This window comes from Erpetoichthys calabaricus, chromosome 13 (genome assembly GCF_900747795.2).
Source record: "Erpetoichthys calabaricus chromosome 13, fErpCal1.3, whole genome shotgun sequence".
NCBI lineage: Eukaryota > Metazoa > Chordata > Cladistia > Polypteriformes > Polypteridae > Erpetoichthys > Erpetoichthys calabaricus.
In genome coordinates, this window is record NC_041406.2 from 104,778,417 (window position 1) to 104,922,595 (window position 144,179).

A 144,179-nucleotide genomic window follows, 5' to 3' on the forward strand; every position below is an offset into this window, starting at 1 on the left:
CTTCCCGGCAGCCATTTGACTGGAAGATACACCATTTTGTGCAGTCACAATAGGACTCTGGTTTGAAAAGAGTCAATTTTTGTTTTCACGTACTTTTAGTTGTTTTTTTTTTTTTATTGATTTTATTGAAATCACACAACATTCCATACAAATACATCAATTTTACAAGAATAGGATTGAAAACAAATCAATCCCCACCCCTGAGAAAGAGAGCATGGCCAGCAGAATAAAACTTAAACCTAGTAAAAATAAGCAAATAGTTAGAGTAATAAGTGAATATAGATTTTAAAAAAAACAGGGAGAGAATTTGCCTCCTCAGTGCTTTAAAAGCTTATTCTAAAATATTATTGATGAGATCCTGCCAGGTTTGGAAGAATTTCTGCACAGATCCTCTAAGTGAGAATTTTATTTTTTCCAATTTCAAATAATATAAAACATCAGTTACCCACTGACTTAAAAGGGGAAGATTTAGGATTCTTCCAGTTGAGCAGTAAGTCTGCGTGCCAATGGTGTAGTGAAGGCAATCACAGTTTGTTTGTCCTTCTCCACTTTAAGCCCATCTGGAAGAACACCAAACACAGCTGTTAATGGGTTAGAAGGGACTGCGACACCAACGCTGTCTGAAAGGCATTTATAAATCTTGGTCCAGAATGATGTTAATTTGGTGCAGGCCCAGAACATGTGACCCAGTGAGGCTGGAACTTGATTGCAGCGTTCACAGGTTGGATCTTGCCCTGGAAACATTTTGGACAATTTTAAGACAGATGTGCTTGATATATAATTTTGAGTTGAATAATTGTATGCTTTGCGCATATGGAGCTCAAGTGAATTCTCTGCATTGCTACCTTCCACTCCTTTTCTGATATATTGAGTGGGAGATCCTTTTCCCATTGTCCTCTTGGATCTTTGAAAGGGAGGGACTGTAAAATGGTTTTATATATTGCAGAGATCCTGTCTAAGTCCTTGAAACTGATGAATATTTTTTCCAGCATAGAGGGAGGTGGGAGATGAGGGAAGTTGGGCAGGTTCTGTTTAACAAAGTTTCTAATTTGAAGATAGTGAAAGAAATGTGTTGCTGGAAAGTTAAGTTTAGAATGTTCATAGGATGCAGATCTCTAAGTGATTTAATCCCAAATGTTTTCCAGACATTAAAAACTGCATATGTTTGCAATGGTTGAAAAAGGTGGTTCTCGTGCAGTGGTGCCACCAATAAAAGATTCTCCATCTTAAAATGTTTCCTACATTGGTTTCATATTCTGAGTGAGTGAAGCACTATTGGGTTATTAGTATATTGGTGATAATTTGCATTTATTGGGGCGCAAAGCAAGGAATATAAAGAGAAGCTTAGGGAGTATATTCATCTTAACAATGTTAATTCTTCCAGCTAAAGTGAGATGAATGGTTGACCATCTATGCAAGTCTTGCTTGATTTTTTCCATACAGACATCACACTTTTGTTGATAGAGAGCTTTATGTCTACTTGTGGTGTTTACCACTAGATATTTGAACTGATCTGCGATGATAAAAGGGAAGGCGTCCAATCTAATATTGTGTGCTTGAGAATTCACTGGAAAGAGCACACTTTTAGTCAAATTAATTCTCAGACCAGAAATCTTTTGGAATTCTGTTAGTGCTGTTAGGACAGTAGGCACAGTATTTTGTGGGTTTGATACATACAGTACCATATCATCTGCATATAGAGAAATTTTCTGTTCAAGTCCTTCTCTGATAATCCCCATTATCTCATAAGCATTTCGACAGTGAACTGCCAGTGGCTCAATGGCGACTGCAAAAAGTAGTGGTGACAAGGGGCATCCTTGTCTGGTACAATGTTCTCGTTTAAAGTAGTCTGAATTAATGTTGTTAATACAAACTGAATCTTCTGGATTGGTATACAGTAGTTTAATCCATGCACAAATGTTCGGGCCAAACCCAAATTTCTCCAATGCAGTGAAAAGGTAGTTCCATTCAATCATAGCAAATGCTTTTTCTGCATCCAAGGATAATGAAATCTCTGGGATATTTGACTTTGCGGGCGAGTATATTACATTAAACAAGCATCGAAGATTGGACACTAATGTCAGCCTTTAATAAATCCAGTTTGATCTTGTAATATTACTGAAGGCAGCACTTTCTCCATCCTTCTAGCTAGGACTTTGGAGAGTATCTTAACATCATTATTCAGAAGTGAAATTGTTCTGTATGATTTACATTTTAAGATATCTTTATTTTGTTTAGGAAAGATGGTGATTAATGCTTGACGAAAAGTTTGAGGTAGAATTTTATTGTCTCTAGCTTCTGTTAATGTTGCTAATAGAAGGGGAGCTAGCTGAGTGGAGAACTTCTTATAAAATTCGGCAGGGTAGCAATTGGGGCCTGCTGTTTTCCCACTCTGATGTGACTTTATAGCATCTAGTAATTCTGCTAGCACCAGAGGCTTATCCAATTCCTCTTGTGAAGGGTGGCTGGCTTCATATTCCGGCCCTCACCCCCAGGCCGCCAGGAGGAGCTCTCCTGACAGCATAGACGGGCCCCGAATTCCAGCAGGGCCTCATGGACTATGTAGTTTTTATACACAGCCCTGCTGGATACCCTGGGGACCACTGGGAGTCGCTGTCGGGAGGCCCGTGGACTCATATGTGCCCTATAACCTGGAAGTACGTCCTGGTCACGTGAACAGGAGAGATGACGTACTTCCAGGTTGAAGAAAAGGACTTCTACCCTGACCCGGAAGGAATAAGGACTATGGAAATGGAACAGGAACACCTCCAGGTCAGGGAGTATAAAGGACTCTGGGAAAGCCCAGGACACTGAGCTGAGCTGGGAGGTAGGGTGGCTAAGTGTCTGGGAGCAGAGGAGAGAGAGTATTGTGATTAGTGATTGGTTTGTTTATTATATGAGTAGTGTGGAGTGGAGGGTGCTTGGTGCACTGTATTATAAGAAAATAAAGAAGTCTTGTACTTTTACCTGGTGTTTCGAGTGGTACCTGAGGGTTCAAGAGGTGGATCGATACCTCTACTGCTACACTCTGCACTAAGAGTATCTATTTGTGGTACCTGTAATGCATCCAGAAATGCATTAGATTGTGTCTTGTCTTCGTTAAACTCAGTAGAATATAAGGATTTATAGTAGTCTCTAAATGTGTGCATTATATTTTTATGGTCAATGATTATGTCTCCGTTTGTGTTGGTAATTGCTGGGATTGCATTGCGAATTTCTTGCTTGTGGATTTGTTGAGCTAAAAGCTTATTAGCTTTCTCTCCATGTTCATAGTAATGATGTCTTGATTTAAAAATGAGTTGTTCAGTTTCTTTACGTGTTAAGAGGTTGAGCTCTGAAAGCAGAGCCTGCCTTTTCCTATGAAGAGCCTCACTTGGACACCTGGCATGTTCTTCATCTATTCTAGTAATTTTGTTGCTTAGCTTTGATACCTGCTTGCTTTCCAGTTTATTTCTGTGGGAAAGATATGAGATAATCTGTCCTCTTAAGAAGGCCTTCATGGTTTCCCAGAGTGTCCCTGCGGAGACCTCTTGAGGATGTATTTGTCTCTAGAAAGAAACTGATTTGTTTTGATATAAATTCTGTAAAGTTCTCGTCTGCTAATAAAAGTGGGTTAAGACGCCATCTGCAAGATGAGTATGTGGGGTATAATGATTTTATCTCCAGGATTAGAGGGGCATGGTCGAAAAATAACAATAGCATCGTACTTGCAGGATTTAAATCGTAGGCAAGAAATGGTTATCTACAAAAAAATAATCAATTCTTGAGTAGCAATGATGCACTGGTGAGTAGAATAATAATAATGATAAGTTGTGGTCAGTTAAAAACTGTGTAATTATCTTTGCAGTGTTAGATGTCATCCCCCATGTGACAGAAGTCCTATCTAAGAGTGGATTTAAAACACAATTAAAATCCCCAGCCATTATAATTTTATGAGTGTTCACATTGGGAATGGATGCAAATACATTTTGGACGAATTCCCTATCGTCCACATTGGGTGCATAAACATTTATCAAAATCACTTTACAATTAAATAAATTACCCATAACAATGATGTATCTCCCTTCAGGATCAGATATTACATCTGATACTACAAATGAGACTGTTCTATGTATAAGAATTCCCACACCTCTAGTTTTTTTTGTAAAGCTGGAATGGAACATTTGGCCAGTCCAGTCTTTTTGCAGCCAGAACTGATCCTTGCTTAATAAGTGGGTCTCCTGTAAAAATACTATTTTAGCATTTAGACCTGTTAAAAAGAAATAAAGTACTCTCACAACTAATTTGTGATTCAGGCCTTTAACATTCCAGCTCACAAAATTAACTGTCCTGTCTTGGAGACATTGATTCTGAATTTTTGATGTCATTTTGTAGTCTTAACCAAAAGTGAGACTGCTTTAACCTTAATTTCAAATTTTCCCAGGGGTTATTGCCATGCAGTCTGTTGTTACATAATTATAATTATAAGGATTAAAAGAATAGATTAGAGATATCTTGCTCTCTTTCTCTCCCTCCCTAGTCCCTCCACCCACTCATTGTGTCAAATGAGTGGTTGCTCATGGAGCCCCGAATGAGGCACTTTACCTGCATTGTGAGGGAGCGTCAGTTATGGCACTACAGCCATGCGGCGTGATTCACCGAGAGTGATCTGACTCGCAGGATCCTCATTGTTGAGGACCCAAGTGGCTGGACCAGGCCAAGGGGTCGCCCACGTAACACCTGGCTGCAGCAGATAGAGGGTCATTTCCGGAGGGTGGGACTGGACCGAGTGTCGCCTGGGGGGTTGCCAACTGGGATCCCGAGCTGTTTTGTCGTGTGGTGGGTGCGGTGACACGCTGTACCAGTGCATGCTCCCCAACCTGACCTGACCTGATATAGGGTTTGCCCAAGGGTTCCCCAACACTCTATTATACTTGTATTTTAAGTAAGAATTGTTCACAGCTCCCTGGGCCTGCACTCAGTGAAGAGTGCTATACACAAAAAGAAGCTGTATTGTACGCAGAGCTTAGTGAGACTCCATCTACTGCCATTTCAAGTGCAGATGTTCCCACATCTTACTTTAACTCTGCCCAGCGACATCTTGGTGGTGTTTTTTCTGCCCTGGGAGCACCTGGCGAGCTGGTCAACCCAGCACAGTGAAAATACTAATACAGAATTGTCAAGTAATACTAATACAAAATCTGCCAAGTGTGAATGAACTGCCATTAAATGACCATGGGAAAGCTCTGCGTTATTATTGCTTTCATGCTGGGGTCAGTTACAAGACTTCATCCACACTGCTTGGACTTTCAAGAGTAAGTGCTCAGCCACCAGGCTACTCCCTCAGTGGCACAGGTTGTTCAATGGCACAGGTGGACATTCAGTTCTGCTGCTGGCACAGTGCTGCCTGCTCAATTCAGATTTGGAAGGCATACAAGAATTTCTGTCTGAAAACAATCCAAGATTCTTCCAAATGTTATCAAAGAGATGCTTGCTTTTCATATTGTTTTAAGATTTACGCAGCTGCCTGCTCGTGAAGTTAGTGTTGGGTTGTGGAAACCATAATCTTAAGATCCTAGAAGCTCATTCAGATTCTGGATCAAATGACCAATCCATTCTTTTTTCTTAACTTCCAACAAACGGTCTTCTCGTCTCAGGAGCTGCTGGAGGCCATCCCTAGTGGAAGGATCCCTAGAATAGGAATAGCACAGGGTACACACAATCCCACATGCAGAACAGAAATGATTTAGCATTTCCCATTAAGTAAAACTGAGTCTGAGTTGGGAGTCAAAACCATGAAAATACCAGGAGAAGATGCTAACTCAGCAGGAAGGGAATCAAAACCTTGAGTATGTGGAAGTGTAAGTGGTCCACTGTGGCTTTGCCTCAGGATTTTCACTGTTAGACACAAATTCAGCTGCCAAAATGAAAAGTTAAATGTGCCTCCTTTAAATGCTGCTCCTCGTCTTCACCTACCCTATAAGGCCAAACGTACATGGACACCCATCTAATTTATTGAGCTCAGGAGTTTCAGAAGTAGCCATTGTTGACAGTTGCTTACAATCAGCACACAGCCATGCCATCCCCATTAACAATCACTGGCACTAGAATGGATCGTACTGAAGAGTCGAGTGACTATAAACTGTGGGGCCATCTTAGAAGGCCACCTTTACCACAAGTTGGTACATAAAATGTCTGCTCTGCTAGATCTGCCCCAGTCAACTGTAAGTGCTATTACTGTGGAGCAGAAGCATCGAGAAGCAACAACAACTCAGCTATGAAATCGTAGACCACACAAATAGTCACCTACCCTTTGTTGTGTCACTCACAACAAAGGTCCAAACTGACTCTGAAAGCAAACTCGGCACAAGAACTGTGCGACAGGAGCTTCATGACTTGAGTTTCCATGGCCGAGCAGCCACACACAAGCATAAGATCACTACGCACAATGGACTGCCGTTGGACTCTGGAGCAGTGGAAATGTGTTCTCTGGAGTGACGAATCATGTGTCACTATCTGGCTGTCTGATGGACAAATCGGAGTTTGGCAGATGTCAGGAAAACACCACCTTCTGGACTTTGGTGGAGGCCAGATAATGGTCTAGGGCTGTTTTTCAGACCCCTTGGTACTGCTGCTGCTCCAACATTCAAGACAATTGTGCTCTTTGTCATGACAATTTGGGGAAGGCCCTGTTCTGTTCCAACATGACTGTGCCAAAGTCAGGTCCATAAAGACGTTGAGAAACTTGAATGGCTGGTGCAGAGCCCTGTCCTCAACCCTACTGAATTCCTTTGGAATGCCAATTGTGAGTCAGGTCATCTCATCCAACATCAGTATCTGGCTTCACAAATCTTGTCCAAAACCTATTATAAAGATTTTTTTTTTTCAACATTACTAAACTTACACTAAGCATTTACACTGGCAGTGATATGACTCAGGAATGTAGTCCCCATTTTCATTCATAAAAGACAGTGTAGGCAGGGTGGTGTGGGTGGAGAAGAGTGTCAAGAGTGATTTGTGAAAGACAGATATCAGCAAGAGTGAAAGGGAAGGTCTACAGGACGGTAGTGAGACCAGCTATGCTATATGGGTTGGACGTCCACTGACCAGAAAGCAGGAGACAGAGCTGGAGGTGGCAGAGTTAATGATGTTAAGATTTGCACTGGGTGTGACGAGGATGGACAGGATTAGAAATGAGTACATTAGAAGGTCAGCTCAGGTTGGATGGTTGGGAGACAAAATCGGAGAGGCGAGATTGTGTTGGTTTGGACATGTGCAGAGGAGAGATGCTGAGTATATTGGGAGAAGGATGCTAAGGATAGAGCTACCAGGGAAGAGGAGAAGAGGAAGGCCTAAGAGAAGGTTTAAGGATGTGGTGAGAGTGGACATGCAGGTGGTGGGTGTGACAGAGCAAATGCAGAGGACAGAAAGATATGAAAGAAGATGACCCGCTGTGACGACCCTTAATGGGAGCACCCGAAAGAAGAAGAATTAACAATATTTTTGTTTTCCACTTTTCTTTTTTAGTTAGAGTACATTCATGTGAGAAATACACTTGAATGAAAACTAAAATGTTTACTGTTTTATTTTTTATAAGGTGTGACAGACAGCAAGGGTGGGTTGACATCCCAGGGGGGATAAACCCATACCCTTACTTGGCAGGAAGACCAGATGGACAGGGGCAGACGGCCCACCAAGAATACATGCTTCACTGACGCACTGGGTGGCAGCATTTCCTGGACCAGTATGTCCATTCATGTGCCTGCAGGGCATGCTGGGAATTGCAGTCCCATGGTGCAGCCCTGCTGGGCTCTGTGGGCACCGACATGGTGAGCTGCTTAGAATGGCTGTCCCTACTTTCAGGGGCTTCTGCCTGACCTGGGGGTACTTCTTCCTTCCTGACACAGGAAGTATTCCCAGGTCCAGCATAAAAGGGACCTCCTCTGTCCACTCAGTGTGTTCAGGATAGAGAATTAAAGGAGAGGAAAGAGAGTGTTGCTTATTGTGATACCTGTGAAAAGGCATTTAGTTTAATAAAAAAACAGTCATTTTGAGTCCAGGATGGTAGTCTCTGTAATTTTGTAGGTTTTTGGGTTTGTGATGCCCCCTAGTGGCCACAATTAGACCAACTACCATCCTGGATTCAAAAATTACATTTTTATTAAACAGAATACTTTTCACAGGTCTCATAATAAGGAACATGCTTTCTTCGTTTCCTCCTCCTCCAGGAAAGCCTTGTTCGACTCTTCTCCCGACTCGGACCCCGGAGTGGACGGAGGTGGCCCCATTAATGTAGTACCTGGGAAGACTTCCGGTGTCAAGGAGGAAGCACTCTTGGGTCAGGCAGAAGCCCATAAAAGTATAGACAACCCTCCCCAGCAGCTCCTTCTTTGTTGGTGCCCACTGAGCCTAGCAGGGCTGCACCACGGGACTGCAACACCCAGCATGCCCTGCAAGCACATGAATGGGTATACTAGCCCAGGAATGCTGCCACCTTGTGTGCTGGGGGAGTGTACACTCTTGGGATGCCATTCCCTGGTTCATCCACTACACCAGCCACCTTGCCAGGTAAAGGTACGGGTTTATCCAGACCAGGATGTCAGCCCACCCCTGCCGCCTGTCACAATGGCAATTGTTATTTGTATGTTCATGGCTCCGTTGTTATTTTAGTAGTAATCCTCTTGCTACCTTCCAGTATGGTACTGATTTTCTTGAAATGTTTAAGAACCCCTTGCACTAAACAATAGGTGAAAGTGGGCCGTGTGGACTGAGAGCCCACAGTCACACCAGAGGTGAGTATCAGGTAATGCAGGGACATGCATTGCTTATCCACAGATTCTGCAGGCATTGGCATGGCAGGCATTGCAAAAGTCAAACCAGTAAATGCCATCTTTGGTTATTCAGTTACAGTACATGTGAGGAACCTTTTATTGAAAGCAAATGTGTTCGCCTACAACATGAGTCCGAATTGTATTCTTCATGCTTGAGGTCACACACATTATTCCATTTTCTAGCATATTCATTTCACTGACGCATATTTAATTTTACTTTGCTGCTGGCGTGAGGTGATAGGTCACCATACAAGACAGCAGTGAAATCTTATTAAATCAGAGAAGCAGAAAACAAGTGGACTCGACTCATGTGCCATACGGTAGTTCTTTACTGTATTCAGCCAGGGCAGCAGGTCCTGAAATCAGAGCCGTGTGATTCCTGGGAAAAAGGGGGAGAAGCCTACTGCTCAAATCTGCAAAAAGCTCATCAGTATAAGCAAGAATGCAAGTATGGCTGGGCTTGTGTCCCAATATGAGATCCTGGGGTGGTGTGTCATGCGGTGGGTGCAGAAACGCGCTGAATCAAGGCAAGCTCCCCACCTCTCCTCGGAGTAACCAGAATCTGTTAACTCTTTAACGATGGCCAAAATGACTAGTTACTTTTTTAGGACAGGACGCCTTGTAAATAAACGATTGGTTGGCCCTCCACTCACACACTTTGATCCTGTGAGACATGTCAATTCATGGCTGTTACATGAACGATGATCAGCCATTGACACTCAAAGCAAATTAGAAAGACTGCAATTGATGAGAACAGGCAAAAAGTTTAGAATTTTGTTTAAAATTCAGTCAAATTAATCACTGCTTGCTTTGTGGGACTACATAACTTTTTTGTAGAATGTAGAGGTTATTATTAACTTGCTGTTGATTTCAAATTTAGAAATTGTGTTTGTAATTTTAAACTGTCAAGCACAATATTGAACTGTACGGTACACTTGACGATTTTGTGTTATTTTTGCCAAATGAACAAAACATGTAGAGCTCGGCCTCTCTGCCTCTACGTACCATCACAGCACCTCAAACTTGACCCAAAAGCAACGCACGCGTACCGTCACCTTTTAGATTACGACAAAAAGCACTGATTATATGTCACTGCAAAAAATAAAATCTAAGCAAGTGAAAAGTATTTATATCACAACATTAAATCTTGTTTTCCTTATTGTAAGAATTATTGACTTATCAAAAAATTTGTATTTACAATTATTTAGAAATCTTGTCAAGTAAATTTTGCTTACCCCATTGGCAGATTTTTCTGCTAAATAAAAGCAAAGCAACTGCCATTTAAAGGTTTTTTGTCCAGTTTTTTGCAGTGTACTCACCTGGCATTTTTCATTGTGAGCACTTCATCCAAACAATTTAAGAAAAATACAGTAGAAATTTAGAAAAACTGCCACCTTAAAAATTAGCTAGGATTAATACAGCATTTTGACAGGACAGATTTCATCCTTCACATTCGTTACGGTTTTTCGCATTGCAGATAGACTTCAAATAAGGCAGGGTGACATTTCTGCCACTTACTCTTTTCAAGTCAGAGCTTCCGATTGATTAGCTGAAGAGACAATCCTTCTGTACAAAGCATTTCTACAAAGGAATTAGTATCACCGCAGTCACAATACAGCCGACCAGTAAAAGAAAGAGAAAGGACTTACTTTTTGCATTGTTACATTTATATGAGAATGGCCAGGAAAACACAAACTTGCATACAGCACAACGGTTGATATTAGAGAATTTGGGACAAGAACATAAAATTAAAACTTGCTAAGAGTATATTTTCTTGTCACAGACCACCATAGATCCATGCAAGATGTTACCAAGTAATGTGGTAGAAGGTAGGACTTGACTAAATTGTTATATTTTATGATTTAAATTAGGCCAAAACCAAAAAAAATTAAGAAAAATTAAGGTCCCTAAATAGAGGTCCTGACTGTCCTCCGCTATTGCTTCAAATGCCATTTTATGTCTATTTTGTTCATAGTTCATGTTAATATTGCTGATTATTCAGTTTGTTTATGTTTAAGTATCTTTTATTACATTGGGTGGTTCCCCAAGAGGTGGGGCTACCTGCCCATCACCATCAAGAGACTGCCATCAGCCCTCTAAAGTCCCTTGCGGTTCATTCTGAATGCATTCATAGTATGGCAAGTTTCTCAAACGATTATTCGTTTCTGGGTTTTTTGACGTCTTTGAGCTGTTTTTGACTACTCTTTGAATTTCATATTGGGACTCGGCTTACTTTTGGAATTGTCGTTCTGTGCCTTCATGCTCCTCTGAGCGTACTTTTGTCCTACAGAGCTTTTGTTAAAATAAAATCATTTTATTAAGATTCCTATTTGTTGTTTTGGTAATTGATTGCTTCTGTTGGGGGATTTCATACTCTTAGGTATCTATTTTGTTAATTTCTTTTTGAAATTGCAGTTTTAATTTTGATCTGTGATTTGGACCGTTATATCGCCACCATATCGGCTCCCTTGTTGATTCCCATTGCTAGGACTGTCCCAGAGTGGGAGTGTCCTCTGAGGTCACGGCCTGTCAATCACAACACAACAGGATAAAAGTCATCCAAAGCCCTACAGACCTTGATTTTGTTTCTTTGGATTTTGACCTCTCTGCACTCTTTCCGACTCTTTCCAATTTTGTCTCACGATTCTTGGCTTCGGTTACTGATAGTTGGTCTCCTGGTTTTTTGACTACGTTCTTATCTTCCAGTCACCATCTGAAGTCTTGTGCATACTGGGTTAAATAGTTGCCCTTTTTGTATGTAGCCAGGATTTGGCAATTACCCCCCAGGTGGGCATTTTTCACTCATTGTTTGCAATAACACAGTGGGCAGTGTCATCCATGAAGATCAGACACTGAAATTCTACCCTCCCATGCAAAAGCGACAGAAAAAACATTATAAGGAAGGAGTGGAACAAAAGACGCTTGTACTCTCCCGATTGTGACGTCAGGCTGTGTGCTGCTGACTGTTTCAAAACCTATCACAGGAAGGACGCGTGCTAAATCTGCATCAGCACAGACATGGGCACCGGACATGCCTTTCCTACTGTGTTTAAGCTGATGTTTTGATATTCGTATGTTTCTATTACACATATTTTTAGGTTAAAAAGAATTTGACCTGTTTTTTTGGGGACAAAGATGACACTAAGGAGGCTACAGCTGAACACAGCAGATAAGGGCCGACTGAAGTCAAATGTGGCAGTGAAAGAGTAAAGGGCATGATAGCAGTCTGAATGCTGGGCTGAGCTCCAGCCATTACCAGGCAGGAGTAGCGGAGAGACGGAGTGGATACAAGTGACCTACGGCCCAACGCTAGCCATGTCTCAGCATTCATGTGCTGCTGAAAGCTTGAATTTGGAAAAAAAAATAAAAAACAATGGGCAATATTTGTGCAAAGATTACATAATTTATTTCCAACATGTAATTAAAAATAAAGACAACACTTTAAAAAGGTGTGGATTTTCCTGGATGGATTATCCTGAGCCAAATTACAAAGAGAAAGCAAGGTCCTACATACAGTACCGTACTGGGGGGACAAGAGTGCTTTCAGACTTAATAAAGGCTGCTTAAAAATCTTAATTACAATGAAAAGGTTCAAGTTCTGAATTCGCAGAATGAATACCACTTCTTTATACATTGTACTTACTTGTTATAAAAAATACTAAAGAGCGGTTTATAGCAAAAAAGCTCACGAGTACCGTAAAGAGCCTGTCGATCCACATTGTAAAATCTCCCACATTTTCCCTTTGGGAATACTAGACCCAGGCATCTCCACGTCCAGATTTGTTGCTCCCATCAGGCATTGCTCGCTATCAACGTGCCCATGTAGACCCAACACATTTATCACTACTGGAATTGAATTTTTAAAAAGCAACGAGTGCAAAGATAAGAGTAGAGAGGTGGTGAAATATACTGTACTTTAAAATAAAAAAAAATTATGTAACAGGGCTGACATTCTGCTGGGAAAATGTCCTACTGAGCTGAGATTTTGTCACAAGTCACTCATGTGGCTTAATAAAAAAAGGAATACAATAAATAGTGACCGTCACTGCAACAGGGCGAGGGCAGAAATGGTGGCCTGAAGTAATGCCAAGTGAATGCGCAGAGAGAGAGAGAAAGAAAGAGAAAGGCAGTTTGTAAATGGCACCCAAGATGTTACTTCATGATGGGTCATGAGAAGGTAGATGATAACATAACAAGTGTCATTTGGCACAGCAGCCCGGTCCACAGAAGACTGGATTGACTAGACCTAGTAAGGCACACTGACGTGACCGCCGTTGGCACCACTTCATAAAAACAGCAGTGGATATCTGTAGGCCTGACGGGTAGGCCTACTGATCAATCCCTGAATTAAGTCAAAACACACCTAACTTCAGTGTAGTCTCCATTCTGACCATATGGGTACCACAACCACTAAAAGTTTCAATAGTCAATAGGCACACAGGATATTCCTTAAAAATGTAGGCAGACATCCCACCTGCCTGATAGTCTGTACACATGCTGGAAAACCCAACAGCACCGATCTGTGGTGTCCTCCACCCCACCTCACACCTCTTCAGGCATATGAAAGCACAGACCGCCTGCTGTCCATACCTTTAAATGGCACAACGGACAAAGCAGCTGATGACCCACAATGTACTTTGGCTTTAACACTAAGGCACAGGGGAGCAGATTGTGCATAAAAGGAGAAAAAGAGAGTGAGAGAGAGATAGATAAAAGGAGAAACAAAAAAGATCAATTCAACTACATAACTCCCTTACCTCCTTGGGCAAAAGTCATACCTGAAAACTGAAAAGGAACACAAAATAAAAAAAAAGAGGAAAAGCAAGAGTCTATAAAATAAAATTGTCCACTGTTTGAGGTGTGTTGCTTGATGGTCAACAGAATGAATGCCATGTTACTTCTTGGGAGGTAGAACGTTCTCTTTAAAGTAACCAGCATTGGTAATGTTGCCAGCAGGGAAGTATCTCGCCACGACAAAAGTGGAGCCATCACTTGTAGTAGCCTTGCCAACTCCTAATTTTTTTGTACTCTTCCACACCATGGCTGTGAAATGACCTGAAAACAGAAAAAAAAAAGAACATAAAATCATCAGTGCTTCCATCTAAGTAGGAAAACAAGGCAACCATTCCAGTGCAAAAGGCTTTTGTCTTCTCCATGGTCAGTAAAGCTTTGGGCTCCACCTTGTGCAGGTTGCTTCTTACAGACTCCTGTTGTATTGGATTTCTTTATCTGGATATTCGCTTTGTTTCCCAGATATGTTTGTGTGTTGAGCTAATTGGCAATTCAACAACAGACAGTAAAATGTGCACTTGTGTGGGCCCAGCAATGGAATGGCCTGCTATCCAGTACTGGTGTCCACATGAAGCTGCTGGAAGATGCTGCAGACCTCCACTCCCCTGAGCCGGGCTATGCAGGTTACAGACGGCATGCATTGTTGTGTCTTTGACTATCTTGACATGGAGGACATTTACAGTAGGCAGAAACCTAGTATATGGTGAATATGGGTGATGGAAGGTGGGTGTTATGTCAAATTATAGCAATTGTTGTATGAGTGCATTAGGGCAGATTCAAGTTCTCCACTATAAAACAAACAAAATAAATATCATTCAGAGGTCACTCCATTTGGACGTTTTTGTGTCATCTGAACAGCAGATGACTGTTCCACTCTTGCAGGTTTGCAACATTAGTGCAGTCCTTAATGAAGTTGGAAAATTCTTGCAATGGTCTGTGACCAATCAAAGAATCAACTCTTTCTGTTCCTCATCCTTTGTCAGTATGTCATTTACTTTAAGATGAGACCTGTTGCTCTTTCAGTTGCATCGGTCATTACTGTCATGATGCCAACAGTTCACAAAAATCATGAAAGACTGGAGCATCTGACCTCTCTGATTGGGTGGTTTCTTGAGAAACAATGGAGACCTTTGTCTGCCTTTTTTCATGAGGACATCAAAGAAGAATGTTCTTCTTTCTGTTAACAGATCCTCTAACTTCAGCAATTGCCTTAAGATGCCATCTTAAGACATTGAGGAATGTCTAGTAATGGTGGCCACAGCAGGCCATCCTTTCCTTGTTTCTGCTAAAATAGAAACCTCCTACTTATTACTAGAATGTTCTGGAAACTCCCACTTACTGGTAGAATGTTCTGAGAACTCAATCTTACAGTTAGAATGTTCTGGAAATTCCAATTTACTGCTAGATTATTCTGGGAACTCTTCCTTAAAACTAGAATGTTCAGAAAGTCACACATACTGCTAGAATGTTGTAGGAACTCTACCTTACAAGCTAGAACATTCTGGAAACTCCAACTTACTGCTAGAATATTCTGGGAACTCAACCTTAAAACTAGAATGTTCTGGAAACTCCCACATAGTGCTAGAATGTTCTGGGAACTCAACTTTAGTGCTGGAATGTTTGGAAACCCCCACTTACTACTAGAATGCTGTGGGAACTCAACCTTAGAACTAGAATGTTCAGGAAACTCAACCTTAGAATCTTCTGGAAACTCCAACTTACTGCTAGAATGTTCTGGGAACTCAACCTTAGAGCTAGAATGTTTGTTTTTTTTTTTTTTGTTTGTTTGTTTTAATGGTTCACGAATCATTGAGCCTCTTAAGAGACCCACACAAGAGTACATACGTAGCAACAATACAAATAAAATGCTCAGAATGAAGTGATCTCCACATGTTTCACATTCAGGCTAAAATTTCACAGGAAAACAAGCTGTCCCTAATGGGTAATAAATAAGCCTTGTGGAGAACTGATTCTCCAAACATCCACGCTTTGTCTTCCAGTCAGTTTCTGGTCTGAGTCGGTGGGCCTACTGAGGCGTATTGGACACAGGCCTAGTGAAACATCCACAGCAGGCTGACATTACATATCGAACTGTTTTTTCAATGATCTCGGAGAGCTATGAATAGACCCCTGTATATGTGCTTACTGAATTGAGTTAGTCTAGTCTAATGAAGGGTCATAGGGTGCCAGTGCTTATCCTGATCAAACCAGCGTCTGTTGGGATGGAAAGCTTCTGTCTCGCAGGGTATCGGGGATGTGAACTTGGGTCACACAGCAGAAAGCCACCATCATTGTCAAACCCTTATCTGAAGTATCGTAGGATCACTTCATTTGAGCTACACTGGCAGCAGTGGGTGAAGGCAGATATCAACCCTGGAGAAGATGCCAGCTCATCTATTGGAGCCAGTTTAGAATCTCCTATTGTTGAACACAATACAATTCTATATATTTTACCTACATGTAATTCACATGTTGTGATGTAACCCTTAAAACAAATTTAAGTACAAGATAAAAAAAAGAATAAGAATCACGTATCAACCTTCCTTGCATGTCTTGGGAGTATGTGAAGAAAACCAGAAGAAAAACCAGATGAGCAAAGTTAGAAGGTGGAATACCCAGACTGTTAATTAAGGTCTGCTGCCTGAAGCTAAGAGGCGGCAGCAGTAATCCAGAATGTGGCCATAAAGCCAAAATGAATAAAACATAAATCACACAGTGTACGACTTCAGATATTCAATGTAAAAAGCGAAAAGCTACCACGTAAAAAAAAATTTAAGATCTGAAGAAAAAAATGCATCTCAATGTTTGAGAGATTTTTTTTTTTCCTAACCCTGCATTCATATTTGGTATTTCTGTATTGCTAGTGTGAAAGCCCTGAGCGTGTACACAGGCAGGCAGAATACAGGTTAAAACACACAACACCCAGTTTATTTTCAGTTCAGTTCAGTGCCCAAATCACCAACACAGCACGACACAGTCCCTTCTCTGCCGCCAATCCCTCCGCCTCCACTCTTCCTCAGGCTTTGTCCTCTTCCTCCCGACTCTGGCCTCTGGGTTAGGGTGGCTGAACGCACACTAAGGAGAAGCGGTTGAATCATCTGATGGCTTTCTGCTGCTGTTGCGCTGCCCATTGATCATTTTAAAGCCTGTACAGCAGCTGTCCTTTTGCCACTTCGTGTCTCTGCCACTTGCGTTGTAAAGGGGGGTTAGGTTTGGCTGAACGCACGTAAGGAGAAGCGATCGGATCATCTGCTGGGTTTCTGCTGCTGGCAATCTGCATGTTTTGCTTTTCGCTTATCGTTGTTTTAAGAGCTGGGAGCAAGTTAATGCGTCTCTTGCAGGACTTCAAATTGTCTTCCGAGAAGATCACGTCTCGTCTCCCTAGTCTCCCTCCCAAACGTTTTTTTATAATAGAGAGATATATAGAGGTTTTTCCGGCTGTGGAGGAAGTGTGGCCAAATAGGGCCCTGAAAATATCCATGCACCCCCTGGCGGTGGCCACGGGCCCCAAAAAGGTTGAGCTCCCATTCTCATGACCCTGCTGGAAACCAAGGGGACTGTCCTCTGTCGGTCCAGGTGAGAAACTCTCCTGGGAATACTTTCTCCCCCAGTCCTTCCATGCTCAGGATGCCCCGGCCGTGCAAGGGCTCTGGCCATCTGCCACACTAGTTAAATGAAGTGATAAGCGACTTCCACAAATCCCCATGTGCTCAATCTCAGCCCGGGAAGCATTCTCAGGATAGCACATCTTCCCTTCATCCCCCATTGAGCTTTTCTCTGATCATCTGTGTAACTTTTTCATCTCCTTTAGTTAAAAGCCCTATTATGGATGAAATTGCTGATATTAGTGAATGTCATTCCCACCAATTACCCTCTTGCTCCATTTACATTTCACGCCCAGATTAGAAAATGGTCTATTAAGAAGCATTCTAGACAGTAGAGCATCATATATTGCCAACTAATCCACTGTGTGCTTTCTGGCATCCGGCGCATTGTCTTGTAAATGAACACGCGCCGAGCTCTTGTGTAATTACAAAAGCAGCAGCAAACGCTTCTGACAAAAGAGTAGTTCATAGTGTCCTTGTGAATAAGAGATGGGCTGGATTCATCTTGACAGTTACATAATTTGTTCAGTCAAGGAAAGTAAAGCTACACTGAAACCTGCCATTTAACAACAAAATGGAAGAAAAAAATCGTAGGTGGCCGCAAAAAATAACAAAATCTTTCATGTCGAGTGGAATGTTCAATTGGAAACTGTAGATGGGCAAGAAATAAAAGCAAATTTGCTATTTGATTATTATGTGCAGGTCCATTCTGGTCTTGTAACTAAATACAAAATACAATATGGTGCTATACAGAGTATACCAGAGTGATATTTTAGACATAAAAAATAAAGTCAACAATAAAATACCAAACTGTAGTTAGGATCAATGATGTGACAAAATTATACATCTGCTCAGAATTGTAGCAAGTCAAGACCTGTCTTGGCGGCAATGGATGCAAAGTACAAAAAGTAGGAATCCATCCTGGAATGGGCACCATCACATAACAGAACAGAACAGAACCGAACCACACTTCCTGTCGGCCAAGTCACGGCCTTTTACCACTAGTCGTTTAGCTACATACCAGTAAACCCCCGATTCTCTAAAGAATCGCAAATCCAAGAATGACAATTACTTTCTGTTCCCTCCAATCTTTGTAGGGATGTAAGATCATGGAGGGTGGGAGCGTCCTGGGAAAGTTTTCATTTAATGAAATAAATATATTTGTAGTAAAGCGGTTTCTTTTTGGAGTCATGACTCGTTTGGTTCTGGTGTTTCAGAAGCGCGTTGTAGGCGCCTTCGTTCATTGTTTTTATCCATGCAGTCTCGTTTTTGTTTTTCTATGGGTGTGTTGTTAGCTAGAAGTCGTTTGCTGTTAGGAATCATAATTGAACCCCTGACCGCAGGAACTGTAGAGTAGCTGACTGCTGGCACTGTCAGTAGTCACCTCTACCTCAAGTTTAAATACATACACATATATAGATAGACGCCGCATTCACTGTGTTTCCCAGTAGACACGATACGTTAGCCTTATTGCGAGTGGCAAAAGTGCCATTTAAACTAATACAGGTAGACGTGGAAACCTGGTTTTCGGATGAAAAAACAACAACGTTTAAAACAGTATCGTTTACATACAACAGATTTTGGCGAATCGTTTAAATGCAATTATTTATATCCATTTATACACTAATAATGGCAGTAATTAAATAATAATAATTATAATTATTATTATTATTATTAACCATTCCTCCCATATAAGTAATATTTCGGGGACTGCCTTCTTCTATCTTCGAAACATTTCTAGACTTTGTCCTGTTCTTACGCAACACAGTACCGAAGTATTGTTTAATGCCCGAATCACGTCACGTATAGATTACTGTAATGGTATTTTATCTGGCATCACACAAAAACTTATCAATCACTTAGAACTTCTTCAAAATTCTGCTGCCAGGATAATATCCTGCTGTTGTAAATCCACTGAACATATTACACCGATTCTCTCTCAACGTCACTGGCTCCCAGTTAACTACGGAATACAATACTAAATACCGCTCTTAACATTTAAAGCTCTCCACAACCTCACTGATCTCCTACAGACTTACACTCCTCTCGCTCACTCAGATCTTGTAATTTGAGAGTATTCAGTCTGGCAATATGGTGCAGCCTTAGTTTGTGGAAGACAGACACAACTAAAGACATGAGCATAAAATGATGGTTGTCAATTTCAAACTGTGTTACCCCAATGTGCTCCTTGAGAAAAAACATCATCAAGTTTGAGAAATGTTAACAGCTAACAACAATCTACATAGTGACTAAATACGTTTAGCCAAAACATTGTTTGGAGGCTCACTTGAGCACATAAATGCATAGCTTTGCTAGCTTAGCTAAAGTAAAGATTATACAACGGGATTTTCTAACGGCCAAATATAGCCAAAACAATTGTTCAGCCTTACCTATGAAATGTAATCCCCGGGATCTGGTTTGGAGCGTACAGCGGTTTGTACAATCCCAAGCAGCACGTTATTCATTACTTCACTCCACAGCAGTGCCACTCACAATATGGCGGCGATGTGGATGTACGATTCTGCTAGTCATGAGGCGTCTAGTTATTCTATGTCAATGTTTAAATATGTCACCATGGCAACTTGTTGGCGTACACGCTTTACATCAAGTTTAGTTTACAGGTTGTGTTGTGTTGTTTGGGCGCCACTTACTGACTTTGGGAAGCCGCTGGGTTTGACTGTTGGGCGCTGTGCGAGTGCGTGTGCGCTTTTGGCACGGGTTGCGTCTGGACATCCGTGCATATATACAACCTTCGTAAACATTAGTAAACGAAGGTTTTATATGCGGTGGTGTGCGCGTTCAGGCGGCGGTTGTATTGTGACCTGAGGTTTAGTTTACAGGTTGTGTTGTGTTGTTTGGGCGCTACCTACCGAGTCTGGGAAGCCGCTGGGTTTGACTCTGGGGCGCTGAGTCGCAGTGCGTGTGCACTTCGATGCGTCCTGCGTCCGTCATCCTGCGTCCGTGCATATATACAACTGTCATTTAGTAATATAGATTGTCGAGTAACAGCATATTTAATTCTTAGCCGCATGTGTTTTCTTCTTCCACTGGGAATGCCTATTCAAATATGGGATGTGACATGTGTAAGGCATATCACAGGTATAGGTCTAAATTAAAGCTGGATTTAAAAGAACTGATATGTAGGTGATCATCTAAAAATTATAAGCATTAGCACCAAAGGGGAAAGTGGCTTTGTCCGAAAACACATTCCTTAAATAGACTTTGAGATGGGAGGAAAGTCAGGGGAAAAACAAAAGGAGAGTCAATAGAGCCAAGGTCAAACAAGGAGGACTTTGCTTCAAGCAAAAATGAAACCCTGAAATTGTAGTCAAAAAAAGAGCAAGGACTAGTTGTCCAATTCTTATTACCCTGAGGCGCCAGAAGCTGCTCCTGCACACAGAAGCTTGAGAAATTCTCCCTTGCTCAAAGCATTAAGGACCTGCTTCTGAGTGCCTCTGAAAACTAAGCATCAAAGTTATGTGGCTTCCCATGCCAATTACCAAAGTTCAAATGTCTGGACCGATATCTGACTCACGGTGTGTCCCACCCACTCCACAACAAAACATTTGGCATAGTAGGAAGGATTTGCACGGTGGGCAGTTGGGTTGTAGTGGCCCATCGGTGTTTCATGCTATTTAGGGGCAGACAGAGCTGAGCGGATGTCGCTAGAAGGCACACGGCTTGCAGTAACTTAGAGGCTCTTATAGCACACAGAAGCATGAGAGATTCTCTTTTGTTCTCTCACTCAGCCCATGACAAAACATCTGTAAAAATATGTATTAAAACAAAATGATGTCACGAAAATAACATTTATTAATACATAGACACAACATGTTGTTATACCTCAAAATGAAAATGTAAGAATTATGCCCAAAACCAATCAAGACAATAAGTTCATTTTTTTCAGAGAAGTGAATAAAAATATGAGTATTGACAAGTGAAACAGGAGAGTTTCATTTCACATACAGTTTTGTGAAATTGCCTCTAAAGTTCATTTCACAAATTAAAATTAAGTTTCTTTCTATGGAAAGCAAGGATTATTAGTCCCTAATGATTATTCTTTAGCCAAAGCCACTGTCTCCTTCCTTGGTCACCCTCCAACTTTGCCCCAATCTCCCACCATGTGGTTTCACACACACTTCCCTACCTTAATCACTGCCTGCCTGTATATTCATGCTGACAGTCCCATCTTGCACTGCGCATTTGGGGTCAGAGTTATCACCATCTCCACTCACCTTCCTCTTCTCTGGAAGCCAATCCAAGATCTTTCCAGAGATTCACAAGAAGCCACACACCCTACCCAAAGGATTTTGAAAGTGGAGAACTGCCTCCATAGTGCATGAATTTGGACTGAGTATAGTATACTAGTTCTCGTATAGACCACCTGGACCCACTGCAGTTTGCCTGACAAAGATTTGGGTAGAGAATGCAATTATTTATCTGCTCTAAAAGGGTTGTTGCCATCTGAACAAAGCGGGCAGTACTGTGAGGATTTTGTTTTTTGATTTCTCCAGCATATTCAATACCATCCAGCCATCCATGTTAAGGGGTAAACGTGGAGATATGCAGGCAGATGAACCTATGGTGTCCTGAATAATGCACTCTCTGTTGGGTTGACCACTGTTTGTGCGACTCAAGGGCTGTGTCTCTCTCTGTGAGTAACACTGGAGCGCCACAAGGAACAGTCCTGTCTCTTTTTCTCTTCACTCTGCTCACGCTCTGCAAATACTGTATAATGCCAGGTTATGTCACTTGCAGAAATTCTCAGATAATTCTGCACTTATGGGGTGTATTGATAAGGGGATGAGACAAAGGAGAGGAGTCAGGTGGAGAACTTTGTTTCTTTGTGCGGAAAGAATTGTCTGCATCTTACAATCCGCAAAACCAAGGAACTGGTTATTGGCTTTCACCCCACCAAAGAGTCTATATGTTCGGTCACTATTCAGGGACTGAATGCAGAGGTAAACCACACTCACAAGTACCCAGGGGTCCACATCAATGGCAGGTTGGACTAGTCTTAGAACACAGAAAAACAATAGTCTCCTGAGGAAGAACAGCCTGCTCTGCCCTTTCTTCTGTGTTCCATTAGTGTGGGAAATGACATTGTTCACGTCTTCTACAACTCTGTGATGGCCACTGTGATTTTCTATGCTGTGGTGTGCTAGACTGGTAACATCACCTATAGAGCATTAGTCCTGAGAACCACTTGGGCAACTGTATACATGCGTCTTGCGTAAGTGTTAGACCAGAGGATTACTCGGGCTGTAAAAATGGCAACAGCATTAGAGCCGAGCATTGCTTGGGAAACGATATACATGTGTCTTGTGGAACTGACAGGTCCGAGTGTTACACAAGCAACGGTGCAGACATGTCTTGTCCTGGCCTTATAATGGCGTCTCGTAAGAAATGTTTTTCAGCAGCCCAGATGTTGCGCACTCTTGACAGTGATACGAGCATTGATGACAAAGTGAATGTGTCTTCAGGCAGTGAAACAGAATTGGACAGTGAAATGGAAAAGTGATTCTGATGAATCCAAATGTGACGCTCGTGTCAATCGCACATGTGTAGTTTGCTGTTCAAAACCTGATCAGTCTAGAAAGAAAATCTGCAAGGAATCACACTACTATTGTCCCGACTGTGACATTGGATTTTATATTTCACTGATATACCATACAAATGACACATTTTGACAGTATATATGGTATTGCATTATTTTTATTTATATTATTATTATGATTTGTATCATTATTATACTTTCTATGCTTCTGATTTTGCACGTTTAATTTTTTGCATGTTTTACAGTAGAAAGATGAGATTTAATAAATATGTCATTTTTTCATGCCAGAAATGCAATGTTTTTTACAAGTTGTTTCACATAAAGCTCAGTAACATAGGACACACTCCGGACCCCCTGGAGGTCATAGCAAAGGACAAAGTTAAAACAAAACTGAGTGTCATTATGAACAACGCTGCACATCCTCTCTCTGACACATAAACACTGAGGACTTTCATCCAACAAATTAATCAGTAGAAGTGTGTCAAGAAACTCAGTGTGGGGCTCCGTTATACCAACAGCAATACACCTGCATAAGGTCTCACTGGGACTGCCAAGACAGGTTTTCTTTTTTTTCTTTTTAAATATTTCTTTTTTCATCATTCAGGTGTGTGTTTAAATCAGGGGTGTCAAACTCCAAGCCTGGAGGGCCGCAGTGGCTGCAGGTTTTTATTCTAACCCTTGTCCCTAATCAATGACCAGTTTTCACGGCTAATTAATTTATTTTCCCTTCATTTTAATAGCCCTGTTTTTAAGAATTCAGTCCTTTGAATTGATTCTTTTCTTCATTAAATGATAGCCAAACAGAAATGAGACATAAAATGAGCCAACAGATGACCAGTTAGATAGATAGATAGATAGATAGATAGATAGATAGATAGATAGATAGATAGATAGATAGATAGATAGATAGATAGATAGATAGATAGATAGATAGATAGATAGATAGTTTGGGCTTCAAACTCCAACCAGTTTCTTAATGAGAAGCCCATTCTTGCTGTTAATTAAACCCGTTATTTAATTCCATGGCTTGTTGCTGCTCTCATTCTGCCACAGCAGACATTTCTAAAACTGTTGATTTTCTGTGTTTTCTAAGACCACCATCAAAATGTTTTAGTGACCTGATAGATCAATCTCACTGAGACCTTCACCTTTCTTTATTTTCAGATATTGCGTGATGGGCACAGATGAGCTGGTCTTATGGTGGCTTGTTTTGTGTCTCATTATTGTTTGGCTGCTAATTAAGGAAAAAGAAAGAACTAAGGGGCCTGAATCAAGTTAATTAAAATTAAAGCAAAAGAAGTTAATTAGCAGCAAAAACTGGTCACTAATGAAGAAGATGGTTAGAATGAAAACCTGCAACCACTGTGGCCCTCCAGGACCGGAGTTTGACATCTGTGGTTTAAATCATATATATTTATATTTATCTATTTATGTATTCAAAGAGCACCTGTAAAAAGCTCAATTTCCTCCTGGGGACAAATAAAGTTAAGGTAAGTGCTCTCTAGCTGCAGATATATTGTGTGATGCTATTTCGCGTGGACAAAAAGGTTGCAGAAGAGATGAAAATATACGTGCTAATGCTATATATTCTGCTTATGGCAAAACACCATTTCTTTTGCAATGGGAAAGTATGTTTTGCTGCAAATCTAGACCAGTTTATAGAAAAACAATTTCCAAGAGTCAACATAAGAAAAGAGAGTAAGAGGGGTTTCCCAGTGAGAGACCAGTGCCACCTTAATGGTACTTGGGACAAAGAACCTCTGGTGGATTGGATTCAGAGAGAGTGTGGAAAGGTACAGGAGAAGAAAAACTGAAAAACGGGGCAGGAGAGTCAATCTGTGGAGAACGTGAGAATTGTACTCTAATAGTGACCGGCCCAGTTGTGATAGGATGCAGTAGTACCAACCATTGTCCCACTGTGCCACCCATACAACATCAGGATCATAAACAAAGTACTAATGCACAAATGTGTGAGTTAGAGCCCACGGAGCAAACGTTCACCCACTAAACTCTATTAACCATTCTTCTGCATTATTATGCTATTTACACAAGTCATATATTAGACAGTTTTTTCTTTGATATGACCATTTAACGTGAATTAACATGACTAACAAACATTGTAACACACTGACTGCCAATGCTTGCTATTTTAAGCCACAAAAATGCTGAATATGCCAAAGCAAAAAAAAAAAACACCTTCACAAAATTCAAAAACCAACACTGAGTGTCAAGGGTTGTCTGGGCCGGAGTATCACCAGGGTGGCAAACAGCAGGAAAACTTCCAAACAGTAAAACCCACATTGGCAAAAGAAGTCTAATAAGTCTATTAGATGCCAGTGTGCATAGGCAGCGGGGGCCGTTGGGTGGCGCTGTGCTCTGCTGCTGTAAAAAGAGTTTCTTCACACAGCTTGTGTTTTTCAATTAAGTGTAGACAGACCATCTTTTGTCGCAGTATAACATGAAAAGGTCAAAATAGTAGGCATTCTCATTACAACAAAACACAGGTGGCAGGAAAGCAGCCAAAAGCTAGTAATTAAAAAAAAAAAAAAATTAAAGTGACCAGCAAATTTGCCAGCTGTGAAAACCTCCCACCAGCTCAGACCCTTTCCCTGCACTCATGTTGTAACACTTCGGGAGTCTCATGCCATGTCAGGCCCTCAATTTAAGTAATAAACTGTGCTGGGAAGGATTTCAATGAAAAAAGGTGCTATACAAAAAAATTATGTATAGCTAGTCTAGAGCACAGAGTTATGAAAAATTTAAATGTAAAAAGCTTGCCAATAGTTTGAATTTGAATTTCTTTTGTTTTGTTTGCTGGCAGCGGAATAACAAGTAAAAATCGCAACAGGAAGACAATGAAAAGTGAACGTGAGCAAAAGAGAGCAGTGAGAGCAATATTGTATGATATCCAGCAGGGACTCATTAACCTTGAGCGAGGCAGGAAGCCCAGCGTCTAATGTGGATGGATACATCTGAAATTTGTCTTCATTTTTCCCCCTGTTTTTGGAGCCTGTTGTTTGAGAACCTGCGCAGGCACATTCCTGCTGCTTCGCCTGCAGGCTCAAATGTGTGCAATATGCAATTCAATTTGTCACTTCAAAAGCATCTACTGAGCTGGCTAAAGATGTGAATGCAATAAAACAGGAACTCCTGCATGCTGTGAAACCTCATTCGTGATTTTACAGGCAGAAGCAATGAATTACCAGTATCCACTTCCACAGAATAGATTCCAACACACACACACACACACAACCAGTCAACAATAAATTTATAGCAGAGTTTCCTAAAGTGCAGGCACTTTCTAGTGGGAAGCATTGCTTCCATTAGAAGCATTGCTTGGATTGTGCTAAGGAAGCACCATGGCACCCTAACAGCTCCAAGACACCGGGCTCAATTCGCAGCTCGGTCAATGGCTGTATGGAGTCACCTTGTGTTTTCATATTTTTTTCCTGCAAAATTTGTCCAGCAGAAAGAAGTCAGTGAGGCTAAAAACCATGTCTCTGATGAAGATGTGAGAAACACTAGAGCACCACAAGAAACAGACCTGTCCTCTTTATATCTGACTATAAATATAACAGCAGGTCATGTCACTGACAGAAATTCTCAGCTGATTCTGCACTTTTGGGGTGTATTGATAAGGGAAGTGAGGAGTCAGGTGGAGAACTTGGTTTCTTGGTACAAAGAGAATTGTCTGCATCTTAACAGCAAAATCAAGGAACTTGGTTTTTGTTTAAAAAAAAAATGCAAAAATGTGATGTAAACTGCAACAGCAAAATGTAATAATAATAATAATAAAATTTATTTATATTGCACTTTTACCTTGCTCAATTTATTTATTTCATTTTCATTCAAATTATGTTACTCAATGTGGTTTACGTGATGTTAAAGAAAAAAATGCAAGAAAAAAAAAATGAAATTATATAAATGAATAAATTATAACAAAATACCAAACAATAAAAAAAATTCAATAAATCAGTGTGCACTTACATTATACAGAAAAACAAGTACCAGTAGAGCACTTAATTCTGGATTAAATTGCTACAAGGCTAAGTCAATAATTACCTGCACTTTTGTGATAATGTTTGGGTTTGCTGTACACATGTAGAAACATGGCGAGTCTGTGGTCACTGTGGTAAAGCTGCAACCTTGATCACTCAGTTTTTCTTGTTGTTTTCTAGGAGTAAACTTGGCCTCTCCACTCTCCAGTTCTACCAAAGAAAAGCAGTGATTCTCATTTTATGGGCTGATGGTGTACCAGGGGTCGAAATCCTTGCTGGTTGATCAGAATCATGGTAACGGCTTTGTTCGATGTTGTCATCGATAGTGGATGTGGACGGGTGTCCTGATCCTTCTACATGCGTAACACTTGTCTGGCTGTTTTTTGAACTCCTCAGTCCATTTATAAACACTCCGCTATGGCAAAACATTGTCTCCATATTGTGCAGAAAACCTTCTATGGATTTCAGCCCCAGTATACCGGGGGCCCATAAAAACTGGATCACTGCTTGCTGCTTTTCCTTGGTGTGAAAAGAGAGCGGGGTGGGAATATGGGAATGTTAGGTGTGAATGTTTAATCTCAGAAAACAACAAGAGAAACAGATAGACAAAGCTCAAAACTTTACCACTGTGACCATAGACACTCCAATATTTCCACATGTGTGCAGGGAAAGCTGTACAGCTGACCAAAACAAAATTATCACAGAAGTGCAGATGATTACAGACTTTCCCTCGTTAATAATAAGTCTAATGCCATGGTCAGCAAACTCCTGCTGGTGAGCTGCATTATAGAAATAGGATACTAATAATATAGCTAATCATACTTTTTCTGATTTTATGAGCAAATTGTAAAGATATAATGGTACACCATGGATAAGTTCTTAACTTGAGTGAAAACCATAATGAAAAGCACCTTAGGAGAAACATGAATCAAATGTGAAAAAAATGTACCATTTTGGCACCATTTCTTTCATACATGCATTCAACAAATGCTGCTTGCCTTCTTTGATTAAAAATACATGACTGGGGTATTTTAAAACCAGATTAATTCACACTGCATGTGTACACGCAACAATCATCTCAGTGAAAAACTGAGACATGTATGCCAATAAAGAAAGGCAGGAACCTCATGGCCATCAAAACCTTCCTTTCATCCTCTTCCAACCGCTTCTGCTTATACAACTAGAGAATAACTGCAATGGAACTTAAAAAATTAGTTCTCACTGCATTTATTATGGCGTCTGTAATTCTTAGAGAATCTGGGGAAAAGCCAAGTTGCTTGAATTAACAGCTTGGCAAGGAAAATAATGTTGGACAATGGTGGGATCATCAGATAGATAGATAGATCTATAAAAGTGAAAGACAGGTTCGGGAGCAGGCATTGGTACAGCACGTTGCCACACCTACCACATGACGGAACACCTCGGGATCTTTGTTGGCAACCCCCAGGCACCCAAACTCTGGAAATTACCCTTTCTATCTGCTGCAGCCAGGTGTTACATGGATGTCGCTTTAGCCTGTTTCAGCCACTCAGGTCCTCAGCAATGAGTGTCCTGTGAGCCAGATCACCAGTGGGAAATCGCTCCACATGGCCACAGTGCTGTAACTAACAGTCCCTCATAATGCAAGTAACGTGCCACAGTTGGGACTCCATCAGCTACCGCTTATTCGACACAGACTCCTTACTCAGTCTCTTGGGAGCCCTGATCAGAGCTTCCATTGACTCTGCGAAGATCACAGCATCATCAGCAAAGTCAAAAATCAGTAAGTCACTCTTCAAAAACAGATGGGCAGATGCTGGAGGCTCCTATAGAACTGAAGGGACTACAGAAGTGCCCAATTTGTGAATTCTGACCACAGACTTGTTGGTGCTACTCAGCTTAGGTCCAGTAGGCTACCACCCACTAGGAGACTGAGGCTGGACCTAGCCAGACTCAAGAAAGAGACAGGCAGAATAAGAACACCGGGCTACGATGATTTTGGGTTTAACTTATGGATTTAGGCCTCCTGATCACAAAAATCACCTTTAAATTTTCCTATAAAATATCTTTTTTTTAAATCACCTATTGTTGTGATTTCCTCTCATATTATAAGTATCCATATACAGCAGAACCACAACTGGAACACTTCTGATGATCCAATAGTGGTGGCACTGCTGCTAGGATTGCAGCTCAGATATCCCAGGTGCTGTTGTTTCATTTGTAACTGGACAGCTATGCTAAAGAATCTCATAACATTAAAAAGAACTGCCAGCTCCATAAGAATTGGGTTCTAGAGCAGAAAAGTGTGGCACATAAGCCATTTTTCAACTCAACAAAGAAGTTTCCCTTCCCTTTGCTATTTTTTTACTAGACTTCCCTCTTCATGTAACCTGATGGAAACATTTTTGAAAACAACGAACAAGGTGTAGGAAGGTGAAGTACTTTGATATTGGAGACATATACTTACATGAGGAACTGATGCCAAGATTAAGGAAGGGGTTTTTGTTGGTCCCCAAATCAGACGTCATCAATGACAAGCAGTTCAAAAATCTACTAGTGGAGCAGGTGGAAATCACCTGGAAGGCATTCAAGTAGGCTGTTGAGAATTTTCTTGGGAACTCCAGAGCACCAAACTACATCCATCTGGTTGGCAACATGCCTCGAGCATACAAAACCGCAAGGTGTAACACGTCACTAATGATTCTTTTTCTGCTTTCACACACATTTCCTGCTAATAGCAATGAACATGGAGAAACGTTTCACCTGGACATTGCAACAGTGGAAAAAGGGCATCAGGGCAAGTGGAATCAATCAATGCTGGCTAAGTATTGTTGCTCACTAAAATGAACAGCATCAGATGTTGATTACAAACAAAAATCAGCAATATATTTCTGGCTCAGTTGAACTAATACAGTGTGTCAGCATCATTAAGTGATCAAACACGCTAAATTCAAAAAAAGTTATCACGTTTCACCAACTGTCTACATGATGAACTCAATCTGAATTTATATTTGTGCTCAGTTTAAGGCAGTCTAAAATTTTTCAGGAAGCAAAAATTTTGAACAAAAAACTTATTGTTCAGAGCAATTTATGGAGCTATATAAAATAAAGACAGACAGACAGGAGGTGTGAGGTAGCCATCATGGTGTACCTAAATTCAAATCCTGGCTTTGTTCTGAATGTTGTCCCAGAGTCTGTTTTTTTTCCCCAGGAACTCATGTTTTCATCTCTAAATTGGTTATTTGGTGACTAACATGTCCTTGTATGAGTGAGTGTGCGAGTCTGCAGTGTGACTGGTGTCCCCATCGCATTTTGATTGTACCTTGTTCTCCATGTAGACATGATGGGTTTTGGTTTTCATAACCCAAAACTTGATTAAGGGAGTTTGAAAGTGGACAGATGGCTAGATGAATGGATCTTTAGTAAACACAAACAACACCTAACCCACCCACTCACTGGTTAATGAGATCCCTTTACAAAATGCTATGCATGCCCACACAAACACAAAAGCTGTATTAGCAGTAACCGTCATAAGGCGAGTCCCAGTCTGGGATGTCTCACCGTAGATCTTCAAGGAGTGTCCTTCAAGTAGGCTGCATACACTGTGCTGGCAAGAACACACCAAAAAAATAGAATATTCCAGGAAAAGAAATGGCATAGTCCCTTTCATATAGTGCTGTCATTACTAATTTCCATAGCTACATATTTAAAATATATTATGGAAATGCATCTCACTGCTGTATGAAAACACTGAGCAGATATGGCTGTGATGGATGATCTAGACAGACAGACAGATCAATCTTTATTTGTCCCCAAGGAGAAATTCATGTGTATCCAGTTGTTTTTAACTTGTACCTGCAGCTTGTGGAGTGTTTGACAATTCGGAGAGAAGTGAGGGGTGGATAACAGAATGGAATCAGGACATAGTCAAGAGACATATAAATCAGGGCCTTCTACCGCTGGAGAAAGTGCCTTAGAATGCAAGTCTGCTCACGTGATAGAACTTCTCAGCTGATGTCAACTGCTTCACAAGCCCGATCATTTATTATGTGCATCTCTTCACGTTCTTGTCACAATGAATATATAGACACATCATGAACTGACATCACCTCTTGGAAAAAGAAGACAGCATCTTTTAATAATTGTTCTTTGACTGTGACAGAGATAAATAAGAGTTTCATGCTCGGGCTAGGGAAAGAGAGTTGCAAAACACTGGGGAAAAACCCTCTTGTCTATAGTTAGTGAGTGTTCTTGCCTTTAAAAGCAAACGCTCGATGACTATGATGAACGACGCCACCGAAATGAAGTTTTATCAGTGCTGCTAAGGAGGGCTATGTAACATGACAGGCAATCCATATTAAACAGTTCAACATGGAGCCTTGTTTACAAATGAATCTCTCACTCTGGCTAGCCTGATTTCCAAAACATGTCAAATGTCAGTCCTTGTGCTTAAGCTCTTCAAGAAGTTAGTGATGAAGTGCTGAAACACAGCGTGTAATTTTACCTCACTTTTTTTAAACCCTTTTTCCAAAGTACCTTACAAGTACAATATATGAAGTAACTCTGGAGAGTTTTGAACTTACATATTTATACCACTTCATTTTAAAACCAAGAAATATAGGTTCATTTTACAACTGTTCAATTATCAAAGCAGTCTGCAGAAGATCTGGATGGAAAGCTCTGCTTTTACAAGGTGCCTTTAAGAATTTCGTTGTGACATGGATTTAAAATGCGTTGGCTATGAACAAATCTTTTTACAAAGCTTTTTACAAGGAGCACACAAATGATGCCTTTTTATCTCTGATTGTTCTCAAATTAATTATTGGTTTGGTTTAATTTGACTAACAGTGGCCATGTCATTAAAAGAGAAAACAAAAATGCATCAAGAGGCAAAAACAAACTATTTGTAAAGATGAAAATTCTGTTTATTTTATACAGAGACAGATATTAAAGCAGCTCTATAAAAGAGGCACTATATATCAGATAGACACAGATAAATAAACACTGAAAAAATACCTTAAGTGCACTGCAGCTTGCTGATTTGCTGTAATAATACAGATGTCTGCCATTGAACATTTCCAAAATAAATCTAATGATTGATGAAGGACAGCTGAGTGATCTAATAAAAAACTTGTTCTTCCCTTTTCTTCCTTTCTTAATTTTATTTGAAGCAAATAACATTCCATACAGTCAAGTCAAACTTGTACAAATGACTTCATAGTCAAACTAAAAAAAAACTGAAGTGAGCATCAGTATTATTCTATAACATTTCAGTAATTATTTACCACTCTGCTGCTGACCTTTCTGATCATAAAATAGGTCATTATGATAGCGATTGACGAGAAGAATTCATAATTAATTGCAGAATTATGGTATTTTAGGTTCAGACACAAAGACAGACACACACCCATCATTGGGATCGAGGTTTTCAGTATCAGGGGACCCTAAAATGTCAAGATCCGTCAAAAACCAGAAAGTGAAAGTTGTGACTAATCAAAAGTTTTTGCTCCTCCCCTACCATAACTTGTCGTCTATGGGGGAGGAGCAAAGCAAAAAAAGAATAAAAGCATCATAAAGTTTAAAAAAAGAAAGCAGGATTAAAAAGAGATAAAATCTTTCTTAAAACCTTTTTTTTAATTATGTCTTTTTGTTGAATGAACTAAATTAACTTGTACAAAGCCCTTCACTAATATTGGCAGTCTTGTTAAATAAAAAGCAAAATAGGCTGCCAAAAGAGGTCTTTAAAGTTAACCATCTTGAACTTTCATTCAAAATATTATCTAAAAATCTAAATTTTAACGGAAGTAAAAAATTTAAAATGAAAAATAATTTTTCATAATATATTTTTATATTTTTAAAAAATATTTCTCTCAAATATATATGTGCATCACAATTATTTGGTTATACGAGTAAAATCTAACTGAAGTATATTCTCGTTCATACTTTACATTTTTAAGTCCATCTGAGTGAGCAGGAACACTCGAGTGCTCATCCAAGATTTCCGGTTCCACTGGGGTGGAAATATGAGGCGACACAATGGCCAAATGGGCATCACGGTGGCGTATTGGTAGCACTGCTGCCTCACAGTAAGGTGGCCAGGGTTTGCATCCTGGGTCTTCCCTGTGTGAAGTTTGCATGTTTTCCCCAGGACTGTGTGGGTTTCCTCTGAGTGGTCCAATTTCCTCTCACTGTAAAAAGACATGCAGGCTCATTGAATTGGTGACATTTAATGTGTTGCGTGTGTTTGCCATGTGGTGGACTGGCGTCCTATCCAGGGTTTGTTTCTGCCTTATGCTAGCTGGAATTGGCTCTAAAACGAAACCCTGCTCTGGATTAAGCTAGTTAGAAAGTGACATAACAATAGCCAAATTCCCTTTGACAATAGGGAAGACCTGAGAAAACAGTAATGATGTGTGAAAAGAGGTAGTTGAGGTGCACAGATCAGGGTTAAAATGGTCATATTTGTGGGTCCCTTGTTGGTGCTGGAGCCTGGGGTGAATACCCATCTGCTGGCTCTGCCACTGAGCACTGGGCAGAACTGCACCAAAGAAATTATTCACATTCAAGGCATCACATCACCTCTCCTGTCTTCCCAGCAGCTCAGCCAGCCTGCTGCTTTTTCCATCTTGTACAGTCACTATATAGAAAAAGAGCAGCAATTGCATTTACTTGCAAAAGTGACAAAAGCGGACTAGAGACTGTTCAAAAAGTGCAAAGTGCTAAGTTAAAAGAGAAATCGTAGCAAACATTGTAGGTAACCTTGATGCCTTTGTGGAACAATCAATAACCTACATTGAAAGATTCAAAAACTCTGTAGCACCTAACAATATTATAGACAACAAAAAAAGGCTCAATGGCCTGTTCACACCAGATAAGCTGCTTGAGGAAAGTCATGCCAGCATTGTGAAAGAGTAACAGCAGCAGCTTTTCTTCAAAACCGCTTGTCACCTCAGAGGTTCTGCTTTAACAGAATGAAGCTGGAGAAGGCAGATCTGGTGACTCAGTCTGTGGCTGTGCTTTAAAGACCATCAACTGATAAAAGAAGCCCCTGTTAACAAAGGCTACACAAATGTGCCAGAGAGCAGTGGGACAGCGGCCTCAGTGGTGTTGTGGATGAGCCCGCTGGGAAGGTCAAATCTGCCAAAAATGTGGAACTTCAGTAATTTTCGGTTAATTAATTAAATCATTCAAAACTCAAAAATTCAAAAAGTAAAAAAAGTACAAAAATTAAACAGCAGCAACAACAGAAAGGCAAACAGAATTTCTTAAAAGCCAATTTCAAAAACCCAAAAGCTAAACAAATCCAACACTCAAGACCCAAAGTGAGAGACAGCACTCCTTGAACAAAGTGTCATGATCAGACTTCAAAAGATCCAAAAAGAAGAAAAGAACTCATTATTATTATATATAAGGGCTTTGATTAAAGAAGTCAACTATTCCCATGGAGAGAAGGTATTTGTAATAGTTAATACATTATATACGTTTTATGTTACTGTTTCTTTTATTATGAAGATTCTGTTTCTGTGGTTTATTTTTAATTCTGCATTATTCTGACAAAGCTTAATTTTGTTTGTGTCCATTTTTTTACATAACAGGGGGGAAGGATATGTCATGTAACTATGATTGTTGCATTCATGACATCACGATGCGATGGTATAAGTACAACAGCATTTCTTGTACATGTTATCCCTCAGTGGATTCATTCCAATTAGCGACAGTTAAGTTCTAGATCAAGTTGGCCCTAGCGCAGGTTTTGTTTCTGGTTAATTTTTAAACTCTTTTCATCATGAAGTTCATTCCTCATTTCACCCTTGCATTTTGTTTGCCTTGCTTTTCATTCCTGTCATTACTTTCCCCGACTATGATTCTTGGTTTATTGTTTTCATCTCCTGGTTCTTTAGGCCCATCTCAGAATAATCCACAGACATCTCGTGTCTTACAGCCATATTATTCTCTTTAAAAATTTTATGATGCCCCGGACATAACAAAAGGAAACACACTTGACTGCTGTGGAATGGTCTGCCTGCTAATATGAAAAAGCCCCCTTCAGTCTCTGCTTTTAAAGCCAGGCTGAAGACTTTACTACTTCTGTTCAGGATACCCCGACTAGAGCTGCTGATTAGCTGTGCATGCTGCATCTCTGTTAGCCATTTGTACAGGAATACTAGGAGTCAATAATGGTAAAGAAGATGGTGGATGTATTTAAACAGCAGACCACATCAACCGGGCAATCATATACAACATCAAGATGACGATGAGAATCTAAGGGTCCTCATGCAAGAAGCCCTAAAGCTGTTATTAATGCACAAACATACAGTATGTGATGTACTTTGATTCTTAGGGCAAATGAAGAAATTAATATTTCTAAAGTGCATCCATGTTTAAAAAAAAGCAATAAAATGGCATCCATTTATATCACTAGCATTCCTTCAGTTGGGTAAAAAAAGCCTTAATCATCTAAATTGGTTCTCAGTGTAAATTTGAAGGCCTTGGGCTCTGTAAAGAATAAATAATGCAACAACGTGTCACCTGAGGCAAAAATGGCACTCAGGGGAGAACAGAGTAAATCTATCAGTTACATACAGACATCAGACAAGAGCTTCGTTATCAGCTGCGTTCAGTGCAGCTCTTCCTACAGGAGAACTGAGGCAAACAAAACAAAACTGAAGGGCTGAAGAAGTAAACCAGTTACAAGCATCCTGCCTCTTAAAGAGCTCCACTACTCACTTAGAGGCACTACAATGGTTTGTTACTATTATAAGTATATGGGACTGGTTTTAAGTAAACTTACACTGGTTCCATCTTCATTGTTTAGCTGTGAAGATTTACATAGTCAAAAACAGCTAAATCTGTACTCAAAACAAAAATCGCCAGGGAACATCCAGCAGGCATGACACATTGGAACAGAAATGGCAACAGCTGCAGGGGAAGCTGGAAATTACACTGAAATTTCATTTGGTTCTGAAGTACAACTGCCTATATGTTTGATGAATCAGCGGCACGTACAAATTAGAGTGTAGCAAGCCACACACACACACACCATATCCACACAATAACAAGTTTGCTTATTTATAAAATTCCGAGAGTTGCCAGTGTTGCGCTGACTGACTGGCTTAGATTAGTGTTTTTAAAACTTTTATCACATGACCCAATCTTCGTGTCTTCAAGACCCAGTCAATGATAACTATCAGATCATGGAGTAGGGTGGTCCTCCTTGGAGAACTGCCACAGACAGTCATGCCAGAGGGGATGGTGAGGGGTTATTCCTTTTGGACAGCCTCTGGAGACAGTCACAGATGAGACATATCAATTACTTAAACTGCCCGGGGCAAACTATATGTGACCCTTTCCCACAGAACAAAATGGTGAGTCAACCCGAAAGCCAGCTTAGGTGGAATGGACAAAGTACAGAGGCACCATTCTGCATTTGAAACAGAGGCAAGGGTTCTGAGAGGATTATGTCACTTATGCAAGGACAGAACGTATCCAGAGGTCTGTAGCATCTCTGTTTTCTTAACAAATGCAAACAAGGTGAAGAGGTAATTCCCAAATAAGAAATTCCATTGGAACCTAACACACAGCAAGTAGGAGACACATTTGGCTATAATTTATATTCAAGATTCTTTATTTTCCTTTTTTTAAATATGCACAAAGAAATCTTACTTGGTGTACCTACTTAAGATTCCACAGATTAATAAAATAACAGAGGTTGAGCTTTTAGTTACAGGGTTCCGAAGCTGTGGAATGGTTTGCCTGCTAATATAAGAGAGCCCCCTTCAGTCTTGGCTTTTAAAGCCAGGCCAAAGACTCACTACTTCAGTTCGGCATACCTTGACTAGAGCTGCTGATTAGCTGTGCATGCTTCATCTCTGTTTGTTAGTAATTTGTACAGGGATACAAGTTTCACGATATTTTTAAACCATTACTAACCCTATTCTATTCTATAAGAGTGCTATACAAACATACAGTGCATCCGGAAAGTATTCATAGCACATCACTTTTTCCACATTTTGCTATGTTACACCCTTATTCCAAAATGGATTAAATTCATTTGTTTCCTCAGAATTCTACACACAACACCCCATGATGACAACATGAAAAAAGTTTACCTGAGGTTTTTGCAAATTTATTAAAAATAAAAAAACTAAGAAATCACATGTACATAAGTATTCACAGCCTTTGCTGTGAAGCTCGAAACTGAGCTAAGGTGCATCCTGTTTCCCCTGACCATCCTTGAGATGTTTCTGCAGCTTAATTGGAGTCCACCTTGTGGTAAATTCAGTTGACTGGACATGATTTGGAAAGGCACACACCTGTCTATATAAGGTCCCACAGTTGGCAGTTCATGTCAGAGCACAAACGAAGCATGAAGTCAAAGGAATTGTCTGTAGACCTCCGAGACAGGATTGTTTCGAGGCAAATATCTGGGGAAGGTTACAGAAAAATTTTTGCTGCTTTGAAGGTCCCAATGAGCAGAGTGGCCTCCATCATCTGTAAGTGGAAGAAGTTCGAAACCACCAGGACTCTTCCTAGAGCTGGCTGGCCATCTAAACTGAGCGATCGGGGGAGAAGGGCCTTAGTCAGAGAGGTGACCAAGAACACGATGGTCACTCTGTCAGAGCTCCAGAGGTCCTCTGTGGAGAGAGGAGAACCTTCCAGAAGGACAACCATCTCTGCAGCAATCCACAAATCAGGCCTGTATGGTAGAGTGGCCAGATGGAAGCCACTCCTTAGTAAAAGGCACATGGCAGCCCGCCTGGAGTTTGCCAAAAGGCACCTGAAGGACTCTCAGACCATGAGAAAGAAAATTCTCTGGTCTGATGAGACAAAGATTGAACTCTTTGGTGTGAATGCCAGGCGTCACGTTTGGAGGAAACCAGGCACCGCTCATCGCCAGGCCAATACCATCCCTACAGTGAAGCATGGTGGTGGCAGCATCATGCTGTGGGGATGTTTTTCAGCGGCAGGAACTGGGAGACTAGTCAGGATAAAGAGAAAGATGACTGCAGCAATGTACAGAGACATCCTGGATGAAAACCTGCTCCAGTGCGCTCTTGACCTCAGACTGGGGTGACGGTTCATCTTTCAGCAGGACAACGACCCTAAGCACACAGCCAAGATATCAAAGGAGTGGCTTCAGGACAACTGTGTGAATGTCCTTGAGTGGCCCAGCCAGAGCCCAGACTTGAATCCGATTGAACCTCTCTCTAATGGTATATACATGTTTAAATCTTATTCCCTCCTATATTTTGGAGTGTTTATCCCCCTACAGTCCAAGGCATAAACATAGATCTTCTAATAGCGGTCTGTTTATTTTATAACAAGAACCAAACATACAAAAAGTGGGGAGGCGGCATTTTGCTGTTATGCACCAAAAATCTGGAATACTTTACCAACATAGATATGCCAGGCTAACACAGTGGATCCTTTGAAAAAAAACTCCTAAAAACCCACTTTTTTAATTTGGCCATTTAGTACTACATTTTAGATCTACTCTTAACAAACCAGATATGCATAGATTTTTTATACTCTTCAATGAACCTGCAATCTTCTGGTTCCACCTGATCAAAGTCCTGTGCAGCCACCTGTGATATTGCGGATACCCCAACCTGCCACAAGACCCATTGCGTCAAAGCCAAAAAAAAAATTAAAATAAATACAAGAACTACTTAAGATCATTTCTGTTAGTGGAGGCTGGCCAGTCTTTTTCTTTTTGGCCTTGCAACCCCTGCAGATTTTATTTTTTTCTCCATCTTAACAGGAGGTTTTTTTTTTTTTTTTTTTTATCTATCCACCCTACACCAACTGACATTATCATCAGACCATCAATTAGATAATTAAAAAAACAAAATTATATAGTTAAAAGGACTCTATTGCTCTTAATTATATATCTATCTTATGTTAGTGTGCATTATCTATTTTTGCATACTATTTATGAAATTATTCTTATCTAATTTTAATTTGCATTTCTTTCCATGTACCCACTTCTTTCACACTTGTAAAGCACTTTGACAAACACCCTTGGTAAGAAAATGTGCTATAGAAATACTTATTGTTGCTGGTAAACATGCATCAAGTCCATTTTATGATACAGCTCTTACATTTTAAGATTTTGATACCAATACAGTAGTGATTTTTAGAAATTTCAAATCAACATTTAATTGTCTTTTTAATTATTATCCAATACCACCATTGTAATCTGGAGACCTGCAGCGATGTCAGTGAACCCAAGTGACCACTGACACCCCAATTACTGTAGATGCTTTCTACGGTCCATGACTCAATTATTGAACAAACCATCCAGTTCATGAAACTACAAGAAACTAGGAAGTACAAAGAAGTGACATTCATGGTTCCAACCCCCAAGGAGTTACTACAATTATGGAATCCAATCACACACACACACACACACACACACACACACACAAAAAGAACAAATTCTGGCCTCACAAGAGTTGAGATGGATCATTATTAGAGAGATGGTGTAGATTATGGATGGGACACATGCATTTCAGTTAGAATTGACAAAAAAAAAAAAAAAAAAAAACACCACACAGACACACACACACGCCACATTAACGGTCATTTTCTTACCTTAATTAATACACAAATAAAGCTAGGCAATGCTGAGTACTTTGGCTAGTATAAAATAAGTCTGCCGCAGTGTTTAGCCCTGCGGTCTCACAATTTCACAGTTCTGGGGTGAAGCCTGGGCGCTGTCTGTTTGCTATGCACGTTCCCTCCGTACTGGTGTAGGCCTTTCTCTAGATACTACCGTCTTTCCTCCCATAAACTAATGACGTTTGTGTTAAGTTAATTGGTGATATTACAATGGTGGGTTGTGTGAATGCCATGAACTTGTACCCAATCCACAGTTGACACCTACCTTGTACCGAGTGCTGCCACAATAAGCTCACTGACTGTCCGCTATCCTAAACTGGCTTATGAGAATGAAAATTTACACAAAAGCGGCTACAGCACCAAGCAGTGAGACATTCATTTTATAATTTCTATCATCAGTCAACACTGAAAAAGCCCACACAACTGCAATAAATGGTCACCTTCTGGGCCAAGAGTGCATTTAATCTACAGCAGTTTTTGCCAACAGTGAGGCATAGTTTAACTTATTTTATACTGTATGAAATGTATTTGATCTTTCCACATTTAATTATTTTCCATCAGAGTCAACAAGCCTTTACCTGTCACATCCTAATCTCAAAGTGACAGCAGATTCTGTCCCGAAAATTTTTTTTCCATTTTAATGATCAAAGCACTCGCTGGCATCTCAAGATGGAAAGAGGAATACATTTAAATTAAGACAATTTGTCACATACAGCCATAGCATAAATGATGCATCATTAACCTGCTGTACTTTTCCCCCTTAAACAGCCCTTCACTGTAGCATATTTAATTTGTCATTTCAAAAAAAATAAATAATGGATGGCTTAGGTTATAATATATTTCAAAGTGACATTTTCGTTTCCTTATAATAAGCAACTCTATATTATGCTCTGTCGCCTATTATTTAAGCCCGTTGTATTTACTGCAAAATCCCCGTCAAACAAAGCTGAAGTGGATCAAGTCTGCTTATGAAGTTCCATTAGCGATCTCCTTCAAACCACACTGCCTGCTCTCCTCCGCACTGTAATCGCCTGTACCTGTAAGTTTATTCTATACTTGGCATTTGTACAAAGTATAGTGACTGCGCTTGTACTGCATTTTTATTTTGCTTATGCAATGCGCTGCAGAGTTTCTCCTTGTAATTTATTGGAAATTGAATAATTTGGTACATTCTTTCATTAACTTGAATTGTACTTTTTCCTTTTGTTTTGTTTTGTAAAGGTGTCGTTATTAAAATTTATTATTCACTCCCTTGGAAGCTTTCACATTTTATTGTTGAATAACATTGTATCACAGAGGATTGCATTTGGCTTTTTTGACAATGATCAACAGAAAAGGGTTGTTTAATGTCAAAGAGAAGATGGACCTTGCTGAGTGGTCTAAATAAATTACAAATATTGAACACAAAGTAACTAATCACATACAGTAAGTATTCACACCCTTTTAACATGACCCACCTAAATCATCACTGGAGCGGTCAGTTGGTTTTAGAATCACAGAATGAGCTCAGTGGAAAATCACCAGTCTAGGGTTTCAGTTGATTGTCGTATAAATGCACCTTATCTGAAAGGTCTAACTTGTGGCGAGTCAGTATGGTGGTCCAAGTTATACAATGAAGTCAAAAGAACACACCAAGCAACTCAGTAAAAGGGAATTGTTACTATTATTTGGCTAACACTTTCATTCAAGGCGACTTGCAACATTTACATACAATTGGTTACATTTCCTTTGTTTTGCCAATTGGAGAACAAGCAGGTGAAGTGGCTTGCTCATGGTCACACAGTGTCAGTAGCAGGATGTAAATTTTCAACCTCAGGGTTTGAAGTACAAAGATTTAACCACTACACCCCATGGCCACCTAAAGCTAGGCATGTTCGGCCCGGCCAGTATTTGGATGAGAGACAATCTAAGAAAAGCTTGGACTAATGCTGGAAGAGGGGTTGGTGAGGCCTGCAGTTGGCGCATAGCCTGCGGTCTGAATTGAGGATCCCAATGCCCCGGTCCAGTGATTATGAAATTCTGTAAAAATGGCTCTGTCCTTTCAGATGAGAAGTAAAACCGAGGTCCTGACTCTCTTTGATCATTAAAGATCCCAGGGCATCCCTTGTTAAGAGTAGGGTGCATCCCAATGTCCAGACTAAATTTCCCACCACAGCCTAGTCATTCTGGCCCCCTAATTATCCCTGGTCTCTGATAGGCTAAATGCACACAGTAGTGCTGACGTTCTTCTGGTAAAATCTCAGCCAGATCAGTCACTTCCATTGTCTGTACTGCAGTTGTGATTTTTTGTTTAGTGGCAAGAATGTCAGAGAAAAAGAAGTTTAAATTTCAGCATACAGATAGCTCCTTTATGTTCAGCTCTCAGCAAGTACAACAAGGTACTTAGTTTTCATACATTTCCCTCTGATGCAGAAACTCGATTTGAATGGATTGTCACTATCCAGACAGAGAGCTTTATGGTTAGTCCCCATACCCGAGTTTGTTTGGAGGAGTTTCGCGAGCCAAGGCCTGAGACAGGGAAGGGGACACTTCCTGCATTATTTGAGTGGAACAATTTCTCCGTTCCAGTTTCAAGTCCCAGGGTTTGGAGGAGGAGAAAGCGACCAACAGAGGATGATAAAATCCTTGAGGACCATGAATGTGCTTTAGCTCCGGATTCAGCAGTTGTTGACCTAGCGCTTGATGAAAACATGTCTCTCAGAGAGGAGATCCTCCAGCTGAGGAAACAAATGGAGACCCTTACAATGGAGCAGCGGTTTGGCATTCACAGTTTTGTTGCCTAAAACAGAGATATTCGCTTTTTTACAAGGTAAGATACCCAGCAGACTCATGTTATTATATATTGTGGCATCTGCGCCAAGCTCCACAATGAATGGGTTCTCTGCTCTTTACATGGTTCTTTGAGATGGCTCACTATCCTTAAAGGGTATGACTTTTGCCACACTAGTTGGAAAAGTGTATGCGGCTGTGGGGAGTTGCTTTTTTCACAGGCACTCCTGGTATTGATGATGTAATGTCAGCCCATTCTTTTGGCGACTCATCCACATTACTAACCGAGAATGGTAAACCGGATGGACGCAGGGACATCCGGCCATGGGCCGTGGACGCAAAAGACGTACTGCGCAGGCGCCCCAAGAAATGAGGCCGTACGAAATGGGACACACACAAAGAGGAGGATTCAACAAGCCCCTAGCACACAAAAAAAAGAAGCCCCTTGCGCCCCACAAACCCCCCCCCCCCCCCCCCCCCCAAGCAATGGACGGGACACACACAAAGAAGAGGATTCAACAAGCCCCTAGCACACAAAAAAAAAGAAGCCGCTCGTGCCCCACAAATCACATCCCCCCCTCCAAGCAAGCAACTGGAACCGGATGGAATGCAACGTAAAATAAGAAATGAAGCGCCGCGACCACATTGCACACGAAACGGGACACACACAAAGAGGAGGATTCAACAAGCCCCTAGCACACAAAAAAACAGAAGCCGCGAGCGCCACACAAAGCCCATTGGACACGAAACGTGACAGACTACGGACATAGCACACAAAACGTTCACAAAAATGACAATTCAGACCCGCGACCACACTAACATCAATAAGAAATGACACACAAAGCCCCATTTCTGAATGAACCGTCCGTATTAAACATACGTCATCTCAACACGTTCACAATATGCAGCATAGGTAGATCTCATTACAATGAAGCACTATTAACCGTTCAACCGCAGAAAAGGCTCCATATTCACAGTGAGTGCGATCCTCCTTATTACTTATCCATATTTCTCACGCTGAAGAACAAACAAGTCATGAATTCACGAGCACGGGTACAAAACGATACGGGTCGGATAACGGGACCAAACACATGAACCCGCATGAAAAAACAAAATACACGTCGGCGCCTACAACGCGCGTCTTAAACTCCGGAAGAAAAAATGTCTCGGCTCCAAAAACGCAAAGCTCAACTAACACAGTTACAGACACGAGCCCAAATGGACAGACACAACGAACGTAGACGCATGCAGCGCGCGTCTCAAAGTGCTGCATCAAAACAGGCACGGGTTCAAAACGAAAGACCTCGCGTCTCAGACATACAAAAACGACAGTGAAAGACAACATAAATAAACGCAGACGTCTACAACGCGCATGTGAAATGCCGGAAAACAAGCAGGCAAGGCTCCAAAAAGAGAAAGCTCAACTGACCGACATACAAAAACGGGCAAGGCTCAATGCAAACAATGCACGACGTAGACTACAACGGACTTCTCACACAGCACAGGCGAATCGATTACAGCTCCAAAATAGCACGTCCCAAATACTGAACATGCAACGACGCGCCTCTCAAACTGCACAAGCAAAAGATACACGTCACGGACATCAATGCCAGACACCTGCTAAACGCTTGTGCCACTTAGCTGACAACGCATTCAATAATGAGTCCACTATTCAGGAAAATTCATTGGGATTAATGAATGTCATTTGCAATCATTGTCATTCACTTAACTTCCCTGAAGAAACAACTGGCAATACAAGTAATGAATTTTTATGTACAATGCATCCAGTCACTTACTCAACACCATTGATAAACTTCTACAAACGTTGATGAATAATAATATTCCCTTTGGAGGAAAAGTACTTTTATTAGGAGGTGATTTTAGATAATGCTTGGCTATTGTTCCACATGCCATGCGCTCAGCTATTGTTCAGTCCACTTTAAAATACGCAGACAATTGCATTGCTTTCAAACGATACAGTTAGTACAAAACATGCGATGTCCAGATCCAGAATATAACAATTGGTTATTACAACTGGGAGATGGTACACTCACCAATACAGATGGACTTCACCCAGATATTATTACAATTCCTCAATCCTTTATCTGCGACGACTTAGTTACAGATATATTTGGAACAGCAATCTCATTAGACCAAATACCCCTTTTAACACAGCGCACTATATTATGTCCAAAAAATATTAATGTTGATCACATAAATAACCAGGTCATTCCATTACTTCCTGGAGAGGCACGACTCTAAGCTCTGACAAAGTTGACTCTGATGACGACAATGACCATCTTAATTTCCCCTTACAATATTTAAACACTATTAACCCGGCCGGATTACCACAACACAATCTTAGCCTTAAAAACGGAACAATAATCATGCTATTAAGAAACCTTAACACTAAACAGGGTTTATGCAATGGCACACGTTTAGTCGTCAACACCATGACACACAATGTTATTCAAGCGACAGTTCTTACAGGATCACATGCTAACAATACTGTTCTGATTCCTAGAATTGACCTTACAAGTTCTGACCTGGAATTACCTTTTACATTGAAACGCCGACAGTTCCCCATTACACCTGCATTTGCCATGACCATCAACAAATCGCAAGGACAAACCATGGACAAGGTTGGCATCTACCTCTCTGAACCCGTTTTTGGACATGGACAGCTTTATGTTGCCTTCTCACGTGTTCGACGTTGTTCTGACGTTACAGTTAAAGTTATAAGTGCTCCATGCCAAGGAAAACTCATTCAAGGACAAGACACCATCTTTACTACTAATGTTGTGTACAAAGAAATATTCCAATAAACCATTACACTGTGCCAAGCACTTTATTGTTTGCTTTCTATATGCATCCTCCACACCTTCACACTATTCTATATCTCATTCATACATCTCACTCTTTGTCATTCCCCAACACCAGGGGATGGCGAGCGAAGTGAGCAGGGGGCGGAGCCCCCTAGTCCCTGGCTAATATAACTTGTCTAGTGCCATTGCAGTATTAAGCTTACATACTATACATATTCACCTGTCCCTGAATAAGGTTTAATGACTAATTATTGAAATTCTGTTTTGTTTTTTTAAAGAAGCCTAATGTCATCCCATATTTATCCCATGTAAGTTCACAGTAGATAAGTTTTTTTATACATCCAGATCTCACCTTCATAATTGTGGACGTAGCTTGAAACATAGTTTGAACCCCTTCTCCATTAAATCTCCCAACTTTTGGCACAATGTTTGAATAATGCGACTTAATGTCATTTACCGTAAGTATGGGAATATCTGGAACTGATCAGATGAAAACGCCATAGCTCAGGGGTGTCCAACTTCGGTCCTGGTGGGCCGCAGTGGCTACAGGTTTTCTTTCTAACCATCTTCTTAATCAGTAAGCCGTTTTTGCTGCTGACTAACTTGTTTTGCCTTCGTTTTAACTGACATGACTCAGACCCCTTAGTTGTTTCTTTTTCCTTAATGAGCAGCCAAACAATAATGAGACACAAAACAAGCCGCCACATGACCAGCTAACCTGAAAATAAAGGAAGACGATGGTCTCAGTCACATTGGTCTGCTCAGGTCGCCAAAACATCTTGACGGTGGTCTTAGAAAAAACAGAAAATCACTAATCTGCTGTGGCAGAATGAGAACAGCTACAAGTCATGATATTTAATAGCGGCTTTAATTAACAGCAAGAATTGGCTTCTCATTAAGAAACTGGTTGGAGTGAAATTGGCTGGAGTTTGACATTCCAATTTAGCTGGTCATCTGTTGGCTCATTTTAAGTTTCATTTCTGTTTGAATTGATTTGTTTCTTCATTAAATGGCAGCCAGAGGATTTGAATACTTAAAAACAGGACTATTAAAATGAAGGGAAAAAAGAGTTAATTAGCAGTGAAAACTGCTCGCTGATTAGGAAAAGGGTTAGAATGAAAACCTGCAGCCACTGCGGCCCACCAGGACCAGAGCTGGACACCCATGCCATAACTAGTCTGTTTTGATATCAGCGCCTGAAGTGAAGGAGCTGGTTGATGTGGAATCGAGTGTGCATATAGCCTATTGTTTCTCTCTCCCACCACTTCGCCACCTAACAATTCATGTGTGGTGAGCATACTGGTACAAAAATGGCTGGCATCGCATCACACAGGTGGATCCTACACATCAGTGGTGGTTGAAGTGGCTCCCCACTCACTGAAGTGCTTTGAGTAGTGAGAAAAGCATTATAAAAAATGTAAACATTTATTATTATTGAAAATCACAAGTCCAGAGATGGAAAAAAGAAAACATCAAAGTCATTGAATATCCAGTTAAAAGGCCGTAAATAAAAACCGAGTGATCAGCAAGAAGGCACATGAGGGAGGCCACCAAGAGTCCTCTGATAATTCTGAAGGAGTTACAATCTGCAGAAGCTTAAACTCAAGAGATTGTGCTGAAAATAACGGTCGCCCAGGTACTGCACCATTCACAGCTTTCCTAAAGAGTGGCAAAGAGAAAGCCACTGTTAATTAAATGTACAGGACAACTTGACCTGAGTTTGGCAGAAGGCACATGGGAGACTTTGAAGTCAAGTGGAGGAATGTTCTATGGCAGGGGTGTGCAAAGCCATTCCTGGAGGGCCGCAGTGGCCGCGGGTTTTTATTCCAACCCAGTTGTTTAATTAGAAAACAATCCTTGCCAATAATTACATTTCATGGCTTTTTAGTGCTTTAACTCTGCTATGTCAAGTCATTCTCAAATCCTAGATTTTTTTTTCCATTCTAAAGATATCCAAATATTTTGAAGTGTAAAACGGATGGGTAATTCTCAATCCTTGACTTTTTTGTCTTCTCTTTCCTTCCAAGTATTTAATTAAACCAAATAGTGCATGATAAATACACACAGGCGTAAAGGGTAACAAGCAAAATGGATAACTGCTGGTTTCTTTTGTCATTTGCATCTTATTGCTAATAAGGAGCAATTAAAAACCAAGAATGCAGCTGTTTAAGACTTAAATAAGCAATAAGGGTTCAAAATCTTAACGAGGGAGATAACTAAAATGAAGCAGAAGTGTTTCTAGAGCAATTAGTGCTTCTTATTAAGCAATTGGGTTGGAACAAAAGCCTGCAGCCACTGCGGCCCTCCAGGAATGACTTTGCACATCCCTGTTCTATGGTCTGATGAGACCAAAATTGAGCTTTTCAGCCATCAGACTAAAACACCATGTTGCACTGCACAATATCAAGAATACAAGCATAAAGCCAGATGTACTATCATGAGAGCTGGTCGTATTTTGTATAACCCTTAAACACATTAGGTGGGTCGGGCCTCCTTTAGAGTCCTGCAGGCAGCCTAATACTACACCACAGTGAGGTTGCTCATGGTTTCACTGTATTACTGTGTCCTGAGCAGACCTCCAGAACTGCTCTCAGCTTACCTGCCATGATCATAGAGATCACAGTTGCATAGACCTCTTGCTGCCATTTAGCAGGCTGAAATTTTAAGACTGGCTTTGTGATTGTCTCTCATAATACATTGCTGAAAATCTTTGCCCGGCTTTCCCTGAAGAACTGAGCTCAAGGCAGGAACCAGCTCTGGGTGAGAAGCTAGTCTATCGCAGGGTACCATCATGCATGCACCCACAATCGCTCATACTAGGCCAACTTACAGTGGCCAATTAACCTAACACACATCTTTGACATGTGAAAGGAAGCTAGTGCATTCAGAGGAAACCTGCCGAGACATGGGCAGAATGCACAAAACCTGTAGAGTGACTTGGATGAGAATCAAACCTGCATCCCTTAAGAGCTAACCCCTGCAACAGTGTGCCATTCAATGTAAAATTAGCAGTAGTGGAGTACTGAACCCTGAGATGGGCACTGCCTGTGCATAGTCTCCCTAAGTAGGTTTTTCTCTCAGGACAATTTTCCTTCCATATCCCAAAGATGAGAAGGTTGTCTTAATTGTGTGTGAATGAGAGTGGGTGCCAGAGTATATGCCTCACAATTCACTACCTCAGTGTCTTTTGGTGTTTCCAGTGTTGTGCTCAAATGTGCAAGCCTAGACTGGTTAAGCAGGTTTGAAAATTGATGGGTGGATTTTAGCCATCTTACACATGAATACACTTTGTGCTTAACCGGTTTCGAAACACTGGACAAAATTCAGTTAACCCCTCTTTTGTTCTGGCCCAGATTTGAGAATTGGCTGCTGAAGCTCATTCCTGAGCCGTGAACTCAGAGTGACCAAATTCCAGCTATTTCACCCTAGAAAAGAAGACGGAAAGTTCAGGCTGGACTTCGAGCAATGAGCTTTTTCTACAATGAATCACTGAACCTCTAGTTGCAATTAAGTGCAGCTGTCGACGTCAACTTGTCGGATGCTTTCCTGGCAGAGGGGGGATGGAGGAGAGGATCATAAAATACCGCTGCTTACATTGTACATTTTCTCAAAGCTCCTCATAGCTCTCTAATTAGTAACTCTGAGTCCTTAAATAAATATTTATGGCAGCATTAAATACCTTCAGATTGCATTAGACCCGATTGTCGGATACATCTGGCGGTCTGTTCTCAGCAGGAATCACAGCCAAAATTCCCATTCCCAAAGCTTTAAAAATTATGAGCATAAGCACTGGAACTTGCTGATAATCGCTCCATTACATGAAGGTCAAGCTGTTGTGTGTGTCCGGGTCTAGCTATGTGGGGAAATTCTAAGGAGCAAAAAAATAAATGTAAAGATGTTCTCAATTTGTAAAACATAAAACATTAAAAATCTTAGCTAATCTGGTTTAAACTTATGGAATTTTTGAATTTCCGTTTCCACCCAAACAAACAAAAACAGAGGAGTAAAACCAGATTTGAAAACTACCACAAAGCTTAAGAAAACAATAAATTTATTATATGTGTACCTAATATACGTTCATGGGCAGGGTGGTGGTATGGCATGTGATGCTACAGCCTTATGCATCCAACAAACCGGTTATGAATCCCACGCCCAGTCATTCTGTTGAGTCTACACATTGTGCTTATGTCTATGTGGGTTTTCCTTGGGAAACACAGCTTTTCATCCTGAATTCCCATATATGTGCTTATTAGGTGAAATGGTCACTGCACATTGGCCTGGTGTGAATGGGAGTAAGAATATTAGCAGGAGGTCTGGGGCTACTTACCACTTTGCCCCCAATAATGTTGGGATAGGCTGCAACTCTCTCCAACCATAAACTGAATTAAGTGGATTTAAAAATGTTATACTGTCACATCTTAGCTCATTGTGGTTTACTTATGGGGAAACATTAAACAGTGAAACAAAGGAGGGGCCGAGCTAGTGAGTGGGGGTCTTACTGCGGGGTCTATAAGATTTCCATGAGGGTAAGCTTCACCCCAAGTGTAACACAAGGAGCCTTGCGTATTCTAAGGCTGTAATGAGTGACCCAGCAGCCTAATCAAAAGATGGATCCTAAAGAGGCGTGCTGAGTGACATGTTTCTCTGGATCAGCTACAGATCAATGGGAGCTTACCATAAGAACCGCACTAGTCTCATTGGCCAGATGCAATTCTCAAACGAGAACACAGAGCTGGGGACAACTTGCTACAACATTTGTAGTGATTAGCAGAGAAATTAACTGGAGAAAAGGCTCCTCCCACTGGATGTCTTCCTAAAATCCTGCCTCCAGTCCACGCACTTTAACCATGTGGGGTCGCAGTGATCCATTTCATCTCACGTGTTCGAAAAAATACATATGGAAAATTTGAGAGAGAAAAGGAAACTGAAGAAAAAAGAGAAAATAGAAAGGTAAAATTGTGGTTTCCAATTTCAGCGCTCAATAGCCGAAGCGTAACTATTACTAATTATATATATATATATATATATATATATATATATATATATATATATATATATATATATATATATATACATATACATACATACATACATACACACACACATACACACACACACACACACACAAACACACAGTATATCTTGCTGCCATTTTGACTAGTGCATCACTACATGGCATAACTGCAGTAAATAGTGTTTATAGGAGCATTGTCAATGATGGGGCTACTGTGTAGAAAAAGTGTCATCATCTCTACATGCTGTGACTGAAATGTACGCAAATACAATAAAATGAAAGTCTGCAATGTGCACTTTAACCACATATGAATTGTTTGATTTGTAATTTTAAACTGTGAACCAGAGTGGTAAATCAAGGAAGAATGTCTTTGTCTCAAACAATAAAGAGGACACTGTGTATATGTAGATATATACTGTATGTACATAGATCTTCCACCCACGTTTAGGTAAAATTCACTGATGGTTGTCTCCAGATGCACATTTTCTACATCTAGCTCTACAGCCATGCAGTCAGTGAAGAGCTCCTTACTATAGACAGGCATTTTCCCAAATCTTTTCCAGTCTTCAAGTACCTTTCTAGCACACCACAATAGCTGGCATTGGATCACCCAGGTGGATACTACATATCAGTGGTGGTTGAAGTGGCTCTCCACTCACTGAAGTGCTTTGAGTAGTGAGAAAAGCACTATATAAATGTAAACAAGTACAGTGGAACCTCGGTTCACGACCATAATTCGTTCCAAAACTCTGGTCGTAAACCGAGTTGGTCGTGAACCGAAGCAATTTCTCCCATAGGATTGTATGTAAATACAATTAATCCGTTCCAGACCGTAGAAACTGTATGTAAATATATACATTTTTTTTAGTTTTTAAACACAAATATAGTTAATTATACCATAGAATGCACAGTGTAATGGTAAACTAAATGTAAAAACATTGAATAACACTGAGAAAACCTTTAACAACAGAGAAAACTAACACTGCAATAGTTCGCGCTATAGTGCTAGGAACCGCTCTCGCTAAAAACACTTTTTTTAATGAGTTTTAAGCACAGGGGAAAAAAGGAACATTTGAAAAATCCGTAATTTAATAAACCACCAAGAAAAGTAACATTGCAACAATGCAGGCTACGAACCGATCACTGGAAACAGAACTGAAAACAAAAACAAGCCTTCTCTAACTTATGCGTCCCTCAATCGCTCTGTGTGTGTGTGCGTGCGTCTCTCTTTAGCGAGCCTGGAGCGCCTGTGTGTATCTCTCTAGCGCGCTCCTGTGTGTGTGCGCACGCCTCTCTCTCCCCCCCCCCCCCCCCCCTGTGTGTGTGTGTGTGTGTGCGTGCGTCTCTCTTTTGCGAGCCTGGAGCGCCTGTGTGTATTGTCACGCTTGGGTCACAGATTTGCACAGAGACACAGGAGGTTGTAGAAAAAAAGGAACTTTATTCAAAGCACTGCAAACAAACATTTGTCTCTTTTCAACAGTTTAAACGTGCTCCATGACAAGTCAGAGATGACAGCTCCGCCAGGAGCACAGATTGTCTGAGAGAGAAAGAAGGAGAAGCAAGCAACCAATTTAACAAACTGAAAGAAGCCCGTGCAGGCTTTTTAAGAAGGCGGAGCACCGCACGAGAGGCATATTACGCGACAGAGCCGGCAAGAAGGGAAAGGAGGAATGTGAAGGTAGTCTGTCCATGTTTCTTAGGGGTTTTCCCAGGGGCGTCTGTATTCTCTGGGGGTGCGATCAGCTTTGCAGCTCACAGTGTGTCTGTCTAGAGCGCTCCTGTGTGTGTGCGCGCACACGCCTCTCTTGCGCGTGCTCCTGTGTGTGTGTGTACAGCCCTCTGTCTCTTGCGCTGCCTCTCTCTCTGTGTGTGTGTGTGTGTGTGTGTGTGTGTGTGTGTGTGTGTGTGTGTGTATGCGCGCGCGCGCCCGCTCTCTCTCTCGCTCGCTGCACAGGAAATGCACAGGGAGAGAATGAACATCAACAAACCGAAAGGGAACCTGGCTTGTTCGTATACCGAGTGTTTGGTCGTGAACCGAGGCAAAAGTTTGGCGAACTTTTTGGTCGTAAACCGAGTTGTACGTGTGCCGAGACGTTCGTGAACCGAGGTTCCACTGTATTATTATTATTATTGAAAATCATAAGTCCAGAGATGGAATCAAGAAAAAATTCAAAGTCATTGAATATCCAGTTAAATCACTCATTTAGAAACGGTAAGAGTGTGGCACAGCTGTAAATTGGCCAACAGCAGGCCGTAAACAAAAACTGAGTGATCAGCAAAAAGACATATGAGGGAGGCCATTGAGAGTCCTCTGATAATTCTGAAGGAGTTACAAGCTGTAGGAGCTTAAACTCGTGAGATTGTGCTGAGAACAACGGTCGCCCAGGTACTGCACCATTCACAGCTTTCCTAAAGAGTGGCAAAGAGAAAGCCACTGTTAATTAAATGTACAGGACAACTTGACCTGAGTTTGGCAGAAGGCACATGGGAGACTTTGAAGTCAAGTGGAGGAATGTTCTATGGTCTGATGAGACCAAAATTGAGCTTTTCAGCCATCAGACTAAAAACACCATGTTGCACTGCACAATATCAAGAATTCAAGCATAAAGCCAAATGTTCTGTCGTGAGAGCTGGTTGTATTGTGTATAACCCTTAACACTTTAGGTGGGTCGGGCCTCCTTCAGAGTCCTGCAGCCAGCCTAATACACCACCATAGTGAGGTTGCTCATGGTTTCACTGTATTACTGTGTCCTGAGCAGACCTCCAGAACTGCTCCCAGAGATCAGTTGCATAGACCTCCTGCTGCTATTTTGTAGGGTGAGATTTTAAGACTGGCTTCGTGACAGTCTCTCATAATACATTGCTTGGCCTCAGTACTGTTAATTAAAATCTTTGACAGGCATTCCCTGAAGCAATGAGTGACTTGGATGGGAATTAAACCTGTGTCCCTTAAGAACTATCCACTACAACAGTGTGCCAGCCAATGTAAAATTAGCATTAGATGAGTAGTAGATCCATCATAGGTATTTGATTTTTTACATTCTTTTCAACCTTGCAACAGTGCAATTGAAAAACATAAGGAAAGTTTTGACAAGAACAGTACAACTCAGCCCAGCAGTGCCAGTCATTTTCCATTTAATTAGGATTCCCAGAATATCGCTAATTTGAGTTTTAAAGCTCCCCAAAGTGCAATGCTCAGCTACACTACTTGGCAAAGTGCCCTATACTACAGTACATATCCACAGTCCTCCATGTGAACAAATACTTACAAAAGCACAAAATTTACCTTAAAACACCTCCTGTCACCACTCCCATGTGCTTGCTGAAGAGCAGATTTTAAAGTAACAGCTGTTTAACTTTCTTCATAACTCTTAATATGTCTCCTCTAAATCTTGATAACTCCAGCCATAAATATTAAACTTTGTCAGTCTCCCCTCATTGTTCATGTCCTATAGTTACAGTTGGTCTAGCTGTTCCTTTCTGGATTTTCTCAAGCACTGTCATGTCTGTCTGATAATACAGATACCAAAACTGCACCCAGTGTGACATACACTATAAATAGGTTATGCTTCAGTTGTAAGTACTTGACTTTGTGTAATAAACAACCTGACATCCTCTTACATTTTCTATGCCTTCTCAGTCTAGTCATGGACAATGACCAGTCCATCCTGGCTTTCAAGTCTTTCTAATGAGGCACATTTTCCATCCATCCATTTTCCAAACCGCTGAATCTGAACAAAGGGTCACGGGGGTCTGCTGGAGCCAATCCCAGCCAACACAGGGCACAAGGCAGGAACCAATCCCGGGCAGGGTGCCAACCCACCGCAGATGAGGCACATTTTCTAGCCTGAAATTAGACTTGCATGAAAGTTTACCTGTGTGACCACTAGGGGGCACTGCAGCACCCCCGTATACTAGTAATAAAAAGGGCATATTTTCACCAATACCTTTTGAAAAGGCTTAAAAAGTAGCATAAACAACAAAATTCCCAGTCTACCTTGGCGGTAATCTCATCAGACCTGCCTTTAATGTAAAGAATCTTGGTGTCATTTTTGATTCCTCCCTCTTATTCCACCCACATAAATCACATTAAGAAACTTTCTTACTTTCACATCCGTAACATATCCCGTGTTCGCTCCTTCCTCTCCTTCTCCAATGCTGAGAAACTTGTCCATGCTTTTATCACATCCCACATTGATTATTGTAATTCCCTACTGGCAGGTGCCTCTTCTAATCTTATATCACAGCTCCAGCTTATTCAAAACTCAGTGCAAGAGCCCTTACTCGAACCAGCAGCAGCGAACACATCACACCCATCCTGCCCAGTCTTCACTGGCTCCCTATGTTTGACAGAATCGAATATACAATCCTACTAATAACCTACAAAGCCATAAATAACCTCACGCCAAACTACATCAGTGACCTTCTCCATCACTATGTGCCTGCCCGCCCGCTAAGGTCCTCTGATTCTGGCAATCTTGTTGGGCCCCACACTAATCTGCACTCCATGGGTGACAAGGCCTTCAGCGGTATAGCACCCAGATTCTGGAATGACCTACCGAAATGAATCAGGTCAGCTGACAACATGAATTCTTTTAAAAAACAACTCAAAACTCATCTGTTCAGGAAGGCTTTAGCTCTACTTGACTTTATTACCCATCTCTCAGTTTACCTTTATGTCAAGATGCTCATGTAACCTGTATGTGTGTGTGCTAGACCATCAATTATGTTGTCTGTTAGGCTTTTTTTTTTTCTCTGAATTCACCGTCGTAATCTTCTTTATTTATTTATCTGGTTTGTACAATGCTATATACTGTATATCCTGCCGTTCTTTCTTATATTCTGTAAGTGCCTTGAGCATGGGAAAGGCGCTATATAAAATGTAGTATTATTATTAATAATATTAGATAGCATAATTAAACATGTACTACAAAGATATTTCAATGTTCATTAAACGTTTTGAAGAATCAGAGTTCTAAGCTTACAGATGGCTTAAAATTTATTAAAGAGCTGATTGTTTGGCGATTGGTTATTTGGACAAAGAAAAGGAAGGACAGGAATCGGGGGTTAGTACATTTGAAAAAGACAGTACTGCTGCAATAAATTATTTTATTGAGGGTCCTGCATGGGGCAGCAAGCATCTTGTGGGAGGCAGGAACAATCTCTGGAAGGATCGCCAGCTCGTCACTACCACTGTGCCTCAATGTTTTATACATGCTTTAATTTCAATCATCATGAAAATTATATCAAGTATACATCTTAGTATTTAAATTGTTCAGAGAGCTGTAACATCATGAATGTAATGTATTCTGTATCCTGTTGGCGTAAGAGAAAGCCCGTTTAAGAAGCATGTACTGATTCACACACGTAAGAGGACATAGAATATGAAGCATTTAACGTGCTACTTTAGTTACGATGACATTTGAGAAACTATTAAATGGTTTTAAGATGAAGTTTGACGTTCTACTTTAATGACAAAATAAACTACGAGGTTAAAGTGGAAATTTTGACCTTTTCTTCCACACTGTGTCCCAGTTTTTTTCTTTTCTCTGTACCCTAATACACTTCCAAATGACACTGTGGGCTACGACTCGCCTTTTCACGGTGACTTTGATATCTGACCACTTATTTATTTCAGGCACTGTGCGACTTTCTGAACTTGAACTTTCGAGTTTCTCTGTCACTCTGTCACTTGATGAACTTCCTTTTGTTGTTTACATCACTGCTTAAACCAAAAAATAGTACATTTTTCCTTGCCTCTACTTGGTATTCGCTGAAATTCTTCTTTATACACATGGTTTTTGCCATTGTCTTTTCACAGAACTCAAAACATAAGGGGCTATTTATATTGATTTGCATATTCCAAGAGGCTTCATTCTGGGAGGAGTCGGGGTGGAGCAACAGGTGCGTGCACAAGTGTTACTTTTCACACTGACCGGGATTAATGGAGCAGAAGAATGTGAAAGTTGGTGTACGCACAGATTTATGCATCTGGATTTTTTTGTGCATACGCACACTTCTGCTTTTGTCTGTACACCATGTTTTAGTGTGAATTCTATGCACAGTGGTATGCATGAGGCCCCTGGATGAGCAGCTCCTTTTATCTTGGACCTGGAAGTTCTTCCAGTGCTAGGACATCGCCTGATGGTTCTTCAGGGTCAAATTGGAAGTCCCATAAAGTAGGGAGCATAACTCCCTGCAGCATCCCCTGGCAGTACCCACAGACCCCAGCAGGGCTGCCCCACGGGACTACAGTTTTCAGCATTCCCTGCAGGTATCTGAATGAGTCCTGTAGCACAGGAATACTGCCATCTAGCGGGTTGGGGGAGCATACAGCTTTGAAATGGAGCCTCCCCGATCTCTCCAATAGATTGGCTTCCCAGCCAGTTAAGGGAATAGGGCCAATACCAGCCACAGCAACAGCTCATGCATGGTGGTGGCTTTACATCTGCCACACTGAAGGACTGCATTGAGTGATGCTGGTATGGAATTGTAATTTGAACAAGGTGATGGAACAAAATCAGAAAACTAACCAAGGGAAGAAAAAAATATATATTAACAAAAGCAATGACGTGAAAACAAAATAGTAGTAAAAATAAAGTGAGAGGCTCAGAAGCCACGAGCTGCATGTAGCCAAACTTAAAGAAAAGATGTAACCCATAGTCCAAAACTAAAGGGACCCTAACCAGAAGAACAGTAACAACAAGTGGCAAGTGTTTTTTGTGAGTATTCACATACTTGGACAAACCAGGATGTGAACAAAGCTGGCATTTACAGCTTTGACCCAGTGATATCATATGCCACACTCTTCCAGTTGACCTTAACAAACAAAATAAAAAAAAAAAAAAAAAGTAAAAATGGATTTGTTTAACATTAAAGAATGTGCATAATAGAAAATAAATGTAACAAATGTGTTCCTTGGTCTCTCAACCCCCTAAAATGATGCACTGGTTAGATTTAAAAGCCAAGACCCTGTAGCTAGGATATAGCGGGTTGGATAATGGATGGATGGATGGAATGACTGCTAAAAATGTCAAAATGCAAGTCAGATCAGACACATATGAATCCAAATCTAAATTTTGACCAGGCCCTTCTGTAGCTGTTTTGTAGAGCCTAGGATATCATACATGAGCCACCTAAGATCATGTATACGCTATACAATTTTAGCTCGTGTTGCAAATACCCAGTAGGTGTTTCAAATCAGCCCAAACACGCGAGAATGTAACAGAAGGTCAAAGTTTTTGCCATGATTACAAGATACTGTACATTCCATCCCCATCCAAATGGCTTATGGACTCTTATGGTTTTTCGATATGCTGGAGTTTTTCACATTTCAGAGGTCGTGCAAGCCAATTGTGTGTTTCTTTCCCATTGACCAATCTAAAAAGCAACTCCATGTTCATAATTTCGCAAACATTACAGAAAAATGTCTGTGGGTGAATGAGACGGAGGAAAAATTGGTTGAGCTGCATCAAGAAAACCATCCATTCTTTTGAGATTTTTTCCAGAGACATATATTGGTTCATCAAAAAAAGAACTACTGAGGAACAATTCCCAAAAGATACAAATTCCTGTTGGTATTGCATGTTTGTGCTTTAAGCAGATTAGCATAAGTGATGCGGTCCAGTGGTCATAAAATGAAAGCAAATCAACAGAATACCAATAAAGAGCTCAGCTACATTTAGCTTACAGCTCACCTGCCAAGAAAGTGAAGAGGAGAAAAAAAAAAAAGCCAGCATCTTTGGATGGGCAGGAGCGCAGAGGAGAAGGTGTGCCCAGGGCAGAATATTGTGTATTACAGCAATATGCTCTGAAGTGGTGTTTAATGTTTTATCTTTATATAACCTGTGCCGTGTACCTCCCTAGAACCCTTCTTTCAACCAATAAAAACTGGACTGTATGGTGTTTGTGGGTCCTTTTAAGTGAAGAGTTGCCTCAAGAGTGCCCCCCACTGGTCACACCACCAACTGACCACTAGGTTTAAAAACGTTCTAAAAAAAATCTGAATATAGAATTTAATCATGCCATTATTACCATATTTCACTCCTCTTTCCTAACTATTATATTGCTAAAATAACTCAAATTCTTAGAGAAAAATATTACTAATAAGGCAAAAGGGAACCTTATGCGCCCTTATGCCTTGTTCAACTATCCTTTTATCTGTGTCTCTTACATGCCCATAAGCCTCTACGGTTAGAGCCGATGTCATTTTTCTTACAGGGTTTTATAGATTTGTTTTGTTAACTAAATACTTATGTCCTTCCTCTTATACTGTGGAGATACGTTAGGTTACCATCCCTCGTGTTCCCTGTCTCCAATACCTCGGGCAATAGAGGTAAGGAAATAGCAAGGGGAAATGCCTCATCAAGCTTACAAATAAGAAAAAATTTCAGATCTTAATGCCAATATACTGTAGATCTCCCTTGAAATTGTCTTGCTTGCCAGGGAGACACACTATCCTGGCTGATTAAATATTTTTATTTAATTTACACATACACACTCGATATATAACTAGCAGTGGCACCCAGCACTACCTGGCAGGGCACCAAGCAGCGCTGCCTAGGGTGGGCACACCAACTAAATTTCAGTGCAAATCATGCCTTATGGTGTTTCTCTGTACAAATGGGAAATCTGTGCAAAGTTTGGCAGAGAAAGGTTCATTGGTGTGGATTTGCCAGACAAAAGCACACTTTTATATTTTAGAAAAAAACTAAAAATCCATAAAGTCGGCACTTTCAAAGTCAAAGCTGCTGCATCTGATGCTTTGAACCAAACCAATTTGTTAAACCTGTGAGGACTAGACACAGTAGCATTCAGCCTTTTTTCTTGCTTCAATTAACCCATACACATTTAAAGGTTTGAAACTAAAAGAAGAAACCATGGATGGTAAAATTGTGAACATTTTCAAATAAAAGCTGACTCACCTGTTCCTGAAGAGAATCCAGGACTTCTAAAGTTGTAATTTTTAATTTCACCATACCATCTCTCTGCTACCTCCTTGCCTACAAGTTAAATTGAGACTTTTATTCTCTTAATGTTAAAACTAAGGACAAAGTGGTATCCTTCTTAGACATTGAGTAACCGTTAAAAAGATCAAATGTGCAATTTTTTCAAAGGAAATAAACATACTACTTTATAGCAAATCTACTTCATGTCTTTACCATTTCTTCTCTCTTTTATTTGAATATGGCAGTTAGATGGAGGCTTTTAAAATGCAACGCATTTTACTGTAAAATCTATATATGTACATTGTAATTAAATTATCACAACAATAAATACAGAAAATGCACTTTAAAACTGTAAAACACATTATGGCTTATATTGTCAACCTAAACAGAGTAAAACACAAGTCATAATCATGGAGTACGTACAGTATATGATATCTATGTCAAGCCATAAGCTCAAGCCAAGTTCAAATTCTAGTTTATTGTCATGTGTACAGACAACAATCAAATTCTTACTTGCAGTCTTAACAGCACTTACAGAATTTCAAAAGACCTCTGGTCTCAGAATTAATTTAAATAAAAGTGTGCTCTTTCCAGTGAATTCTCAAGCACACAATATTAGATTGGACACCTTCCCTTTTATTACTCAGATCAGTTTAAATACCTAAGGGTAAATATCACAAGTAAACATAAAGCTCTTGATCAACAAAATTTCGCCATCTGTATGGAAAAAATTAAGCAAGACTTGCATAGATGGTCAACCCTCCATCTCACTCTAGCTGGAAGAATTAACGTTGTTAAGATGAATATCCTTCCTAAGCTTCTCTTTATTTCAAAACATTCCAATATACATCAATTAATCATTCTTTAAGCAATTAGATTCAACCATAACCTCATTTATTTGGAACATAAAACATCCACGTATCCAAAGAGTGACTCTACAAAGACCTAAGACAGAAGGTGGCATGGCTTTACCTAACTTTCAGTTTTATTACTGGGCAGAAAACATACAAGTTATAAAAACCTGGACACAAAAAGATGAACATACATGGGCCTAGTCTGCAATAGAAATTAAATCCTGCAGTACTTCTCCATATTCCCTGCTTTGTGCCCCAATAAAATACAAGTTATCGCCAATATACTAATAACCCAATTGTGCTTCACTCACTCAGAATATGGAACCAATGTAGAAAGCATTTTAAGATGGAGAATCTTATCTGTGGCACCTCTGCATGAGAACCACCTTTTTCAACCCTCGCAAACATATGCAGTTTTTAATATCTGGAAAACATTTGATATTAAATTGCTTGGAGATCTTTATATAGACAACATCTTTGCATCCTATGAACAATTTACATTTTCCAGCAACACATTTCTTTCATGATCTTCAAATTAGAAATTTTCTCAAACAGAACCTGCCTGATTTTCCCCATCTCCCACCTTCCTCTGTGCAGGAAAAAATATTGATCAGTCTTGAGGACTGCAATATATAATATTTTACAGTCCCTCCCTTTCAAAGATCCAAGAGGACAATGGGAAAAGGATCTCTCACTCAACATATCAGATAAGGAGTGGAAGGTAGCAAAGCAGAGAATTCATTCGAGCTCCATATGCGCAAAGCATACAATTATTCAACTCAAAATTATATATCGAGCACATCTGTCTTGCCTAAAATTGTCCAAAATGTTTCCACGACAAGATCCAACCTGTGAACGCTGCAATCAAGCTCCTGCCTCACTGGGCCACATGTTTTGGGCCTGCACCAAATTAACAACATTTTGGACAAACATTTTTAAATGCCTATCAGACAGCCTTGGTGTCACAATCCCTCCTAATCCACTAACAGCTGTGTTTGGTGTTCTTCCAGATGGGCTTAAAGTGGAGAAGGACAAACAAACTGATTGCCTTTACTACACTATTGGCACACAGACTTATTTTGCTAAAGTGGAAGAATCCTAACTCTCCTCTTAAGTCAGTGGGTAACCAATGTTGTATATTATTTGAAATTGGAAAAAATCAGATTCTCACTTAGAGGATCTGTGCAGAACTTTTCAAAACCTGACAGGATTTAATCAATAATATTTTAGAATAAGCTCTTAAAGCAGTGAGGAAGTAGATTCTCTCCCCATTTCTTTTTCGTCTACATTTATCTGTATTCGCCTAATAAAAATAGTAAAAATAAATAAATTGATGTTTAAGTTTTAGTCTGTTGGCCATGCTCTCTTTCTCAGGGGTGGGGGTTGATTTGTTTTCAATCCTATTTTTTTTGTAAAAATGTATCTATTTGTATGGAGTGATTACAATAAAATCAATAAAATTATTAAAAAAAGAATTTCTTACTTGCATATTTCCAGAGACCAGTTGAAAATACACTACCAATAAAAGACACACAAAAATGCTTACGCAGCATGAAACACGCATAATTATATAAAATATTTCATCCATCCTCAAACAATGCTGCTCAATTTAGCTCAGAGTCATGAGAAAAGAGGATGTTCTAGAGGCCCCTGCCCACAATTAAACATGTTCTCTCTACAACATGGCTACCCGCAGCTCCCATCAGCTTCAGTTGCCCTTACCTGGCTCATCATAGGATGCCCATGCTAGGTTTTCTCCACACTGACCTCTACTGGAATCATCACTGTGTTTCAGGACTCTGGTTCTTGACAGGGCTTCTGCATATCTGCAACATAAAGCAATTTTTTGGTGACATGTGAAGGATAAGAATTTCACGGTGTTGCCACACTTGCCCAGTGCCTAACAGTGGTAATCTTTATTTGTATACAAGTTACAGATTAGAAATATAAAAACTGATAAAACAATGTACTTCTGAAAGTATCACCTTAGTGTTTATTAAGAAGCTGACCAACATTTTAACGTTTCTGATACTATCTTCTTCACAAGTCATCCTGACTTTTAAAATTCATGTTATTGGCTTACTCTGATTGATAATATTTCTTCCAGTTTTGATTCTAACATCCGTTCCTTACAATTTTACATTTCTTATGATAGGATAGGGCTGCAAGTCTGAATTACTAAGGTGTGAAGTTCCAGGGGTTATGTTAAGGAGTCATGTATCAATCTGTTGGCTTTCTCCAGAGCTTCACTGAAGATCAAATGATGACCACTGCCCTTGCTCTGGCTCCACTCATTTCTCCATTCCCTTTCTCAATCCTCTTCACCTACATGGCTGCTACCTCACCATCAGTCTGTCTGAAGACCACATTGAAGAAGCTCTGTTGCTTGGTGTTACAGTCATGACAATTGGTGTGCTATTGCACCCACCTATGTTTACAGATTCACCCTCATTAAGCAGGTTTTACCTTTGGCCCCCCAACCCTGTTTAAATCTCTGTCTGCTTGTTGTATTCATAGGATCAATAAGTGGTCTTAGTGGATCCCTTATTTACATTTAAACTATTCATTTTTCCATATGCCATAGAGTATTTTTAATTTCTAAGGATTGTCTACAATGTTGCACCCCCTTTGTTTTCTTTTTATATAAAGAAAATTTTCTCTTGAAAATGGACAGACAGGCTTTATTTCAATCCCAGCAGGGAGATCCTAAAGACATTTGTTTTACCTTTCCTGTGCTTTTAACACCATTCTACCACATCGACTGGGGAAAAAGTTCAAGGTGTTGAATCTTGATGCGCCCACAGTCTCCTGGATCCTGGACGACCTGCCCAATAGACGGCAGTTTGTGAGGCTGAAGGACTGTGTGTCGGGAATGGTGTGGTGGAATACTGGAACACCTCAGGGAACTGTCTGGTCTCCCTTCCTGCTCACCCTCCACACAACAGATTTCAAGCACAATACCAGCACTTGCCATCTACAGACATTTTTAGATAACTCGTCCATCATAGGCTGCATAAATAATGGAGACAAGTCAGAGTACAGGAAGGCTGTGGAGGACTTGGTCTTGTGGTGTAGGGACTACAGCATCAGCAAGACAAAAGAGCTGGTGGTGGACTGGCATGCCAAGGAGCCTTGTAGACCAGTCACCATTCAGGAGGAGGATGTATAAACAGGGTTCATATAAACAACAAACTGGACTGGTCTGACAAGACAGTGGCACTAGACAGCAAGGGCCAGAGCAGACTACTTGTTAAGGAGACTCTGATCTTATGATGTATGCAGCAAGGTGCTGGAAGTGTTCTACCAGTCCACAGTAGCCAGTGTGGTGTTCTATGCTGCAGTCTCCTAGGGAAACAACCTGAGCTCAAAAGAAGCACAACATCTGAACAAACATATCAGGAATGCCTGCTCTATCACAGGGTAAGCCCTGGACACACTTGAAGCAGTTTTAGAAAAGAGGATGGTGGCAAAATTAGATGCCATCATGAAAAATCCCCTTCATCCCCTCTAAGTGGCGCTCTTTTGGAGCACTCTTAGCCACAGGTTCATCCCACCACAGTGTGCTATATAGCGCCTCTGGGGGGTCTTTTCTGTCAACTGCTATCAGGCAAGTCAATGCTTCCACCCGATGAACTAATTAAGATTATTTTTAATTTATTTACTTATCGATCGAGTAATTGATTGGCTGAATGGTTTGCCCTGTGAGTCTGTATCCTTTTTTTTAATGGTTTTTGGTACTGTATACATCTGAATTTCGCTAATCTAATCTAACCTAAGAAACAAGTGTAATAGATATATGAAACAAAATGCAGCGTATGAAGAAATTCTGAAGGTTTTCATGCTATTTCATTTTTTTCTTCCATGTTTTTAAATTTTCCTGAGGTTCCGAATACAAGGTTTTGTGATGCCAATACCCAACACCTGCAAGGATGTACAAACTGAATGCCAGAGAAACAGTTGGATGATTGCTTGATTTAGGAGATTCTTTTTGAACAAGCAAATGGAAGATGAACAGAAAAAAAAAAAAATTCAATGTTCCAAATGGTTAATTTAACTGTCTCTCAAAATATCCATTCATCTATTTTCTAAACCAGTGAAACTAATCTTATGATCATGGTGGGCTGGAGTCTACTCCGGTTGCAATGGGAGATACCAACCTATAACAGGGCATAGTCATATGGACCGCAATACTGGGGCAATTGGTATAGGACAATTAACTAATTATATATTTCATTTATGTTACTGTTTTGCAGTATGAAAATTGAAATATGCTAAAGTAAATTGAAAACAAAAGTAAAACACATTTCTTTAAGAGCTAAAGGCTTAGAAAACAAACAAATGTCAAACTTTCCAAAGTGCAATTTCATATTTCTTTTGTGACTGCACTGGCAAACACTTTCTCTAAAGAAATGCGTCACTCAAAATTTTTTTTTTTTTTTTTTTTACTTACACTATTTGTAGTGAAGGTGAGAAAAATTTTTTATCTTACATTTCATGCAGAACAGAGATAATGAACAACGCTGGACAAGAGCAAACAATATCAAAAAGTCCATGAAAAAAATCCAATTATTCATGTTACGTAATCCACATGTGAAGTCATCCTGTTGTACTCACACACGCACACACATACACACCCCGTCCCAAACACATCTATTTTTATTAAAACATTGCTAAATTAACCACGTTGGAAAAATGAAAATGGAAGACACTCATTTGCACCCAAGCATTTGATCCGAAGACCCACCTCCTTAAAAATACAAATTTTTAAACTTTCTTTTTACAAATTTTAATAGTTTGCCCCTAAATAAATGGACTAATATTTCTAAATTTAAAAAGCAGAAAAAGCACTGAAAGGAGTAAAAAAAAAAAAAAAAAAAAATCAACAAAAGAAAGAAGATTGTATAAATTATCTGGCAACCAGACATAGTTGTGAGGTTTCATTGTGCCATCAGGCAGTGGTGTTTGGCGTTAGATGTGGAAGTTCTGGCATCTCAGAGAAGACTATTAACTTTAGAATTTCACACCCAAAAGACTTACTGAAATTGACACAACAAACACATCCAGTGAGTTGAAATAATGTAGGCATAAAAAAGTCTGGTCAACAAAGAATGGCCAAACTCATTTAAATAAATCAGAAAAGGCCACAAACACTTCAAATAACAGCCCTTCACAACAATGGTGTGCAGAAGGGAAACTGAATGCATAACACAATGGACCTTGGAGCAGATGGGCTACAGCAACAGAAGACCACTCCAGGTTCCAATCTTCTGAGTTATAAACATAAAGGTGCCACTGCAGATAGCATATGACCACCAAAACTGGGCGATCAAACATTGGAAGAATGTCTCCTGGTCTGACAAATCTCGATTTCTGTTGTAACATGCAGGTAAGAGAGTTAGAATTTGGCTTAAATAGCATAAACCCATGGATCTATTCAATCCTCTGTCAATGACTCTGGTTCTTTTGTCAATAGCACATTGCAATGGCATAAAGGTTTTCTTGGCACACAATAAAACCTAACACCAGCTGAATGCCACTTAAGATCCATAGTTGTTGCATAAGTGCATTTCTGGCCACAGCTAAGTCTAAAATCACACATCATTTCAACCTGCATCCATGAACAGGACTGTCCAGTCCACTCCCACCTCATCCTAAAAGGATCTGGAGTGAAGAGGAGGTTTGCACATGAATGTGCAGTCAAGGATCTGTAGAAATTGTGTGATGCTATCAAAGTGTAGACCAAAATGCAAAAGATGCTTCTATTTCAGTACCCTGAAGAATTCATACTGGCCTGGAGGCAAAAGGGGGTCACATCCTGTACTAGACAGATGGCCATCGTGTGTGTACATTGAATTTTCATTATGAAGTTTATAGTATCAACATAGTGGTAATGCTTTGCATGCAGCACATAATGCACATTACAGCCTCAGGTTGGACAGTTTGGAGACAAAGTCAGAGAGGCGAGATTGCGTTGGTTTGGACATGTGCAGAGGAGACTTACGGAGTATATTGGGAAAAGGATGTTAAGGATAGAGCTGCCAGGCAAGAGGAAAAGTGGAAGGCCTAAGAGAAGGTTTATGGATGAAGTGAGAGAGGACATGCAGTGTGAATTTCCCCTTGGGATTAATAAAGTATCTATCTAGGTGACGGGTGTAACAGAGCAAGATGTTGAGGACAGGAAGATCTGGAACAAGATGATCCACTATGGCAACCCCGAACGGGAACAGCTGAAAGAAGAAGACGAAGATAATGAAAGTACAATAATTTAGAAAAGGTTTTTGAGCTTTTAATATAAAAGGTTCATTGCTGTTGTCGAACACGCTTTTAAATAGTGTTCTCCATGAAATGTACTACATTACATAGAGACTGTTTGGTTTTAGGGCAAATTATTGTACATTTTACTTATTAAACATTTTTAAAAAACAGAAACCAGATGGTATCATTAAGGATGAAACATTAAGAACGGACATTAACAGAAAAGCCTAACTAATAGTGACTGGATCAAGAATCAGAAATGACTAAATGGATATTACAGCACCATAGCGTACTCTGCATAAGAAAAAGATGCCCACTTAAAAGATTTTAGGATTTGTGAGGAGGTTCGGGGCATATCTCAGCAGCACTGGGTGGGAGGCCTTGGACTAAGCTGAGGTTCTCTGCAGAGCCATGCAAACACTCCCAGCTCACAGAGGGACAGTTTGGAACTGCCACTCCACCTGACCTGCAAGGCATTTTTAAAAGTATACATTTGCATTTCAAACTGCCTGCTCAGACAATCTCTTGTTTTTATTCTGTAACTCACAGATGGTCTAAGATATTTCTATGTAATTCTAGAGAATATAAAAAATAGAAACTGTTTTGCAACTAAAATATTCTCATTTAACTAGAACGATATGCAAACATTTATGGATTTCTCTGTTATAATCTGCCTTAAACAAATAAATGACTGTAAAAAGTACAAACCATTCAGTCTTTTCATTGGTTAGAGAACTAAAATTACAACACAGAAAATTTCAGTGTAACTAACTAAATTTACACACATGAACAAACAGCAAGAAAGGTGGCTACTGGAAAATAAAACCAAAAAAAATAAACTCACTGCTGCGCTTCCCTGTTGAGTTTACTGCTCAGAGTCAAGGTGGGCACCCCGTGATTCTTTCGTTTCTCATTGTGAGCCTTCAGAACCTCTTCTGCAAACTGCTTTGAAGCTGCATGGGCACAAAATAAAAAGCAATGAGCCTACTGAAGACATGAATATTGGAGAATGCGAGTTCAGACCAGCAACCCAAGCAAACGTCAATCCTTTACTCCTAAAGCACATTAATTAAAAAAGTAAGCCAGTGCAGCAGTTAACATGCTTCAAGTTGAAATGGAAGTGCTTCATAATTAGGATGTCTTGCTTTGCACCAAAGTCACTCTGGAGGTAATTGGTTTCACATTCTTAAGCCAACAAAACAGATACTGTGTCTGACATTGTACAGAAGAATGGAAACCTCATTGCCATCTAAATAAATGTCAGACAGGTAAGCAGTCTTGTTCAGATATACTCCTTTGTTCAGCCATTGTTTGTGTGGCATTTGTCAGTTTTCCCTGTGCACTACTAAATAATGGCACTATGCATTCCGAGTGTAAGAAAATGTGGCTGTGCTGTGACCACACGTGCATGGCGAATCTCTGCCCTCAACCCTACAATACAGTACACGGGTTTAGAAAATGAAAGAAAAAAAAAGGATGAATAAAAGATTAGCACTTCATATTTAAAAAAAAAAAAAAAAAAAATCTGTGTATACTTGTGTAGATCTCCCCGCGTACCGCCAACACTCCCTGATCTGTTGAAGCATGGACCCCATAAGACCTCCTCTGAAGGTGTCCTATGGTATCTGGACCCACGGGATTGGCAGCTGATCCTTAAAAGTCCTGTAAGTTATGAGGTGGGATCTCCATGGATCAGACTTGTTTTCCCAGCACATCCCAGAGACGCTCAATCAGATGGAGATCTGGGGAATTTGAAGGCCAAGTTAACACACTGAACTCTTTGTCATATTCTTGAAACCATTCCTGAACAATTTTTCACAGTGCTGAAGGGTTCATTATCTTGCTGAAAGAGGTTACTGCTATCAGGGAATGACATTGCCATGAAGAGGTGGTCTGCAACAATCTTTAGGTAGGGGGTACATGTTAAAGTAAAAGCTACAAATGCCAGGACTCAAGGTTTTCCAGCAGAACATTGCCCAGAGCATCACACTGCCGCTGCCGGCTTATCTTTATCCCCATAATGCATCCTGCTGCAATTTCTTCCCCAGGTAAAATGACACACACACACACGGCCTTCCACATGATCTTAAAGGAAATATGATTCATCAGGTCAGGCCACCTTCTTCTGTTGCTCTGTGGTAGAATTCTGATGCTGATATACCCATTGTAGGCACTGTCCACACCAGACAGGGGTCAGCATAGACAGTCTGACTGGTCTGTGACTAAGCAGCACCATCTGTAACAGGCATGTGATGCACTTTGTGCTCTGACACCTTTTTCTCATGGTCAGCTTTCGGTTATTCAGCAGCTTTTCTGTGGGATTGGCCCAGACAGGCTATCTTCACTTCCCAAGTGCATCAACGAGTCTTGTGAACTGGCGACAGGGTCATGGCTGCCCAAGTTGTAATTCCTTGGTCTACTTTTGGTATGTATTAACCACTGCATACTGGGAACTCCCCACAAGACCTGCCATTTTGGACATGCACTGACCCAGTCGTCTAGCAAACACAATTTGGCCCTTGTTAGAGCTGCTGAGATTCCTTTTGCTTGCCCATTATTTCTGCTTCCAATACATCACCTTTAAGAACCGAGTGTTCACTTGCTGCCGAATATATCCTATCCTTGTCAGGTGCGACTGTAACAAGATAGTCAATGTTATTTACTTCACCTGTCAGTGGTTTTAATGTTATGGCTGATTGATGTATACATTGTTAAGCACAAGCATTCATTCATGAAACCACATTAAACAAAGAAGTGGCATTCATGGTTCTCACCCAGGAAAGAATAATGGCAATTATGGAATTCATTCATTGCAGCAGAGAAATTAATGGTTGTCACATATGTGGTGCAGATGATAGATGGTGCGCTTGCATTTTAGCCAACATTAGCAAAAGAGACAACAACATTTCAAAAACACATACACCACCAGTCAAAAGTGTTAGAACACCTAATTTTCTTTCAGTTTTTATGGAAATACACAGTTTAATGTCTTAATGTTTCATGAAATCAAGGCACAGAACAAATAAACATTGGCAAATAAAAAATAAGTCAAGGGATCATTAAGTGTACAAAATTTTATTCATCAAAGTAGCCACCTTTTGATGATATAACAGCCAAACTGTGGTAACCCTTTTGATTCAGAATGCCACACTCTATGCGAGTCACCAACTCTGCCTCCAGCAAAAGATGCCCAGACCATCACACTTCCTCCTTCATGTTTGACAGCTGGTGTCACACACTGAGGAACAATCCTTTCACTAAGCTGACAGCATACAAACACCCTGTGTGATGAACTGAAGATTTCAAATTTTGATTCTTCGGCCCATAAGACAGTCTTCAGTAGTCCACAGCCAGTATTTCAAGACCCTATTTAGTTCTTTAAGGAATGGCTTTCTTACTGTCACTCGCCCTGCCAAATCTGCAGCACAAAGTCTCCTCTTCACAGTAGAGACTTACTTTTGTTGACTGCTATTAACCTCTGCTTGAAGTTGTTGTGCCATGAGGCACCAATCACACAAGCTGGTAACCCTCAGAAACTTGTCTTCTGATTGGCTTGTGACTTTGGGTCTGCCAGATCTCTTCCTATCAGAGTTTCTTCCAATTTCCATTTGCCTTTGGATTGTGTAGGACACCATTGTACTCACTGACACTTTGATTTTCTTTGCAGTTTCTCTAAATGAAAGGCCTACATTTCTAAGGCAATAATGATCCATCTCATTTGCTTTGTCATTATCACTTGAATGTTGTCCAAGTAGTACTTCAGAGAGAGTTTAGCAACAATAGTCTGTTCCAATTCTGCTTTAAGACAGGCAGATGTTTTTCTAAGTAATAAGTAGAAGTTGGGACACCTGTGCAAATTGTTTGTTTCAACTTGCAAAGCTTAATTTACTTTAATTGGCTCTAATTGCTGCAGAACATTTGCAGGTTGTAACCTATTAGTTGTTATGAAATTTTTTTTGTTCAGTTTTTGCTAAACTAAACTTTAAAATTTAAACCTCTGGCAGTTTATTGTTTACCCTTTCACTATTTTAGGTCATTCATTGTATTTCAACTGATTAAATTTGGAGAAAAAAAAAAATGGAAAAACGGGTTTAAAAATTTTGACCGCAAGTGTACATTTTTGCCTTCATATTCAAGCCATTATACAAATATACATTGGCAATGTGGGAAGTGACATTTTTCACATCTTTTATAACTCTGATGGGCAGTGTGATATTCTAAGCTGTCGTGTGCCAAGCTGCTAACATCACTTCAAGAGAGGCCCACCAAATCACCAAGTTAATTAAAAATGCAGGTTCAGTTACAGGATGCATTCTGGACCCCCAAAGGTCAGAGCGAAGGAGAGAATTAAAACAAAACTGAGTGCCATTATGAACAATACTGCATATATTCTCTCTGACACATGAATACTGAGGACTTTCAGCCAACAAATTATTCAGCAGACATGTGTCAAGAAATGCTATGGGGGCTCCTTTACACCAACAGCAGTATGACTGCGTAATAGTCTTCCATTATATTTTCTTTCTTTTCAGTCATTGTGATGTGTGTGTATATTTATTGTTTTATCAATTAAGTTCTATCTATGTAATAAAATACCTGAGAAGAACAAAGTCAAAAGTTTAAGAAATATTGATGTGCTTCTATCTAGGAAATATTTAGATTTTTCCCTCTGAAAAAGAAAAAAATGAAATGCTCTAAATGCTTGGTTAGAATGCTACGCTGTGGTGTGCTGGAGAGGCAGCATAAAGAAAAGGGACACCTCACGCCTGAACAAACTGGTGAGGAAGGCAGGCTCTATTGTAGGCACAGAGCTGGACAGTTTGACATCCGTGGCAGAGCAACGGGCGCTGACCAGACTCCTGTCAATCATGGAAAATCCACTGCATCCACTGAATAGTATCATCTCCAGACAGAGAAGCAGCTTCAGCGACGGACTGCTGTCACTGTCCTGCTCCACTGACAGACTGAGGAGATCATTCCTCCCCCACACTATGCGACTCTTCAACTCCACCCGGGGGGGGTAAACGTTAATATTATACAAAGTTATTGTTTGTTATACCTGCATTTTTATCCCACTTTAATTTAATACTGTTTTTTTTTTTTAAATCGGTATGCTGCTGCTGATGGGATTAATGGGATTAATAAAGTATCTACAGTGCATCCGGAAAGTATTCACAGCGCATCACTTTTTCCACATTTTGTTATGTTACAGCCTTATTCCAAAATGAATTAAATTCATTTTTTTCCTCAGAATTCTACACACAACACCCCATAAGGACAACCTGAAAAAAAGTTTACTTGAGGTTTTTGCAAATTTATTAAAAATAAAAAAATTGAGAAAGCACATGTACATAAGTATTCACAGCCTTTGCCGTGAAACTCGAAATTGAGCTCAGGTGCATCCTGTTTCCCCTGATCATCCTTGAGATGTTTCTGCAGCTTAATTGGAATCCACCTGTGGTAAATTCAGTTGACTGGACATGATTTGGAAAGGCACACACCTGTCTATATAAGGTCAGTTGACAGTTCATGTCAGAGCTCAAACAGAAAAATGTCTGCTGCTTTGAAGGTCCCAATGAGCACAGTGGTCTCCATCATCCGTAAGTGAAAGAAGTTCGAAACCACCAGGATTCTTCCTAGAGCTGGCCGGCCATCTAAACTGAGAGATCGGGGGAGAAGGGCCTTAGTCAGGGAGGTGACTAAGAACCCGATAGTCACTCTGTCAGAGCTCCAGAGGTCCTCTGTGGAGAGAGGAGAACCTTCCAGAAGGACCACCATCTCTGCAGCAATCCACCAATCAGGCCTGTATGGTAGAGTGGCCAGACGGAAGCCACTCCTTAGTAAAAGGCACATGGCAGCCCACCTGGAGTTTGCCAAAAGGCACCTGAAGGACTCTCAGACCATGAGAAATAAAATTCTCTGGTCTGATGAGACAAAGATTGAACTCTTTGGTGTGAATGCCAGGCGTCACGTTTGGAGGAAACCAGGCACCGCTCATCACCAGACCAATACCATCCCTACAGTGAAGCACGGTGGTGGCAGCATCATGCTGTGAGGTTGTTTTTCAGTGGCAGGAACTGGGAGACTAGTCAGGATAAAGGGAAAGATGACTGCAGCAATGTACAGAGACATCCTGGATGAAAACCTGCTCCAGAGCGCTCTTGACCTCAGACTGGGGCGACGGTTCATCTTTCAGCAGGACAACGACCCTAAGCACACAGCCAAGATATCAAAGGAGTGGCTTCAGGACAACTCTGTGAATGTCCTCGAGTGGCCCAGCCAGAGCCCATACTTGAATCCGAATGAACATCTCTGGAGAGATCTTAAAATGGCTGTGCACCGACGCTTCCCAGCCAACCTGATGGAGCTTGAGAGGTGCTGCAAAGAGGAATGGGCGAAACTGGCCAAGGATAGTTGTGCCAAGCTTGTGGCATCATATTCAAAAAGACTTGAGGCTTTAATTGCTACCAAAGGTGCATCGAAAAAGTATTGAGCAAAGGCTGTGAATACTTATGTACATGGGATTTCTCAGTTTTTTTATTTTTAATAAATTTGCAAAAACCTCAAGTAAACTTTTTTCACATTGTCATTATGGGGTGTTGTGTGTAGAATTCTGAGGAAAAAAATGAATTTAATCCATTTTGGAATAAGGGTTGTAACATAACAAAAGGTGGAAAAAGTGATGCGCTGTGAATACTTTCTGGATGCACTGCATCTGTCTATCTATCTAGATAATCAAGACCAAGAATTGAATAAATGAATATCATTAACAGCCAAATAGGAAAAAAGCTTGGAGTAAAATGAAGGCCCGGCAGGCCCTTGAAATGTTGGAGTTAGGAGGTCATCAGATGTTTCGCTTTGTGTCTCACTATTGTGTAGCTGCTGGTTAAAAGTAAAAAAAAAAAAAAAGAAACCATATTACTAACCGAAGGTTATGGACGCAGGGCGCATCGACGCGCACGCGCACTGCCGCACTGCAACAAGCCCGCCCATAGCTAATGACACAGCCACAGAAACGAGAAGGTTGTACACCGGATGTCACGCACACTGCCGCACTGCAACGAGCCCGCCACCTGTAAACTAGACTTGCTCTAATCCACTGTGCCAGTAATGTAGATCACATAACGGTTATTCAGTTTGTCGCCCGCCCCAGAGTCCAGAGTCAAACGCAGCGGAGTCCCAAAATGCGGTGGCACCTGCCCCAGAGTCAAATGCTGCGACTTCCCAAAACGCGGCGGCTTCCCAGAGTCAGTAGGTGGCGCCCAAATAACACAATGTAATGCGCCATGGCGCCCGCCCCAGAGTCAAACGCAGCGGCTTCCCAAAACGCACCGGCTTCCCAGAGTCAGTACGTGGCACCCACACAACACAACCTGTGAGCTACACTTGCTCTGATCCACTTAAATAACGGTTAATTGGCACACCCACGATGACCCACAGAGTTCAAAGGCGCCTACAACACGTTTCTGAAACACCACATGCAAGAGAGGCACAGATCCAAAACGAATAATCCACTGTGCCACCAATCAGTGTGTATAGGTTGGAGTATGCTTCCTAACAGTAAACAACTTCTACCTAACGACACAGCCACATAACAAAGACGACACACAACACCACCTGTAAACTAGACTTAATGAATGAAGGCGCCCACACAAAGAAACCGCTTTAGTTCAAATAGGGTTATTCAATTAAATGGAATCTTTACCATGCCTACGACCTGTGAACTAAACCTGAGGTAACGCATGCACGCCAGGTTGGACAGCCACCCGGACAATGAACGAGCGCACCCACAACGTGCTTTTGACACAGCACAGGCAAAGGAGGCACATATCCAAATGGAGGGAGCTCAGCGATTAGTAATACAAACACGGGCCCGTATGGCTACGACCTGTAAACAAGCCCGCATGGATACATGTTATTGAATTAAATGGAAACTTTACCATGCCTACGACCTGTGAACTAAACCTGACGTGAAGCGTGCACGCCAGGTTGTACAGCCGCCCGGAAGTGACCGCCCACACCACCGCATATACCCTCCATGATATTTCATCACGCAGAAACCGATTGCCATTCTTGGATTTCCGATTCGCTAGCGAATCGCGGGCTTACTTGTAATTAAAATAAAGTCACAACAAGCCTGTTCCATTAACAATAGCAACTGGTCACAATAGGGCTGGAACATACACTTGCAGTCCAAGGGCCTGACTTTGACACTCCTGAACCAAACTAAACAAAATGACATTTTATGCAAAAAAACCAATAACTAACTTGTAAGAACATCAGACTAATTAAAAAGGCAAAGAGGCCAACGGCTCCCCTAGCCTGCAGATTGTCTTTGCTTTGACAAACACGCTGCCTTGGGCTCACACATATCACCATCATCATCATCATCATGTCCTGTAGAGCTCACAGGGTCACATTAAATCTTCATGTCATCTCTGCCCTCAGCCACATATTAAAACCACCACCATCTGCTATTGTGAAGCCAATGAAAATACAAAGGGCATGACCCACAGGTCAAAATGCCACTAATGGGAAACCGCTATGGTCATTAAGCCAGGAGGCTGCAGCCCTTCATTCCAGTTCCAGCACAGCATGGAGTGAACAAAAACATAACCTTTGCTCATGTTGGCAGATGAAGGGAAACATCCCCACGCATATTAAAACAGCTTTTGAAATGCTGACAATATCCCACAGCTACATATGGCTAAAAATCCCATCGGGGGAGAAAAGTAGCATCCAAGCAGAGCAGGTTAAAGAATTCAAGTGGAAGTGAAGGGTTTGTCATACAGCAATGACCCCACAGAGAAGTCAAACAGAAAATCCCCACGAGCCATTAATCCAAGACACAAACCTGGCGACACTCCATTTTAACACATGCAGGGATGTCAGGGGTTGATTATTCCACAACAATACTTCCAGGTTACTTAGAAAATAGAGTAAATTAAATATATGGACTAAATCAAAATAATGTTTTGTGCTAAAATACCAGCTAATGTGAGACTTCACAGCGAACAGTGTTACCGTGGTTAGCACACTGCCTGATGGATTGAATATCCTGGGTTCAAATCCTTCACTTAGTCATTGTCCATGTTTATGTGGATTTTCCTCTCACAAACCCCCAAACACATTCATGTTAGGTTAATTGATGATGCCAAATTGTCCAAATTTCTTTGTGAGGGTGGTGTTCATGCTGGGCACAAGTAATGGACCCCAACCCCACCCTCCACTCAGTCTGAGTTAGAGTAAGTACTTATGCAAGTGTTATGAAAATTCATAAAGCAGCTTTATAAAGCCAGAAAAGAAAATGGCATTCATATTACCTTAATCCATAAATTATATTTAATTGCTACTTTAAAAGGTTTTCCATAGAGTGCACATTGAAATTAATATAAAGTACTACATGTAGGAAGTAGAAATGTTGCATACAAAAACACAGTTGGAGGTTTGAAACTTGAATAAGCAACTTATAAGAAGGCCCGGGAGTCAGGGTGGGCTCACTACGGAATGTAGGTAGACGGGGTACAGAGGTGAAAGCTAACAGAATGTTAGATTAGATATCACGATGTGTGGAGTACAAGTCCAAGGAAGTTTTGCTTAAGCTAAATAACACACTGCTGAAGCCTCATCTGGAGTACGGTTTACTGTTTTGGTCTCCATATTGCAACAAGTTAAACAATGTAGGCCTGGCGTAACATTCAGGTGTGTTTGGCAACTAAGTTCACCGATATAAAAGTTGGAGCATTTCGCATTTTTACTTACTTCATTAAAGAATCAGTTTATGAAATATTTTTGTACCAATGTGTCATATTCAACAGTAATAGCTGTAATACAATTCAACTCCATGCATTAGTAGATGACATTAAAAGCATACTTTTTAACAGCACCTTACAATGGAGTTAAAAAACGGACAACCAATTGCAATTCAAGTGACATGAAAATGCCATCAGCTGATGTGTGGTGGTGGAGCATTTGTGGCTAATTGTTGTTCAATTTCCTTAAACATTTTTGAAAGTATACCCATTAGAGTAGTATCCAATAATTAGCAGTTGAAAAATATAATATATAATGACAAATACTACCATAAAATCAGCATCAATATTACCATATGAATGGATGAAAGGAACTATAATACATTTACCATCTAGGAGGCAAATACAAAAGTAAATGCAGAAGGTATAGCGGCAACTACAATTGCTTTGGTCTTGATAAAGGACAAAGAACAAGATCCAAGACGATACCATCTGCCCGTCGTTAATGAAGTGGCAATTGTCTTTCAAAGTAAAGATGGTGAGCCTCCATTTCACAGAGATATTGTTCTACATTTACGTCCTGATAAAAACAACACACCTACATTCCAACGCATAGACATTTGCTTTCCGCTTCTTGATACTTTATTTGTTATTTCTATGCGCATCATCCAAAGCTGCACACTATTCTATATCTAATTCATACATCTCACTCTTTGTCATATCCCAACGCCAGGGGTTGGCGAGCGAAGCGAGCAGTGGGCGGAGCCCCCTAGTTAAATTAAAAAACAGTAATTCATTATATAAATAAGGAACTAATTTATTGTACAACGGGAATGCAAATGGCACACAATGGGTAAAAATATTGTGCTAGCCGCCATTGTTCATGTAATTCTGGGACAGAAAGATCAGGGGCTGGGCACCAGAGATCAGGGGCTTAAGCCACTGAAACCCCAACCTCCCAATGACACTGTCCATTTCTAAATCTGTCATGTCTTTATATGCGAGGGTAGCTGTAAGTTTCCTGTTATTAATTAGTTCAAAAATCATTTAGCTGCAGTTTGATAATGTTTGTTCTTTATAATAAGAATCTATAGATAATATTGTTTAATCAATTCACTCTTATATATGCTGACCTAATTGCTTTCCCCTGCCATGTATTTCCGGAGAAGTTGCTTTTTCTTTTTTGCTTTCTATTAGGTTAACTTAACTAAAGCAGCAGGAGAAGGGTGCAACTGTGTGAGCTGTGCCTAGTGTTTAACTCACTTGCATTAGGCATCTGAGTGGCTGTCAGACGAAAAAAAAATGGAAAAAAATATACACGTTCATGAAACTGCTCAAGGTTAAATTGAAACAGTACACAAATTCCTAGCTGAAATTGCACAGAACACTTAGGTTTTAAAATGGACGAGTTCACAAATTTGCCAATGCTTTTCAATGGGAAGTTTTGAAATTCCACGTATAAGGTAGCTTATCTTGACGATGTAGTCATTTTCACTAATGACTGGGAATCTCATCTCGTCCGCATTTGGGTGGTGCTTGACAGTTTCCAGCTGGCGGTGTGAAAAGCCAACTCTAAGAAGTACAAGCTAGATATGTCAGAAACCCACTATCTGCTATATTCCATGGGGAAGGGTTTGCTCAAGCCTCAAATGTACAAAGGTGGGAGAGGTGCTTGAATATCCCCATTTTGAATCAGAGGCAGGTTCATGCCTTCCTTGGGCTCACAGGGTATTATAGGCAGTTCATTCACAATTTTGTACATCGGGCTGCCCCTCTCACTGAAGTGACAAAGGGCAGAAAGAATCGTAGTGTTGTCTGGACCGACACCTGTGAGAGAGCTTTCGCAGACCTAAAAGCCGCTTTATCATCATTCGCGGTTCTGCGCACTCCAGAGTTTTTGAAGGATATTAGTCTGCAAACAGATGCTAGTGCTTTTGGTTTAGGAGCGGTGCTCTCACGATGTTTTGGGGGGTAAGAACACCCTATCACGTTTCTCAGCACAAATCTGCTACCCAGGGAGTGTAATAATTTGACTACTGAAAAAGAGTGATTGGTGATTAAGTGGGTGGTGGAGGCCCTCCGTTACAATCTCTGGGGACGACGGTTTACCCTGGTGACTGACCACGCCCTGCTACAATGGCTGTATAAACAGAAGGATACAAACACCCGGCTCACTCAGTGGTCTATTAGTTTACAGGCTTTTGCTTTTGATGTTCGCCACCAATGCTGACGTTCTCTCCCACCTAGCCGAGCCCAGCTTGGACAGTCGCTTTACCCACACCGTTGTAGACAAAGCTGAGTGGGGAGATGTAAGGTTTCTAAACTCTTTTGGGACAGTTCCGAAGCACATCTGTGGAAGACAGCTTATGTGTTGCTGGGGCAACCGCAGGCTCCCAGCACTGCAGTGGCTCGCCACAAAAGTAAATCCAAGCCGATTATTGTCGTGCTGTAAGTGCTTGTCATCAATCGGCGATGCAAAGAACATTATAAATGCAGGGAACAGTATGTCTGTGTATACGAGAGTGGTAGATCCTGCTACAATAAATAACCGTGCTGTTCCTGTTTCAAGCGGAATAAAGCTGGTTTTGCTAAAGCACTGAGACTCTGCCTCGTGTTTTGGGGTGCAAGACAGGGACTCACACGTCAGAATATTGCATTCATTTTCTGCAATCAATGTGGCACGTTTAATGCGTTAAAAAAATATTACGCATCCTGGGCTAGCAACGATGCAAACATCTCAGGCAGTGCTTTGGTCAGGGTGGCATGTTTTTGTATTTTTTTTAGCATTACAAAACAATAATACAAATTAGTGTGTACCTAATGAATTACATAAATATCCAGTACCATATTTATATACAACCTTTAAAAATTTTAAGAAATAAAATTTTCATTTAAAAATGTAACATTTTGTATTACGCAGTTCACAGCGATATGTCACATGTCAATACATAACACTGGTGCATTTCTTAATTTATACATCCTGACATGGGTGCAGGAGAGAAGGAAGAAAAGGGGGTGGGGAGGGGGAGTTTATGGCAGTCCTGGTGAAAAGCTAAAGAAAAGTTGAAGGTAAAAGTTCTGCTTTGCCCCCCCGCCCGGTAAAGTTTAAGTATCATAACGTTGATGTTGATGAACAACTAAGGATAGTATTTGCAGAGTTTAAACACAAGTTTTAATGTATGTCCATTTAAGAGATGCCTATTTTTTCAATTAAATCAGTCTTCAGCAGTGCGTTAGAAGTAAAGAGTCATTTCGATCATTGAATTTTTATATTGACATGTCTGTGTCTCATATGCTATGCCAATTTGATAATTAATACTTTGGCTTCCTTTTCAACTTGCCTTTTAGGAAGGCATTCAAATTCAGATTTCACTTGCTTAAGTAGTATTTTGATAAAAGTCCAGGTTTAAGGTCACCGTTTAAGTTGAAACTGTGCCATTAATTTTTTTTTTTTTTTTTAATTTTGTGATTCAGTGTGTATTTACTTCATGATTTTTATATTAATTTTATAAATACATGTTTTAATGTTAGGTTCGATTAATCACAATTAGTTACATTCATTTAACCGATTAATTAGTTTTTGGGTTTTTTTTTTTTTTAAATCGATTCCCAGCCCTTCTATGTATGTGTTTGGACTTGGTCATTGACTTTCACCGCACCATACACTCTTTGTCCCGTCACTATTCAAGGAGTGGATGTACAGGTGGTCCACTCCAACACATAATTGGCGGTCCACATCAGTGACATGTTGGTCTGGTCTCATAACACAAAAGTACTTCATAAGAAAGGGCAGAGAAGCTCTTTTTCCTTAAGAGACCATGTTCTTTTAATGTGGGTAGTGACATCCTTCACATCTTCTATAACTCTGTGGTGGCCAGTGTGATTTTCTATGCTGTGGTGTGCTGGTCTGATAACGCCACTTCAAGAGAGGCCCACCAAAATCAACAAACTAAAATAAAAAATTTTTTTAAAAATTATGTTACTTATATAAAAGCCAGATTGAATGCTATTAACCTGTTTACCTTGATTTATTTACTTATCTTCTTACAGGGTAAAATCACAAGTAGACTGCAGAGCTTCCTGTGTTTGATCGACACTTTGTCAGCATGCCCGCATCAATCAAACACAGGAACCTCTGCAGTCTACTTGATTTATTTACTTATCTTCTTACAGCGTAAAATCACAAGGTAAATAACATTCAGTCTGGTTTTTATACAAGTAACAAATGTTTTTTTTTATATAAAAAGACTATTACAAAACATAATCACAAACTGAACTTTGCACAATACCTTAGCTCGGCATGCCCTGCTCATCCTCATCTGAGTTCACCTCTGTTATAGCACATCTTTATTTGAAAACAGTATTGTCAGATTGGGAGGAGAGTGAACATGACTGAGAGAAAAAAAAAAAAAAACACTAACCTTTACAAGTACCATAAAGTTATACCGGCTATTACAGACTCACATCAAATGTATGTTTTTATTGTACAATAGTAACAAAAGCAGCTCACTATTCAAAATGGTAATTCTGGGAAGCAGCCAGAATCAAACTCGGGACCTCTTGATGATGAGTCAGTAGATCTTACTGCTGCACCACCCAAGCGGTTGTGTCAGCATTGTACCCTAACCCGATTTTTTTCTTCGGTTATATTCTTGAACTAGCAAAATACCCGCACTTCGCAGCAGAGAAGTAGTGTGTTAAAGAGGTTATGTAAACACACTATATATATATATATATATATATATATATATACAGTGGTGTGAAAAACTATTTGCCCCCTTCCTGATTTCTTATTCTTTTGCATGTTTGTCACACAAAATGTTTGTGATCATCAAACACATTTAACCATTAGTCAAATATAACACAAGTAAACACAAAATGCAGTTTTTAAATGATGGTGTTTATTATTTAGGGAGAAAAAAAATCCAAACCTACATGGCCCTGTGTGAAAAAGTAATTGCCCCCTTGTTAAAAAATAACCTAACTGTGGTGTATCACACCTGAGTTCAATTTCCGTAGCCACCCCCAGGCCTGATTACTGCCACACCTGTTTCAATCAAGAAATCACTTAAATAGGAGCTGCCTGACATAGAGAAGTAGACCAAAAGCACCTCAAAAGCTAGACATCATGCCAAGATCCAAAGAAATTCAGGAACAAATGAGAACAGAAGTAATTGAGATCTATCAGTCTGGTAAAGGTTATAAAGCCATTTCTAAAGCTTTGGGACTCCAGCGAACCACAGTGAGAGCCATTATCCACAAATGGCAAAAACATGGAACAGTGGTGAACCTTCCCAGGAGTGGCCGGCCGACCAAAATTACCCCAAGAGCGCAGAGACGACTTATCCGAGAGCTCACAAAAGACCCCAGGACAACGTCTAAAGAACTGCAGGCCTCACTTGCCTCAATTAAGGTCAGTGTTCACGACTCCACCATAAGAAAGAGACTGGGCAAAAACGGCCTGCATGGCAGATTTCCAAGACGCAAACCACTGTTAAGCAAAAAGAACATTAGGGCTCGTCTCAATTTTGCTAAGAAACATCTCAATGATTGCCAAGACTTTTGGGAAAATACCTTGTGGACTGATGAGTCAAAAGTTGAACTTTTTGGAAGGCAAATGTCCCGTTACATCTGGCGTAAAAGGAACACAGCATTTCAGAAAAAGAACATCATACCAACAGTAAAATATGGTGGTGGTAGTGTGATGGTCTGGGGTTGTTTTGCTGCTTCAGGACCTGGAAGGCTTGCTGTGATAGATGGAACCATGAATTCTACTGTCTACCAAAAAATCCTGAAGGAGAATGTCCGGCCATCTGTTCGTCAACTCAAGCTGAAGCGATCTTGGGTGCTGCAACAGGACAATGACCCAAAACACACCAGCAAATCCACCTCTGAATGGCTGAAGAAAAACAAAATGAAGACTTTGGAGTGGCCTAGTCAAAGTCCTGACCTGAATCCAATTGAGATGCTATGGCATGACCTTAAAAAGGCGGTTCATGCTAGAAAACCCTCAAATAAAGCTGAATTACAACAATTTTGCAAAGATGAGTGGGCCAAAATTCCTCCAGAGCGCTGTAAAAGACTCATTGCAAGTTATCGCAAACACTTGATTGCAGTTATTGCTGCTAAGGGTGGCCCAACCAGTTATTAGGTTCAGGGGGCAATTACTTTTTCACACAGGGCCATGTAGGTTTGGATTTTTTTTTCTCCCTAAATAATAAAAACCACCATTTACAAACTGCATTTTGTGTTTACTTGTGTTATATTTGACTAATGGTTAAATGTGTTTGATGATCAGAAACATTTTGTGTGACAAACATGCAAAAGAATAAGAAATCAGGAAGGGGGCAAATAGTTTTTCACACCACTGTATATATATATATATATATATATATATATATACATACATACATACATACACACACACACACACACACACACATAGTGATCCCTCGCTATATCGCGCTTCGCCTTTCGCGGCTTCACTCCATTGCGGATTTTATATGTAAGCATATTTAAATATATATCGTGGATTTTTTGCTGGTTCGCGGATTTCTGCGGACAATGGGTCTTTTAATTTCTGGTACATGTTTCCTCAGTTGGTTTGCCCAGTTGATTTCATACAAGGGACGCTATTGGCAGATGGCTGAGAAGCCAGATTGCTTACTTTTCTCTCTCTCTTGCGCTGACTTTCTGTGATCCTGACTTATGGGGATTGAGCAGGGGGGCTGTTCGCACACCTAGACGATACGGACGCTCGTCTAAAAATGCTGAAAGATTATCTTCACGTTGCTATCTTTTGTGCAGCTGCTTCCTGAAACGACATGCTGCACGGTGCTCCGCATATTTAAAAGCTCGAAGGGCACGTATTGATTTTTGACTGAAAAACAAACTCGGTCTCTCTCTATCTCTCTCTCTCTCTCCCTGCTCCTGACGGAGGGGGTGTGAGCTGCCGCCTTCAACAGCTTTGTGCCGTGGTGCTTCGCATACTTAAAAGCCAAACAGCCCTATTGATTTGTTTGCTAGAGATTGTTTTCTCTATCTATGTGACATTCTGTGCTCCTGACACGCACTCCTTTGAAGAGGAAGATATGTTTGCATTCTTTTAATTGTGAGACAGAACTGTCATCTCTGTCTTGTCATGGAGCACAGTTTAAACTTTTGAAAAAGAGACAAATGTTTGTTTGCAGTGTTTGAATAACGTTCCTGTCTCTCTACAACCTCCTGTGTTTCTGCGCAAATCTGTGACCCAAGCATGACAATATAAAAATAACCATATAAACATATGGTTTCTACGTCGCGGATTTTCTTATTTCACGGGTGGCTCTGGAACGCAACCCCTGCGATGGAGGAGGGATTACTGTATATGTATAAATATAGACATACATACATACATACTATATATATATATATATATATATATATATATATATATATATATATTATATATATATATATATATATATATATATATACACACATTATTATATATACATTTTATATATATATTTTCACGGCATTCGTAGTCTGAATCACAATCTGATTGTATGGGTGGTTACCTACCAGGGAACGCTTATGGTTGGCCAGCAAGTCAGCTAACATCCGCCACGGTGCCTTCAGTTGTGAGAAGCAGATCATAGAATGGTTGAAAATAGTTTACTCTCAAATAATGCAAAGAGTACGCGACACGTGTTTCGCCCTAGTTCTGGGCTCATCAGGCGTACACACTCACTGCACTCCCTTACGGGAATCGAACCTCGGACGTCAGCGCTAGAGGCGAAGCCCCTAACATTGCGCCACGGTGAGTGGTTCATTTATTTGACATCATGTAGATCGGGGTAATTACATTCACGGCATTCGTAGTCTGAATCAAAATCTGATTGTATGGGTGGTTACCTACCAGGTAACGCTTGTGGTTGGCCAGTAAGTCAGCTAACATCCGCCACGGTGCCCTCAGTTGTGAGAAGCAGATCATAGAATGGTTGAAAATAGTTTACTGTCAAATAATGCAAAGAGTACGCAACACGAGTTTCGCCCTAATTCTGGGCTCATCATGCGTTCACACACACTGCATATAGCCAAATTCCCGCACTTCGCAGCAGTGAAGTATTGCTTTTAAATTTTAATTAAGAAGAAAAGAAAACCTTTTAAAATTGAGGGAAAATATACCAATAACAATTTGTTAAGGATCTGTTTTTTTGTGAAGCTGCCTTTACACAGCCTGTCCACTGTTTTATAAACGAACGCCATATAAGGCCGTCCTTTCTCCTTGCTTAGCGGTTCTGTATTGTTTTATTGTTCGTTTATTACGATTGTTATAGTTATTCTGTAGGTATTTGAGACTCACTTTTCTGTTCAGGTACCCATTTCCTTTACGTAATCCGCGGATTCTCCGCTATTTTTGTTCGTTTATTACGATTATAGTTATTTATTGAATCCCTTCTTTAGCTGACTGCCTGCTCATATAAGGCGCTCTGCTGTTTTTTTGTGAAGCAGTCTTTACACAGCTTCTCCGCTGTTTTATAAATGAACGCCATATAAGGCCATCCTTTTTCCTTGCTTTGCCAAGGAAGCAGCCTTTTTATTTAATGCACGGGTTCTCCGTGGTTTCATTGTTCGTTTATTACGATTGTTATAGTTGTCTTTGTATACCACGTTGTCAGTTGAGCACTCCGGTTGGAATATGACCAAGCCGTGGAAGCTTACTGTTGAGAATGCAACGTATAGTTGTACAGCAGAAAAATGGCAATCTTTTGTAGGTCTATGAACTTAATTTATGCCTGTATGCGTCAGTCGCTTCATATTCTTTTCGTACCTTATCAATTGTGTAATGTGTTTTTTGAACAGGTTTGATTCATCGAAGTGATCACTTGTGCTGTGTTTAGTCAGTTCACGTGAGCCGCTCTCTTGTGTGATGTTGCGATGTCCACAGCTTTATTTAATGTTAGCTAAGACCCGGCACTTCAAAGTTTCTCGCTACAGCAATTTTAACTCTGTTTCAAAGTGATCCAAAGTCTCGTTTATACCTTGTGTCTTCTCATTAAACTTGTATCTCGCGAATATGGTATTGCAAACGGCAGGGGGAGCGTTTCTATAAACTTAATTTAAACTTACGGTTTACATATGCGTCACTCGCTCGCTTCTTATTGTTTCACTGCCTTCTCAATTGTGTAATGAATGTTTTCTTCAGCGCTCTTTGTGGCTGTTCCTTGTTTTCAGTTCACGCGATTACGTAGGAGGCATGATGACACGATACGCGACTCCGCCTCCCACGGCCATCGAGCTGCACTCCATTACAGTATATGGACAAAAAAAAGAGGTTCCAGTTATGACCATTACGTGTACAATTTCGAAATGAAACCTGCCTAATTTTTGTAAGTAAGCTGTAAGGAATGAGCCTGCCAAATTTAAGCCTTCCACCTACACGGGAAGTTGGAGAATTAGTGATGAGTGAGTGAGTGAGTGAGTGAGTGAGTGAGTGAGTGAGTGAGTGAGTCAGTAAGGGCTTTGCCTTTTATTAGTATAGATAAAAGTGCACTTGTTTTGTTATACTTGTAGCTGTTGTGAAAGTGTTTATTTGATATTTGGACTTCGTCTTCACACATTATACACTTCATATCAAAATTTTGCCATCAGAAATATAACATGAAAAAAAGTTTCTATTTTAGGCATGTGTTCAACATTTCTTGCATGTCTCGCATTTCCTGCCATCCTACATTTACCCAGATCGTTGTAGACACAAACACACATGAAATGCATGTGTTCCATATAACAATATATTATTTACCCTATACAACTCCAGGCACCTCACCTAATAGGAAGCACTCCGGACCCCCTGGAGGTCATAGCAAAGGAGAGAATTAAAACAAAACGGAGTGCCATTATGAACAATGCTGTACCTCCTCTATCTCTGACACAACAGCACTGAGGACTTTCATCTATCGAGTCATTCAGCAGAAGTGTGTCCAGAAACACTACAGGGGCTCCTTTATACCAACAGCACTACATCTGCATAATGCTTCACTAGGACTGGGACTGCTAAGTTTCTTTTTTAGTCATTCTGATGTGTGTTCTGACCATAGTGCATGTGGGCATGTATTTATATATTTAATGTGCTTCAATAAAAAGCCAAATTTCCCCTGGGGACAGTAAAGTTCTACCTATGGTATGCTAGGTTTCATCCTGCAGCTCTTCTCATTTGAACGTTTATTTAGTGATTGTACCTGTGTTTTATTAAAATGTCCTTGCGATGCATTTTTGTGACTTGACACAGGTACACAAAAAGTACAGTTCACAGTGAGTTTAGTCAGTAAAATTTTGATATGGGGTCAAAACTTTTCCCCTTTGGGAACATCATTTAGTGACAACATCTGCACTTTATTCCACCCTGGATGGCTCTGAGTACTCTAGCTAGTGTGCAGTAAAAACATCAGAAAAAAATGGTATTGATCCGATTTTGAGCAAAAACCATTAACAAATTATTTCAAAATGTTTTGTTTTCATATTAAAGATCTAGTCACAATGCCATTATTTTTATGATGTTATTTCCCAGCACCAGATATTCAAAGCATATTGAAAAATGGAACAGGCACATGTGCAAAGGACAATCAAATCCGGAAAAGTTTGCATATAAGACTGTCAGATACGTGGACCTCATGGAAAGGGGCTGAACTATCAGAGCTGCATTTAAAGCTTCCCAGCCAAACCAAATTGTGTTTTAGAGAGAAGCAAATGCGCTCCCTCCTAGAACTAAAGAAATTGCTTTGAACTTGTGTGAAAACATTGATCTGTATGACTCTAAGGCCTTGCACAGCTCGCTCAATACTTTGTTGACATGGCTGCAAGATATGGCAGATTCCTGCTAGTTATTAATATTCTATGGTATCCTGTAATATCATTTGGTTTACAATGCATACATCACATGAGCCAGAAGTGTGGCTCCCAAATGACTAAAGTGTTGGGACTGTAAACTCCTTCCAATGACTCTTTGTGTGACTCTATCTGATCAAACACTTTGACTGGACTTGGACTGTAGAAATATGGAAATAACTGTCTTTACACAACGGAGATTTATCATGTGACTTTACAAAGACCACCAGCTTAATAAATACCGTATATACTTGTGGATAAGTCGGGACTTGATTTTACTGTATAATTTCTGGTATTTTATAATGTTGGTCGTGTAAGTCGAATGCGGAAAACTCTCGCTATTGGTACAAGGGATTATGATATGCTAACGCCCACCTGAGAGAGTAACCACAGAGCACACAGCCATTTTTTTCTATGTGGTTGCGGCAATGCGCTGTATCAGCATGTGCTCCTAGCCTCTATCTCTCTATTGTGCCTATGTGACCACATGGTAATACCCGAACTTAGGGCTGGGCGGTATGACCAAAATTCTATTTCAAAATTATACCAGTTTCACGGTATTCAACGGTATTTTTTTTCTCCCATGGATGAGTGGATGTTAACCACATTTTCCACTGCAATTACTGCAGTAGATCGGCTAAGAATAACCTATTCCACTTTTTATTGAAAAAATTTTGCAAATAACAAACTATAATTTTGACAGCATATTTTCAACCATCCAAAGATGCATTTAGACTTAGTAAAATATTCAGAGGTGCTTGTCAAAAGTTGTATTGCACTGAACATGTCTTAGAAAAGGAATAAAGAGTAAATATTTTTGTAAACCAACTACAATTTCTGTTAATATTAACAATCTGTCCACTGACACATTAGCTATATGGATTGTAATGGCATTGGTTATCTCGATCCACTGCTTGCTTTATTTGTCATAGGCAGTACCTCTAGCAAATGAGTCTACAAGTGACGTCTGACTCGAATTTCCTCTAGCTTTTTCAGTTTTACCGGAGGACATGGAGGGTGCCAACCTTAGTTCCATACATTCATGGTACTCCAAAGCATGTTTATGGCTATGGTGGTGCAGCAAATTGCTCGTGTTGCTGCCTCTAGTGACAACTTTAGCTCGACAGCATTTGCAGTAAATAGTTGTTTGGTCCACATCCGACCTTTTAAAACCAAAATCTCCAAATAGACGTGGCTCCTTTTTTCAGCAAAAGTTATTCTGTGTCATCATGTTCAACTTTATCGTCTGCTACAGCTTCAGTTTCAGAATGTTCTCTGTCCATTTTCACTGCTCAATACCTCCACTAACGCATGTACTCCGTTGCATGCGTATTTAGTGGTGTAGTAGTGAAAAAGGTCCCCCCTTAAACAGTTTCCCGCTGCGCCACATTCTGAACATTGTTTAGGCTATTTAAACTGGTATTGAGGTATAAGAAAAATCCATATCATAACAAAAATAAACGATTTTCGGTATGAACCGGTTTACCTCCCGGCACTATCTGAACTATTCCGAAGCAACGTTTTGCACCGATTTGTGTTTTTTGTATCTCACACCCTCATACATCTTTATCATAAGAGCATCCCTTATCTACAAGTGTTCGATCAGAAGAAAATATGAAGTTAATTTTAAACGTCATTGAAGTGGCGAAAGAAATTGGTAACTGCGCTGCTGCAACAAAATTCGATGCATCTGTGAAACTGATGAGAGATTGGAGGAGGCAAGAAGATGGAAAAAAAAAAAAATATTAAGTGTCACATTTTGAACAGGCATCTGATTTTATGATACATTTTTCGGGTTTTAAGTCCCGACTTATACGTGAGTATATACGGTAAATGCCAATTTGCAAAGTAACATGCAAAATAAAAATTGGTTGTTTGAAAAAACTGAAATGATATTCTGTGTAGAGCAGGCCTGATGACAGGGTGGGAGGAGGACATACTCAGATAAACCTCGTGGCCAACTGACTTTGGTCTGTCATTGACAAAAAAAAAAAATTATTATCTGGTATCCTGTTATCTTAGTCAGAGAGTGACTAAGGATGCAAAGACTCAAAATTTACTTTGAATGCTGAAAAAAAAAAAAAAAAAAAAATCAGGATATGAGTCACAATCCCAGAAGTACAAGACAACTGTAGAGCATCGTGTTATACTGTTGATGTAACTTTAGCTTCTGAGCCTCTGAAGAGCTGAACTAATGAGATGCAGTGTCGAAGAAGTCAGTCACCATCACAAGCATTTTTCAATATTGAGTCTGCTCGAAAATAAAGTTCGAAAACCTCAACTAGAAGCCTGAAACATTGTTTTTGATGACTTATACCGAATTTACAAATTGCATTACATTTAAATTAGTACAACAAAGCAATAAGACATTTGATACTATCTCCTATTCAAATCTGACCTAACTTCCACTACCCTACTCATCTTTAAAGCAAGAATCAATGGAAGTGCTAATAAAAAAAAAAAGACATTCTAAAGGTTAGGCAGAGGTTCAACAATGGTTCTTAGAAATGTAATTTTGATTATTCTAAAATTTTATATAAAACAGGACACTTTCCCACTGTGACAGATCAAATCATTACATTCAGATATGACTGAAGCTACCATTTTTACAGGATGTGCTACAGGGTGAAATGATATTAATTTCCAACATTCCTATTAAATTACAGGTTTAAATTCAAAAGACAGTTTCTTATAAAATTGTATTTTGCAGTGAACATCAACAAAAGCCAGTCACTCTGAAAAGTAAGAATTGATCAATGGCTAGAATGTTTTTCTCGTGGCTTACTGGTGCAGGGAGAACAGCCTGCAACTCAACATTAGCAAAAGCTGGTGGTGGACTTCCAAGGGGTCTCTGTGACCGGATATGGCAGTGATACAGAGCTACAAGTACCTGGGGGTTCACATAAACAACAAACTGGACTGGTCTGACAACACAGTGGTGCTATACAAGGGAGGCCAGGGCAGACTGGACTTGCTAAAGAGACTTTTGAAGTATGCAGCAAGCTGCTGGAAATGTTCTATCAGTTCATAGTAGCCAGTGTGGTGTTCTATGCTGAAGTCTCCTGGGGAAGCAACTTCAGTTCAAAAGAAGCACAACATCTGAATAAACATCAGGAAAGCCTGCTCCATCACAGGTCTAACCCTGGACACACTTGAAGTGGTTGTGGAAAACAGAATGGTGGCAAAAATCAGATGCCATTATGAAAAATCCCCTCTATTCTCTTCAGAAGCCACTCTCCTAAAGCATTTTTAGCCACAGGCTCATTCCACCATAGTGTACTAAGAAGCACCTTGAGGGGTCTTTTCTGCCCACTGCTATCGGGAAATTCAATACTTCCTCTTAGCATTTCAAACTAAATACTTACAACTCAAAAGTTAATTTTGCAATTTCTGCCCAGTATTTACAGTCATATGAAAAAGTTTGGGAACCCCTCTGAGCCTGCATAATAATTTACTCTACTCTCAACAAAAAAAGATAATAGTGGTATGTCTTTCATTTCCTAGGAACATCTGAGTACTGGGGTGTTTTCCGAACAAAGATTTTTAGTGAAGCAGTATTTAGTTGTATGAAATTAAATCAAATGTGAAAAACTGGCTGTGCAAAAATGTGAGTACCCTTGTAATTTTGCTGACTTGAATGCATGTAACTGCTCAATACTGATTACTTGCAACACCAAATTGGTTGGATTAGCTCGTTAAGCCTTGAACTTCATAGACAGGTGTGTCCAATCATGAGAAAAGGTATTTAAGGTGGTCAATTGCAAGTTGTGCTTCCCTTTGACTCTCCTCTGAAGAGTGACAGCATGGGTTCCTCAAAGCAACTCTCCAAAGATCTGAAAACAAAGATTGTTCAGTATCATGGTTTAGGGGAAGGCTACAAAAAGCTGTCTCATAAGTTTAAACTGTCAGTTTCAACTGTAAGGAATGTAATCAGGAAATGGAAGGCCACAGGCACAGTTGCTGTTAAACCCAGGTCTGGCAGGCCAAGAAAAATACAGGAGCAGCATATGCGCAGGATTGTGAGAATGGTTACAGACAACCCACAGATCACCTCCAAAGACCTGCAAGAACATCTTGCTGCAGATGGTGTATCTGTACATCGTTCTACAATTCTGCACAATTTGCACAAAGAACATCTGTATGACAGGGTAATGAGAAAGAAGGCCTTTCTGCACTCACGCCACAAACAGTCGCTTGTTGTATGCAAATGCTCATTTAGACAAGCCAGATTCATTTTGGAACAAAGTGCTTTGGACTGATAAGACAAAAATTGAATTATTTGGTCATAACAAAAGCGCTTTGCATGGCGGAAGAAGAACACCGTATTCCGAAAAAAAAAAAAAAAAAACACACACACCTGCTACCTACTGTCAAATTTGATGGAGGTTCCATCATGCTGTGGGGCTGTGTGACTATTTCAGGGACTGGGGCCCTTGTTAAAGTTGAGGGTCAGACGAATTCAACCCAGTATCAACAAATTCTTCGGGATAAATGTTCAAGCATCAGTCACAAAGTTGAAGTTACGCAAGGGTTGGATATTCCAACCAGACAATGACACAAAACAGTTCGAAAATCTACAAAGGAATTCATGCAGTGGGAGAAGTACAATGTTCTGGAATGGCCATCACAGTCTCCCGACTTGAATATCATAGAAAATCTATGGGATGATTTGAAGCAGGCTGTCCATCAAATTTAACTGAACTGGAGAGATTTTGTATGGAAGAATGGTCAAAAATACTTCCATCCAGAATCCAGACACTCAAAGGCTATAGGAGGCTTCTAGAGGCTGTTATATTTGCAAAAGGAGGCTCAACTAAGCATTGATGTAATATATCTGTTGGGGTGCCCAAATTTATGCACCTGTCTAATTTTGTTATGATGCATATTCCATATTTTCTATTTATCCAATAAACTGTCACTTCTGAAATACTACTGTTTCCATAAGGCATGTCGTATATTAAAAGGAAGTTGCTACTTTGAAAGCTCAGACAATGATAAACAAAAATCCAAAGAATTAAGAGGGGTTCCCAAACTTTTTCATATGACTAATTTATCTGTTGATTTATTGTATTTGTCACGTTAGTCCAGATCTTTGTTTTTATATTCCTGTTGCTGCATACATCAAAATTTCCCTTTGGGATTAATAAAGTTTATCTAATCTAGTCTAGTCTAATTCCACAGTGTTCATGACCCCTAACTACTTTACAAACACAGTTTCTGTATTCCTAAAATAGTAAGGATGACACTGCAGTTGTGACCCACTGGGCTGGCTACTTTGAGCAGTTGTTCAAACAAAGCTGATCCTCCGGCTAGGACATTGGATATCTCTGGGTCCACAATTCTTGAGGCTGATCCTCCAATTAGCTGTGAATCACCCAATCTCACCGAGACTGCACAGAGGAGGAAAGGCTGCAGGGATCTGTGGTATCCGGAGTGAACTTGTCCAGGCTGGTGGTAAGGCTGTCCTCCTGGCATTGTAAGCAATCTTTGCTTCCATTTGGGAGACTGGTGTCATCCCAACTGACTGGAAAATGGGACTTGGCGTCCATATCTGGAAAGGGAAGGGCGATCGCCTGGATTGCAGCAACTACAGGGGGATAACACTGCTCTCAGTGCCGGGTAAGGTCCTTGCTAGGGTCGTCCTCAATAGGATCCGTGATCACTTGCACACCTACCAGCAACCGGAACAGTCTGGTTTTACACCTAAGAAGTCTACCATCAACCGCATCCTGGCACTGAGGGTTCTCATAGAGCACAAACGAGAATATCGGCAGAGTTTCTTTGCAGCCTTTGTCGATTTTCGAAAAGCATTCGACTCAGTTGATCAAGCTGCCCTGTGGGACATCCTGAGGGTTCGTGGAATCCCCTCGAGGTTGCTGGATATCATGGCCGGCCTGTACACTGGTACTGTGAGTGCTGTGCAGAGTGGAGAAAGAACCTCTGCGTTTTTCCCCAGTTGATTCTGGTGTTCATCAGGGGTGTGTTCTTGCTCCTACTCTGTTCAATGCTTGTATGAGGTCCAGCAGCTGTGGGGCATCTGTTGGTGAAGAAAGATTCATGGATCTTGACTTTGCTGACAATGCTGTGATCTTCGCAGAGTTAATGGAGGCTCCGATCGGGGCGCTCAAGAGACTGAGTGAGGAGTCTGAGTGTCTGGGCTTGCGAGTGTCCTGATAAAAGCCAAGATCCAGGCCTTTAATGACCTCTTAGGCACAGCCATCAGCAGTGTGTCTGCTTGTGGACAGAGTGTCGACCTTGTCGAGAGGTTTACTTACCTTGGCAGTGACATTCACGTCTTTGGTGACTCTTCCTATGAAGTCAGTAGACGGATTGGGAGAGCATGGGGGGTAATGAAGTCGCTGAAAAGGGGTGTGTGGCGCTCCCAATATCTACGCAAAAGGACGAAGGTCCAAGTCTTTAGAGTCCTGTTGCTTCCTGTCTTGCTATATGGTTGCGAGACATGGACGCTATCCAGTGACCTGAGATGAAGACTGGACTCCTTTGGTACTGTGTCTCTCCAGAAAATCCTTGGGTACCGTTGGTTTGACTGTGTCGAATGAACGGTTGCTCATGGAGTCCCGAATGAAGCACATTACCTGCATTGTGAGGGAGTGTCAGTTACGGCACTACAGCCATGTGGCACGTTTCCCAAAGGGTGATCCAGCTCGTAAGATCTTCATTGTTGGGGACCCGAGTGGCTGGACCAGGCCAAGGGGTCGCCCACGTAACACCTGGCTGAGCCAGATGAAGGGTCATTTCCGGAGGGTGGGCCTGGACCACTTATCTGCCTGGGGGATTGCCAACCGGTATCCCAAGTTGTTTCATTGTGTAGTGGGTGTGGCAACGCACTGTACCAGTGCATGCTCCCCAACTTGACTTGACATAGTAACCCTTTAGGCTTAAGTAACTCACTCAGGGTCACAAAATGAATGAAGTGTGAGGACTCAACCCAAATAATCGTGGTTTATTGTTGAACAGCTTACCCGCCAAAGTACCCAATATGTATCGTTCTACAAACCCTTTTAATAGTGGTCATTATCCAAAGGTACCTTACAGGTACAGCTTAGGTTTCAATAATTTGATACCAGCCCAGTTAGATTAAGTCAATTACTCAGGGTCCTACAAAATGTGACAGGTGAGTCCTGAACCCACTTCCTTGTTATTTATAGTTGGACATGTTATCTACCAAGGAGAGCTTAACTTTTGTTTTTATATATATATATATATATATATATATATATATATATATATATATATATATATATATATATATAATGTATGGAGAGTTTTTTCCTGACATACTTTACAGATCTGTTTGAGATTCCAACAGTTAAAGCCATGACAGGATAAGTGACTCACTCAGAGTTATACAAAGAGTCAAAGGTGAGGACTGAATATGCAGCCCTTGTACTTTGGCTGCTAGACCACCTAAAGCTACAGCTTAAGCAAGTAAACTAAATAAATCCACACCACATGCAGCCTGCCCTTTCCAGCACTTTGTCGCAGATATGCAAGGAGACAAGAGAGTTCTGCACACACCCTAAATGCAGACAAACTCAATTAGGAGCGATCAAGACTAAGCACTCGCTGTCGTTAAGCATCTCACCCATAGCCGACAAGCCATTTTAACCTCTAAAACATAGACGGTTAATTTTAACAAAAGAAAAAAAAAAAGCAAAAGACAGAAATATTTGTATACTCTGTGGAGCAGGCATAGCAGGGTGATTGGGGGGGAGCGTGGGGATAATGACAATTTCCATCGTTTGACAGCAAGGAGAAATTGACCGAATAATGAACGCAAAACCGCACAGAAAATTGACTTGGCTTCGATTTGATACATGCAGGCTACATAATCAGAGTAAACTTCTCTATTTCCATTTTATCACAGGAAAAATTCCAAAGCACAAAATTGTCAGTTTCACTTCAGTGGACTGAATAATGAAGAAGCAGGTTTCACACTCTTTTATTTCCCCTTTTCTCTATCAAACACAAAGTACTATGGAAAAAAAGACCAATGTGGAAATGGTTATTTGAGATATTTTCCACAGAATCCTATGAAGTCCAAGATTATAAAAAGAAAGCAAAAATAACCTGCTGTACAACTTTAAAAGAGGGTCATGACACTGACAAAGATGACACTAAAGGAGGAAGAAAAATAGAAAGATGTGTTGATGAAAGAAACAATGCATAAAATGCAGAGGAACATCACAATTATAAGAAGAGGATGAAAGGAGTATCAGCAACACCTTTAATCTACACAATCTTGGCTTTGTCTTTTGTTTAAATTTAGAGGTATAAGACTGAAGTTCTAACAGCATTTTCAGGTAGGTATCTGAATTCTGTTTTAATGAAGTAAATGTTGTAAACAGCAGTCAACATGGATTAAAGATGGATGATGCAACTAAGCAAGAATTGTTAAAAACTTTACTGAACAGGCAGCTGGAGCAGCAGACTAAGGAAAGCAGATGAGAGTTTACATTTCAAAAAAGCTTTTGATACACTTCAGCAGCAAAGATTTACCTTAAATCTAATAGTAATTTACTGTGCTAATCTATGAAATGGGATATTGTAGTAAAATGGGCCTTAAGTGAAGAGAACAGATAAAAGGAAAACTGAACCAGATACACTAGGTGACCCCCAAGTAAGTCACTTCACTTGCCCCCGATATAATAAATAGATCTCTTTGGAAAAAGTATTCTGCTGTAAATGGAAAGTGAGGTAGACCTTTACCTCACCTTGAACAGAGCAGTATAAATGATCTGACTGACTGAAACAACTGCTGCTCCTTGTGCAGAAACCTTAACTTCGGGAAAACTGACAGCTTCGAAAAAGACATTTTTGCAGCCAGAATAATATCACTCTATGAACTGAATTCTTCTACTTTACAATTCTAATTTTCTTACATTCTGCAAGAATATGACACTCTTCATACATTTATATTTCATGCTCTTTACATATTTATATTTCAAAATGTATGTTTACCAAGTAGTGTGATAAACAGTAGGACTTATGGGCTTCCAAAACTCGACTTGATGCAATTTTCGGAGAATTAAGTGGATAGGACTGGCAAGTTTGGTTTTATTTATTATATATATATATATATATATATATATATATATATATATATATATATATATATATATATATCCGACTCGGCACAGGCCCAACCAACTCCCAAAACACTTTATACAGAGCACAAACAATCCTTCCTCTGGCACCACAACTCCTCCCAGGTGGACTCCGGGATCCATGCAGCACCCCCTGGCGGCCATCCCAGATCCCCACAGGGCTGTGGAGAACTCCATCTCCCATGAAACCCTGCGGGAAACTGGGGCAACATCGTCAGCCAGGGAGGCTACCATCAAGCGTCCCGGGGGAGGTAGTGAGGAGTCCATGGCTGCTCCCCCGGACCATATACAGCAGGGGTGTCCCGGCCGGGCATGGGACCCGACCGCCCATTACAATCCATCCATCCATCCATCCATTTTCCAAACCGCTGAATCTGAACACAGGGTCACGGGGGTCTGCTGGAGCCAATCCCAGCCAACACAGGGCACAAGGCAGGAAACAATCCTGGGCAGGGTGCCAACCCACCGCAGGACACACACAAACACACCCACACACCAAGCACACACTAGGGGCAATTTAGAATCGCCAATCCACCTAACCTGCATGTCTTTGGAATGTGGGAGGAAACCGGAGCGCCCGGAGGAAACCCACGCAGGAACAGGGAGAACATGCAAACTCCACGCAGGGAGGACCTGGGAATCGAACCCAGGTCCCCAGATCTCCCAACTGCGAGGCAGCAGCGCTACCCACTGTGCCGCCCGCCCATTACAATAAATATATATTATATAATTAATTATATATATATATATATATATATATATATATATATATATATATAGTGGCAAGCGGCTGGGGGTGGCACCCAGCCGGGATGCCCAGAAGGACAGGAGGAGGGATTATGCCTCCTCCAGACTGTGAGGGGGCGACCGCCCTGGTGGCTTTGGGGACTACGGGAACTGAGCTTGGAAGCTCAACCCTATAGGGGGCCCGTGGTCACTGCCAGGGGGCGCCCCGATGCCTGGAAAGCCCTGGTCCTCCGCACTTCCGCCACACCCGGAAGTGCTGGGGGTAAGACGACCAGGGACACCCAGAGTGCTTCCGGGTGTGCAGCCGGTACTTCCGCCACACTGGGGAGTGCCGAAGGAAGATTATCGGGATGCACCTGGAGCACATCCGGGCGATTATAAAAGGGGCCGCCTCCCTCCGTTCAGTGGCTTGAGTCGGGAGTGAAGAAGAACGGAGCTTGGGAGGAGTGGAAAGGAGGCGGCCTGAAGAGAGGCATCATTGAGAAAGGCCTGAACTTTGGGGGAGTACTGGGTTTGTGTGTGTAAATATTGTAAATAAACGCCATGTCTACCTGTCTGTGTCCAGGCTGTTTTCCACAATATATACATACACACACACACACACACACACACACACACACACACATTCACTTTGCTATAAAAGTAATTGCATGTTTATTTTAATAAAACTAAATTGTTTTGGGTTCAAGGTCTTCCCCTGCCTATCACACAAAGTAAAAGGGTTCAAGAATAGTAAGAGGAAGTGACATACCATTATATTCTTAGACCTCCTTTATCCGATTCAGGGTCATGAGGTGGTAGAGCTTATCGTGTCAGCACTGGGCTGTAGGAGCACAACAGAAGAATATCTTTATTATATTATATGGTAATTGAAAGTGAACAATGATGGGACAAAAGGATGAGGTAACAAAAGTGCAAAAAAATAAATAAATAAATAAATTCCTCCAAGCCTTCCTAAATCAGGTTGGCCACTCTGTCTAACAGGTGAGGTGGTTGGTCTGACCTCCTTTCCTTTTGCCAGTTCGCCTCCTGATCCTCCATTCTAAAGGCTCTAGCTAAAACATGCTCACCCACCACAGGTAACTTACAGCTAAGCCTTGGAAGGAATTCTGGGGTCAATGAAACCCTGCATTTTCTACACAAGAGCTTTCTCAAAAAGGCCTTAGTAACCCTGAATCAGAGCCTTCTGCATGCCATAAATGGCTGTGCCTCCATGTACCTCCTATACATAATGTTCTTCCAGAGAAAGCACAACTCCATCTGCTTAGTAAAGAAATGATGTGCCTTCTATTGGTCTGGAAGAGTTTCCACCTACAGCATTCCCTCCTTGATGTTTCTATAACGTTGATGCCAGTGTGTGTAGCCCTTCTGTGGTACTTTATACACACATAAGACATACCACCTCGTTGCAGGGACCATACAGTCATACTGGCATGGAGACTAACTTCATACTGCAATTGCCTTTATGCGTTTCATAGCTTTTTAAAGTACCTTGCATGGCACCACCATAACTTGAATTTCTTCATTATAGTTGGTATGTATATATGTGTATATATAAAATGCGAAGTTCAATCTGTCTCATGAAATACTGGGAATAGAGCCTTGATCTTGGTCTTAAATCAAAAGGTTATGACCGGATACAATCTGGAAATTCACAGAATTTTAGGTACCAGCAACCTTAGCAAAGAGACCTGTAGTCGTGGGTTTATAACTGCAAAGCAATTACTAAACCAATTGACATGTCAGAAAGAGAAAGAAGTGCAGTGACACATACTGAGCACCAAGCAAATCGAAGAAGAAGAAGAAGTAGAAGAACAACAAGAGAGCATCAAGTCCAAGATACAAAATGAGAGAACAACAAACACGGAGAAATGCAAAGAGCTTACTGTTGATTATTTTCAGTCTTTTGTGGGGTCATAAGAAGTGAAGACACTGACAAGCAAGAAGTAATCCTCAATATACAGCAACTGAGCAACAGAAAAACCCGATAACTCACAGGCATACAAGGCAAAGGTCAGGGTACATAATGCAAGAACACCCCAGAGACAGAAACGCAGAACAACAATCGGGAACATCATCAATTACTCGGAACATTCAACCATATGAAATCATTGGTTTTATACCCTTACACCGATGTTTCTTTGAAGACCACTAATTTCACTACTACATAAAACTTTTGTTTTTTGTTACTAAGTGCACCAAATTGACTAAAATACAAAAGTCATACATTTATTTCTTCATGACCCTTTCATCGATTCACCTCTAAACTTGCTGTATTACAGAGACATGGAGACCCGACCCAGATTATCAACTAGGACAGGATGTCAGCCCTTTGAAGAGCACACTCACACAGACATTAACACTCGACCTCACTGGGTCAATGTAGAGCCGTGAATCAACAGAAGTGGGAGAGGTGCTACAGTAGACACCCAGGGGGATGTAGAGAGAACGTTCACAGAGACAGTGGCCAGGCTAGAAGTGGAACCCGGACCCCCAGAGATAAAGCCAGCTACTGCAGCCCTGTTTCATTAGGCTGATGTTATTAATCTGTATATATACAGTTAGGTCCATAAATATTTGGACAGAGACAACTTTTTTCTAATGTTGGTTCTGTACATTACCACAATGAATTTTAAATGAAACAACTCAGATGCAGTTGAAGTGCAGACTTTCAGCTTTAATTCACTAGGGTGAACAAAACGATTACGTAAAAATGTGAGGCAACTAAAGCATTTTTTAACACAATCCCTTCATTTCAGGGGCTCAAAAGTAATTGGACAAATTAAATAACTGGAAATAAAATGTTCATTTCTAATAATTGGTTGAAAACCCTTTGCTGGCAATGACAGCCTGAAGTCTTGAACTCATGGACATCACCAGATGTTGGGTTTCCTCCTTTTTAATGCTCTGCCAGGCCTTTACTACAGTGGCTTTTAGTTGCTGTTTGTTTGTGGGCCTTTCTGTCTGAAGTTTAGTCTTCAACAAGTGAAATGCATGCTCAATTGGGTTAAGATCAGGTGACTGACTTGGCCATTCAAGAATTTTCCACTTCTTTGCTTTAATAAACTGCTGGATTGCTTTGGCTGTATGTTTTGGGTCATTGTCCATTTGTATCATGAATCAATTTGACTGCATTTAGCTGGATTTGAGCAGACAGTGCGTCTCTGAACACCTCAGAATTCATTCGGCTGCTTCTGTCCTGTGTCACATCATCAATAAACACTACAGTCCCAGTGCCACTGGCAGCCATGCACGCCCAAGCCATCACACTGCCTCCACCGTGTTTTACAGATGATGTGGTATGCTTTGGATAATGAGCTGTTCCACGCCTTCTCCATACTTTTTTCTTGGCATCATTCTGGTAGAGGTTGATCTTGGTTTCATCTGTCCAAAGAATGTTTTTCCAGAACTGTGCTGGCTTTTTTAGATGTTCTTTAGCAAAGTCCAATCTAGCCTTTCTATTCTTGAGGCTTAGGAGTATTTACTTTCATGCAGTCTTCTCTTTATGGTAGACTTGGATATCGATACACCTACCCCCTGGCGAGTGTTGTTCACTTGGTTGGCTGTTGTGAAGGGGTTTCTCTTCACCATGGAAATGATTCCGCGATCATCCACCACTGTTGTCTTCCGTGGACGTCCAGGTCTTTTTGCGTTGCTGAGTTCACCAGTGCTTGCTTTCTTTCTCAGGATGTACCAAACTGTAGATTCTGCCACTTGTAATATTGTAGCAATTTCTCGGATGGGTTTTTTCTGTTTTTGCAGCTTAAGGATGGCTTCTTTCACCTGCATGGAGAGCTCCTTTGACCGCATGTTGTCTGTTCACAGCAAAATCTTCCACATGCAAGCACCACACCTCAAATCAACTACAGGCCTTTTATCTGCTTAATTGATAATGACATAACGACGGACTTGCCCACACCTGCCCATGAAATAGCCTTTGAGTCAATTGTCCAATTACTTTTGAGCCCCTGAAATGAAGGGATTGCGTTAAAAAAATGCTTTAGGTGCCTCACATTTTTATGCAATCGTTTTGTTCTCCCCACTGAATTAAAGCTGAAAGTCTGCACTTCAACTGCATCTGAGTTGTTTCATTTAAAATTCATTGTGGTAATGTACAGAACCAAAATTAGAAAAAAAAGTCGTCTCTGTCTAAATATTTATGGACCTAACTGTAATTCACTAAGTCCATGGCAAGCAAGACAGCCACGCCCACCAACAATTCACTAAACAGCCGACCATGGTGCGAGAGCGATAGCATTTGCCAAGAATGTGTTCATTAATCAAGAACGAAAGTCTGAGATTCGAAGAAGATCACATACTGTCATAGTTCCGACCATACACGATGCCGACTGGCGATCTGGCGGCGTTATTCCCATGACCCGCCGGGCAGCCAACCGGGTAACCAAAGTCTTTGGGTTCCGGGGGGAGTATGGTTGCAAAGCTGAAACTGAAAGGAATTGACGGAAGGGCACCACCAGGTGTTGAGCCTGTGGCTTAATTTGACTCAACACAGGAAACCTCACCCGGCCCGAACGTGGCTCACAGGTGCATGCGACTGAGGCAGTGTGTGGAAAATGAGCAGTCAACGTCAACGTCACTCACAAGTGCATGTGGACTGTACACAGACGAAAGCAATTCAGGTGAGGAGTTGGGGGCAGACACATGAGCAGGCAATGTGTACTGAACGATGACTAAGATGACTTAAGAAATCGGCAGACTAGAATGGCGGGGGCGGAATGGGCGTCAGACGATCGAACTTGCCTATCTAGAGGATGGAAATGTCCTAACACGGGTTCCATAGGTGAACCTGCGGAAGGTTCATTACCGGTTGTGCCGACCCGTCGTTGGACGGTTAGGACCCGAAACCTCTTGGGCCCGCTTCCCCACCCTCTCTCCAGAGTTCCATCTTTGCATTCACTTACAGTCGTATCCTCAAACCCACCCCATTTGGACAACTGTGTCTTTCAGGAAGTGTTCACCCATCAATACATAATTATGCGGCGTATGCTACGCCGCGGGTTGGCTAGTATTTGATATATGAGTTACGTGATATAGCTATTTAAATTACATCGGCAAATACGGAAAATGAAAAACATGTAGCAATTAGTCAATCAACGTTAAAAAAGCAATGAATGAAACCCTTCCTTTCAATAATAGAAACCTAAGCTAAACTCCAGGGGTGGGATGGAAGCCAGTAGTTATGGGTCCAGCAAGCGTGGAAAGCCCCTTCTCTAACTGACACTAAAGGCCCTTCCACATAATTCAAATTGAATAAAGATTTAACTTGGCTTCAAGAAGTATAGCAATCTCTGAATGTTACAGTTCAGGAATGCATCATAAGTATGTCCGAGAAGCCTCAAAACAGGACTGCCTAAATCTTAGGGACGCTGTTGTGGCCCAGACATTTAACTTTCTCGATAGTTTTGAACTACCCAGTGCAGCTAAGACAGGCACCGACTAAATTAAAACTGCAAGTTATTTTAAATGTGATGGCTAGAAAATAAAGTGACAAAGCAAAGAATTTAATGAGAATATGAACTGACCACTGATAAAGACACGGATTTCAAAGAAAACATACAGTCAGTATGATCACTCCTGAGCTCTAATTACAGTATGAGACAAGGAAGGAGGGGAAACCCCCTGAAACCCGATAGGTTTCATTCACAAACAACTGCAATATCATCAGTAACCTCAACTCTGAAACAGAAAGTTCACATTCAAACTGCTGTTTCAAACCAAATTGATCAGTGCTATAATATGCAGCACCCACGCCGAACAAGTAAATATAGCAGTCTACTGCGTTTTTCACCTGACCATTAAATTATATTACCCATTTCTCAATTGCTTCTTCATCTTATGGCATCAATGGTATTTAACTTGACACAACTTAAACTGGTCATTTTATACGCATCACAAACAGGTAAAAAGTAAGTCGGGAATGATCTGCAGAACTCAGCAATCCGACAATTGCTGAATAGGTGGGCACAGCAAAGAAAGGTGATACCCATCCTCTGTCAGAAGGGTACTGCCTTTCAGGGTTTCCATTGCCTTCATACAAATGATGAGATGTTCTACCAAAATGACGGGTAATCCCAAACATCAATGACTTCTCCAGTTCATGTGACCTCAGCCTAGTGGATTCTGCAGGGCCTAAACTGAAGGAAACACAGGAGGGATTTTAGGAGAGGCAAAGCAGGTCACATGTCTGTCTGTTCACCTCCACCATGGGGGGAAAAATGTCACCCTGACACCGCCCCTACTTTTGCCACTCCCACTAATGCATAAGGAGAAAAGGTTTCTTTCTTCCCAATATTCCCAGTCTAAGAAAAGGATGGAAGCAGGACTCTGGAAACACCATTGGTGATGTCTGTTGCACTCCTAGAACTAGCACAAACAAACCAAACCTTCAGCCACCAGAGCAATAAACAGGACATTTTTGTATCTCGTCTTTTTAATATTTGTGAAACAAACATCATGTACTCTATGCCCTTATTAAACATAGTGCTTAGTCCATCAGGACTAAACAAATAGCTAAAAAGGATTCTGTCCTAAATTAGTCATCAGCAATGATCAAATGGTCAGAACCCATGAGATAAGGAGCATAAAACTCGTCCACAAAATAGCTGTGGGCTGAACAAAACTTATGATTGTTTTTGCTTTTTTCTAGTGGAATGATAACTTGGTAGGCAAGAAACAAACCTTTATGATTAAAAAATGCCATTACTAGGCTGTATCTGAAGTGAAATCCTTCAGCAGCACAGACCATCACAATGACCGCATGGTGGTTAAGGTTGTGGGTTCAAATGCTGCTACTGACACTGTTACCAATTGGAAAAACAAAAAATGTAACCAATTGGATCTCAAATACAGTAAGCCACCTTGATTAAAGGCATCAGTCAAATAAGTAAATAAATAATAATAATAATAATAATAATGTAGCACAATTGGCACAGCTAGAAGATTATTCGAATTTTGGATTCATCGCAAATTTCAAACTTCTTTTGAGTTTAACGTGCCATTTTTTTTAAAGAAAGTTGGGGAATTCATTCATTGAATACGTATTTAAAACACTAAGATTATAAAACTGAAAATATATAAAAAAAGCAGAGATTTTTCAAGTTATATCAACTTTACAAAACAGTGATTAAATACATCAAAAATCACTATGTGCACAATAAAAAAATACTATTTCAAAAAAGCCTTGAAGATACAGGATGACCTCTGTTCAAATCTCCTGTTATGTAGTGTTGGCAGATCCTTACCTTTAACTTCTAGTTGAATTAATTTTGACAATATCAGAGGCAATGCATGTGTCTTACATTACTACTTGCACAAGCCTCTTTTGTCATTTTTGTCTATATTGATCTCTCTTTGTTGATCTTTAAAACAATTTCATTCTTTACACCATTTGTTTCATAATTTTGTGTTACCCATTTATTTTATTTTTGTGGTCAATCAACAGGCTTTGATGCACATTTTCATTTTTGACCAAAAGCTTTCTTGATACTTGATATTTTCACTGTGTCGTATTGTAATTTGGTATACCTTTGTATGGTATGCCCTTCTCTGTATTCTTCACATTGTGTAAGATAATTATTTTTTTTATACTTAGTTTATATAAAGACTTCTGTCTTTTTCAATGTAGGCACATCACTGAGTGCTATACACTGTAAAATTAGATATAAAGTTGCTTTGTAGTTTGGCTTAGTATTTTCTATTTCTACAGAGCTCCTAACAAGTTCTAGTTACTCTTTTATTTTGTGATAATAGTATATACAATTTAATAATAGTTATCTGTCTCTTGTTGTAGGAGTATTTCTAAGGCAGACATGAATAGCACATCAATCTTTCACATCACAGTACATTAGAACAGTTAGAGGGAGTATGTGTGAAGGTCAAAAAAAAAAAAAAAATCACAATAGGTACAAAAAAAAAAAAATAATACAACCAAAAATAGTCAATACAAACATTCTTAAACATGCTAGGAATTGAAACAGCCATAACCAACAGGCCAACCCTGACAGCCATATGAACAAAAAAACCATAATGAAACAATCACTCATTTATTAAAAAAAAAAAGAAAAACAAAACAGAGGCTCAGTGGGTGTGGCACTATAAGAAATAAAAACTATAAAATTATTTTTCATAACTCCACTGTTTCATATCGTGTTTTCATTCATCCATTTTCTAAACCCGTTTTTATTCTGAGCAGAGTTGCAGGGAAACTAGAGCCTATTTCAGTAAAGCACAGGGCGCCTGTCTACTGCAGGGTGAACACACACACACACACACACAAAACACACTGGGCCAATTTAACATCTCCAATTCACATGACCTGCATATCATAATTTACCAATCATATTAACACAACCCTTTAAAAACTTTCTTGCAGGTCATTCATCATATGACAATAACGAAATTTATTACATTTGTAATACATTGTGTATTACAATTCAATTCTGCAATAAACTGTATTATTCACTTTTTATTTAACCCTTTAAAGTTGAAATCATATTTTGACTAAAAAATCTGTCACCCTGTAGCACATTCTCAGTCTCGATTAAACTGATCATGGCGGCACTAGGCAGGAAACAACCCTAGACATTTTGCGAGTGCATTGCAAGGAATACATACACACATATTCATACGGAGTTAAAGTAACCAATCCTTCTAAAATCCAAGATTTGGTGGTTGTGGGAGAAAACCCCGAGTCCCCGACGAAAAACCTCACACAGATATGGGGAGCATATACAATAAATAACCGAGTGTTAAATTTGATCAGTATAGCAGCAGCGTTAACTACTGCGCCAGTGTGTCATCTCTAAGTTAATAGTAAAGGCTCCTAAGAAACAGTCGAACCAAAGAATCAGAATCGGTAACTGTACTCCCCAGGAGTTTGTTGCCATGGAGCAACAGCTTTAAAAGGGGCTCCAGTTGGTTCCGCTGCAATGCTGCGAGCTCGTGTAGCGCTTTTGAGCCCTGCTGAAAGGATGGCATTGCTGAGCGCTAAAATGCAAACTTGTGCCAAGTTTCAAAACCTTAAAAAGACTCACAGTTCACTAACAAAATATTTCAGCTTTCAACAGTAAAAGCAAACACGTTCTTGGCAAACGCGACCGCCTCCTCTAATGAGTAGCATCCACTTGCAGAGCCACAGCACAATTGGATATTATTGCCTCTAATTGGGCAGCACTTGTCCACCGTCCAATCACATCGCCACAGCGTCTGCCGCGTAGCAGATCTGCGCAGACACGAGCCACAAAAGGTGGACGCGCGCGGCCTGCCACGCCCGGTAAAAAGGCGCTGTAAGAGTGACGTCACGTCTGTGGGCGTCTCCCACACTGTGCTCGGTAACACTCGCCTTAGTTTTTATTTTATGCGCGTTTCTCGGGTGTGCGTTTTGAAGGGTGCTTACCTGATTTTCCCATGGCGTATCACTTCAGCTTTAGTTTGGTTCAAAAGAGTTGTCCTTTGAGTAGCCGTTAACCGTTCAAAACGAAGTGAGACGTCGTCGGCGGCGGCAGCAGCAGCGCAGACAGAGAGGTTTTCTTGCACTGACGGTCGGTCAACTGGAGAAACAACGGGCTGGCAAACTCCCAGACTGCGGCCGAGTTACATCACCGGCGCTTCGCACGCGGCCTTATATGGGATTAGGAAGTCCGTTGTGTCTGCAAGAAGAAGCATTCCGCCTCGGGACTGCTAGTAGAGCCACCTAGACGTGGAGCTGATGATGAGTGCGTGGCTCATTTAAAAAGTCAAAGGGCACTCTGCGAGTTCTGGGGAAAGTCATTACGTCAGTCCAGCCATATTTCGTGGGTGAAATAAAATTTCAATGCAAACGGATACGGTAAACAGTCTTACTGGACAGGAGCATTCCTCACAACGCCAGAGATTGTGCTCATAAGATAAAATTACTTTTGAACGCAATTAATTCATTTCAGGTTTTTTTTTTGGCTGGCACACCCTGATTGAGCCCCACATATATGTACAGATACCGTCATACTCGTCTTGATTTCCAGTTACGCAAAACGTCAAGCTTTTTGGGGACCCCTTCCCCCCAATTTCTGGCCCACATTTCTGGGCCATATTTTGTGCAGGAAGTTATATCTGTATTACAAAGAGTAAACCAATAGATGTCTTCAGCAGAAGGATTTGATCTTGTGCATACCTCGTCAGCAAAATCTAGGGGTTCACCCCCTAAGGGAATTCAAAGGGGGTCAAAGACATTGGGGGAGAAAAAAAAGGTGATTGTCAATACAGGTGTGTGGAGTGGCAATTTCAAGGCTGATGGTCACAAATATGATGATATTTTTAATATTTGTTTCTTTAGCGGTGATCCTAACCCCCTAAGAGCAAAAGGGTGAAAATGACAAATTTGAAACATAAGCTTGTGGAGTATCATTTTTGACTATTTCAAGGTCAGTGTTAAATGTGCTTAATAAATACAATTTCACCTGACTTTGACTTGATTACAAACATGATGTCATTTTTGATCCTGTGGATCTGTAGCACGGGATGAAAACCAACAATTTCTAGTTACAGTTTAGATTATTTATACTTTTAAATTGAAGCATACATTTTAATATTTCAAATATTTGATGTAACTATTCTTGTACTTCTACCTCATGAAGTAAATCAATACAGTTCTTATGAACATCCCAAATTAGGGTGTCTTATGCTAATTCAGACTGTTTTGTGTTTAAACACATTTACAAAAGGGTTTTTGTCCATGTTTTCAACACGTTCTCTTGTACAGTTTCACTTAAGCACAGAAGGGTAGAACCGTCCCTGGACAGGATGCCATTTTATAGTGCAGAGTGTACCGCACACAGGTTCTAGGAAAGACAGATGGTGTGCATGCAACATAGAGGGTACTACACATAAAGGAGACACCCTGGCCTCGAAGCCATGTATAGAGGAATATTTCAGGCAAAAATACATATGCAAATAAATAAAAGTACCGTGAAGTGTAACAAGTAAATAACAACAATATGACGTGAGTATAGATCAGGGGTTCCCAACTCCCGTCCTGAAGGGCCCCAGTGGCTGCAGGTTTTCTTTCTAACCCTTTTCTTAATTAGTGACCTGTTTTTGCTGCTAATTATCTTCTTCTGAAATCATTTTAATTGACATGTTTTTTAAGATTTGTTCCCCCGAATTTCTTCATCGTTCCTCTGAATTGCTTCATTTCATTCCTTAAATGGCACCCAAACAGAAATGAAATGTGAAGTGAGTGAGCCAACAGAAGTCCAACTAAGTCAGAGGCTCAAACTCCAACCAACTGCCTAATTAGGCTCTAATTCTTGTTGTTAATTAAACCCCTTCCTTAAGCCCATGGCTTGTTGCTGGCCACATTGTGTAATAGCACACAATTCCAACATTGTTGATTTTCTCAGAGCACTGGTCAAATGTTTTGGGGACCTGAGCAGATCAACATTCCTGAGACCTTCATCTTTCTTTATTTTCAGATATCGTATGATCAACTCAGGTTGCTGGTCATGTTTTGGTTCATTTTGTTTCTCATTATATTTTGGGTTGTAATTAAGGAAAAAGAAGCAATTAAGGGGTCTGAGCCATCAAGAGCAAGTCAATTAAAATGAATTCAAAAGAAGTTAATTAGCAGCAAAAACAGGTCACTAATTAAGAAAAGGGTTAGAATGAAAACCTGCAGCCACTTCGGCCCTCTGTATAGAATTAAATGTGTTGCAGAATATATTTTTTGTTGCTTATTTCTTTATGTATTTAATCACTAGTGCTGCTTACCTGTCAAAGACAGGTGATAGAGTTCATTTAAAAGTATTTGATACCTCTTGCCTTATGCGCACCTTCAGCGTTTCTCCTACGCGTTTCTGCAGTATTCTTGTGTGACTTGACCCCCTTTGCCCAGATCTTCCTCTCTTGATCGCGTTCTTATAAGGCCTGCTTCTCAGACTCGCATTTTGAGGTGTCTTGCTCACCTCTTCTCTGCTTTTTGACCACCAACAATGGTTTTACCCACACATCATTCAGTCTTTGAAGGCGACTTGGTTTGCACCTCATTAGTATTTACTTCCATCGTTCAGTAAGTTGAGTTCTTCCTGCACCTTTACTCAGTAATCTAGTGTGTCTCAACCTCTCTTATTGGAACTTCATCTCGTGTTCCTATAAAGCCTGCTTGTCAGACTCTGTCATTTCAGGGCTCGTTGCTTACCTCCTGTCTGCTTTTTGACAACTACCAAAGGTGGGCAGACTCCAAATTACCTGCTATGAAAACATTATTCTTATTCTTGCAAATTCTTCCCATCGTTGAGGTTGCTCCTCATTAGTATTTTGCTTTTTTGCTTAAAAAACAGGACAATTACACAACGCAATCAGGAATTGAACTTCACATCCCTAATATGTCATCATCCCCACCTCTGAGTCACCACAGCCAAACTTTCCAAGCAAATTGTTTGGAGTGACCAGATGCACGTGCTGACAGTAGCATTTTATTATATAGTACAGTGGTTCCCAAACTCCGTCCTGGTGACCCACTGTGGCTGCAGGTTTTTGTTCCAACTAAACTCACAATAAGTGATAATTGAAAATAATTGATCTCATTTAGTTTAGCTGTTTTTTCCCCTTTCTTCCATTACTCTGCATTAAGAAAAGAAAAGCAGTATGATTTTTACATTATAAGGCATTTAGAAATATTTCTGTTTTTTGCTATAGCTTTAAATGCTTAATTCATTTTTGTTGTTTTCCTATTATTTCTTCCCCTTATTCTGTGTAGTCTGCCCCCTTCATTGTATCCTAATAATGAAAATTAACAACCAGCAAAGATACACCTGGGCAAACAACACTAAATGATGAAAGGCTGCATCTGCTTCAGCATCAGGCCCATTAATTAGTCAATAATGGAAAGGCGGAATGCAAATCAGGATGAACATAAACAAAAGTAAATATATATATACATATATATATTTCACATGTAACTGCTTAACTTTTATTAAATTTTATTTACACACTTTTGTAATTTCTTCATTGACCCCAAAACACAGAAACAGGGAGATAACAGCTCACATAATTAGGCTAGGAGTCCAATTAAAAACAGAAGTTGGTTGGAACGAAAACCTGCAGCCCCAGGGTGTCCCCAGGACCGAGTTTTGGAACCACTGATATAGTACATCTTTTTTTTCATTTACACACCATGAAATAAGCCATGAAATGAAAATTGTTACTTTCACCTAACAAAGGATGACAATTGAGAGGCTGCTACCTGTGCAGCTCCACCACCAGTTCTCCATCTGCTCAGATCAACTGGCCTGGGTGCACAATGGAGTGGGCTCCTGGAACTGGGAAAAAATCTAGCTGATCGATTCTCCGATAACCCCAGGTGAGCACTGTGAAGCAGGGCAGGTGATACAACTGGTGATCATAGAGACGTTACAGAGCAGCCATTGAGGGGAAGTCTCAAAGCTGACATCCACATCTGAAACGCCATTTGCAGTGTCATTTCAGTGAAGGAAGACAGACAACAGATCGGACATCAGCAGCTTAACTCAATGAGGTTCCTCTACCTACATATAATGGACAAAACACCACACAGAAGCAATAATATCTAACTGCAGACCCAGAGCACCATACATCACCACAGGTCTACGCCAGCAGTTCTAGACCAGCAGCTATAGGTTGGAACTTAAGGTTAGAGGTTAGAATGGTTAGCGTGTACGATAAATGCTTAAGGTTAGGTGTTAGTTCATGTTAGTGGTTAGTTTTGTTAACATTAGAGTTTGGTGTGGTTAGAGTGTCAATCAATTTGATTTGTGAAGATGTATAAACATTTTTTACCAAACTGCTGATCTAAACATGCAGTGATGCCACTTCTGCCCTGAAACTGCTGGCATAGACCTGCAGTGACGTATGGTGCTGTGGCTGGGCAGGTCAATACATCTCCGCAGAAGTGCAGCATTCAACATCCCTGCTGCGCCATGTGACAGCACAGAGCTTAAGGCTCCTACTAACATTTTCTTTTCACCAGCTGCAAATCCACAGTGAAAGAGATTACTGCCCCTACACCATTGCAGAGATCTGAAAGTTGTCTCCGTTGACAGCAGTTATGATTTTGTGTACATGGGACAGATTAAGGGATGTGGTGATGGTAAATCTCCACTGCTCCAGAGGTTGGCACTGTGTGATAACGCCTTCCCTTTTTGTAACCTCTGCAGACCAGAAGATTGACAGGTGTCTGTCCACCTGGACCCGCCTCTTCCTGCCGGATGCCAACATAACTGGAAGCGCAGCCATTTTGAGCAGTCAGAAGCAGACTCCTGTCTGAAAAGAAGTTCTCTTTAATGCTAATTATTGCATTAATTTTATTTTTTTCCAATTTCAATTATATGGGTTTGCCTATGGGTGCCCCAACACTTCTTATTGTCTCTGTTTTGTTATTGCAGGGTTTAATATTGTGAAAATGTTTCTAATCCTAAATTATTATTGTGGTTTATTTAAAAATGACTTTGTATTTTGTATTTCTTTTTTATGTATCTTTTTAAATGGACAGTTTTTATTTATAAGACCTTCAAATATTTCTAATATGCTTAAAGCAATAAATGTCTGCCCCATACTATATATTTAATGTAATATCACCAGATTTCTGAAATTAAACTTCATTTTCTGAACAGTACAATCAATTTCACAGTAAGTATTTGTTTCCATTATTTTTTCTTGTTCTTCTTCTGGCCCTGTACATGCATACACTCTTAATTTATAATATTATCGAGTTACTAATTTGATTTTTAATGTGTTTAGCTGCCCCCCACACTTTTTGCCATCTAATAAAGTGGGGATTTAAGAATTTCACCATTTGAAGTGCTATGATCTGTATTATTCCAAAACACGACTTGTTTGTCTATCAGTATCTTTCTGAATACTATTGCATGTGCATCAACAGTCTGGCTAAACATGTATTAAATGCTGAGGTCTCTTCGTCTTCTTCTGCATCACAATAGAAAGCTTGGAAGGCGTGCTGCATTTTCACATGATGAATGCTATCCTTTCCTTGGAATGGACTGGTGCCTCATCTGAGGATTTATTCCACCTTCCTGCCAATTTATTCCAAATAAGTTGTTGCAGTTCAGTAATCTTTTTTCAATTATGTGCTGCAATAATAAACGTACTTTATTTTATGCATAAACCATCACACAATTCCCAAGCAATTAGGGCTGCTCGTAGCATTAAAATGACCTCAACTGAGCATTCCTATTGATATTAAAGAAGATAATATGATGCCATTTTGCTGAATGAACAACTTGAATGACTGCTGTTTCAGCCTGAGCAGCCCTGAGACACATTGCATAGTTTCCAGCATCTATTAATAATAAGATGAAGATCAGAAAACTAAGCACTACCGATGAAGTATGAAACTTCTTGGCCAATGCTTGATGGAGAGCACATATAAACCTTTTGGATTCTTGCTTTTATCTTTCAGAGGCTTATTTTCAGGAGAGTGTCAAAAACTAATGAAATATCAGATAACCTGCGTCAACAGCCTTGAAAAAGATATTTTGATATGATCTGAATATAGTAGGACCCAGCAGAAGTCCAATATGACTGCACAAAGCCAATTTAGATAGCAGAAGACATCTTAAATATAAGAATAGCAGACAAAGAACAGACTACATTAGGCCACAAAAAAAAAACATGTCAAAACGAAATAAATTGTATAAGAGTTGCAATGAAAAACAGAAGCAGGTATAGCTATCAAAGAGAACTGCTTAATTTAAGACTAGCCACGGTACCTGTCAAAAGGCAGGTAATAGAATCATTTAAAAAAATTTTGCTATTGCTTGCCCTACATGTACATAATTCTAGTGCCTTTCCTCTGTATTCCCATGTGTGTATGAACTTCTCTTTCACCGAAATCCACTGTCTTCCTGTAGAGCCTGCTTCCTAAACTCTGATTATTTTCAAGGCGACTTTCTCGCCTCCTGACCAGTTTTATAATTCTCATCTTTAAAGGCGACTCTCCCAGCGTGTGCCTTTACTCATCTTTGTGTGTTTCACACTCACTGGCCAATCACATCAAAGCTAAACAAACCAATCAGATTGCTCTGAGGGACTAGACACACAGACCTAAGTGTTCTATTATATATTATGTAATGTTATACATCTTTATATCCAAAATACTAAACTAGGATTCCAATGAAAGTACAGAGGCAAATTATTTCTTCAGTAAAGCCCATCATGGAGGTGGATATGCCATACAGTATGTGGAGATTACTCCTATATTAATGCCTCGTTTTCTTTTTCCCTTAGACCAGCTTTCAGGTACAACCTCCTTGTGTTTCTGTTTGCTTTCTTCCAGCTATGTGCCAGTTCTCCATGACAGCCAACAATCAACAGGGACCAACACCCATGCAAGTATACAAGCAAGTGCCAAAAGCAACTCAGTGGAGTAAATACTTATTTGAAAATAAGCCTGTTTTTGCTTTGTATTTCTACTTTTCTGGATTGAAGCAAATTATTGTATCTGTTATAATTGTTATATATTCTTAGATTGAGTAGTATACTGTTGTAATGGTGTACTGTTTGAAATTATTTTTAAAAAATCTGTTATTAAGCAACTATTAACCCAGCTTGTGTCCCATATTCTCCACTGTTTCCTAGTGTAATATTCTTTTAACTTTGTAAATGTATTTGTTTGTTGATTGTTCTCACCATGAAAGTCAAATCAAGTTGTGGAGCATGCACTGGTACAGTGCGTTGCTGCACCCACTACAAGACGAAACAGCTTGGGATTCCAGTTGGCAACCCCCCAGGCAGCCACTTGGGTCCCCAACAATGAGGATCTTACAAGCCGGATCACCCTCAGGGAAAAGCTGACACTCCCTCACAATGCAGGTAATGTGCCTCATTCGGGACTCCATGAGCAACCGCTCATTCGACACAAAGTCAAACCAGCGGTACCCAAGGATTTTCCAGAGAGACACAGTACCAAAGGAGTACAGTCTTCGTCTCAGGTCACTGGATAGTGTCCATGTCTCACAACCATATAGCAAGACAGGAAGCAACAGGACTCTAAAGACTTGGACCTTCGTCCTTTTGCATAGATATCAGGAGCACCACACACCCCTTTCCAGCGACCTCATGACCCCCCATGCTCTCCCAATCCGTCTACCATGAATGAATGCCATGAAAGGCATTGTATATTATATAGTTGTATTAAAGAGTATGAACATTTTATAATATGGCTGTGTGAGGAACAGAAGCTATAAGTATTCTCTACCGGTGTCATAAAATATATGTTAAAGCAATTAGATTTTTCTCACATTCCAGAAGTTTGTTGTCTTAGATGTTGACTTGTTTTTTAACAATGCCCACAAACTCTGGCAAGAAAGAGAGAGAGAGAGAGAGCTGTTTCTGAAGATCTTTTTTTTAACACCCTAGAGTCAACCCTGAGATGCATTCTGGGCCAAGTGTCCAGTTTTTGAACTTAGGGGGTGTGTTGAATTGGGCACTGCCACAAACCTACCTACCTATATAATATACTGTGGCAGACAGCTGGGGATCCAGCACAGCTGGGATGCCTAGAAGGTGGAAGGACTGGGAGAGGGTCAATACCACCTCCGGGACACGAGAGGGAAGCCATCCTGGTTTGCACGGAATCAGAGCTTTGAAGCTCAACCCTGTTGGGGCCCGTGTCCACCGTCATGGGGCGCCCGGATAGTTTCTGGAGACACGGACTGCAGCACTTCCGCCACAACAGGTCCTGCCAGAACAGGAAGCAGGTGCACCCGGGGTGCTTCCGGGTGCCCATGCAGCACTTCCGCTACACCAGGAAGGTCATCACGGAGCACCTGGAGCACATCCGGGTGCATTATAAAAGGGGCTGCCTCAGTCCAGCTTGCGAGAGGAGAGTGGAGGCGGCAGTAAACAGAAGAGAAAAAAAAAATATATATATAGTCTAGAAATATAAAATCTTAAGCCTAAAAGTACAACGATTTTGTGCAATGATTTTATGTGACGTTTTTATGTCACTTTTTTGTCATGCTTTAAATAGGGCTTATTTTAAAACCTACATATATATGTTTAGTATCATTCTTTTCAGAATTTATCGAACTTTAATGTGATGTTGTTAGATTTTCAAATTCTTATTCCGTTTTTAAATTATAAACTAAAAAACATCAAGAACTTACGTCCCGCGAGACGAGATAATGTGCCAAGAGATTTAACCACACCCGGGGCCGGAAATAAAAGACAAAGAGTAGGACAGCTGCTGTACAGGCTTTTAAATGTTTGAAGCGCCGCACGAGATGCAGATCACATGGCATGTCAGCAGCAAAAATCCAGCAGCTGATTGAGCAAAGAGGAGGTAAAACAAACTGTATGTGTTTCCCATTGTATCACTGTTTAAGAGGAGGTTTCGAAGGAGTGACCTCGTCTCCATGGGGTGCGTTCACCTCCCCTCTTCACAACACGAGCAGCAGAGACATGAAGTGGCTGGCACATAGCGCAGGCTGGGGGGGAACCCCCTAGTATATATATATATATATATATATATATATATATATATATATATATATAATATATATATATATATATATATAAATATATATATATCCATCCATTTTCTGACCCGCTGAATCCGAACACAGGGTCACGGGGGTCTGCTGGAGCCAATCCCAGCCAACACAGGGCACAAGGCAGGAACCAATCCTGGGCAGGGTGCCAACCCACCGCAGGACACACACAAACACACCCACACACCAAGCACACACCAGGGCCAATTTAGAATCGCCAATCCACCTAACCTGCATGTCTTTGGACTGTGGGAGGAAACCGGAGCGCCCAAAGGAAACCCACGCAGACACGGGGAGAACATGCAAACTCCACGCAGGGAGGACCCGGGAAGTGAACCCAGGTCTCCTAAGTGCAAGGCAGCAGTATTACCACTGCACCACCGTGCCACCCTATATATATGGGAGGTGGGAGTCTGGGTGTCATCCTTGACAGTACTTTGAGTCCCACATCAATAACATCTCCCGGTCTGCATATTTCCACCTGCGTTACATTAATCATATGCACCCCCCTCTCACTCCCCACACCACTGCTATCCTCGTTCATAGCCTGGCCACTTCTCGTTTCGATTATTGCAATTCCCTTTTCTTTGGTCTTTCTCGCAAATCTCTTTATAAGCTTCAGCTGGTCCAGAATTCAGCTGCCTGCATCATTACTGGAACCCCCTCTATTCACCATATCACTCCCGTTTTGCAGCAGCTTCATTGGCTTCCAGTTCAGTTCCGAATTCAATTCAAAATTCTCCTACTAACTTTTAAGGCTATCCACAACTTTGCCCCTCCATATCTGTCTGACCTCCTCCATGTTGCCATTCCCTCCCGTACCCTTAGATCCTCTTCCTCCATGCACTTGACTGTCCCCTTCGTCCATCTTACCACTATGCTTTGGAACTCACTACCATCTGAGCTTAGAAATATTGAGTCATTTTCACTTTTCAAATCTAACCTTAAAACTCATTTGCTAAGGACTGCTTTTTCTCTTTGATTACAATTGCTCTGCCTGATTTTAATTTTGTATTTTACTTTTGTTTGTAATCTGTGTTTTGTCTATTGTTCGGTGTCCTTGAGTGTTTAGAAAGGCGCCTGCAAATAAATAAAAATGTATTATTATTATTATTCTCGGCCTGAGAAAATAATTTTTGAAGTTTCTTTATTCATCACCTTGAGACAAAAGGGAAGATTAATACTGCAATTGGAAACTGTGTCAAGAAGGCATTTCTGTGTTCTTTGTCCTGCAGCCATTTATAGGATCTCATTTGTTTGGCAGTATTGGTCCATGGAAGAAAAAGACCAAAAGAAAAGACAGATGCCAGACCAAAGAGTTATCAGTGAAGCTGGATCACAGCATAGCAAAGACCACCTGCTTTTTATACATCTAAACTTTCCTGTTACAAAAAGAAGCTGGGAAAAAGAGACCAGAAAATGGACAAAACCTTTAAGATAATAAAAGTCACAATAAGTGTTTCAAAAATCAGAAAGACAAAAAAGGCTCATTATAACCCTTAAACTGTAAACCACACAGAAGTGGCAAACATACTGAAAATCAACCAACAACAATTTCAGATGTCAATGAGCACACAGCGCCAGCAACCCGACTTCCAGGACATGTCCCCTAATAACCAAGCATTACGTTGTGGAAAGGGGACCGAAAAATAGAAGCACCAACAAAAACATGACGATAACAACTACTAGCATATATCTAGAAACAATAACTTATAAACATGACCATGTCCAAAAACTTCTAAAATGTCAGATAATTCTGAAAGAAGACATTTATAAAGTAGATTCAGTAAATTGGCCCTAGTGTGTGCTTGGTGTGTGGGTGTGTTTGTGTATGTCCTGCGGTGGGTTGGCACCCTGCCCAGGATTGGTTCCCTGCCTTGTGCCCTGTGTTGGCTGGGATTGGCTCCAGCAGACCCCCGTGACCCTGTGTTCGGATTCAGCGGGTTGGAAAATGGATGGATGGATTCAGTAAATTTTCTTTCAACTTATGGGTGACTCATGTACTCGAGGATAAGTGCATTTAAGACTGAAGCCACAAAGCATTTCTTTACGGAAAGAGTTATGGGAATCTGAAACCGATTCCTAATCACTGGGTCACAGCCCACATTTTGGTCTTGAGTTCTTCCACTCGGTAGCGAGTGTCCTTTTTATTATATTGTGTGATGGACGGCCAGCAGCTCAACCTGGCCAGGACGCCCAAAGAGTGGAAGTATGAGGAAAGGCAGCTACTTTGAGACACTGCCTGACTTCCCTGCACCATAGCCGTGCCATGGATTCCAGCAGGACACCATTGGGATCTGGAGTTTGGCTTCACAGCCCTGCTGGGGCTTTTTACATAGCCAGGAAGTACTATCGAGTCATGGGGACAGAAATCTAGAATTACTTCCAGGCTGACAGAAAACTTGACCTCTCCTTCTGACTCGGAAGTGCTAGCAAGTCACTTGGTGGAAGAGCAGAAGCACTTGCAGGTCAGACAATATATAAAGGACTGAGACACACCCAGCAGAGGAGCCAAAGTCGGGTGGAGGTGTGGAGAAGAAAATAGCAAAAGAGAAAGAGAATTGTATTGTGTTTGTGCTTGATTTATTGTTAATCACCTGTTTATAGTGGCTGTGGTGCTTGGAGGGCACTGTATTAAGAAGAAAAGTAAAATAAATATCTTCTTAGTGCCGAGTGTCTGTCTGTTGGGTTAAAAGGGGCAACAGTGCCACCTAGCATTCACAATTGATAGTCGGTCACAGTGGGTCACTAAGTTGGTCACACCAATTTCCCACTCCGATGATCTTACTCTTACTCCCCTCATAACGATTATTCACCAAGGGGTCCCTCAGCTCTGACAATCGCACTCAATTCACCAAGAAGGACAACCGCTCTGACAATCACACGAGAATTACCAATTGGAAAATCCCTAATTATTGTGCTCGATTTACCAATGGGTCACGAAAACACTTATATGGGAAAAAGTGGGCCACGACTGCATAAAGTTTGAGAAAAACTGAAATTGAAGGAGAAACCTTTGACAACCTTTAAGAAGAATCTGGGTGAGGTAGGGACTGTTTAGCTAATAGCTAAACAAACGGGCCTGATGGACTGAATGCTCGCCTCTCAATTGTCACATTTCTTATGTTCGTATTTTATACATATATTTTAGGACAAATTCATTTTCACCTGAGTCATAACAGAGAGTCTTATTCTGAGGCAAACCTAAACATCATAAACATGTACAAATTCAATTTTTCTATTCTAAGGCACTTTCAGTACCATGTCAAGTCAATAGTATGAACAAAGAATACACAAAATACCTGATGGAATATTAATGACTACATTCTCAAAGATAATGCACTTGATTATTAAATAAACATTGTGAAAGAAACAGCCGGACACACAACGAAGGTTTGGGGCAGCCACCCGTATGGTTTTCCTGGCTGCAAAAGGCTTGAATTTGTGAACAATGTTTACAGATTACAGTCCAAAACAGAACTGCCCAAGTATGGAGGATGGAGGGTTTTTAAGGTGGTTCAAGGGAAGTGACGTCCTCGGGGCGGGGACAGAAAGTGACGTCCTCAGACCGTAATCGGACACAGGCAGAATTTCTTGTGTTTGATCTGCAGATAGAGAAGAGAGAAGTTTAGTGCAACCCACTGCCCCCTGACCTGACATGGAATTGGCGTTTTCTGGTCCCTTTGGTTGACTCCCAAACACACGTGTGTGACAACACAGATAAGATAAAAACAGTTAGTAAATCAATCGATTGATAATTTTAATAATAATTAGAAACAGGTTCTTTAACTCAGGTTTATACATGCACATTTCCCATTAGTTTTTATTCTCTTCCAATATTAACTCCTGCTTCATTGCCACAAGGTTGTGACTGGATAGCCAGTCTGGCCGCCTGCCTCATTTCTCCCGCTGTGATAGGACGTTTCTTGAAACTGATGCTCTGTGTGCAGCCCAAAGACATACGTGTGTTTAGATTGATTGATATCTCGCAACTGGCCCAGTGTGCTTAAGTGTATCCTGTGACAGTCTGGCCATCCCATCCATAATAGAGTCTGCCATAATAGACTCCCCACTCAACTTGTCCCTGAGTAATGGGCTAGTGGAAAGATGAATGGATTCTTTGTTTGTCCTCTTATATTTTAGGAAGTACATCACTGTTCTACCTTTTCTATGTGTTGGTTACTATATCTCATCTCAGTCATTTTTTCTGAGCTATGCTCACGGTCTGTTTATCATATCTCTGATGACTTATTATTATTATTGTCTTTTTAGAGGTGATATCGCACTTCTTTTAAGGATCATTTCCCCACTGGTCCCAGAAGTTGCTTCTATAATGACTTCTTATTGTTTGTTAGACTGATTGGGTCGTGAACCTAATCCATGCTATAATTTGCTAGCAAGAGCAGCCAAAGACTGAATTCCCACATTTCTGAATTTAGGCTTTTGCATTGTAAAATAAACAGCTTTATGCAGATACTGAATGCAGGAACTGTGCATGTGTGTGCCCTGCAATGGACTGGTACTCCACAGGGGGCTGGTTGCTGCCTTGGACCCAGTGCTGCCCTGGCTCTTTGCAGTCTTGTAATGAATAAATCTTGCTCAGAAAATGGACGGATGAATGGATTGATGGGCCTTTACACAGTGAGTAATGGTGGGGTTTTGCCTGAGTGTACTTTCAGGTGGACTGGCAACCTTTCCAGGAAACATTCCTGCTTGACATCCAGAATTGGTTCCTTGATTCTGTAATGCATAAATCAGGTGAGGAAATAGCTGAGAGGACAGACAGTTACATATGGAACGTCATTCCAAACCATTTTAAAGATATACTTTCTACAATTTGTATCCTTATTCTTAATTCTGTGGGTGAGCTATGGCAGGCTAAATGAGCCACACAGTCAGTGCTGGGCATTGAACCATTAAGTCAGTAATACCAGCCAAATGCTTTAACCACTAGACAGACATGTTATTTATAATGTCCATCCATTTTCTGAGCCCTCATTTTAGACTAAAGTGTTCAAGAGTGTTGTAACCTGCCATAACAGCTGTGAATAGAAGGCAGGAGGTAACTGCATTACATCACAGGGCATAAATCCAAACTCAAGTGACCAAAAGGAGAACATGCAAACTCCAACTAGGAGGCACCATGGCCAGAAATCCTACTAGGGAGCAGGTACTACTGGACAACATCTTTATAGAACTTCATAGCGTGTCATTCCTATTATTATTATTATTTTTATGATTATTATTATTACTAGCCATGTGCGCACAACTACGTTGCGTGTGTTAAAGTTGTCTGTGAAGGGCTCCCTGTTTAAACGCGGCTGCCAGTCATGAACTTGGCCCTTCGTCGCACAGCATTATGATTTTTTATAAGGGAAACAAAATTACAAAACAAAACCCTTGGACATTGATTCGATAGGAACGGCCTACTCGGAATCACTGTCCGAATAGTAATTATGTGGTGGTGGAGGAGCATTTCTGCTTCTCTCCGTTCACAGTCAGTCTCATTTTCACGATGCTGTCGTTTCCTCTCACAATCTCTTCTCAACCTTTCTCCAATCTCGCAGGTTGCTTTGTGGCAATCCAAAGAGTAAGGAAGAACCAATGCTTCTTTCTTGAACTCCAAACGCCGACTGATGGAAAATCACAGAAGTGTGTCCGACTTATATATACTCTGACTGCCGACTCCAAGAAGCGGGTGAACATTTGATTTGGACGAAGTGCTGCCAACGACGGTGGATAGAAACAGAAAAAAACACACTCTCGACAACGAAGCAGGTGTCGACGCCAGATCTAAACACAGAGTGGTATCGACAGTGTTTGTAAAGAAAAGTAACCACCGAGGCAGTGTCAGGGGAACATGAATTCGCGGACAAACAAAGATCAAGATCCAAATGAAGATTATATATAAAGATTAGTTAATTTAATGCACAACAATTTGTTTAGTTTGAATGTCTGTGTTTTGAGGTGTGACTGGAGTACTACAGTCTTCAGTACTATAAGCCTGGAGGAGATTCTTAATGCAATGCCTATGTTTTAGCTGACTCTCTACTGCCATCTAGTGCTTCTTCTTCTAATTCATTCGCGGACAAACAAAGATCAAGATCCAAATGAAGATTATATATAGAGATTATTATTCCACCATGAAACGTCTCCAGACATCCTTGCACAGTGGGTCACCATGAGCAGGAGTATTGCTGTCATGCAAGGTCAAGTATCTTCTGCCAAGATGAACGCACACAGATGCATAAGCATTGTCTCTGCTCTGCACTGCGTATCCCTGTCTGTGTGCAGCGTTGCACACTGCGGATGGCTGCAACTTCCTTTAGCCTTTTATGGTCTCCTATTTCAAAGCCATTATTGGAATTACATACTGCCTCACATGCTCATGCTTGATGAGAGGCATTTCCCCAGTTACCATCACAGTGGTCCTTAACACTAGGTCAGAGTCTCCGCAAGGGCAAAAGACTAGACTGGGAGTAAACGTTCAACGGTAAGGACTCTAAACAGATGTCTCCTCTCATTATGGGCACTGAAGCCATCTGCTGACAATCACTTCCAGGCACAGTAGATGTCTACAAGTGTGCGGAGTATTAGGAGGCTGGCTGGACATGCTTTGTTTGGAGAGTGGTGTACAGTATGTGAGGTTTAATTCAATTGATTGTTTTGTCTTTTCCGTCATCTCATATGGGATCAGTTTTTTTTCTCTAGGTTCTATTGGAATGCTGACTATTAACGCGTTAGTTACAAGACCTGAGGCTCCTCACACACACTACATAGTGTGGAATTGAGAGGTCACAGTGCTGGCATATTTCTGCATTTCATTTTGAGTTTCTTTCTGATAAGCTGATGCTCTCTGCAAGCTCTAGCGATGAGCATCTCGATTCACTTTACTGCCTCAGTTCTTTCAAACTACCATATATACTCACATTTAAGTTCTTCCGTGGGTAAGTTGGGGCTTGATTTTACTGTATAATTTCTGGTATTTTATAATGTCAGTCATATAAGTTGAATGTGGAAAACTCACGCTATTGGTCCAAGAGATTATGATATGCTAACGCCCACCTGAGAGAGTAACCACGGAGCACACTTCCTTTTTATTTCTATGTATTGTGCCTACGTGACCATATAGTAATACCCGAACTATTCTGATGCGATGCTTGCACTGATTTGTGTTTTTTGTATCTCACACCCTCAAACACCTTTATCGTAAGAGCATCCCTTATCTACAAATGGAGCGCTCGATCAGAAGAAAATATGAAGTTGGTTTTAAATTAAAAGTTGTTGAAGTGGCGAAAGAAATTGGTAACTGCGCTGCTGCAACAAAATTCGATGTGTCTGAGAAACTGGTGCGAGATTGGAGGAAGATATAAAATAAAAAAATTAAGTGTCACATTTTTGAACAAGCGTCTAAGTCAGGGTCTGATTTTATGATCGATTTTTCAGGTTTCAAGACCCAGCTTATACGCAAGTATATACGGTACCCATTTCAATGGATTCTTTTGATTCATTTGATTAGTTTAGAATGTACCACATAACCAGAAGTCTCAAAAGAGAAGGCGGTCCCCCCTGACTGCATCAGAAATATATAATTTAATAATTCCCACATTAGTTTTATATGTATGCGTGTATATAAATATATAATTAGCATTATTGCTTGTGTGGTGGGGCGAATGAAGAGGCAAGGCAAAGTTTAATTTGAAACAAAAAAATCAACGAAAAATATGAGCCTTAGTGCTCCATTTGAGAGGTAAAGTCGTTCTCTCAGAATTGCTTGGCAGCAAACTCTGGTCTTGATCTGCAACGTTTGAGAAAGTGATTGAGAAAGAAATTCGGTGCACCTCGCCGCCCCCTGGTCTATTATTCAGGCCCTTTAGCTGCCTCCCAATCACATGTGTGTGACAATGTGTTATGAATTTTGGATGATGTAAAAAAGGAAATAGACGTGCAACTGAATCCCGAAACAGTCTTTATTTAAATTTATTTGATTTATTAGCAGCTAAAAGCAAACCAGTTTGGGCCAAGTTATTAAAAAATATGCCAAGAAGAACTGGCCTTTGACAAAAAAATATACAAAGAGGAAAGGGACAAATGACTCCAAGGCCCAAAGTCTTAACCACTAGAGATGGGTCCAGATGCAGAACGCCGGAGTTCCATGAGTCAGTAGCTCCTCTGGACAGCCAGTTGGACTGCAGGGTTTACAAAGCCTTAAATAATCTCACTCCGTCCTATATCTCAGAATGTCTCTCACATTACACTCCAAATCGTAACCTTAGATCTTCAAATGAGGGTCTGCTTAGAATTCCAAGAGTGAAACTTAAAAGAAGTGGAGAGGCGGTCTTGTGCTGTTATGCACATAAAATCTGGAATAGCTTACCGATAGATATTCACCAGACTAATACGGTGGAGCATTTTAAAAAACTACTAAAGACTCATTATTTTAACATGGCTTTCTTACAGCTTCATGTTAGTGTAACTCAGATATTCTGTATATGCATTTAATTATCATTATCATTCATGGTGGCTCCACAATCTGTACTAACCTCTACTTTCTCTGCTGTTCTCTTTCCAGTTTTCTGTGGTGCCGATCTGCGCCACCACCACCTGATCAAAGCACCGTGATGTCCCTACATTGATGGATTGAAGGCCAGAGGTCCACATGACCATCATCATCTAATTCTTCCACGTGAAGCCTGAAAACCATGAGGACTGATTGAGATCATTGATGTTAGGTAGAATACCCTGTGGGGGCTGGGTGGTCTTGTGGCCTCAGAACCCCTGCAGATTTTGTTTTTCTTTCTTATTCTTGGCTACTTAGTATTGCCTAATCTTATTTTTATATTTTTTTCTTTCTTCATCTTGTAAAGCACTTTGAGCTACAGCATTTTGTATGAAAGTGTGCTACAGAAATAGATGTTGTTGTTGTTGTTGATTTACCTTGACTTGAGTCAGATAACCCTAACCCTAACCACAGCAGTAATGTAAAGTGACGTCCTCCTCAGGGGGAGTGGAGCTCTGGAGGTCCTGCAGAATCAGAATTTATGTCTACTGAATCACAACACCCTACTGCCTGCCAATAATATTAGCTTTTAAACTTACAAGTATTGCATACAGAAGAGCACTTTAGTTAGTTCTGTAGTACTTCTCATATACCAAATTAACTGACAACACTGTTACTGACGCCTTACCAAAGGTCACAGGTGAAGCCGAGTAACACAGCTAGTAAATTCAATAAATCTTAATATAGGGAAAATATGATTTAATGGTTTGATTAAAGAAAAAAATGTCCTTACTTTGGATTGCATTTTTGGCAGCGAAAGAGCAGTTGCTCAAGAAAGTCGTGAGTGATGGACGGCCAGCAGTTCAAGCCTGCCAACATTGCCTCCCCCAAAAAGCCAGATGGCAGCTCCCCCTGGAGTGTAGCAGGGCATCCTGGGGACTTGGAGTCCGCTTTCTCAGCGCTGTTGGTGCCATGGGTGCCGCCAAGGGATGCTGTCGAAGGACCTGGGGACTTTCCTGTCACGAGGACAGAAACCCCGAAGTACTTCCGGGGCTGAAGAAAATGTCAGTTCTTCATTAGACCCAGAAGTGCCAGCCATCACCTGGTCAAAAGGACAGAATCATATCCAGGTCAAGGACTATTTAAAGGACTGATGGGAACCTAGCAAGCAAGACTGTGTCGGGAGGAGTAGGGCAGAGCTTCCTGGGAGGGTGTGGAGGAGAGAAACTGTAGTGATTTATTGTTGATTTACTTGTGTTTATTGGTGGCTGTGGTGCTGAAGGGAGCACTATTTAAAGAAGAAAAATATTAAATATCTTCTTTGTGCTTTTAAACCTGTGTCCTGCATATCTGTCTGCCGTTGCATTTATCCAGGTGGGTGCTACACATTAGTGGTGGTTGAAGTGCTCCCCACTCACTGTGGAAAGCACTTTGAGTAGCGAGGAAAGTGCTATATAAATGTAAAGAATTCATTATTACAGTGGTTCTCAAACTGTGGGGGCAGGCCATCTTGGCTGGCGCGAGCTAACAAAAAGTGGGGGGCGCAAAGATGTGAAAAAAAAAAACAAGAATCGAAAATATGAAAATACATCTATTGAAACCAAAACAAATTTAACTTAAACTACATTCTGATACTAGAAAAATAAATATAGAGTTAGATAAGAGTCGATAAAAGTTAAGTAGGTATAATAAAATATTCATCTATGATATATCATTAATTAAAAAAGAACAAATTGGTATTACTGTAGTGGGCTCCTTTCAAAAAAACGTTAGGGGGGCGCGATTAAAATTGTTATGAAAACTCAGGTCGCAAATACTTAAAGGTTGAGAAATGCTGCATTATTATATCCATCCATTTTCCAACCCGCTGAATCCAAACACAGGGTCACGGGGGTCTGCTGGAGCCAATCCCAGCCAACACAGGGCACAAGGCAGGGGAACCAATCCGGGCAGGGTGCCAACCCACCGCAGGGCATTATTAATCTCTCTATTATAAAAGAAAATCTTGAGACGAGACTATTGCCAAGAGATTTTTTCAAGTCCCGCCCTCGCTCCCAACTATTTCAACTGGCCACAGTCCTCTCACCTCTCATTCGTGTGAATGCTTTTGACAGACACAGTTCCTGCGCTCTCAACTCTTATAAATTTTTATGCTTTCCTCACTTTAAGTTCCCAATCAATGAAGACTTATTATGTCCAAATCTTAATGAAGAATTTCATCATGAAGAGTTATCAACAGAAGAAATGAGTACACAGGCAATCCTAGCACTAAGAAATGATGAAGTCAAACGAAGTCAAACAAATTAACAAAATGTCGATCAGTTACGGCAAATTGGTTGAATGCATATCAATAAACTATGCAGAAGATGAAAACATCAACTTACAATATCCCATAGAATATCTACAACCGTCTGGCCGAATTACTGTTGAAAGGAGGATGTATCCAACGAAAACGTACAATGCAACGAATACCTCTAACACAACATGAAACATAATTTTCTTTCAATTTATTATGTTTTACAATTTACTATGGTTAATTACTCGCTGTAATGTAAAATAGTTGGTTCTATTATGCATACAGTACATAACAATGCCCAAGAAAATAGCAATCTGTTTAAATTGTGCATCCTCTTCCCCATACGTGAGCGGCAGATCTGTGAAGTGGCTAGCGCGTAGTGCCCGCCTGGGGGTTGGCAAGTGAAGCGAGCAGGAGGCAGAGCCCCCTAGTTTATTATTATTATTATTAAATGAAGAGGCAGTTCTTCCGGTGGCCGAGTGTGGCTGTGTGGTAGGGCTGGTGGTGGCTTTAACCCCAGGGTCCTGAGTTTGCAGTTTACCTCTGCTGGCTCAGGGTGGACAACTAGAAACAAAATGGGAGCATCGCCCTGAGCAATTCACTGCGACTAACAATGCGTATGTGTTACTCGTCCCTTTGCTCGGCTTCATTTTCTGCTTTACAGGAAGGTGTGCACAAATCACACCACAGTGCGCAGCTTTGTAATTTACATGAAGTATTAGCCAAAGCCATTAAACATGCAGATGGCGCTGGGTTAAGTGCAGGTCTTGAATTCTTAGTGACGCCTGATCGGGCGTGGGATTAATGTTCACATCACCTTTTGTCACACCCCATTGCAGCGTGCGCTAGATTTAGGGGTCACTCCAAAAACCATCTTAGCACAGTGTCCTTCTTGTGGGCCTGGCACACGCTGCAGCCCGTTTCTCTTGATTTAGTAGTTGAAGAATCGCAGCCGCTCAGCCTTCCCTGCACTTTGAAGCCAATAAATTCGATGTACTGTACTCTGATTCTATTATGTGAGAGTCAAATCAGTCAGGCTTATTATTTTATGTGGCGCTGTGGGAACTGAATGCACAAACATTTACTGTAGCTGTGCAACCAGTTTTAAGATAAACTATCTGCAGATGACTTTTTATATTTATACACTTAATATAATCCTGTGAATGAATAGGAGAAAAGCAGGTTGAGTGTCAAACATTCCTTTGTAACCGAATAAGCAAACAGTCTTCTATTGTTAATCTCACAGCCTTGAGGCATTTCACTTTATTTCTTTTAAAACAATATTTTTTATAGTTAGAAGCAGCATTTCCCATTTTGCAAAACAAAAAGAAAACAAACCTCCTACTGCTCTTGAGTGTCTGCAAATTACACTGCGTGAGAGTTTGGTACCTGAAAGGGAGATGAGCTGGTCAAGCTGCAGAGGCCATTGCTGCGTAAATTTAGAGGTAACACCATAAAACAATGAACACGTCCAAAGTGCAATCCTGTGTGTCTGCAATACAAAAGAACAAAATAGGAAAGGGCAGCACAGTTTGGGTAGTGACATCCTTCACATCATTTACCGCTCTGTGCTGGGCTGGTAACATCACTTCAAGAAAGGCCCCCCAAACTAAAGGGCTAATTAAAAGGGCGGGCTCAGTTATGGGACCCCTGGAGGTCATAGCAAAGGACAAAACTGAGTGCAATTATGAACAACACTACACATCCTCTTTCTGACACACGAACACTGAGGACTTTCAGCCAACAGAAGTGTGTCAGAAAATACTCTGGGGGCTTCTTTACACCAACAGCAATACACCAGCATAACACCTCACTGGGCCAGGGAATGCCGAAGACAAATAAAGATCTATCTATCTATCTATCTATCTATCTATCTATCTATCTATCTATCTATCTATCTATCTATCTATCTATCTATCTATCTATTATACAGTGCCTTTCACGTCTATCTATCTATCTATCTATCTATCTATCTATCTATCTATCTATCTATCTATCATATAGTGCCTTTCACATCTATCTATCTATCTATCTATCTATCTATCTATCTATCTATCTATCTATCTATCTATCATACAGTGCCTTTCACGTCTATCTATCTATCTATCTGTCTATCTATCTATCTGTCTATCTATCATACAGTGCCTTTCACAGCTATCTATCTATCTATCATATAGTGCCTTTCACATCTATCTATCTATCTATCTATCATACAGTGCCTTTCACATCTATCTATCTGTCTATCTATCTATCTATCTATCTATCTATCTATCTATCTATCTATCTATCATATAGTGCCTTTCACATCTATCTATCTATCTATCTATCTATCTATCTATCTATCTATCTATCTATCTATCTATCTATCTATCTATCTATCTGTCTATCTATCTATCATACAGTGCCTTTCACATCTATCTATCTATTTATCTATCTATCTATCTATCTATCTATCTATCTATCATATAGTGCCTTTCACATCTATCTATCTATCTATCTATCTATCTATCTATCTATCTATCTATCTATCTATCTATCTATCATATAGTGCCTTTCACATCTATCTATCTATCTATCTATCTATCTATCTATCTATCTATCTATCTATCTATCTATCTATCTATCATATAGTGCCTTTCACATCTATCTATCTATCTATCTATCATACAGTGCCTTTCACATCTATCTACAGTATCTATCATCTATCTATCTATCTGTTATATAGTGTCTATCATATCATCTATCTATCTATCATACTATATAATGCCTTTCACATCTATCTATCTATCTATCTATCTATCATACAGTGCCCTTCACGTCTATCTATCTATCTATCTATCATACAGTGCCTTTTACATCTATCTATCTATCTATCTATCTATCTATCTATCTATCTATCTATCTATCTATCTATCTATCTATCTATCTATCATACAGTGCCTTTTACATCTATCTATCTATCTATCTATCTATCTATCTATCATATAGTGCCTTTCACATCTATCTATCTATCTATCATATAGTGCCTTTCACATCTATCTATCTATCTATCTATCTATCAGTCTGTCTATCTATCATACAGTGCCTTTCAATCTATCTATCTATCTATCATACAGTGCCTTTTACATCTATCTATCTATCTGTCTATCTATCTATCATACAGTGCCTTCCACATCTATCTATCAGTCTATCTATCTATCATACAGTGCCTTTCACATCTATCTATCTATCTGTCTATCTATCTATCTATCTATCATATAGTGCCTTTCACATCTATCTATCTATCATATAGTGCCTTTCACATCTATCTATCTATCTATCTATCTATCTATCTATCTATCTATCTATCTATCATACAGTGCCTTTCACATCTATCTATCTATCTATCTATCATATAGTGCCTTTCACATCTATCTATCTATCTATCATATAGTGCCTTTCACATCTATCTATCTATCTATCTATCTATCTATCTATCTATCTATCTATCTATCTATCATACAGTGCCTTTCACATCTATCTACAGTATCTATCATCTATCTATCTATCTGTTATATAGTGTCTATCATATCATCTGTCTATCTATCATACTGTATAATGCCTTTCACATCTATCTATCTATCATACAGTGCCTTTTACATCTATCTATCTATCTGTCTATCTATCTATCATACAGTGCCTTCCACATCTATCTATCTATCTATCTATCATATAGTGCCTTTCACATCTATCTATCTATCTATCTGTCTATCTATCTATCATACAGTGCCTTTCACATCTATCTACAGTATCTATCATCTATCTATCTATCATACTATATAATGCCTTTCACATCTATCTATCTATCTATCTATCTATCTATCTATCTATCATACAGTGCCTTTCACATCTATCTATCTATCTATCTATCATATAGTGCCTTTCACATCTATCTATCTATCTATCTATCTATCATATAGTGCCTTTCACATCTATCTATCTATCTATCTATCTATCTATCTATCTATCTATCTATCTATCATACAGTGCCTTTCACATCTATCTACAGTATCTATCATCTATCTATCTATGTTATATAGTGTCTATCATATCATCTATCTATCTATCATACTGTATAATGCCTTTCACATCTATCTATCTATCTATCTATCTATCATACAGTGCCTTTCACATCTATCTATCTATCTATCATACAGTGCCTTTTACATCTATCTATCTATCTGTCTATCTATCTATCATACAGTGCCTTCCACATCTATCTGTCTATCATATAGTGCCTTTCACATCTATCTATCTATCTATCTATCTATCTATCTATCTATCATATAGTGCCTTTCACATCTATCTATCTATCTATCTATCAGTCTGTCTATCTATCATACAGTGCCTTTCAATCTATCTATCTATCTATCATACAGTGCCTTTTACATCTATCTATCTATCAGTCTATCTATCTATCATACAGTGCCTTCCACATCTATCTATCAGTCTATCTATCTATCATACAGTGCCTTCCACATCTATCTATCAGTCTATCTATCTATCATACAGTGCCTTTCACATCTATCTATCTATCCATCATATAGTGCCTTTCACATCTATCTATCTATCCATCATATAGTGCCTTTCACATCTATCCATCTATCCATCATATAGTGCCTTTCACATCTATCTATCTATCTATCATACAGTGCCTTTCACATCTATCTATCTATCTATCTATCTATCTATCTATCATACAGTGCCTTTCACATCTATCCATCTCTCTCTCTGTCCGTTTGTCTCTCGATTGGTGTGGTCTGGGGTGGGCGTGTCTGTGGTTTCGGCCGTCGACGGCTGGTGCGAGTTGCGAGTACTGTATCTCTCTTTTCCTTGTTTGTTTTTAGTTTTACGAATACTTTTTCTGTTTTTTTAAAGAAGACGCGATAGTGGCTTTGCCGCTATGGCGGCATCTAAAGTTATACGAGATGGCTTATCTCCACACAGTTTTTCTAATAGCACGCCGTAATGTTGCTTTTTGATCCGGCCGTCTCGGTGGAGGCCTGCGTTATGGAGGTCGGTAGGGTGGTGGGGTGTAAGAATGTCCGGTCGGCCTCACGTATGAATAAAGCGGTGGTGATTTTCCTGGACGATGAAGCGCTGGTGCCCTGACTGGTCGAGTAGGGTGTTGTACTTAATGGCGCGCTGATCTCGGTATTGCCGCTGTCGACTCCTGCTCGTAAGGTTATTATTTCTAATGTGCCTCCATTCTTGAGTAATGAAATCTTGCAGCGTGAACTGCGCAAGTATGGTGAAGTGATGTCTCCGATTAGCATGATTCCACTTGGCTGCAGATCCCCTGATTTAAAGCATGTCGTGTCTTTTCGGCGACGGCTTTATATGATTTTAAATAACGTGAATGATGAACTTAACGTGGCCTTAAAGTTCCGAGTGGAGGGTGTGGATTACGTGGTGTTTGTGAGTTCAGAGTCGATGAAATGTTTTAATTGTGGCAGAGCAGGCCATAAAGCGATTGTTTGTAAAAGAGAGAATGTTTATTTAAGTGATGAAGAAAGTAGAGAGATTGAGCTAGAGACTGAAGAGGAGGAGGAGTTTGAAGAAGATGAGCTGACTGATAGTGAGAGTGAATTAGAGGAGAAGTAAACTGAGGAGCAAATGGAGCCTGCTGACGAAGGTAATGCTGCACTAGACTCTAAGAAAGAGCATGAAAATAATAATGAAGGTGTTTTGGCCGAGGCTGGTGATACACCTGTAGATGAGCCCAGTGTTCCAGGTGAAGGAGCCTCCATCCTTAACAGCTGAGACGGAGGAGGCCCCCACTGGTCAGACTGCAGAGGTCTGCAGTGATAAGAATGTCCCCCTGCTTCAGGATGAAGGGAGCTGTAATGATACAGCAGGAGATGATCCGTCTCCAAGTAGGGCAGAACAGCCCACCAATAATGAGACAAACTCAGACATGCCCACTGTTGATATTAATGAGGGCAATGTTGAGTTGGGCCTGGGCACTAAACAAATAACAGGCAGCAGCAAGGAAATAAAAGTTGCAAAGAGAGCAGGAGTGAGTGAGGCAGCCATGATGGGTGTAAGGAGACATCACAAATAACCACTAGGAAAAGAAAAGAAGCAGTGGAGTCCACCACGGGCGCAAAGAAGATTTTAATGTTTGACAGTGTGTCCAAAAAACAAATTGTGTCAGTTAAACAGAGGGATATTGCGGATAGTGGTGAAGGTGTGGAGGGTGAAAGAGAGACTGACTCTGACAGAATTTCTGGTAACACCTTCTCAGTGTTTGGTTTGGAGCCTAAAAGGGGATACAGTACAAAGAGCATCAGAAACTTCTTAGAATATTTAGAGGGAAAGAGGGGTGTTCAAGTACAGGACTATTTTCCAGACCTTGATCTCTTTTTGAGTTCAGCAAAAAATATAAAGCGCAACGCAGCTAATTTAGGGTTGGACAAAAAGGAGACCACCAGGTTGAAAAACATAATGAGCAGAGTGCGCAAGATTCTTCAAAATAAGTCATGATGGATGGTCAAGTCAAGAAAGTGAATCTCTTGATTTTCTGCTGTATTTTTTTGTTTCTTTTGTGTTGTAACTATGGCTGAGTTACATGTGGGGACCCTAAATGTGAATGGCTGTCGAGGCAATTTGAAGAGGAACTTGGTCTGTGATTTCTTACGACAAAAGCACTTAGATGTGGGGTTCCTACAAGAGACCCACTCAGATCTGGAAAGTCAGGCCGCCTGGGTGCAGGACTGGGGAGGGACAGGCTTTTTCAGTCATGGCACCAGTGTGAGCGCAGGGGTGGCAGTGCTGATTAGTAAAACCTCCTTGTTAAAAATCACAAAGGTGACTAAGGTTATGGCTGGCAGACTGTTAGTTGTGCAGACAGAGGATGGCCCCCACTCATTGTTTTTTATTAATGTTTATACCCCAAATAACGGCACTGCCAGGGTGGATTTTTTTGAATTATTACGGAGGATTTTGGATGAATTTACTAATAATGAGATTGTCGTGCTGGGGGGGGGGGGGGGGGATTTTAATTGTACAGAGGACTGGATTATGGATAGAAATGGGGCCGAGCCGCACTTGGGGTGTCAGTCAGTATACTCAAGGAAATCATTGAGGCCTACGACTTGGTGGATGTGTGGCGCTCTCACTTTCCAGCTGATAAACAGTTCATGTGGCTCAAAGGGAGCAAAGGGCACCTCTCGATGGCCCGTTTGGATCGCTTTTACAGTCCAAAACACCACCTCAATTTATTAACTAACATTCTCATCACTCCTGTCGCTTTTTCCGATCACTCTCTGGTTTCTGTTACTTTTCTCCTCCCATCTCCACAAAAATATAAATCTTACTGGCATTTCAACACCACTCTACTCCAGGACAGTCACTTTGTGAAATGTTTTAATTTTTTTTGGGAGCAGTGGAGTTCCACCAAGCTGCGTTTTGGATCCCTGAGACAGTGGTGGGACGTGTCCAAGGTGCAGATTCGACAATTTTGTCAGCAATACACTGAACATGTCACCAAGGCCTGAATTTTAAAAATGAAGACACTCGAGGAGGAGATCACTGAGATACATCAGACTCTGTTAAATGGCTACTCTGAGGAGCTGCTGCACACCCTGAGCACAAAGAAAATAACAATATGGGAATTATTGGAGCTTCGAGCTCATGGAGCTTTAATACGTTCTCGCTTTCAACAACTTCACCATCTTGATGCACCTACAAAATTTTTCTTTGCTTTGGAAAAAAAAGGAGGCCCAAGGTAAAGTTATTCATGTTCTCCAAACAGATACTGGAGAAGAGCTGAGAGAGCCTGAGGACATCCGGGACTTTGTTGTGTCTTTTTACGAGACTTTGTTTTCAGAGGAGCCACTCAGTCTCTCTTCTTCAGCTACTTTGTTCAAAGGACTGCCTCACATTTTTGACGATTCGGCCAAATTTCTGGACAGTGACCTCACTTTTCAAGAACACACAGTTGCACTCAACAGTCTAAATACTGGAAAGACACCGGGAATTGACGGATTACCGGTTGAATTTTATAAACAGTTCTGGCTGTTATTGGGCATGGACTTCTTTGAGGTGGTACAGGACAGTTTACAAGCAGGGGAGCTTCCCGTCAGCTGTCGCCGAGCTATTGTCACTTTGCTCCCTAAGAAAGGCAGCCTCTGCCTTCTGAAGAACTGGCGGCCCGTGAGCTTACTGTGCACGGACTATAAAATCATTTCAAAAGGGTTAGCGACGAGGCTGAGAAAAGTGATGGGCAGCATCATCAACCCCTACCAGTCCTACTGCGTACCGGCCAGACAAATTCACGACAACATATTTGTGCTGAGGGACGTCATATCTGCATCGAAAGCTTTCAACCTCAATGTTGGCGTTCTTTCTTTAGACCAAGAAAAGGCTTTTGATCGGGTCGACCACAAATATTTATTCACAACTTTAAGAGCATTTGGTTTTGGTTTACCTTTTGTAAAGTACATCAAATTGTTGTATTCCAACGTGTTTGGAGTCTTAAAAATCAATGGGGTGGTAAGCCGGCCATTCGCTGTGACCAGGAGGATTTGTCAGGGGTGTCCTTTGTCGGGGATGTTATACGCCATCTCCATTGAACCTTTTCTTAGGCAGCTTGAGAAACACCTGCAGGGAATTACAATTCCGTTGTGTAAAAATCTAACTTTTAAATTTCTGGCCTATGCAGATGACGTCATGGTATTTGTAAATTGTGATGAAGACGTCTCTGCTGTGTGTAAATGTTTAGCACTTTTTGAGGGAGCATCTTCTGCTAAAGTTAACTGGGAGAAGGGGAATGCATATTTATCAGGGGACTGGGCACATTGTCCTCCGCCAGTCTTACCATCAGGGCTGGGCTGGAATAAGAAAGCTTTCTGTTACCTCGAGGTTGTGCTGGGTGGTGAGGACATTGAAAAAGACAACTGGGAGGGCTGTTTACAACAGATTGACTTACGATTGAAGAAATGGCAGTGGATTGCGCCTAAACTCTCTTTTAGAGGAAGAGTTCTTGTTATCAATAATCTCGTTGCCTCCATGCTGTGGCACAGACTGATGAGTGTTGACCCGCCATCAGGACTCTTACACTCCATACAGAAATTATTAGTTAACTTTTTTTGGAATGGAGTGCATTGGCTGAAGAAAGGGCTCATCTGTTTACCGGTGGAGGAAGGAGGACAAGGCCTGATTGATGTCTGCAGTAAGGCCGCTAGTTTCAGATTGCTAGTTTTACAGCGCCTTTTTTTTCCTTAGAACCCCTAATTTGGAAAAGAATAGCCCTTTCATTTTTCCATAAGATTGATAATTTGGGTTTTGATGTGCAGTTATTGCTAATAGATTTGAGCAGGTTTGATCTCACTCCGTTACCTAAATTTTACAAGGGAGTTTTACGTACTTGGTGCTCCTTTCTTCAGAGAGTGCCATCCAAATCCCCTTCGCTTTTCAATGAACCCCTCATTTTTAATTCTTTATTCACATGTCCACTGCTTTTTAAAATTAGTTTTGTAAAGGCTTTGATCAAAAGTGGCATTGTGGTTTTTTCTCAGTTATTGGAGGAGGACAACAAGAGTTTTAAAGATGCCACTGCGTTGGCTTCAGGGCTGGGCATTCAATCAATAAGAACTGTCAATTATTTATTATCGTTTATGGCAAAAGACTTCATCAGGCAAAGAGAAAGTCAGGGAAACTCGACCTCAGTGCATAACAAGATGGAGGAGGAGGGCTGTTTTTCTGATCTGGAGGTGGAACCCAAATTGGACATGAATGGTGTGAGGGAGGACTCGATTTTAAGGCTTGACGAACAGGAAAATATATTTTTTTCGATCTTTACCAAAAAAAACATGTGTATGTATACTGCATCAAAGTTTTCCATTTTTCAAATTTAAAAAACACCATCATGATGCCTTGGACAGAAAAATTAAATGTAAAAACAGAGGTCAGGCCAGCATGGAGAGAATTTTATAAACCTCCTAATAATAAGAGAGCAGGCGATTTACAATGGAGAATCGTACACGGGGTCATCGCAACTAATGTGTTTCTAAATAAACTTAAATGCGATAATTGTGCCTTCTGTGGGGAGAGAGAGACTGTTTATCATTTATTTTTATATTGTATGAGACTGCAAACTCTGTTGGTGTATTTTCAGAAAATATGTGAAAAATTTACTGTTTCTTTTGATGTTCAGAGATTTATTTGGGGCATGAAATATAACAAAACATCAAAATCAAAATTTCAACTTTTAAATTATTTACTTGGGCAAGCAAAGTTAGCCATTTTAAAAAGCCGTAATAATAAATAGTGTGGAACGTTACCAGATGATGTACTGTTTATTTCAAATTTTAAGTAATTTCGAGAATCAAGCTAGAATTTACGTATTATAAAACAATGTGTAATATTGAAGAATTTGAAAAAGTGTGGGGAGTGAAGGGGGTGCTGTGCTCTATTGAGGAGGGGCAACTAAAAATCAATTTGGAATAACGTAGAAGAGCGGGTGTGAAATTGTAATGTTTAAATGTTCAAAGGATTAGCTGGAGTACTGAATACTAAATACAGACGTGTGTACTTGACTTAATGTGTGGGGACTGGGGAATAGTGGAGGAGTAATGACATTGTTATTTGTATTGATGTGTTCGTCTTCTATTTATTGTGCAAAATAAAGTTTATATTAAAAATAAAAAAAATATCTATCATATAGTGCCTTTCACATCTATCTATCTATCTATCTATCTATCTATCTATCTATCTATCTATCTATCATACAGTGCCTTTCACATCTATCATATAGTGCCTTTCATATCTTTTTACATATCTATCTAACCAGTAGGCTAAACCTCATTTTAGGTGCAGCTCTCATAAATCCATTCTTTTACTGAACTTGCTTGATCCAATATTGAAGAATTACTCCACCCAAAAATAATATTATTTCATGTGTTAATTTTCTTATGTAGTTTAAAATGATGGTTTAGAAAAAAATATAATCTCAAGTGTTCAAGCAGAACAAAGATTACAAAGATTCTGCCATAATGGGAGTCTATGGTGACCAATGCTGCACATTGTCAAACTGTATCAAAAAGTCAGTAAAAAAAATATCATGTTACTCATGTCACATAATCCACATATCAGGACATCTAGTCGCCTGCTCACGACACCCAAAACTCATGTATTTTTAATAAAATATTGTTAAGTAAACCACTTCCAGAAAACACTCTCATGAATGAGAATGGAATGTACTCAGACGCAGAAGTAGCACCATTGAAAGCGGTGAGGCACCACTGGAGCACCTCGGGGTCATTTAATGGTAGTCTGAGGAACTGCACAGGTGACTTGACCTTCTGGTTGCTGAAGCATCTTAGACATGCACAAGTACGAGGCCGATTGTCTTCCTGATGTTTGCACTCACCACTCTTTCACTGTTAATCTTTTGTTTTACGTGCCTGTCAGTGCAGGCTTTTCTGTTGCTACCCCATGAAGCACAGTGGTGGTCAGTGAATAAGCCAACAGAGTGTAGTTGCAGACCGCAGTACCTATGAGGTCAGTCATGTAATGCCCCAACATCACAAAATGCCTTCAACGTCAGTCACGTGACACCCATCGCATTAGAGTAGGTTTAACATTAGGGCCCCGTTACACTATGGTTAAGATTAGGGTTGTAGGGGGTTATCTGAGTCAAAGGGTGTTTTGTGACTGACGCTGTGAGCCGTACCTCACTTATGTCATAGGTATTGTAGGCTGCAGTTAGACCCTTTTTGAATAAGCCATTACTGGGCTGGACTCCTGGCCAATGAATGAGGTGCAGAGGCAGGTCTTCAATTCAAATGAATGGCAGCATCTGAGCAAACTACATTTTCATTCACAAGAGTGTTTTCAAGAAAAATATTTGTAACAATATTTTAGTAAAATACATGTGTTTGGGACATTGAGAGCATACAACTGAATGACTTGACATGTGGATTATGCAAAATTAGGGCGGCCAAGTGTCCTCATTTTTTAAGTACTGTCTGGTAGGAATTTATTTATTTAATTTTTAAAATATCCTTAATTTTGGCTCCTAAAATTTGAAAATCTCCATATCCTTATCATTGATAAAAATTGAAAGCCATACACCAATCAACATTTGCATAAGTAGTGCTCACACTTTTTTCCCAGAATCTTCACTTCCATTCTGGTAGTAACCAATGCAGAGATCTTGAGGAGAATAGTCGATGTCGGTCCAACTTGGCTTTTTCACTTCATCTTTTGAACTCAGCTTTATTTTCTTGGCGAGCAGAAAGTTCATCATAAATATTGATCCTTTTCTTAATTATTTGTAATCCTAATTCACTGTAACTAAGTGAATTTATACAAAATCGAAATTACAATTTCACGTTTTCTATGTGAGATCTTATTTTCGATTCTTCATTCATCAGCTCGGTTAAACAAGAAATTTCATACATCCAGGTACAGTCCATCATATTTAAGTGAGAGTAAGTACTGCTTTGTAATATTTGAATGGAAAATATTCTTATCACCACCCATTGTTCCAAAATGGATGTATAATTGTAAATGAATGAGTGAACTATTAAAGTTTCAGTTAAAAAAAAAACACATTTCTTCTGTCATATACTGTAAATGCAATATCTTTTTAGTTATCAGTTGATCAAGTAATAAGTCACTTCTTCAAGTAATTTAATAATATTTTCATAATTCTTTCCTTTACATAAATTCACTTTTATACCCATTATGACGAAAAGACAGTGCAAGTTCACAGACTACTTGAACAACAAATCTCCTTGTTTTGTCGAAAGGGCAGAACTGATTCAATGAAGGGGCTGATGCTCCCAATATTCAATTTCAGTAGCGTGCTATGGAAAGATTTCTATTCGTATTTATCCAAGAACCCAGATTTATGGAGAAAAATAGCTTCAGTGGAAAAATATAAAAGAATGTAGATACAGTAAATGCAATTACTGTATATACTCGCATATAAGTCAGGTGTTGAAACCCAAAAAATCAATCATAAAATCAGACCCCGGCTTATACACCTGTTCAAAAATGAGACACTTCATTTTTTTTTTTACATCTTCTTGCCTCCTCCAATCTCACATCAGTTTCTCAGACACATCGAATTTTGTTGCAGCAGCGCAGTTACCAATTTCTTTCGCTATTTAAACAACTTTTAATTTAAAACCAGCTTCATATTTTCTTTTGATCTAGCGCGCCATTGTAGATAAGAGATGCTCTTACAATAAAGGTGTATGAGGGTGTGAGATACAAAAGATACAAAGCAGGGCAAATGTCGCTTTGGAATAGCTCAGGTATTACTGTGTGGTCACGTAGGCACAATACATAGAAAATAAAGGCCGTGTGCTCCGTGGTGACTCTCTCAGGTGGGCGTTAGCATATCATAATCTCTTGGACCAATAGCGTGAGTTTTCCTCATTTGACTTAATACGACCGACATTATAAAATACTGGAAATCATATGGTAAAATCAAGCCCTGACTTATCAGCAGGAGAACTTAAACACAAGTATATACGGTAAACTAGATTGAAAAGATTAAAGAGTAAAATTACAGTAATCCCTCGCTACTTCGCAGTTCACTTTTCGCGGATTCACGACTTCGTGGATTTTATATGTAAGCATATCTAAATACATAACGTGGATTTTTCGCTGCTTCGCGGGTTTCTGCGGACATTGGGTCTTTTTACTTGCTTCCTCAGTTGGTTTGCCCAGTTGATTTCATACAAGAGATGCTATTGGTGGATGGCTGAGAAGCTACCCAATCAGAGCACGCAGTTAAGTTCCTGTGTGCTGCTGATTGGCTCAGCGACGGAGTGTTGCATTAACCAGGAAGTCTCATCTCACTCATTCATCATTAACGTGCTACTGCTTCAGGGGCCGTGTCCAAGCACCAACAGAAGATGCAAATGATTGCAGAAAAGGTAAAAGTTTTGGATATGTTGAAGGAAGGGAACAGCTACACCGCTGCAGGACATCGATTCTCTTTATTTAAAAAGGAGGAAAAGCATATAAGATCTACGGCCGCAGTGTCCTTTAACCAGGGTGCAAAACGAGTTGCAAGTGGACGTGATAAGGCAATAGTCTGGATGGAATCTGCTTTAGGAATTTTTGCAACAAGATCGACGACGTCATGACCGCCTACAAGCTGCTACGTGTACTTCGCTATACAGTAAGTGTAAACTTATCTACCGATTTCATATTGCTTAGCAGTTGTCCCTGTTTTTAATAGAGTAAATGGTAGGTTGTAAACAATACAGGGAGGGTTTAAAAACGTCCAAATACACATTAAATAATTAAATATAGTGTCCCTACTTTGCGGAAATTCAGTTATCGCGGTCGGCCTTGGAACCTATCTCCCACGATAAGTGAGGGATTACTGTATTTTTATTTTACTAGACGAGAATTTACCATGTGTAAACAACAGTTAAGCTCTTCAAATAAGAATGGAAGGAATGAAGTCTATTCATTTAACAGGCTTGTCATATTCCAAATATTTAATGGGGTATTAGTTTGCCAGTGACTGTGATTGTGGCCATCATATCATAATTATAGTGATAAACTGCTACTAAAGGTTTATATCATTTAAAAAAAAAAACCTAAGACAGTATACAAGCGTATTATGGCATCATAAGGGCAAGGCTTCCTCAAAAGTCTTCATTTTTTTACCCAAATGTCTTCATTTCCAGAGAAGGAGAGTTGGCAGCCCTATGCAAAATGAGTAACATGAGAGTTTTTCATGGATTTTTTGAATGTTGGTAAACAAAGACCCCTGTCATATTAATATCTTTATTATTTCCATTCTGGGTGGAGTGGTGGCTCTAAGGCTAGGGATCTCAGATCAGAGCAATCAGAAGGTTACCAGTTCAAATCCTGTAAACGATTTGAGTGACTCTACTCCGTTGGGCCCTTGAGCGAGGTCCTTAACCTGCAATTGTTCCATCCTGGGTATGGCATTAATCTGCATCCAGGCCTGCAAGCAGGTCCTCCAACTTATAGGAAAACTTGGGGGTTTGTGGCAGGATTGTCACTCCAGCCACTGTAAAAAAAAAAACAAAACTCACATGTTCCAGTGTGGTGCTGAGGTGACACCCGCTGCACTCAGTTCCCAATCCAGGTGGTTTGTTGTATGGTGGGTGCAGCAACATGCTATCAGCACATGCTCCCAATCTGCCTGCATAAAGAGATGAAATAACATTTTTTCCATGGCCATTACTGCACACCACGTGGGTTAAGTGACATTTTAAAAAAACACAATTTGTGGCTGGAGTATTCGTTTAAGGTCAGTTGAGCCAGTGCCTATCCCAGTGGCGCCTTCTGCTGGCCAGAAGACTTTCCTGTAATTGATCCCCTTATGTGAAATGTGTCTGATGGGAACTGTGGGTTTTCTTCTCTCAAGTCCTTGCTTTCACTTCTCACTTTGCAGCCTTGCCTGTGTTCATGATGTTAAAACTAACCAAGAAATTATAAAAATGGGCAAAAATATCCATTTTATTCTATAAATTATTCTCTTCTCAGTATCATCAGATTTAACTTTGATTTGTTACATTCTTACTCCATTTTAAAATATCAAGAGTGCTTACTTGGCATATTTGCATCACCCCAGTCCCCAAGGTATCACGTCCTAGTGAGCTGAATGACTTACGACCTGTCGCTCTGACGTCACATGTGATGAAGACCATGGAGCAGCTGCTGCTTCACCACCTGAGACCACAGGTCCACCACGCCCTCGACCCTCTGCAGTTCGCATACCAGGAGAAGGTGGGAGCGGAGGATGCCATCATCTATATGCTACACCGATCACTCTCCCACTTGGACAGTGGCAGTGGTGCTGTAAGAATTATGTTTCTGGACTTCTCTAGCGCTTTCAACACCATCCAACCTCTGCTCCTTAGGAACAAGCTGACAGAGATGGGCGTAGATTCATACCTGGTAACATGGATCGTGGACTATCTTAAAGACAGACCTCAGTATGTGCATCTGAGGAACTGCAGGTCTGACATTGTGGTCAGCAGCACCGGAGTGCCACAGGGGACTGTACTTTCTCCGGTCCTGTTCAGCCTATATACATCGGACTTCCAATACAACTCGGATTCCTGCCACATGCAAAAGTTCGCTGACGACACTGCTATCGTGGGCTGCATCAGGAGTGGGCAGGAGGAGGAGTATAGGAACCTCATTAAGGACTTTGTTAAATGGTGCGACTCAAACCACCTACACCTGAACACCAGCAAAACCAAGGAGCTGGTGGTGTGATTTTAGGAGGCCCAGGCCCCTCGTGGTCCCTGATCATCAGAGGTGACTGTGTGCAGAGGGTACAGACCTATAAATACCTGGGAGTGCAGCTGGATGATAAATTGGACTGGACTGCCAATACTGATTCTCTGTGTAAGAGAGGACAGAGCCGGCTATACTTCCTTAGAAGGCTGGCGTCCTTCAATATCTGTAATAAGATGCTGCAGATGTTCTATCAGACGGTTGTGGCGAGCGCCCTCTTCTACGCAGTGGTGTGCTGGGGAGGCAGCATAAAAAAGAGGGACGCCTCACACCTGGACAAACTGGTGAGGAAGGCAGGCTCTATTGTAGGCATGGAGCTGGACAGTTTGACATCTGTGGCAGAGCGACGGGCGCTGAGCAGGCTCCTGTCAATTATGGAGAATCCACTGCATCCACTAAACAGTATCATCTCCAGACAGAAGAGCAGCTTCAACGACAGACTGAGGAGATCGTTCCTCCTCCACACTATGTGACTCTTCAATTCCACGCTGGAGGGACTATGTCTCTCGACTGGCCTGGGAACACCTTGGGATTCTCCTGGAAAAGCTAGAAGAAGTGGCCGGGGAGAGGGAAGTCTGGGCATCTCTGCTCAAGCTGCTGCCCCCGCGACCCAACCTCGGATAAGCGGGAGACAATGGATGGATGGATGGATGTTCCACAGGTGTCAGTGCAAGGGCCGTGCTATTTTTAATATTTATAAATGATTTAGATAGGAATGTAAGAAACAAGCTGGTTAAGTTTGCAGATGATACCCAGGTAGGTGGATTAGCAGATAATTTGGAATCCGTTTTATCATTACAGAAGGACTTGGATAGCATAAAGGCTTGGGCAGATTTGTGGTAGGTGAAATTTAATGTCATTAAATGTAAAGTATTACACTTAAGAAGTAAAAATGTTAGGTTTGAATACACAATGGGCAGTCGGAAAATCGAGAGTACACCTTATGAGAAGGATTTAGGAGTCATAGTGAACTCTAAGCTATCAACTTCCCGACAGTGTTCAGAAGCCATTAAGAAGGCTAACAGAATGTTCAGTTATATAGCACGATGTGTGGAGTACAAGTCACAGGAGGTTCTGCTCAACCTTTATAACACACTGGTGAGGCCTCATCTTGAGTGCAGTTTTGCTCTCCAGGCTACAAAAAGGACATAGCAGCGCTAGAAAATGTCCAGAGAAGAGCGACAAGGCTGATTCCAGGGCTACAGGGGTTGAATTATGAGGAAAGATTAAAAGAGCTGAGCCTTTACAGTTTAAGCAACAGAACATTAAGAGGTGACATGATTGAAGTGTTTAAAATTATGAAGGGAATTAATACAGTGGATTGAGACTGGTATTTTAAAATGGGTTCATCAAGAACACGGGGACACAGTTGGAAACTTGTTAAGGGTAAATTTCACACAAACATTAGGAAGTTTTTCTTTACATAAAGAACGATAGAAAATTGGAATAAGTAGTGTGGTAGACAGTAAGAAGTTGGGGACTTTCAAAACTCGACTTGATGTTTTTTTGAAAGAAATAAGTGGATAGGACTGGCGAGCTTTGTTGGGCTGAGTGACCTGTTCTTGTCTAGAGTGTTCTAATGTTCTAACCATATATGCTAATATCCTCCCAGTCAAAAAAGAAATTAAATAGATGCAAGTATCCATATACAGTTAGGTCCATAAATATTTGGACAGAGACAACTTTTTTCTAATTTTGGTTCTGTACATTACCACAATGAATTTTAAATGAAACAGCTCAGATGCAGTTGAAGTGCAGACTTTCAGCTTTAATTCAGTGGGGTGAACAAAACAATTGCATAAAAATGTGACGCAACTAAAGCATTTTGTAACACAATCCCTTCATTTCAGGGGCTCAAAAGTAATCTCCACCCAGCTCCCTGTCATCCAGCGCTGAAAATAGAAGTTGCATATTCACATTTTCATCCAGGTAATAATATATTTTGTAGGCAGCATTAAATTGTTGCAACCAGAAGCAGTGGTACAGTTGCCATGAACGCTGATGTGCAGGGCAGGAGATATTTGAGTGAGAAGTG

The 144,179-nt window shown here is 40.5% G+C and overlaps 1 protein-coding gene across 1 annotated transcript; it reads right to left on the minus strand.

Moving 5' to 3' along the window:
• Positions 1–12,193: 12,193 nt before the first annotated feature.
• On the minus strand, positions 12,194–106,293 carry glipr2l (GLI pathogenesis-related 2, like). The gene is made up of 5 exons (XM_028817411.2): positions 105,938–106,293; positions 66,871–66,979; positions 61,494–61,597; positions 58,894–58,971; positions 12,194–13,865 (listed from the first exon to the last, which is right to left on the minus strand). Exons 1-5 carry the CDS (start codon positions 105,948–105,950, stop codon positions 13,705–13,707), a joined length of 465 nt encoding a protein of 154 aa, XP_028673244.1. The 5' UTR covers positions 105,951–106,293; the 3' UTR covers positions 12,194–13,704.
• Between the last annotated feature and the right edge of the window lie 37,886 nt (positions 106,294–144,179).

Excerpts from the sequence above, each read along its gene's own strand:
- glipr2l (XM_028817411.2), bottom strand. Across the intron at positions 61,598-66,870 it reads CTCAACAGGGAAGCGCAGCA|ATATGCAGAAGCCCTGTCAA; the intron begins GTGAGTTTATTT and ends TTTATGTTGCAG. Across the intron at positions 13,866-58,893 it reads TGGATTCTCTTCAGGAACAG|GTCATTTCACAGCCATGGTG; the intron begins GTGAGTCAGCTT and ends TTCTGTTTTCAG.